Source organism: Ascidiella aspersa, chromosome 1, assembly GCF_963924565.1.
Source record: "Ascidiella aspersa chromosome 1, kaAscAspe10.2, whole genome shotgun sequence".
In the NCBI taxonomy this organism is placed as follows: Eukaryota; Metazoa; Chordata; class Ascidiacea; order Phlebobranchia; family Ascidiidae; genus Ascidiella; species Ascidiella aspersa.
The window spans coordinates 23,163,540-23,290,077 of NC_139447.1; the positions used below are offsets into that span (position 1 = coordinate 23,163,540).

At 35.7% G+C, this 126,538-nt stretch overlaps 8 protein-coding genes and 1 pseudogene across 11 annotated transcripts; 6 read left to right on the plus strand and 3 right to left on the minus strand.

Annotated features, from left to right (window-relative positions):
* Positions 1-785: 785 nt before the first annotated feature.
* On the minus strand, positions 786-4,904 carry LOC146168340 (beta-1,4-N-acetylgalactosaminyltransferase bre-4-like). Its single transcript, XM_083386255.1, has 6 exons — positions 4,823-4,904; positions 4,111-4,270; positions 3,536-3,759; positions 1,848-1,987; positions 1,540-1,628; positions 786-990 (listed from the first exon to the last, which is right to left on the minus strand). The coding sequence occupies exons 1-6, from the start codon at positions 4,902-4,904 to the stop codon at positions 786-788; spliced, it is 900 nt and encodes a 299-aa protein (XP_083242381.1).
* Positions 4,905-11,832: 6,928 nt separating this feature from the next.
* Positions 11,833-20,345, plus strand: LOC146168341 (WD repeat and SOCS box-containing protein 1-like). The gene is made up of 9 exons (XM_083382302.1): positions 11,833-12,009; positions 12,669-12,861; positions 13,027-13,175; positions 13,790-13,899; positions 14,010-14,135; positions 16,367-16,548; positions 16,860-16,976; positions 17,535-17,645; positions 19,483-20,345. The coding sequence occupies exons 1-9, from the start codon at positions 11,955-11,957 to the stop codon at positions 19,652-19,654; spliced, it is 1,215 nt and encodes a 404-aa protein (XP_083238428.1). The 5' UTR covers positions 11,833-11,954; the 3' UTR covers positions 19,655-20,345.
* Positions 20,346-20,712: 367 nt separating this feature from the next.
* LOC146168342 (cell cycle control protein 50A pseudogene) lies at positions 20,713-22,751 on the minus strand (annotated as a pseudogene).
* Positions 22,752-33,513: 10,762 nt separating this feature from the next.
* Positions 33,514-35,110, plus strand: LOC146168343 (U6 snRNA-associated Sm-like protein LSm5). The gene has a single exon (XM_083392556.1). It carries the CDS (start codon positions 34,567-34,569, stop codon positions 34,837-34,839), a length of 273 nt encoding a protein of 90 aa, XP_083248682.1. The 5' UTR covers positions 33,514-34,566; the 3' UTR covers positions 34,840-35,110.
* A 16-nt stretch (positions 35,111-35,126) lies between these two features.
* Positions 35,127-40,323, plus strand: LOC146168344 (mitochondrial outer membrane protein SLC25A46-like). Of its 2 annotated transcripts, none has more exons than XM_083392537.1 (9): positions 35,127-35,317; positions 35,396-35,566; positions 35,659-35,801; positions 35,873-35,950; positions 36,317-36,538; positions 37,258-37,400; positions 37,692-37,884; positions 38,122-38,220; positions 39,227-40,323. In XM_083392537.1, the coding sequence occupies exons 1-9, from the start codon at positions 35,149-35,151 to the stop codon at positions 39,446-39,448; spliced, it is 1,440 nt and encodes a 479-aa protein (XP_083248663.1). In that variant the 5' UTR covers positions 35,127-35,148; the 3' UTR covers positions 39,449-40,323. The 2 variants fall into 2 exon arrangements, with proteins under 2 accessions (XP_083248663.1, XP_083248671.1); XM_083392545.1 differs by having other exon boundaries at positions 35,701-35,801.
* An 8,422-nt stretch (positions 40,324-48,745) lies between these two features.
* LOC146168345 (tripartite motif-containing protein 3-like) lies at positions 48,746-62,202 on the minus strand. Its single transcript, XM_083381301.1, has 12 exons — positions 62,112-62,202; positions 55,369-55,520; positions 55,058-55,226; positions 54,234-54,419; positions 52,861-53,072; positions 52,047-52,785; positions 51,679-51,893; positions 51,154-51,368; positions 50,529-50,687; positions 49,889-50,091; positions 49,357-49,497; positions 48,746-48,951 (listed from the first exon to the last, which is right to left on the minus strand). The coding sequence occupies exons 1-12, from the start codon at positions 62,163-62,165 to the stop codon at positions 48,799-48,801; spliced, it is 2,598 nt and encodes an 865-aa protein (XP_083237427.1). The 5' UTR covers positions 62,166-62,202; the 3' UTR covers positions 48,746-48,798.
* Positions 62,203-68,870: 6,668 nt separating this feature from the next.
* On the plus strand, positions 68,871-87,002 carry LOC146168346 (magnesium transporter NIPA2-like). 2 transcript variants are annotated; one of them, XM_083391021.1, is made up of 10 exons: positions 68,871-70,545; positions 71,456-71,485; positions 77,365-77,521; positions 78,672-78,814; positions 79,701-79,757; positions 80,515-80,605; positions 80,788-80,948; positions 81,187-81,434; positions 81,627-81,783; positions 83,961-87,002. In XM_083391021.1, the coding sequence occupies exons 3-10, from the start codon at positions 77,490-77,492 to the stop codon at positions 84,260-84,262; spliced, it is 1,191 nt and encodes a 396-aa protein (XP_083247147.1). In that variant the 5' UTR covers positions 68,871-70,545; positions 71,456-71,485; positions 77,365-77,489; the 3' UTR covers positions 84,263-87,002. The 2 variants fall into 2 exon arrangements, with proteins under 2 accessions (XP_083247147.1, XP_083247146.1); XM_083391020.1 differs by lacking the exon at positions 71,456-71,485.
* A 3,790-nt stretch (positions 87,003-90,792) lies between these two features.
* LOC146168347 (uncharacterized) lies at positions 90,793-105,430 on the plus strand. 2 transcript variants are annotated; one of them, XM_083380384.1, is made up of 19 exons: positions 90,793-90,913; positions 90,988-91,034; positions 93,389-93,493; positions 94,823-94,942; positions 96,164-96,405; positions 96,700-96,782; positions 96,858-96,954; positions 97,456-97,618; positions 98,182-98,337; positions 98,494-98,694; positions 98,871-99,026; positions 99,144-99,277; positions 99,423-99,591; positions 99,738-99,872; positions 100,256-100,387; positions 100,573-100,969; positions 101,075-101,148; positions 101,637-101,664; positions 105,251-105,390. In XM_083380384.1, exons 1-18 carry the CDS (start codon positions 90,894-90,896, stop codon positions 101,660-101,662), a joined length of 2,457 nt encoding a protein of 818 aa, XP_083236510.1. In that variant the 5' UTR covers positions 90,793-90,893; the 3' UTR covers positions 101,663-101,664; positions 105,251-105,390. The 2 variants fall into 2 exon arrangements, with proteins under 2 accessions (XP_083236510.1, XP_083236509.1); XM_083380383.1 differs by lacking the exon at positions 101,637-101,664 and having other exon boundaries at positions 105,251-105,430.
* Positions 105,431-109,871: 4,441 nt separating this feature from the next.
* LOC146168348 (uncharacterized) lies at positions 109,872-125,746 on the plus strand. The gene is made up of 13 exons (XM_083380385.1): positions 109,872-110,094; positions 110,258-110,359; positions 111,727-111,839; positions 112,588-112,676; positions 113,530-113,663; positions 113,855-114,023; positions 114,447-114,748; positions 114,936-115,070; positions 115,393-115,544; positions 115,770-115,941; positions 116,502-117,090; positions 123,779-123,869; positions 124,952-125,746. Exons 2-12 carry the CDS (start codon positions 110,290-110,292, stop codon positions 123,858-123,860), a joined length of 2,007 nt encoding a protein of 668 aa, XP_083236511.1. The 5' UTR covers positions 109,872-110,094; positions 110,258-110,289; the 3' UTR covers positions 123,861-123,869; positions 124,952-125,746.
* The last annotated feature ends 792 nt before the right edge of the window (positions 125,747-126,538 follow it).

Consider the following 126,538-nt stretch of genomic DNA (forward strand, 5'->3'; position numbering starts at 1 on the left):
TCCCAATATTTTCAGACCAGCCGATCGAAGTTTGGGGAGCCATCGGGTAAAAAGGAATACAAAAAACTTGATAATATATTTTTGATAAATCCAACCAGTATAGGTAAAATAATATCTGAAGCATCCTAAAATACAGCACAAGAATAGCCTGTGATACATAGAACAACTCGTTTTTTTTGGCTGCAATTCTACTGACGTAAATTAAGAGATTTCAATGGTTTAAATCTTTTTGACTGACGTTATTAAAAATTAACCATATGACTTGTATACAATAACATTCGCTGTTATTGTGACTTGTATACAATAAAATTCGCTTAATCGATTGTTAGATTTTTATCTGCGTACAAACGAATTCTAAATGTTTTGCATTTTACGAAAATAATGTGTTAAATGTAAAACAAAATCGGTAGCGTCAGAGATCTCGTAAAAAAACCTATTGGATCGTCAATTAACTATTTGTTTTTCAATACCCTTTTTGGCGCTTCTTCTTCGTTCCAACTATTATTGCCATGTTTAGATTACATAAAAATAAATTCAAAACATATAATCGCTAAGCTTTCTGATTTTTAAAAAGTGAGTAAATTTACCACGGAAAACAATAATGCCCTGGTCAAAACGGATATTAGAACAACTACAATGTAGAGTTGTAGACTATTTAAATAATAAGGAAATAAATTCAATTATAAAACCGGCAGGCGCCGGCGTAAAAGTGCCATAACATCGCACTACAATGTTTGCCAGCTTGAGAAAGAGAAGATTTTGTCTGGAGACACTGGACATTTTGGCTATGCTTTCTTGTTTTGAGCAGAAACCGGTGAAACGCGGACAATAATTCGCGTGTGGGTGAAATATTTGGTGACGCTCTTGATTTCTGCTTTCACAGAGTTTAAACCGTCTTTGGGCTGCCTTTTCCACCACGAATCTAGCAGCTTGTAACGCTCGGGATTCTTTGGATTATTTACGTCAGACCTGTGCGGGATCATCTTGAACCTAAATAAAGGTACAGGACAAACTTTTACGAAAGATTGCTATACATAAACAATCTAAATTTAAATAGCGCCGGAATGGCACGACTATAGCCGCACACGGTGAGGTAAGGCGGTAGGTAATCTTGCAAAACCAAGGTTTTGTAACCCCTGATTCCATTTTAACAACACTATGGCGTATTAAGTGGGTTACGACAACAGGTTAGGTTAATTTATTTGCCCGAAACAAGTACTTCATCGGTACATCTAAAAATGGTGGAAAAATAGCATAAGTCTGCGTTAAGAAACAATCTACATGAAAGGACATCAAAAACTGCTAAACTTATAACATCTAAACGTGAAGGCAAAACAATTAAGTGTTTCTACAGCCATGTAAATCTCTATAACCTTAAAATTGCTACTTTTAGTGAATAGCCCATATATATTCGTGGTGCGGTACACGTATTTCCCTATTGAATATTTTGACTATATCGTATTATAAACGCTTGTCCAGTTTTCAGTCTTATGCCAATTATCACCATATATCTATATAATGCTTTACAGATATAACAACCTGGAGTATTGCTTCTTATTTCTGTGGACTTTAAACTTTCCAACTTTCTCAATCCGAGCGTACATGTCATCATCCTCGCCACCCCAACCCTGGTTGTTTAAAAAGTTTTTTACAAATTAACGAATCAACTTAGATTAGACATTTGTCTAGTCTTGTCGCAGAAAGCATTATTATTAACAAAGCAAATGATTTGGCAAATGTGTTAGTACAACTGATTATTCTATTTCTAGCACATCTATTTTATTCATAAATACAGGTCATTGTTTCGAACCTCTGAGATTAGATTTTGTCAAAAATATATTACTTACATAATATTGGTTGGAAAAGCCGTTGACTTTAGTAAATTGCTTTACAGTAAAACCCACAGCGCCACCAACGGTGATTCCACAGCAAAGCCTGTAATTGAACTTGTCGATTTTGCTTGCAATGTGAGCCACTTGTGTCTCATCTTAATAATAATGCAGAGATTATTAAACCCTATCAAATTGCTCAACTTGTCCCACTTTAATATAGCAAAAGTCTTAGAGGAGCTAACGGTATCAACACGATCCATAGACAATCGAAAAATGTGCCATGGGCAATGAGATTCCCGTATAATACAAGATAAACGTTGGAAACTTTTGCGTGATTGTCACCAGAGAGGTCATAAAAAAAACATGTCGAAGACTTTACGAAATCACCATACTTATGCTTTACATACCCTTTGCTAATCAGTATTTAAAGATAGCTTATATTATTGAAAAAATAAACCTTTAGGGGTAAATATACCCATTTGTTAAGAACAGTTAACGTATGTATAGTACTCATCAAAAGTTAAAACAAATCATTATTTGCGTTTAATAGCCATAGTATTTAGTGGGTAAGGATATAAAGTTGGAGTCAAAAGGCATGTAAACGTATATGCTTAATATTTGTTATGTTGCTTATCAACCCGGGGGCTAATCCTGAACAGCCAAGAAAATTTCAGTTAAGTAACCTTAAGCTGGTGTTTTCAGAGCACTCTTGTGTCAATGTATAACTGAAATCGACTCGTTTGAAACTTACGTTTTTAACGTTTTATGTATAAAGGTAAGATTAACGCAAAAAAAGTTCCTGGAACTAGATTAGTTATGCTTAATGCGCCACGTCTCCTTCTAAATTAGAGTTTTGTCAACTTATATCACATAAACGCAGTCATTTTCCTATGCTTTGCACAATCGCATAGATTTAAACATTTCAGTTCGACATTTACGGTCGACTGGGAAATATAAAGTTTCTTAAGGTTACTTTTTTCAAGTCACGTTATGACGTAGATATATGACGCAATTTCTGAAAATGTTCATGCTTTCCCTTTATACAGAAACAAAAATTCAACCTAATGTTAGGACTATACCCAAGTATTCGAAATTGTATCAATTAAAACGAGCAAAGCAATGCTTGTCAGCTGTTAGCTAAACGTAGGCCTAAGTGTTTACTTTAATATTTAATTACTTGTTTTGGAAACATGAACCATTAAATCAATATGCACAAATCTAAAATGCAAACCTTACCTTGTTATGTGTTTAGCAATGTGATCCTATACCCAGAACCTAATGAGTACCAGTATAAGCTTCGATTCGATATTATTACAAATTTCTATGATGGTAGAGATATGTAGATTATTCCATTTATGGTCCTAAAAGTGTGAAAGGATATTATAATTTAGGCTTTGGTCTAATTTACAAGGCCCAGATTTTTTCACATATTTGTCAGATTATTCAACGGAAAAAGCATCACAGGGAAAATAGTGTCATTTTAATTCAGTGTTGCAGGTTACATTAACATTCTGAAATAGAGCCTATAGGTTTCCATCGTTGTTACCGGCGAACGCGTGCCAAGAACCGCAGGGCGACAAGTTGTATCACTACAACGCTCCATACTTCGCGACCGACGCTGATCTGATTTTATTTTCAGCTGGTAAGCGTTCCATTAACAACGTCCCATAAAGCCTAGACTTGTCGATAAATGCCGTTATCACCTTTACAACTGTACAATGTTCGGTCATCCTCGCTGATAGTGTCGACATCGTGAAAAATAATACAATCAATTCGATCCATCTTGGTCAAGTTCCTGGCGTACAAAAAGCCGATGTTCATGAGCTGTCCTTTGTTGAATGGTGCAAACATATCTTGCTCGACAACGATAATCGTGTAACTCAATTGCTGTCTTTGCAGTATGGTATGCATGTAGTGAAGAAAGAACCTAGATTGTTGAACTTTTAGAAAATCGCCATAAACGTTTAGGGTAAGGATAGCTGGATTTCCAAAAATATAATTAAGGTAATCATACGATACTATAAGGTGGTATTGGTAGCGATTCAATTCCAAACTAAAATGGGAATTTTAGCTATGAGTACCTGTAAGTAGTTAAAATTTGAAATATGGGGTAGGCTAAGCAAATAAAACTTTCCGACTCCAAACATGGTTGTTACGAAACGACACACACGCATCACACACCTAAAATATATTTTCGTTATAATGATATTCGTCTTTAGTATGCCGTATTACATAATCTGAAGCAACATACGGTATATTCGAAATAGTTTTAACTTACCTAAGATGAACCTGTCTGTCTCGAAAGGGTACTACAACAACAACCGATTGCTTGGCAATGCAATTCATAGGTCCCGGGAAAACACCTCCGATGCCAACCGAGGGGTTATTGATTGCAATTTCCTCTAAAGTTGGAGGCCAGTTGTTTTTATTGGATTTATCTGAAAATTATGTAACATGCAAGCTGTCCATCTAAACTTGTATACATTTTGTAGACAAAGTTACATAATTAGTTAAAAATCTTCAGTATAAATTTGTTACGGCAAATCAATGTAAGTACTCAAACGAAAGTTGAAAACATGTCCGGCCTGTTCGTTGAGATATATTCTGATATGCATGAAAAACCATTATTTGTCGAAAACTAATCAAAAAACAATAATATTTTTTGATTTATATCAGAAATAATCAAAACGATATTAATAACTAAACCTAGAAATTAAATGTTAGACAACAGAACGTATTTCGTTTCCAACAGAATAGGACTGAAAAATTGTAAATAAATAAAAACGATCGGTTGTTGCCAAATTTTGTCGTTCGTGGCCCCTTACACGGACCCTAGAGGTGTCTTTGCTGCTGTCTTACTCAAGCCTGAGTCCGACTTCAGCGAGATACATAGACTCTGTCAAGTCCCGTGTCCCGACCACTTTAAAATAATAGTTTGAAACAGTTTTCTTTTTCCCAAAAAGAGTCCTCATTGGCAAAAATAGACTCACCTTCAAATGACACATTTAGATTTCCCTTGAGGAGCGGTGAAACAGAAGGACATTTCTGTATAGCTTCAGTGTTGGTTTGCATCGTTGTTACCGGCGAACGCGTGCCAAGAACCGCAGGGCGACACGTTGTATCACAGCAACGCTCCATACTTCGCGCCCGACGCTGATCTGACTTTATTTTCAGCTGGTAAGCATTCCACAAGCAAAGGTAGAACAATAACACCGACGCGGAGACCAATGCAACTTTTCTTTTCATTTTACAAATAAATTACTTAAAGTACTGACAAACAACAAATTTTATAATTGCGCAACCATTTAAAATACAATGTAGCACTGGCAGCACTTCGCATGTTTGAACGGTTGTAAAATATCAACTAGAAAAACGTTTACAAAAGTAGCAAAATAATGATCATACTTTATTTCGCGAGTGGTTGTCAAAATTGTAATATAGGTGTTATTGTAGTTGAGCGTTTCTCCTATAGTGGTATCACATTATGTTCATCCATATCTAACTTTGCTCTAACGCGATTATCAAATCGTTCAGAATGGCCTAAACCAAAAGTTTTTTTAAACTATTTTTTGCCACACTTTGTTTCGCTGATATTTACTAATCTTTTCGCACTTTTACTTATTTGTTTGTTTCCAAAAATCACAATTAATAGCTGCAGTTTTCTCGAAACAATAAGTTCGAATAGGGCAGTGGTTCTTCACCGCCGGTCCGCGTCAACCGACAAACATATTACAATTTTATTGAGAACCACTGGAATAGGGATGTTGGATAATATGGTGAGCCTACACCCGACACGAATTTAAAATATCGGTACTCGACAGATATTAGGAATAGTATCGGTGCCGGTCCGATAATAAATTAATTGCGTATTTGAGCATATAGAGTAATGTTTATTTGAGCAAGTGATACAGGGGTCGTACTTGGCCCTGTGCTATGTTTTTTTTCCTTCTTTTTTTATGTGTTTTTTTTGAGGTGTAAATGTTGACAATTGAGGTAAATAAACGTCATTTTTCAGCGCTTTTTGGGATTACCTTAACTCTTGTTGATTATTTTCACAAACGTTTGTTTGAGTGCAGGTAGCTTCTTAAAATTACTTTAATTATGACCTCACGTTTTAACATAACTTGTGACGTCATATATAAAAAAATTGAAGTTATACCTGAAATTTTGGTCCTTTACTCACCTATAGTCACGGTGATAATTGTTTAAAATTATGTTGCTGAGCCTACATTGCGCTACGCGTGAAAACTTAATTTAAAAAGGTGTTGCATTTACATAGCCTACCATATATGGTGGTTCTCATAATTTTTTACCCGGGGTTTTATAACAAGACATAGGTTTTATAACAAGAAAAAAATATAAAAAGACATGCTGTGCATTAATTATTCTAAGATTCAAACCATCGGCCCGAGAGGAGGTCGTCGTGTACTATTTGATAAAGGAAAACTGTTGACTAACAACTATACCAATAAATAATATATGAAATAATTGGCAGTGTGGCAGAGCAGAAGCTTGCGCCAGTGGAACGAATACTGTTTATAATGTCGTCATTGCGTTTGATTTCAATTAACAGCCGAAGGTCAGCTTTAGTCAAATAGATAGTCTTTTAAGAGAAATAAAAACCATAGGTGTAGCCAGGGGGCCAAAAAAAAGTTATTAATATTGTTCTCCTACTAATTTGTTTTTTAGCATTTATTGCCGTCTAGTAGTGCTGTACCACACCAGTCGATTACAGGCATGCTACACCTTGAATTGTTACGTCTAAAACGATTTAGTTATTGTTTGCTATACTTATTAATTTAGTTCCACTACTTTTTAGTCAATTTGTTTTTGCTCTTTAAATGGTTTTTGAGTATTGCGTTAAAACACACTGTTCAAGACGGTTTGCTAGCATATTTATTTGTGTTCAATACGGCAGTTTATACATAAACAAAACACGTTTCAAACTTTTTGCCTACCCCCAAAATTTTCGGTAGGCCGCCACGCCACTGATAAAAAGATGGCAATTTTGCGACCGTTGCAAATCCTTTTTGCAACACTCGCCTACATTTTTTTAACACAATTAAATTATGTGCAACGACATATTTCCCACTAAATTAATTTGAAAAAAACATTACTGACTTATAAGATATCCTTCAGCTTTATTTTGGTCAGTTTAATTTCTTACTGATGGTGTAACGTTTACATATTTACGACTAGTGCTTGCGTATCACATTGTTACGTCATAAGCGCAAAATAGTTTTTTCTTCTTGTTAGGAACAAAAGACGTAAACACGCCAATGGAGGCCTGCGCATAATATTTTTGGCCATATCTGGACATCCCTGCCAAATTTAAAAAAAATCCGCTAATTTAAATAAGATTCCAATTTACTTTAATTGGTTATGTGTAGGCCTATAGACTAAAATTGAAGGGTCGCACACGTTTCTCGTAAAAAGGTAAAAAAATTCAAGAAACCCGCAGCGGTCCGCGGACCCCAGTTTATGAACCACTGATCTAAAATGTGGTACAAGGCCTGACCATCGTGGACCGGATAACTGTAAGAATTTACGATCGCGGGCCGGATAAAAAAATGTCGAATTTTATTACATGAAATATTGCTATACGAAAGAAACAGGGACGCCGGAGAGGGGGGGGGGGCGCGGGGGTTAAGCGCCCCTCCTACCCTTTGTTAAGGGGGGGGGGGAAAAAGTGCCCTTTTTATGAAAAATGATATTTTGCTTTCTACGGAACGCTACGGAAAAATGCAAACAAATTCGTAAAATGACATGGTTGACATTTGTTAAAACATTTTTGGTACCATTTTAAGCCAATCTAGAGGGCGTGGCCGCAAAACTTTTTCAGGGGGAGTACCCGCGGACCTCCCAATGTTTCATGATTCGGCTCGCTTCGCTCGCCTGCGGTCTATGTTGCCCTTACCAAAAAGTCACCTCCTTGCCCTGAAATCGCTCCGGCGTCCCTGGAAAGAAATATCAATACATGCAATAACAATAAAGCAACCCTTAATAAATCGTCATACAGTTTAAAATTCCAATAAAATTTTGTTGTTAATTGCATTCGACAACATAAAAAATAAAAAAAAATATGCCACGGGCTGGATCTGGCCGCGGGCAGTGCGTTTGGTGACCCCTGCCCTATAACAAGTGATATAGTAGCAGTATTCGCCTGATACTAAAGTGCTTTCGTTGCCAAATCGTCACTAGTTTCAACATTTCAGCAATGGTTTGCAATTAAACTATAACCATTTTCCTGGGTCCCCAAATAATAATGCTAATGCTTGCATTGTTTATATTCGCATCTATAGGTCTTTTCCAACACTGTCATTTGTTGATCTTTTATCCTTGTCATTACATTCAAAATAACCACTAAAAAGATTAAAAAAGTAGTGTTTGCAGTTTTTAAGCGATGATAAAGCCGGTATGGGCGTAACAGTATTTTGTATTTTTAAAGTTGTTTTATGTCTTTTTACCCTTTGTGGATTTAAACGTTTTCCATTTTTAAAGAAAAAGAAAATTAGTGTAACTAATTTTTCAGTGCTAAACCAATATTTTACTTAACAAACCGGAAAACACGTACGTTTGCACGTTTTATCTGGTATATTTACCAATGATAGACAATATTAACACGGTAATGTAGTGATTTTCCCTAAATATCGGGTATCGGCATATCGGAATAAATATACCTATAGTATGCCGGCATTAGATACATTCTGTTCTGCATTTCAGTGTAGCATTACGCAGTGTTGTTTATGATATTCTCTTTGTTTATGACCGCGAAATGCTCAAAACTGTAGTGGTAAAAAATGCAAACAATGGTTAGTGGCAGGTATTAAATTAATACCGACGTATACATCGTATGTTCAAACGAACTCTCAACTTTTAGACGATAATCGCATCCAAATTTTGTAACAAGTCTGGGGTTTTGGCGCAGATGTGTGTTTTGTAGTTTTACATTTTTTTATTTTACTTTTGTCGATTGCTTCCCTGCAGGTTTGACTTTTCTGTCAGCAGGATTCTTATAATGAGTGATAAATAAAAAAGCCAAAATACATCGTGTTTTTTTGCTGGGAAGGAATTGACAGTACTTTGGCTTGTATACGGAAGGAATATAAAAAAGACAATCACTGCTCTCAAACATACCGATTCACATTTGTCAACACAATTTGAATAATGCCACGTTTGTGTTTCTCCCGAATTATACCGTTTTTCCATTGGATCGCAAGAAACACATGTGCAACTTAGAGCTTCAATAAGCAAAAAACGGCATTGTAAGTCGTTCTGTGCAAAATTTTAAGGCATTTTAACATTGAGCTGTTTAAAACCCACCACTTAATGCCAACATATCAATGAATGTACATATGTACGAATCTACATAATCTGTGCTCAATGCGTTAAGTAATCCTCTAAATCTAAATTAAAGTTTGCATTTTAAATCAAATAGTCGCGATTTTTAGGCGTTTCGCGCGATACCTTGTCACCATCAAATTGACTTCACCAGTACATTGCGCACAACTCCAACGTAGTAACAGGTTCTTGAATTTGCGATCCTATTTTTTAACTGGCGCGCCACAACATTTTATGTTTCTCGTGCGACCCGCGGTAAAAAAAAATTTACCCACCCCTGACTTAAGAGATAAATACTAAAAAATAAATACTGTTTTTCGAGTTTAACAAAATAGTTTTTGATCATCAGTAGGGTAGCAACCGAAGGGTCTTATGATAAGTTACTCCTATGCCAAACAAAAAACACTTAAAAAAGCACACATTCTGAGTAATTACCCTTTTTGCCGTTTTAACCGGGCAAAATGGACCCCACTAATGAAAGATAGTTTAACTGCCTTGCTGTGTGAAAATGGAGGGTCAAGGAGTTTTATTTAGGGTCGTATAAAAAATTTCAGAAACATTTTCACAAGTTGCGTTACAATGTGACGTCATAATTCAAGTAATGGTATACATGGAGCCTTATTACTTAAAAATATGACTATGCGTATTATCATTGTTGCATCAATATTAAGTATAAATGGTTATAAATAGGTATAGTACATAAATTGCCTTACATTTGTGTTGTGCCATACGAACTCATATGTATTAAAACAATTATCAATCGACCTTTTTACAACGATGTCTTTAAAATCTCTAAACTTTAAAAAGTTTAATTGTCTTGGATTAATAAACAGACCCTTATCTAAAAACTACTTACCAAAAAAGTAACTTTCCTTAACTTTATTAGCAAACACATAATTGTACTATACTATCCTTATAACAACATCCCTAAACACATTTCCCCCTCCGCGGTTTGTTCAAAATTGAATCAGCTTGATTTTTGTCCACAAACGTCATTTCGACGATGGTCACTGTTCGGTAAACAATATTTGACGCTGGCAATTTTTGTTCACGAGAAAAGTGTGGGATCGATCCGTTTCCCCCCTTGAAAAATGTTCTGTGGGCGCCCCTGTCCGCAACCCATGTGCAGCGGCACACTGGTGTGCCGCGAGACCATGCCAGATGTGCAGCGGTGTAAAAAAAGCTTTTACTTGCGCTGTTTCCCAAACGCACTGTCTAAAATTTTTAAATGAAATCCAAAATTCGTAGTTTATGCGTTTTTTTTATTGTATACAATAATTCTAGTAAACTTACTTTAGTCTACTTAATATTTAAACTTTTTAAAACCTGTTATCTTCAATTTTAAAGTAAACTTAATTACCAATTTATTTGCGTGTCCAAACAATGCAACAAAGGTTTTCAACTTTTGTACAAAAAACCGGATATATTATTATCCATAGGCTCGAAACCCATTCAACTTAATTTCAACTTAATTCCATTCAACTTAATTCCAAAAATATTTGTTTAAGCATTTTATGAATTAGTCGCCTACACTTTTAGTTTTACCAAGTTTTAGTATTTACCTGTAAAATAAGAGGCATTTATTCTTTTACCCACCTTGGTTCTCACTGTTCACTTCGGTTCAAACAATTGCTTTGTCAACGTGGAAAAATATAGTTTTAGGGAGGCCATGGCCTGGAGTTCACCCTGTGGACACCTTGAATCAAGTGTTTCCGATTGTGCTGATTAGGAATAGTGACTAAACCAAATCGTTCATAAAATGTAGCTGTAGCATATGTAATTAATTGGGCCCGACTACTGAGAAGCTGTTAAATCATAAGCATGAGACTTAACTTAGCTACATAGTACAGTACCATAGTGTAATTTTAAGATCAAGAAAGGTCGCCGGTTTGGAGCTAAAACCCCTTTGTTAAATAAATCAGTGTTTTAGCGCCAACACAAATGCAAACAAGATTACTACGTTAGGGGGCGTGAAACCAACCTCCTCTTTGACCAATCAAGAATCGCGCATTTATTTGGCGAGTGACGCAAGGGACGTGTTGTTGGTTTCTTGCCTTCTCTCGAAGAGTGGTGCTCTCAAAGCAGCAGACGTTCGCAGACAGTGAGACAACATCACATATTTCGGCGCTGGTCTAGAATCCTACCACAACGTTGAAATGATTATTAAGCAATGCATAATATGTGGGTTAGGGTGTCGGTTAGTGTTTGGGTGTGGGTAGGTCAAGTAATATTGTTTAACACTATTACTGGACTCACCCAAACCCAAACGCTAACCGGCACCCTAACCAAAATAATGTTCGTTGTGGTAGGATTCTAGACGAGCGCCCATATTTCTACTGTTGCTGTAGTAAGTGCTTTGGAAAGTGTGTGATGCATGCGCTATTTACTGAACTGATGCATTCTTTTTAGATAACACTTTGGCGCTGGTCTAGAATCCTACCACAGTTCTAAAATCAACGCACAAAATTTGAGTTAGGTTGCGGGTTAGCGTTTGGGTGTGGGTGGGTCAAGTATTATTATATTCTTTATTTAATAATAATACTTGACCCACCTTTACCCAAACGCTAACCCGCACCCTAACCCAAAAGGTGTTTCGTTGTGGTAGGATTCTAGACCAGCGCCAACACTTTTTCTGAGCCATTCTAACGTTTACTCTCGATCCTTTACAGAGATTTATGTTGTGTAGCATCAAAATTATTATCATATTTTCAAACACCAAGCTAAAAATTACCGAAGTGGGCCATACATTTAAGACTTGTTGTCAAGAGAGTTCTCAGTAGTATGGTCAATTCCTCTTCTACATCTGAAGTAACATACGCGGAAACAACATATACAGGTATTAGGCCTTTTCCTTTTTGGGAAATAGAAATGTTTATGCAGCGAAAAATTGACTGTTGAACACAGTCAATATGATAATTAATTTATCTTATTTGCGAGTTCCATATCATTTTATTGTAACATTTTTTTATGGTAGCCAACTGTAAAACGAGATTGCATCACCTGTCCTAGTTTTTTTCAACATTCCATGGTGTTGCTAAAAAAGGGCAATGACAATTTTATAAAAAAATAATTTGATCTTATTGTTTGACAAACAAAATTTTATTTTACAACTTGTACCTAAATTTACTTTTAAAATCAAACCATTTTTGACTCTGGTCATTGTATATGTATTCTTAAAATTGCAATTGATGTTGTATTCTTTTGGTTTAAAACATCACTGGTACAACTAAGGATGAAGTATGCCATCAGTACTAAATGTTTAAAAAAATATATATATATATATACATATTATTTTATATAGCTTTATATTTATATATAAATAAATTTATTAAAGCTGAACAAGTAATATCAAAAGATTGCATCTTATCCCTAACAGACATTGGTATGTTTTATTTCATTATAAATTTTACAATAATAGGAAAGAAATCATCTTATTTAAACTTGTACTATTTATACATATAGTAAGTTTTGTTTTTAAATTGTTTTTATGTTCAGAAACATTTATTGAAGTTGGGCAGATACCAAGTGTATATAGTGGTACCAGATGGAAGCCTGGAAGAGAATGCAGATGTTGCGCATTTTCCAAGGATGGTGTTAGGTTTGCTTGGTCTATTGGATATGGACAAATCAAAGTTGAAATATGCTACAACAATACAAACAGAGTCAAAGATATAATTGACTATGCCAGGTACATACATATTCAGTTTAGATTGTTATTAGTTTCCTTATTGGACAACGTGATTTTAGTTCCAGTGTAACTGATTGTTTTTGCTTAATTTATGTTTATATTTTTAAGTATAGGCTATTTTGTTTCAACTGCAAGATTTATTAAGTGAGCGAAATCTCTTTTTAGGACTGGTCGCATAATTGATTGCAGCTCGAATGTTATCTCAATGGAATTTGCTCCAAACATTTCTTCAATACAATCTAATGCTAAATCTTTTTGTTTGCTAGCAACAGGATTGGAAAGTGGTCAAATTAAAATTTGGAATTCTGACACTGGTTAGTGATTTGTGCATTGAAAGTTGATGTTTTAGTGTATTAAAATTGTAATTTTCCATAGACTAAACTTTATTATATAGCTGTATATCAATGTTATATATATAGTTATGCAAAATACCCTGTTACACATCAACCTGTTGTAAATATGAGTATTTTAATAAATATATGTGCAGAAATACAACCTGCATCAATTGTTTACTTCTAATTTCTAATCCTTTTTTAACCGTGCACTGAACTATATTTGTCAAGCTGTATTAGCTAACTGTAAGAAATGTAACTAAGCAACGACAGGCACATTGACCTTTACAGGGACCTGTTTTCTAAGAAGGCATTTTACTAGATAAAATTATGTGATTAATTTTAAATTAATCTGGGGTTGAAAATAACGTATAAAACCATGTGAGAAGCCAGCTCATTTATACCACCTTGAAAAAAATTGGTACTTAAACTGATTTATACTAAATTTAGTGATTCCGGTGTACATATAGTTGATTTGTAAGTCTCCTTGTTTGTTTCTGCTGTGTACAGTTGTAGGTTGGGTAAAGAGTTCCTCAATACAAAGTGTGTGCTAGAACTAATAATGCATGCCCTAAAGCTAGCCTGTTTTGTTTTAGGTGAAATGGTTTACAACTTATCTGATCATCATGGAGGAGTAAATGGACTGACTTTTGCGCCTTGTAATACCCCTTTGTTGGTGTCATGTTCTTCAGACAAAACACTTAAGGTATATACATTAATTTTTATTTTTTTAAATCCCTAGTTATGTTGTAATGCATAGTTTAAAAAAAAGAGCATTGTTCATATATACATGGTAAAAGGCGCTTCCTATTTAAGGTTTGGGATTTAGAGGATGATGGAAATATGTCACTGACAATCAAAGGTCACAACCTTCCCGCTAGTGATTGCGCTTTTTCACCAGTCAATCCACATATTATTGCTTCTGTAGGATTGGGAAAATCTGTAAGTACATACTATATCGGAACATTTTCACACTTCGAATTATTTTGTTTGTTAAATTGCCAATAAATAATAGGTTAAGAACCCAGCCAACCGATCTTAGAACCTAGGCAACTGATGTATTATTTAACAAATTAGGCAATATTTATTTAGCTTTGGGCAAAACATATTATATATAAATTGCCAAAACTTACTATCAAATCTAATAAAATTCGCGCAAAACACAAAAAAATAGTGACTCTAGGTAGTTTAAATTATGGATGTAAAGGTAAAAAGAATATATTTACCACTTACCAGCCATAAGCACAGCACAGTGCAGTGCAGGTCAAATGAGTGTGTGCTGTACAAACTAATAACAAGGCTCAAGGTTGAAAACCGAGGTAATGTCAAATTGGTTCACATGAATATAACAAAATGTTATGTTGTTGGACTAGTAGACTATTTGCTGTGTTCAAACAACCTACTTGTTGTACACTTTTACATTTGTTTACATGTAGGAATACGATTAAACATTTCGGTTAATTTCTGTTTAGTTCCCCTGCCATGCTACGGGGTTATTCAGTTAACACCGCTGTAGATGGGATATCGGATTTTTTACACAAAAAATAGTCATATGACTAGATTTAGGCTTTTCTCATAAAGGGCCTACAAACGAGAAATGACGTTGACAGTTACGCATGTACAACTGTACGTAGTTTGTGCACGATCGTGAGCCATCTGTTGCGCGAGTCTTTCGTCATCAATACGCACACTCGCACAGTATCTGCTGCTTTTTAAGTGACTAACGTAGTGCGACACAATGTTTCGTTGTTTGTAGTAACAACGAATTTGAAAAAAGCATTTCTTTGGTATATATTTAAAACGTTGGTTTCGGGTAAAATTTGACCCGTGGAAAGACTAACTCCGAAGCAAAGACTTTTTTTAATTATTCACTTATGGGTGCTCTTAATTAATGGTTCTTAACTTGTAGGCGGTGGTTCTCCAAGTAGGGCGGCGCCTAACCGCTGGGCCGTGGATGTATTTGTTAGACAGGGAAAACAGCAGAAAGGCTCATTTTTCGTGCGAAAATCGCAGTTATGTTTCTGTATATTTTAAAGATATATTTTTACCCTAGGAGTGCACAACAGTTTAGCTATGGATGGCCGCAAGAACAGTTTTTAATATCACTCGGTCCAGTAGCATTTTTTGGGGGCTGACATCAGAAAGTTACGTTGCGTCAAATAACAGTTAAAAGCGATTAGTGTTCAATCTTACGACAGTAAAAAATAATTTTGACTAGATAAAATACCGAGCGTTGCAATAGTTAAAAAGAGTATTGACCAGTGTAATTTTGATTGGTAAAGGACAAAAGTAGTTGTACCTGCGATATTTGTAAAATATTGATGTGGCAATTAACTTGTGACCAAAACCTAATGTTACGGATAGCGTCAGAGGGGTAAATAATGCCAAAACCTTTTTTAAAATGTAATAACGTTTTATAAATGTCAAACTTGATCTGTTTATTTGCATTTCGCGGTGATCGGAACTCGGATAGCCACATTGTAAAAAAGCAAAGGCGTCATTTACGGTCCCTATTGTGTTTGAAATCGGTAAACTAAATGCTTTGCCACAATTTTATAGACACCCTTATAGCCTGAATGAAAGCGGCATTTAATCAAAGGCATGTTATAAATTATAACAAAAACGTGTAACTTTAAGTCGTAGCAGCAATTGGTCGAATTGCGTTAAATTGAAGCAAATACGCATTCCTGGTACTTACTGCGTCAAACGTAAGAAAAAAATTTAAATAAAAATTCCTTATTGTTGACGCGACATTTTGCGTTCTCCGCCTACATTTTTCGTGCTGAAACATACTGCAAGAAGTTATAAAGCATTATTTTGATTTTCACGATCACGCAGTTGAATGTTTAAAAAACTTGTTTTACGCGGTCACGTCAAGAGGTTTTGCGAGCAATCCCGCACGCGCCGCCCCCTTGGAGATGCGAGCGCACAGTGCGACTTTTTCTACTGCGAAGTTAAAACTGGAAGACAAAATATTTGCTAATTCGAATTAGATATTATCCCAAAGGTTTTAATGTTTGTTTATGTTGTGTTACTAAGAAACCATTAACAGCGTAATCTATTAACGAACTCACGGTAAATCGCTAATGACAATAGGCCAAGCTGTTAAAAAGCCAAACTAAGTACAAGATTTTAACTGAGATTTAAAAAAATCCCGAGTTGTCAATTTGCAGGTAATTATATGGAGGTTGCACCACAAGCGATCCTATGAGCTTTTCATGCGGCTTCGTGGTCACAATAATGACGTCGTTGCTTGTGATTGGTCGCCAGACGGCGCCCTACTCGCTTCGGCCTCTCACGACTCAACCGCTATTGTGTGGGACGCCACTAGTGGAGAAACAATAGCCGTACTCGCGTAAGTTGCCTTATTTATACTATAGGTAAAATCATATTTTGGCGACTCTTTTGATTGGAAAAACTACGTTCAGTTTTTTTTTTTATTTGTTTACGTCTGTTAGAGTATTAGGCTTGCTTTTATTCGGTTTTCCTCAGCGACGTTATAAATCGTCGAGAAAAAACTTGGAATGATAAGAATTTAAAATATGAATTTTTTTTTAAGTTAAATCTGGAGAATGATGTAAAAATCATCGAAATAATCTGTCTTAGTTTGTATTGTGGTCGCTGCTTTCTACAGTTTTGGTTCTAAACGTTCTTTAATGTTCACAGGCACCAATATCCTTTACCATGCCCTATATACGCGGGCGGAGCCAACGGTTCGTGGGTCAGCTCTCTTTGTTTCTCCCGCGACGGATCCAAGTTGGCCACCGTTTGCGAGGACGACTAGTGAGTTTACGTTTATTCTTATGTTGTACTTTTAAGAACCTGACATAAACTTGTTTACAAAAGGTAACACCAATTTTATTGGGGAAGCAGTGCAATAAATAATGTCGGCTACTCAATCTTTATCTTTGCTTGGTGATTTTCACGACTTTTTTGTATAACTGCTCATATTGTGATCTTTTTCTGTGTATTGTGTGTGCCCAACGCCTAACCCATACTCCACACAGAACGAGCACTAGCATGTGAGGATTTCAGTTGAAATGCATGCGGGAATGAAGCAAACCTACCGAGTGTCGCAATGAAGAACAACACGTGATCCTTTCTATGTGTGTGCTTTCAGTGTCAGTTATTTTAAAAGTGCAGCTGGATTTTGTGCCTTTTGTGTAATCGTGTCGGTTTTTATCGTTATTCATAAATATACTATTTTATGCTATTTTTTCTTGTTTTATTCTTGGTTTTAAAGGCTAGACGTCGTCTACGTTAAAATTTCAAATTTAACATTAACATTACTTTTTAGAAGATTGTGCCATAACGTGTGTTGCCTTTATTTGTTTTATACAGTTTGCGTGTTTGGAAGTTATGGGGAGATGAAAGGAACATCGTGCAAACCAAACTATCCAAGAGCGGCTGCAAATGTACACTTTCATTGGACGGAAAAACTATTGCTGTGGGGTAATAATTTAAAATATTTTATTACAGAGTTTACATGAACAGTGTATAACGCAGGGAGTGTTTTTGGGTTACAATTTGCAAACCAATGGGATGATCCTGGATTTCTGCTTTAACGGGTTATGAAAAAATGTAAAAACGTGACGTCATAACATGGCGTCATTAAAAGAGCAACCTTACAAAACCTCTGTCTTGTAAAAGTCTTGTACAACCCCCTTTTATCAAGATTCAAGCAAAACCACAAAGGTTGTAAAAGAGATCCAAAAACAACTTTGTTCAACAAAAGCAGAATACTATAGTTACGCAAAAAGCATCGTCAGTTCTGCTAATATACTACAAACACAACGAAACACCAAAATTATATATAAATAAAATAAAATAAAAATATTCAAAAGTTTAAAAAGCCAATAACAGAATTACAATACAGTTCAGTAGAGCTGTTAACCAATACTGACGTTAAAATGGCAAAATAAAGAGCTACTATAATAAACGGAATCACAATGCCTGAAGCAAAACAACGCCAAGAAAACGCAAAGAAATTCTGAGGTCGCGCAAAAGTAGGTCAAGAAAAGAGAAAAAAACGTAAGGTGCAAGGATTATTTAATAGTGGGTGTTATAATATTCTGAATATTGATGGTAGCTCCTATTTTATTTAACCAAATGTCCTCATGAAAGTCCAGCTGGACCATTTCGGGTTGTGCAACAAATGTTACATTGTAACACTCGTGTATTGGGGGTTTTCTTTCTAGTTCATTAATGTGATGTGTGGCGTAGTGTCGTAAGAGGGCAGATTGGTCATTATTGCCTGAAATGTCAAACTTTTTCCAATGGTTTCTATGTGCGGTCCATCTTGTAGAGAATTTATTTTTTGTTTGGCCGACATACTGATTTTTACATAATTTACATGTCGCGACATAAATCCCGTAGTTAGAACACGTTAGATTGCGTTTGAGTTTGATATAACCTTGTGGAGTGTAGAGCTGTTTAGAACAGTTAACCATAGAAGTTTTATATTTTCCATAATTGCCACACAAAGCACACTTTCCACATGGGCCCGACTTGCCTTCATCAATATTTTGACTGTTGAAAGCTAAACGGCGAAATCAAGGTTTATTTGAGAGGTTGAAAATTAGCACAAAAAATGATAAAAAACAACTAACTGTAATACTGGTCAAAGAGTTGTATGACTACAGTTGCGTCATGAACATTTGTGCAAAACGCAATTAAGCATTGGATTTGTCTTGTTGCATTAACAACGGGGTGTTATTACCACCATAAATTGAACATATTTCAAAGACGCTATAGATTCGCGTGTGCTTTTCACTAGATCAAGTTTCAGCAGCTGCGGTCGTAATAGTATTTTGATATTTCAAATACATAAGAAAACATTTCCACAATAAATTTATATAGATTAAGTTATGGCATAACTAAAAACTATGTCATAAAAGCCGCAGCGCTTTTTGACTGAGTGTCACATCAATGTGGCTAACATTGGACAGTCATTAAATTCGCGCAAATCACAAATTTTTTCGCCTATACGTACACAAAGTCTGTCGAATTCCTTACCAAAATACTGTGGCGATTCAACGCTTTTAATTTAAACGAACTCATATACCTAAAAGACAAAGATAGGTTGTCATTGGCAAACATAGATTAAAGTTTGACCGATCAATTTATCGGTCAATCGATCGGTCAATCACCAGCGCATAAACCTCACTCGTAAAAATATCGCGTTGTACGGTCCAGTGTTCCCTGAATTGTGCGTCAGTGTTATCTGTCTATATTGGATAAGCATATTCGCAACCATAAAATTCAAGTAAAACAACTTTTTTGCTTACAGTAAACACGATGGTTCTGTCACAGTGGCTTATGACAAAGGCCCTGACATTCTATCGCTTCGCCATCTTAGTCGCCTTGCTGCAAGACAACAATACTCGACTCAACAAATCAGAGAATTGCCTCTGCCAAAAGCTATTAAGGACTACCTTACATACAGAACCACTGTTTTGTGATGCAAGATAGAGTTTTGAAAATGTTGCATGTTGGCAACAAACGCCAAACAACCACTTGCAGCTTTTGCTGGCTCCCAAGGGTTCTCGCAAATTCGCAAGTTTTCTCATCCAGTGTTCTTGTAAAGTTTCCTCGTTTTATCGCTTTTTACATAAAAAAATATGTCAAGCATCATTAATATGAAAAAAAGCTTGGTTTATAAATATTAATTTGGAAAAACAATTGTCTTGTGAAAGTTAGCCTTAACACTTTTAGCGTACACAAGTCTGTCGAATTCCTTACGAGTTTTTTTACCACCTGCTGTATTTACTTTGTTATGTTTTATTGAATGCTGTACTTTGTTTTAGCAGCAAATGAGAATCCGATAGTACCTCCTTGCGTTTTGATGTAAATTGAAGTGTTTTTGCATACTATCACAATCATTTAAACCCGTCGGCGCGTACTTACCTATGTCAATCAATGTTTTCCGGTTTAAAGGATTATCCTAATCTGATTTATTGTTTTGTCTTTTCCGGATAAGTAAATTTAGAAAAATGCTGTAAGTTACGTGCCAACCATGGTTAACCGTACGAATTTTCTACTTCTTGCAATGTCATATGTGTAATCATTGATGGTTTAATACACTGGTGGCTTCTAACACTTCACTAATGCACGTATTTCTTTGATGTTTTGTCACGCCTTAGAATAAATTAATTATTCCATTACCACTTGATTAGCCTAAAGCAGGGGTGGGCAATTATTTTTAGCCGCGGGCCGCATGACAAACTTAAAATGTTGTGGCGGGCCAGATCACAAATAGGATCTAAAATACACGCAAAATGATGTCAGAAACTCTGACGGAATAAAACGAATAAGCTAACGAGTTTATTATTACGTTTAGAGTTATGCGAATATGTGCAATTTAACTCGAATTTAAAGAAGGCCACAAGAATAAGATTGCTGCATAATGCAACCTACTGACGAAACTTTGTGACGTCAGCTCTGAAACAAATGTCATAACCCTTCCCAAAGAAAAACACTAGATCTGTGCTTAGACATGTTTTTTTTTTTCTCAGTAGGTTTTGTACACAATAAAGACGAAAACGATCTGTATGATGACTAAAATCAACACAAAATAACGGTTTATTACACAGTAAATAGTAATACTAAGATGCAATAAAGGAATACTTTGGTTTTATAACTTACATAATGAATTTTGCATTACTAATGACACATCATATAAATGATTTAGCCCGCATAAATAACACAGTGAATAGGTATACTAAGATGCAATAAAGGAATACTTTGGTTGTATAACTTACACAATAAATTTTGCATTCCTAATGAAAAATCATATAAATAGCATAGCTCGCATAAAAAAACATGTACATATATGAATAAGAAAATAGAAATGTAAGTGCATGTTGATACCTTGAGTACAAACAGGTGACACTAATTTACTAAATTCTTCTTTTTCTATAAAGATTTTTTCTTGGCAACAGTTGACTAAAACTTAGCGTGTAAAGCAATCTAGTGTGACGTAATAACATTACTGCCATTTTTAAACATGTATGGCAGGATTAACAGTACAAAAATAGTATGGAATACATTTAGGTCCCATAACAGTTTCACAATTTAGAATTTTGTTGTAAAAATATTAAACTAAATTAATGCTATTTTTATATCCATCGGTTATATACATTCTTTGTTATTTTTAAGATATTGGTTGAACATTAATAATATGTAATTTTTTACCGACAAAGTGCACACTCAACAACACTAATAAAAGTACAGCACACAATGCACCACAACAGATATATGCAATTCCCAAAAAATCATTTCTTCCTCCCATCCAAGAAGTATTTGAAACAATAAATCTTTTTTTCCCACCAAATAAGGCAACCGGGTAGTTATAATTAACTTGTACAGTATAGTTACCAGCAGGAAGACCAGCTTCAAAGGTACTTTGTTGTCTGTCTAGCCGGCCAAACAGCTTACGGAACTTTGGGAAAGCAGCTGTTCGCATCCAAACTATAAAAGCTTCATTCTCATAGCCATTGTTTGACATTGTATCATTGTCCAAGTAGTAAATTGGTATTTGCCAATAGAATGGTTTTTCAGAATTTTGAAATGCTTCAATAAGATTATTAGTTGGGCTTGGGTTATTAAATTTAGCAGACTTGTCGCTGTGCCAGGCAATTCCTGTCCTTAATATCGGCACCTGCATTGTTTCGGCAGCAGAATAATAAACTGTAAATGTGTCATTAAACATGCTGTTGGCTATTGCACCACAAGGAGCGATACTGTAAGAGTTGCCATTGATTTTGTACTCATTATAAGGTGCACAATCACTGTTGCCTGTAGTATCAACAGAATTGCCAACAAGTTGGTTGTCATCTCTTGATTTTAAATATCTGCGGTGATTTTGAAAAAAATTTTCAAGACCATAATAGAAGTAAACATTTCCACCAAGTAATTCATCAACAGATATTGTTAAAGAACAAATGCACTGCTGTTGAGAAAGTGATGTATTTTCACGGAAAGTACTGCACAGCTGAGAAGCATTATCCACCATGTGGCATTCAGTGTAGTCATATGAATGCTCGGTCACTTGGCGAGATGTCATTAATAATACAACACCAATAGAAGTAAATAATATTGATATTACCAAAAATACAGGCAGTATAGATTTTGCAGTATAAACTGGTTGCCATGCTGGTAAACTTTGTTGCTTAAATGCAGTGTTGTCGGGTCTATTTTTCACTTGCTTATCGCAGTTTTGGGGTACCGTAGAATCTTGTATCATTTCACAAATATATACCAATCATCTGTAAGATTAAAATGTTGTAACTGGTTCACATCAAATAATTAACCTTTATTAAGGTTGGTAGATTATACAATAAGACTTAGTTTGGAAAAATATGGGCACTTTACTAGAATCCTACCACAGCGTTAAAACATCAAAGATAATTTGGGTTTGGATAATACAAGCAATACTATTAAATAATGATACTTTACCCACACAAACCCTCATTCGCACTCCTAACCCAAATAATGCTATCTATATAACCCCCTGACGAAAATGTAGTGGGATTGATTTCCAATAAACCTGAATTCTTCACTTTATTATGTTTGATGTTAAAAAAATGGGCGCTCTTTCACTATTGTACGTGAAAAGTTATGCAAAAAAAAAAAATAATAACACCGCATACCACAACTCATGTTGTTTGGGTTAGGGTTAGCGTTTGGGTGAGGGTGGGTCAAGTAATATTATGTTTATTATTAATAATAACTTGACCCACCCTCAACCAAACGCTAACCCGCAACCTAACCCAAACAATATGTGTTGTGGTATACGGCATTTGAAGAAAATTTTTTTTTTATCAATTTTTACGTACAATAGTGAAAGAGCGCCAAAAAATGCTGCCATAAAGTTTTGGAAGAGATTTTGCCAAACCTTATATGTGAAAAGTAACCAGAAGTTCAAAATACGACCCTTGTTGATATGTAGTGTTGTAATAACTTACTTGAACTAATAAAATACTTGAATTGACTTAAGTCAATGTTTTCAATAAATGCCTTGACTTGGACAGCGAAGCTGTAAAGCAATCACTATGGCAACATGCGAAACAAGTCGATCGCTAAGTATTGAATTTTTATATACTTGCAAAGGGGACTAAAGAGAAAAATGGCATTTATACCAAAAATATTTAAATAAGTCCCTTTGTTTAAACGCAAAGGGTTCTCTAAAACCTTAGCTTTTTAACCTGGGGGTCGCGACCCCCGGGTGGGTGGTTTTCCCTTTCTCTGGGGGTCGCGAAGGCGACAATTAAATACCAATCACTATTACGAGAATCCTAATTAATTACAATAAAAAATTAAATGTAATTATATTAGTGAATGTTGTTGACAGTGAATGTTCAAACAGTGAGCAGCCAGGAAGCAAGTTGCGAGATATACTATTATTTTAACAGTGGTAGGCTTACTATTGAGTTCCCGGTATCAATCATAGGTAGCCTGCCTACGGCAGTCCTTTTCAACCTTTTTTTGGAACAGTTCACAATTTTACGTTTACTGAAAAATTTATACACACCAGTCGCAATTTGTCAAACAACTAAGTGAAAACTCCAACCTGTAATTCAAGTTGCTTATTTATATTGCACTATGTTAATCCTCAGACTCAATAAATACGAAATCACAAGCTAAAAAATTGTTTACTATACTGCAAAAAAATTAACCGTTGTGACAAAGAACTAATTATTACACCACAATAACGATTGATATCACAAGAAATATTTGAGTATGATGTCACAAATAAAATATAGTGTCTTACAAGCAATTAATGCACACATATAGATGTTTGTACACTCCAGACAGTCTGGTGACCTGGCCATAAACCTGGTTATTTATTGCTCTGATACTGGATCATAGGCTTATTGTATTGCGTTATCTTGTAAACCCCAGTACACCCCTTCGCGCCCTTTAAAAATCCTACACCCTTCAAAATCCTGGTACACCCTGGGGTGTACAATACACCCTGTTCAAAAGCACTGGCCTACGGTAGTTAGCCTAGCGTGAGGAAATTTTAAAAACGACTGTTCGTAGCAAAGTAACATAATGAAATAAAAATGATTTTTTTATTGCTATTTCACTTATTGCTATTATATATTTTAGATAGATGAGGTGCGAAAAACTTCATTCAACTCTCATTAAGCAACGATCATATCGGATCGGGCCCGATATTTGATGCCCAGTGGTAGTATCGGTACTCGTCCGTTACTGGATTGGCATCGGTTGCGATCCGATACGAAATTAGTATAGGTATTTTAGCCATGATTTGTCACCCAATGCAGCAATTGCTACATTAAAAGGTGTCAAAAAATAGATGGTTAAAACAACTGAGCGTAATTCTATTTTTTAAAAATACCAAAAAAATTGACGAAATATTCTGAGAAATATATTCCTTAAACGTTTTAATTTTAATTTAAATTATTTTGTTTGTATGAGCCAAAGAGATTATAAGTTATAATTTCTGTGTGAGCATAGTAAGGAAGTCATTGGTATCGGATCATCATACTTAAAATCACGAAGTCAACATGATTGTACGTCAGGCTGAAACACAATTATAAATACGAAGCACAATTTTATTATAATTGTACAGAAGTTTTGTTACGTGATTTTCTATGGTGAAGAATTACTATTTTTATAAACGTTTAGTCAATAATTTATAAAACTATCTGTGGACTATATATTTCTCACCTGATCCGTTTTTTTTTTCAGTTCTAAGAAAAAAGGTTTATGACTTTTATAGACTTTGAGGTCTTAAACAATGCACTAATTTGACTTAACAAATCTGCATAAGAAGATTAAATTTAATATCGCTTGACCCACCCGAACCAAAACGCTAACCAGACCCTAACCCAAACATTGTGCGTTGATTTTAATAATAGTTATATATAAACGATTTAGGCCCAAAAAAAATAATGTGTGACGTAACAATTTTAAATAACCTGGACGAGAAATTATCTTATGCCCACCCGATTTCTCATATTAAAGCCGATCAAATACAATCTTCATAACGGTTGTATATAGCACAAAGTCTCTGTGAGTACCATTGTATGTTTTTCGAAGAAAAAGGGTCCTATATGTAAATTATAGTTTGTCTAACTTATAGATAAACGATAAAAGTTATCCCTTTTCCAACTATTTTATATATGATAACAGGCTAGAAACACGGAGAAACGAACCTGTTTTTAGCTAATTCAACCAAATAAACTGAACATTTTTCGCGCTACGTGCGACCAACGATACACTTTACTATTTTTTATGTTGTCTAACTAATATGTATTCAAAAATACCCGATTGGTTGTTGTAGGTGGGCGCAAAGCGCAGGACAATTACCAAAGGGGGCTCGGTTTAATAAAGGTTAAGAACACTAAGCTAGACGAAACCAGCTGCACGCAGAATCAGTATCTTGGCTGCTGTGATGGCTGGTAACAGCATCAGTCTGGGTGTGGGTTGCGTATCAGATGACGTCTGCCACGCAGCCGCTGGTGCGATCTTGCTTGTGATCCTTTTTTGCCCTTGTTGTGAAAAATTTGTGAGCCTCATTTTGGCGCCCCTCTACCTTGGCGCCCGGGGACATATGTACCCCCCCTGCACCCCCCTAGCTACGCCTCTGGTTCGGGTGGGTCAAGTATTATTAATTGCCAGATTGGAAACTTTGGATATTGCGCGGGGGAGATGTTTTGCAGCTGAAAAAATGCGCGGCCGAAAATAAACCGAAATGATATTAAACTTGCGTTCATAGAATACTTAAAGCACTGCGCCATTTTTGGTGGGTGTGCGGGCGCAGTGCGCAGGTAAACATTTAAAAAGTTTGATAGTGTAGCATTTAATATCAGGGAGTCGAACTGGAACCGAACCGGAACTTTATGAACCAGTTTTGGGCCATTTTTTCGTGAACCGTAACCGAACCTGAACCGTTTAATGTAAGATTCTAAGGAGCCGAGCCGGAACTGAACCCAATATTTTGAATAACCCTGAACCTTAACCGAACCCGAACCTGTCAACAAAAGCGGTTCACTCCAGAATGACGTCACAACCTCTATTTTACAACGTTAATCTATGCCATGTTTAAAATTTTATGAAAAATAATGAATAGTAATTACATAAAACGTTAGTTTTTTTATTTTTCAAATATTTCAATAACGAGCAGCTTTGTTTACACCGCGTAACTCTACATTTATTGACACACGTTTTGATCTCATATTGCATCCGAACCAGAACTTTATAAACCGGTTTTGAAAAAAAATTAGTCGAACCGGAGCTGAACCGGAACTTTTCAATTTCTCAAATCCGAAACCGGAACTGAACCGGATTTCAAAAAATCCTTGAAACCGAACCGAACCTGAACCGGAAAAGTCAAACGGTTCGACTCCCTGTTTAATATGCAATATTACTCGATATTGCCTAATTTGACGTCACTATACACGACCGTTGTCCACTGATGCGTGACCAAAACGCCAAACTGTGCGTTTTCAGCGTTTCGCAGGGGATTTTATTTTATATGCATTCTATTATAAACGTCTTATAGACTAGCGTATTGAATCCCCGCTTTACCTTACCAAGTATTTTTGAGATTTGTGAATATACTCAACGAGAAATATCTGAGTGAAGTGACTTTGTCTCAGTACAAGAAGTGGTTAAGAACAGGTATTTTGACGGCCTGCTCCTTTGGAGTCAGATACACGGACGTGTAAGTGACTTAGGCAGCCGTCGGCTCTCGTGAACAAAATCAATCAGAACAAAATCAAGGTCGAAAACACAAGACAGTTCGAAATAAGAACTAAATAACGTCTAAATCGGATAAAAGACCTACACTATACACCCCCTTGAAAAAGACCTAAATGGCCAGAAGAAGGCCTACACCCTAACTTCACCACTGACTTCCCTAATAATTTTAACCCTAACCCAAATTGAGCCCACTCATAACTAAGCCCACTCATAACCCGCCCCTAAGCCCAAACAGGGGCAAACCATCCGGTGCCAAAACAGCGACGCCCCAACTGCACTGTCACCATTGTCATTTCGGCGAAATAATTTTTTTTTGTTTTTTTATTTTTTTAAAAACACGTTTACCATAATTTTCTTTCGCATATCGCACATTAGCGTTAAAGAAAGGCAAAATAAACAACTTTCTGAACCGAGGAATATTTTTAAATTATAACACAATATAATAGGGACATACCTTAACATTAATCCGCTTTCATTTTTATTCAGCGCTTCAGGTATTTTCGACGAAATTGTTTTATGTAGAACTAGGCGAAGCGTATATTGGCGAGAAAGTAACGCAAAATAAACCACTTTTCCGAACCGAGGAATTTTCTTAAATTTTAACGCAACACAGCAGACACATGTCTTAACCTAAATCCACTTTCATTTTTATTCAGCGCTTCAGGTATTTTTAACGAAATGGGTTTTCGTAGAACACTCGTCTAACTGCCATATACGGCTTATTGTGATTTGGCGAAGCGTATATTGGCGAGAAAGTAACGCAAAATAAAACAAGTTTCCGAACCGAGGAATTTTCTTAAATTTTAACACAACAGAGCAGACACATGTCTTAACCGAAATCCTCTTTCATTTTTATTTAGCGCTTCAGGTATTTTCAACGAAATGGGTTTTCGTAGAACACTCGTATACGGCTTATTGTAATTTGGCGAAGCGTATATTGGCGAGAAACTAACGCAAAATAAAACAACTTTCCGAACCGAGGAATTTTCTTAAATTTTAAAGCAACAAAGCTAAAAATGGCATTTTTGGTGAAACACTTATTCCCATAAAATTTACGGGTCAATGTGAGTTGAATCTTAGATACTTTGTTTTAATTTTGACGTAATAATCGGCGTGGTTTAAAATGCTTTTGTGTTTTTTAATTTTTTTCCTTTTTTCAACATAATGACTTGTGTGTTTTAATTGGCGACCCAAGATTTGCAGATTTAGCATCATTTATCGAGTTATTTCTGTGCACACTTTTATTTACTGTTTTTTTAGTTTATCATGCAGTGCCATTTTTCTAAAAGTGTTGTAGTTAGGATTTAAGGCGTGCCTTAAGCTATGCAGTACCGCCCCGCATTTGCTTGATTATAAGTTGGGTCAGGGGCGCATTAAGGCGGGGGCTGAGAGGGCTGCAGCCCCAGGCCCACCAAAAAAATAGGCCCATCACTAACAATTTAATAGGACCAACCGATGTTATCTTTGCATAAAAAGTTATAAATTCCAAAGAGCAGCGGTTTCCAAATTTCAGAGGGTCCGCAAGGAGAATTAGTGTTTAAGTTTTTAAACATTAGTCTATGCTTTAAATATTATATCTGTCATCAGTATTGTCTTTAGTTATGCTTTATTATTCGATCATATACCGTGTTTTATGATGTCTCTCGTGACATCACAAAGCATCTATTATGCTCTAGCTGTTAGCGAATCGTTCGCATTAGTTAAAAAGTTGTTACGTTAGAAAGAATCGTTACTGCACTAGTGTACTACAATTGTTTTATCACCACGGACTCCAGTAATAAGACCAAGTTAAGAACAACATCAACGGTCGGAATGGAACACATTTCGGAATAAGATCAGGCCTATGAACAACACTTACCCAACCCCTAAGTACATCACTAACTTCTATAATAATCCTAAACCATTTTATAATCCCAACCATTACTCACCAATAACCCGAAACAAGACCAAAGAAAAAAAACAGTGAAGCCCTAATGACACACCGGTCAACCAAGGGCGTCCAAACCGATCGCCCCCGATCGTACCTACAGTTCCGGGAACTATTTTAGACATTTAGGCCTAGTTCGGATAAATTTAAGACGTATTTTGGCAGATTTATGCTTATTCAGACGATTTTGATCTTATTCTTTACTGCTTATTTAACTTTATAAAAAACAAAATTCGTAATGAAACGGTCTCGTACAACTATAGTCCGGCACTGTGGTAGCAAAATCACTATGAATAAGGCGACAAATTTGCTTCAGGGTCTAATAATTTTGTTCAGACATTAAAGTCCCGATATCACGAATTTGATAAAAGAGGGACAATTTTAAATGGCGGTAACCTTGCTTTAGTATTAATCAGATAATCTGGAAATCACTGCCTGAAAAGTTGATTCATTTTTCCGCACTGCTAAAAGAACACCAGTTTAACACGAAAGTAGCAAAGGAGCTCTGTTTAAAATGATTAAAGAAAATAAGTTTATGTTTGCGTTTTCTAACCTATCTGTAGAATTAAGGATGCATCTTTGTCTGATGATTACTAATTGTCCAGGCGAACGCTCATTTTAAGTCTTTAATAAAGTACTGAACCAAATGCGTTTCGTCTGTGGACCAAAATAGGTTGCATTCCCAGTGTTGTAAACAAGTCATTTTAAATTGACTTAAGTCCCAGTCAAGTTATTTGTAAAACAACTTAAGTCCAAGTCAAGTGTTTTTGAACAAATAACAAGTCAAGTCCCAGTCCAAGTCATCAGTTGCGCAAGTCAAGTCCCAGTCAATTCATAATTAGAGCAAGTCAACTTCAAGTCGTGTCCTTTTTAAAAAAATTTGAAACTATTAACTTTTTTAAATTTGTATGATTATGAGCAATAACTGAACTAAAAAATAAGAAAAAAACGCAACATATAGCAAGCAATTTGTTTTATGTGCTAAAATTTGAATAATTAGCTCAATTTTATAAAAAAATACTTGAAAAAACGCTTCATTTTAACCCAAGTCATTTGTTCAAATGACTTAAGTCAAGTATAAAGTTTTTAACAGCTTTGCTTTATCTAAACCAGTGGTTCTCAACCTGGGGGTCGCGACCCCCAAGGGGGTCGCAAGGGGTTGTCTGAGGGGTCGCCATGTAGAATTGAATTAAGAAAATAATCATAAGAATTAGGCAATTTGAACTAAAAGTTTAGCAGTATAGAAGGAGCAAAATCAACCGCCAGGCTAATATTTGTGTGGCTTTTGCTGCAGTGAACATGTTATGATGTCACCATTACACTTATGACGTCACCATTACACTTTTAAATTAATTAATCAAGCGTATCTTGAGTCAAACAATGTCTAATAAAAATGAATGGACACACAAAGTCAGGGTTGCCAGATGGCCTAAAATTTGGACCAAAAACAATAAATTGTCCTAATTTAACTGCTGTGTCCGGCGGTTTGTAAATCATTAAGGACAGTGAGCTTTCTGTCCTAATTTGGCCGAATTTATTGGAAACACTGTGGGATGAAGTAAAACCACGTGCTCACGAGGCCTCCAAACTTTGTTTATACCAACTTTACCAACGCAAATTCAAAAAATTGTTCGCGCTTCGCGCGAATATGATGCGTGTTTTCACAATAATTTTGTGCAGTACAAAATCGTCAGGTATAGTATAGGGCGCTTTATTGGTTGCAAATTGAAAATTAGGTCAAATAACAATAAAAGTTGTGCTAGGTTTAAAATAGGTTGCAGGCAAAGTATTTCTACTTTTCAGCGGTATCATAACTTTTTACATAGCCTTTTCCAAAACACCCGCAGAATGCCGGTAATAAAATTTTGGTGTTGCCGTTTTGGCAAACGGAAATAAAATTTACAGAAAGCTTTATAACTGCACTGCTGTTACCGACTAACTGTTTTGTAAATTGTAAGGAATTTTGGCTGCTTACTTCCATTGATTCCCTTTGGTCTCGCACTAGGTTTATGCTAAATATTATATGACCTAAAATGCAAATTTCGGGCAACCCTGGCTCAAGCCGTAACTTTAGCTTGTTGTGCATAGCGCATTTTAGCCAAATTTCGATACAATTCTAGACTGGATTTTTTCCTTATATGAATTTTGGCAATTTTAAAGTGTGTTTATTATTTACTCAGGTTTATGTATCACACGCTATAATTGGGGGGTCGCGCAAGTTATCGAAAACTTAAAACGGGTCGCGAGAACAAAAAGGTTGAGAACCACTGATCTAAACTAAAGCTAGGACACATGTTAAATGAATCTTTTTGATAAGTGAATCAAAAATCGTAGTTCACATTATTTCTTGTTGTAACAATAAACATAATAAAAACGACAAAAGGCCTCTGAATGCCCTACAGCTCCTGGTCCATGAAAACCTTAATCCGGTCCTGAATTGGGTACTTAGTATTCTTAGAGATTCTTGTGTTTTTTGTCTGTGTGACAGTCCATGAGAGTTAAGATTGTGATATCGACGAATAAAATTATGTTTTTTATTCAAATTTAAGTTATTTTGAATTTTATTCAGCGTTGAATTTGAGCACAAACTTAAATAAAACACGACCATTAGGACAGACTACTTTGCACAATTTTAGACCAATTATATATTTCATAGGCAGGCTATACCTTTAAGAATAAAGTGCACCTGTAAGTGTGGAATTACCCGGTAAATATTTTTCTAGCAGATGCAATCAATCACTCGCAACGATAATCAATGACCATGTGTTGTGTTTCTTTGGTTGTTTTATAAACCGTTCTTCTTCAATTATAGCATAGCATTGTTGAACGAGTGTTCTACGAAAACCCATTTCGTTGTAAATACCTGAATTTTCGTTGAAAAATACCCGCTGAATAAAAATGAAAGTGGATTTAGGTTAAGACACGTGTCTTCTCTGTTGTGTTAAAATTTAAGAAAATTCCTCTGTTCGGAAAGTTGTTTTATTTTGCGTTACTTTCTCGCCAATATACGCTTCGCCAAATCACAATAAGCCGTATATGGCAGTTAGACGAGTGTTCTACAAAAACCCATTTCGTTAAAAATACCTGAAGCGCTGATTAAAAATGAAAGAGGATTTAGGTTAAGACATGTGTTTGCTCTGTTGTGTTAAAATTTAGGAAAATTCCTCGGTTCGGAAACTTGTTTTATTTTGCGTTACTTTCTCGCCAATATACGCTTCGCCTAGTTCTACAAAAAAACATTTCGTCGAAAATATCTGAAGCGCTAAATAAAAATGAAAGCGGATTAATGTTAAGGTATGTCCATGTTATATTGCGTTAGAATTTAAAAATATTCCTCGGTTCAGAAAGTTGTTTATTTTGCCTTTATTTGGCGCTAATGTGCGATATGCGAAAGAAAATTGTGGTAAACGCGTTTTTAAAAAATAAAAAAAAATAAAAAAAATTATTTCGCCGAAATGACAATGGTGCGCTGTGTTGCAATTCTAGATTATTTTAATCTAGATTTAGATGTTTTGGTTTGAATCTAGATGTAGGCAATCTAGATGTTAGATGTTTTTTTAGATTATTATAAAAAAATATTGTATAAGCTAAATTAGTCACAGATTCGCTATTGACGATAAATATTTCAGTAATTTCAAAAGTTTTTTTTTTGCAAATTGAAAAAAAAAAATGATGAGATATAAATTCGAAACTTCAGTAACTCATCATGTTCAGTAAAATGTTTTATAAAGCAGAAATCTTAAATCTAAAGCATTAAGCAAGTCCCTTTATGGAACTTTATACGCCATTAAGCTTTTAATGTTGATTTTTTGTCCAAAAGTATTGAATATGTTCAAAAATCATTTTTAGATTATTTTTTAGATTTCTCCATAAAAATCTAGATGTTTTTAGATTATTTTTTTGGTAAATCTTGATGATTACTGTCAGAAAAATATGGCAACTATGGTCCAAACTATAAGGCATCCAAACGTCGACATCAATACGGCCTGACTGGTGTCCCCCAATCGTCACATACCCTCTCCTTACAGTTTTAGGCGTTTTTTGTCCATTTAGGCATTATTCCGGTAAATTTAAGACTTATTTCGATTTTATATATTCTTCTGTCGTGGTTATTACTGCATATTTGGCTTTGTTATAAAGTTGGTGTTATTAACACCATGGTAGTTTTTTTTTGAACTGGCAAGAAATAGTCACATATGGAGAAAACAGTGTTTTATGGCAGCCGAAGCCTGGTTTAGGCATGGCTCTGAATGATGATGATGACTTTTGATTATTCTAATTTAGATATTGTTGTTTTGTAGGTCTTTTGTATGCATTAAAGCAATGCGCAAAACTAGACAAACGTTTTAAATCAAATATTTTTTTATGGAAGCCACAGAGAGGCAAGATATAGGACATTTCAGGTCATTGTCATACTTCAAATCAGAATCTTATTATATTTATTGAAACCATAGGCACTAAAATACATATAAGTCCCGATTGGACAGAATGTAAATAAAAAACTTTTATTTAGAGTTAGCACGTTTACAAATTGCCCAGCCGATTTAATTAGAAAATGAAGTTTAATCTCTGAATGTGTAAGCCTATTGATAACTTTTGGTGCAATTTCTTGATGCTAGTTCTTTTACGTTTTGTTAGAACAGACCGGAATGTAATGCAGTTTCAGTCCAAAACTTGATTTCCATTTATACACAGCTCGGAAATGGGGCCTTTTCACATTGGATAACATAGGGGAAACTCCAATCCACCATAGACTGATCGATAATACTTTTAAACTTGTTTCCCGTTCATGGTTTACTTGACTACCACTCTACCGAATGACTCAGCTACTGGCATGCTTCTGCGCCTATGTTCGGATATACAACATTAAGCAAGACGCAGAACTACATGCAATCTTCAGCGTAAAATGTTGGATCTGTGTATAAACTCTGTATAACGACATTCGTTCCTCGATGTAATAACATTTTCGGTTAATTGCTTCAATTTTAAATCGCACGATTAGACTGGCTAATGTCAGCTGCAAAGTTTGCGCACGAGTGTGCTTGAGAAAAGCAGGTGTTTGTAAGATTAATTTTGCTATTACACACGTTCGTAACGTCATCGTTAAAAATGTTACATCAACTTCAGTATGCTCTCCGCGAAAATTTTTTTGTGCTTGTGCAGGCCTGATTTAAGGTTACACCTTTCGGTCATACATGAGTGAATAAATGTGACATCAGTTTTATATTTTAATTTTTTGTCAAAATTGTTGACAAAATGCACTTTGGTGGTATTGTAAAGGATGCATCATTATGGCGTATGTATCTCCGCTTTTTGCCAACTAGTTCACAGTTTTAATCCATAAAAGGACCCTGATATCAACCAGTATGGAAAGTATGGCAAACTGTACACCTGCAGTTTATTTTAAACAAACTAGACCTGCACCCCAAAAAGTGAATATACACCAGATTTTTTTACCCATATACGTTATAGTACTGACTCTGACCTTGAGCCATAGTTTTGCTGAATGTTGGTTAATTTTGGGTGTTGCTCACTTGATCATGGCAACAAATTAGTTACTGTTTACAGTGTGTGAAAATGCTATGTTGCCCATACAAAAGCCCTGTTTCGCTTTGGGCATCACTGATAGTCTGTTCTATTCTACAAACAACTTAATTAACTTTTATTGATCGGTTTAATAAACATTTACAGAAGTAAACTTTTTTGATAAAAATGGCATCTGGTGGAGTAAACCCCTCACAATTGCTGCCACTTGAACTTGTTGATAAATGCATTGGTTCCAAGATACACATTATCATGAAGAGTGAAAAGGAAATTGTTGGTACCCTACTTGGTTTTGATGACTTTGTGAACATGGTTTTAGAAGATGTTACAGAATATGAAAGCACATCCGAAGGAAGGCGAATATCAAAACTTGATCAAATTTTGTTAAATGGAAACAATATAACCATGCTTGTGCCTGGAGGAGAAGGCCCTGAACTGTAAAGATTAAACATCACTTTTCCACGGCATATTTTTGTTGTGTTTTAACATAAAACGCGGACTGCAATGGATTTGCTTATGAAATATGTTATTGCGAGTAGTAATGGCATTTTCTCCTATTGATATTTCTTATTAATGTAGAATTGTTTGTCAAATTGTTTATTATTGGTAAACCTTATTTTAAACAATCATATTTTTAACAAAAAAAAATTCATGATAAATAACTCTTATTACTACCAACAAACCATTGTAAAAGATTTGTCATTTGTTTTAGTGTTGTGTTAAAACCAAATCGTCTGTTAAAATATTTAAATGGAAAGAAGAAGAAAAAAGGATAGGTTGTCCCATGGACCAAGCTACAACAGACTCCATGGTGCCCCTCCATCGCAAAACTTAAGGTCCAGTGCTTCTACACCTGAGTTTAGTAACAGGCCAAGAGTTCGCTTTCATGAGAGTGTGCAGGGTTCGGAGGGATCTGCAGGTTGGTTATCGGCTCAACAACTGTATAATAGTTTTGTGTTTAATCCTAAAACAAATGTATCAGATGTGATTATTTAAGGTGTCCGTGTTGAGAGCATTGCCTCAACATCTCGACCGGGTGGCAGTAGAAAAGATGCAGAGTTGGAACACATTATGCAACACTATGGAATTGCTAATGGACCTGATGATAGCTTACCTTCAACTTCTGCTCGCAATCCTGTTAGTCACTTGCACCCTGCTGCAGCATCAGGTTTGTCTGTTACCAAAACTGTACAATTTTAGTGTATTTTTTTTTCATGCTGTGCATTCCATTTTTGGTTAAATTTTACTTTGACATCTCAGTTAATATACTGCAGTCTGCATATAACTTTCTACTTTATGAAGAACACAATCAGCGCCTTACATCTTTTGGATTAAGTGTCATGGGTGTTGTGACTAATGGACTGATTGCTTATCCTTGTCTTGTCTTGCGCAGGCAGTGTCAGGTGGGTTTCGGTGAAACTTGCCAACATCTAAAATAAAAGTTTTTCTAATAAAAATTTCCTAACTTTTTTAGGTCAATCATTTGGGTTCCAAGTATCACCTAACTCCCTTCTCTTTGATTGGACCAGCTATTAATATGCAAAGAGCTCAGGTGCCTATTTACTAATTTGTACTAACTTAAAGTGTAGATGGTTTTATTTAGGTTGTGAATTATATCAGTGCTCTGCAACCTTTTATCATTTGTTGCATACCAACAAGGCTTGAAATTCTTGGCGGCACACCTACAATTATATACCTAAAATGACAATTTAAACACATGGACCACAAACACAACTCCTCGAATTTCTTGATTACCTAACAAAAAGTTGATTACTAACAAAAGTTTCCACCAATGATATTAAAACTCAAATAATAATAATTTATAAAAATAAAAAATAAAAAAAGTTTGAACCATTGTGGTGATGGCAGTTGTTGTTTAAATATCTACAGTTTAATTTATAGAAAAAATATGTTACAGGGCTTGACATGCCTGTGGAAAGGCATTGGCAGTAATATGTGGGTGAATGCTATTCAAATTGGAGCAGAAACTGCCATAGGAGAACTTTCCTCTGGAAGACTTCCACGTGAAGTTTCCAATAATACAACTTTTCAAAATTGCATGTCACATATTGGATTAAAAACAATTGTTGGCATTATTGTATCTCCTTTTTTTTCTGCTCATCTTGTAGAGAGTGTACAGGTAAAGCTTTTATTTGCTTTTGTATTGTGTTATCTTTGTACATGTGTTCACTTGGCAGCTGGAACTAGTATTTTGTTTTTGTTGTTTTTACTTGAACTTCAAGTTATTCGTGTTTGCCAATGATATGTGGCCAAATGTTATCTTCTACACCAGCGTTTCTCAACCTATTTTACTTGGGGGCGCACCTAGAGATGTATGAAAACGTGGCAGCGCGCATCTTGCGGGCGAATCGAAATTTTTTAGGTGTAACGGTATTTATCGTAAATTGCCTGCAATTTTTTTTACAGGTTTTATAGTTGCATATCTTTAAAGGGACTCCAGCCTTTAAGACTAAAAACGTTATTTTGTTCATTTAAGTCTTATTCAGATTAATTTTGAACTTATATTAACATGTTTAGGTCTTATCTAGAATATTTTAGATCTTATTCTGTCATGGTTATTGCTGCAAATATGGCGTTATTATGTCGGTGGTCTTAATAGGCCTAATAAGATAGCCTATTATACATTAATTATCTGATTTAGATATTGTTGCTTTGTAGGTCTTATTGCGTTTTATACTTAAAAGGCTTGTGGAATCAATGAGCAAAGTAAAAAATATTTTTTTATGTAATACAACCTACATTATTTTTTTCCTTTTGCTCGCAGCGCACCTGACAGCCTTCCAAGGCGCACCAGTTGAGAAACGCTGTTCTACACTAATGACTGTTTTTGTAATACAGAGCGAAATGACAAGTGAATCACCTGGTCTGTTATCTTGCTTGAGTGGAGGATTCTGTAGATTTTTTGGACTTGGCATACAAAGTCCAAAAATTTTACCATTTTACCAACTTATTATTCCTACAGTGTTTTATTCTGTTTCTCGGTATGACCATATAAAATATATTGTTGTTGCATTCGCTTAACATTTTTTTTAAGTTTTACTATTTGTGCTGAATTTTGGCAAAAATGAGCATATCAAGTTATTACTGTTTTTTTATTTTCCTGGCCATAATTATAAGCAAACCTAATTGAATTGTTTGATGGATTGTCATTTTTTTCATAATTAAAATCTTATACTGGTTCTATATCTTTTGCAAAACCAACCTAATTTTGGACATATCACACAGAAACTTAGCCAACGAATGTGCCCTCAAAAGTATTGTTTACTGTTAAGATACATGCTTTCCTCCTTGCTGGAGCAATTGATCCTTTACATAATGAAGACGTACGCCCGACAGCAACAGGAAAGGCGACTTGCCCGATTGCAACCAAAGTCGCCTGTGTTTCAGCAGAACAACATGTTCCCCTCTTCCGATTTGCAACAGCCGATTACCCCTGATGGCGAACCTTTGCAATCCGTTCTTGACGTACGTTAAAAAGTGTTTAAAATTGTTGGTTGGTGCAGCTGTTTTTATGTTTAAACATACACATAATGCCTAAGCATGAACAATATTTGTCATTCCCTGTCCATATGATATGACAAATAGACAATGTCTGCTGATTTCAATGGTGTTATTTAGAAAAAGTTAAATAATGGCAAACTTGATTACATTGCTTTTAACCGGTAGTTTCTTTCGAACATTAAATTAGATACCGATTTACAGACCTACTACCCGGAGCTGGTTGCTGGCTTTGTCGCGGAGCTAATTTCTGATATTGCACTTTATCCCTTTGAAACGGTACTTCATCGTCTTCATGTTCAGGTAAGATGCGGTGAATCGATTTAAAGAAAGTGGGATCATTAACTGCTTTCCAGAGAACCTTGGTTCAGTTAGTGACGAACAGACAAGACATTTTAAAATATGAAATCTCGTCACCATGATTTTAGAAGACGCGAACAATTGAAAATACCTGATAGAAGTTCTATGGCTATGGCCTGAGTCATGTGCAGTAGTTTTTTAAGATGTTTTGGGGACCGAAACGGTCCCCCAAATTTCTCCAGCGGTTTCCCAAAATTTGGACTTGCAACTAATATGGCTATTTTTTGGTATTTATATGAAACACTTGCGGTCTCTTAAAACTACTTAGCGGTCACCCAAACCAAACCTTAAAAAAACCTGGTCATGTGTATAAAAAAGTTAAATGTCAGACGTTTTTAAGGGCCATGTATCATAGCTGTGTGTTGTTTTCAATGCCTTTATTCGGGAAAATTTAAATTTGACGATATCTTAAAAATGTAATGTGCTACAAAAAAAACTAAAATTAGGGTGAAAAATACATCTAAGATAAAACTTACATTCTTGTTTAAAAAAAAAAATTTTGTTGACCAGTTATCTCATTGAATAACGAATGCTACAGCACCTTTATATAGCAAAATAGAACGCAGCGCGCTGGCTTATACTCTTATTAGTTTTTCAGATGCTAGCTTTCGATGCGTGTAAACGCATTCTTACACTAACAGTGTATGCGCTATTACGTTTTTCGCGTGGTTAGCTACGTTCGCGTTCTTGTTTTACAAAATGCATACAATGTTAAGCATTTCGCTTGTTAAGAATAAATTGCGACGAAATAAATGACCTTAAGTAGAAATTGTAAACATAGTTTCGCGTCAATTTGAACAGTAGAAAACTAATTTTGATGTAAAAGTTTTAGCAATACATCAATTGTACTTACTTTCTTTCAATATTTATCTGTATCTGTTTGCCCTTGTGAACGACCGGATTTTGCTAGTTTTGTTAATCTTATAACGAAACGTCATTCACACTCCAGGGAACGCGAACGATCATTGACAACACAGACACAGGAAAAGGTTTTCTGGCGGTCAGTTCCAAGTACGAAGGTTTATTTGACTGCTTCTCCTCAACTGTTGGTCACGAAGGTTACCTGGGCCTTTACAGGGGATTCGGCGCCCTGTCAATGCAGTACGCGTGTAAATATGCGATGCTGAGCGTTACCAGACTCGTTCTGTCAATAGCTTCCAGCGAAACTTAAACGTTGCCGTTTTCTTATCATTGTCTACTTTTGATCGTTGTTTTAGTTCACGTTTTGCGTGAGGTTCTAGATATAGGCTCTTACTTTAATAAACACTTATTTATTTTGACAAGATTCTGAATTGTTTTGAGTCCATATCCTCGTGGAATTAAATATTTAAGTTTACAACGTCTATGCCAGTGGTTCTTAAAATATATTTTTACCATGCGGACCCCTTTTGCTTCCTTGGAATTTGGTGTAACTTATCATCAATTTTATAATAAGTAAATCTAAAAAAAAGTACCCAGCGATAAAGACTTTACCAGTCCGATCAGTACTTGACAAACAGGTTATCAAATTATGTTGCGCTGACCCATATAAAATCTTTCTTACTGACCCCAGTTTAAGAAACACTGGCTTAGAGGTGTTTAAATTGTTATGTTAGATCTGTCCACTTTTCTAGAGAAGTCATACTTTTTGGTTTATTTTTGGGACAGTATGTTGTAATCTTGTTAATTAAAAAAGCCTTATAAACATAATTAGTTTCGTGCTGTTAATAACTATGTAATTAGTTTCCTTGTGTTAACCATACATGTCCTTTGTGCAATTTATCTTACTGGTGAACCCTTTTGCTTCATTGCCATTATTTTAATGAATATATAAGTTTTGTTCATGCTGTTTGTTTTGGCCTGACAGTGAGGGTGTGAAATCCGTGCATAAGTAAACTAAATTTATAATTCGGTTGATAAATGATTTCTCTAATGAACAAAATAAAATATCACGCCTTACAAAACTTCGGATTTTTAAAATATCTCGATATTATCTGCAAAGGGGAATTTTTAATGTTTAAAACTTTCGCACTGCATTTCACATATAACAGAAGTATCTCAGCGTGTGCCAAAAAAATTCGCATGATTTATGAAATAAAGCTAGTTTAAACTATCGAAATAATTTATTTTTCCATGTTCCTATGAGGTTTTAGTCTATTCAACCCCGCCATAACCCGGCACTAAGGTTACTGTAATAATTACTGAAAAGGTGCTTCACGAAACCATTTTGGGAAAATCAAACTCAATAGTAGGCTATAAGACCAAGGGCCGGATTAAGGGTTCTGTTTAAGAAGGGGGGCAAGCGCCCCTTCTGCCCTTTGCTAAAGGGGGCAAAAGTGCCCTTTTCATGAAAAATTATATATTGCTTTCACAACGTTAAATATTCTAGTAGCCAAACAAAAGATATATAGAAGACCCTAGTTTAAACTTTTTATTTGATTGCTTAATTTTGTCCTATATACTTTTATAAACTCATAAAACAAACAAATGGACCAGGGAGTGCTGGTGAAAAAGTGTACAATTCTTAATAAACGTTTTTTGTATACATCAGAAACCGCTATTCCAGTAGAATTTAGGGTAAATTACAATGGATTCGCTTGCTCTCTTGTTTAACTTAAAAATAGAAAAATTAGAAAATTCAAGTAACTTTTACTAGTCCACAGGGCCGACAGGAGTAGGGCTTGAGCTACGGAAAAACGCAAAAAAAATCGTAAAATGGCATGGTTGACATTTGAAATTGCTCCGGCGTCCCTGTTTGTGTTGGTAAGGGGTCTATTTACCCGACAGCTATGTGTAAAAATGCAAGTAATATTCGCGTAAAGCGAATTAAATGTACAACGTGCCCACGACACATTCTCTAACGAGAAAACGATTACACAGAAGAAAAAAATATTTTAATGAATAAGGAAGCAAAATAGTTTAATTGTTATTTTGGCAGATATAGTTGGCCAAAAAATACGATTTTCTTATGTATTAAATTTTTGTACTCATATAAACCAGAAAACTTATTTCGCTATTTATACATACCCAGCTAACACACAACGTATTTTCGACGTTCGGATTTTTTTTTTTAAACTAAGTAAACGTTGTGGGAATGTGTCCAAACGAACGTTAAGAAAATACGTCGAGGCCGTGTTATCAAAACGTAATGTAAAACGTAGCATTAACGTCAAAATTAACGTTAAGAAAAACCGCAATGCGACCAAATATCAACGTCATTTGTAACGTACAAACAACGTTGATTCCAGACGTCGATCTTAACATGTTTTACATCATTTTGGACGTCACTTCGAACGTTTGTTAAACGTTATTTTTTAACGTTGAGACGAACCACAATGAAACAAATTTACAACGTCATAGGTGACATGCAAATAACGTTTATTACTGACGTAAAATCTAACATTTTTAGACCGGTTCAGACGTCTTTTACACGTTTAATTAACGCTGTATATTTAACGTTCCGTAAAACTATAACGCAACCAGCTTAGAACGTCATACGTGACGTAGAATTCACGTTCATTTCTGACGTCACAATTAACTTGTTATAGACAAATTTTAACGTAACTTCAAACGTTTGTTTAACGTTCTTTCGTAACGTTGAAACAAACCAAATGCAACTTATTTTAAAACGTCATAAATCACGTACAAAAAACGTTGTTTACTGACGTCAAAACTAACGTCTTTTCAGCCACTTTTGACGTCGTTTAAACGTTTTTTCAATTTAATGGTATTCTTTAAAAAAATTGTGGCGCACCACAAAGTAACCTGATTATAACGTCAAATGTGACGTACGAACAAGGTTAATTAATTACTTCGAGGCTAATAACTTGTTTTAGGCTATTTTGTACGTCAGAGCGAACATTTTGCTAACATTATTTTTAAACTTTGTGACCACCATTGATGTTACTAATTTACAACGTGATACGTGACGTACAATCAACATTAAATTTTGACATCAAAGCTAATTTCTTGGAGACCAGGACGCCATTTTAAGCGTTATAATAACGTCATTTTACCGTTTTGACTAACTACAGTGTTATATAATTAAAACGTGAAACGTGACGTAACAACAACATTACCTTTTGTAACAAGGATAATTTTTTTATGACTATTTTATACATCATTTCTAACGTTTTAATAACGTCATTTCTTAACCTTATTACAAACCTTAATGTAACCAATTTAGAACGTCATAGGTGACGTACATGCAACGTTAATTACTCACGTCAAAGTAAACTTGATTTCATTTCATACGTTGTCGTGAGAAACCACAATGGACCCAATTTAGGAAATCATACGTGACGTACAATCAACGGTGATTTCTGACGTCAAAGCTAACTTATTTAAGACCGTTTTGGATGTAATTTTAAACGTTTTAATAACGTTATTTCTTAACGTTGCGACAAACTAAGATCCAACTAACTGACAACGTCACGCGTGAGGTATAAATGATGTTGAATTCTAAGGTCAAAGCTAACTTCCTTGACAGCATTTTGGACGTGATTTTAAGCTTTTTAACAACGTTATTTTTTGGTTTGTAACTAACAACAAAGCAATCTAATTAGAACTTCACGTGACGTAAAAACTACGGTAAATACTGACATCGAAGCTTAGTTGTGTTTAGAATTAGACTATTTTATACGTCATTTTTAACGTTAATATAACGTTATTTTTCAACTTTATTACAATCTTCAATATAACCAATTCAAAACATCATACGTGGCGTATATGCAAAAAGCAATGATAACTGTCGCTGAAGATAACTTATTTGAAACCATTTTAAATGCTATTTTCAAAAGTTCCAATAACTTTATTTCTTGACATTACGAAAAACTAAAACGCGACCAAATTTGCATCATCTTAAATGATCGTAGTCATTTCGAAGGTTACGGCAAACCACAATGCAACCGGATTAAAACGTTAAACGTGACGTATACAACAAGGTATATACCTGACATCGAGGTCAACTTGTTTTAGACTATTTTATACATAAATTAAAACATTTCATTAATATTGTTTAGCGTTGATACAAACGCCAAAGGAACCCTATTAAAACGTTAAACGTGAGGTAGAAACAACATCAATTAGCCTACTTACGTTGAAGGTAACTGATTTTAGACGAATTTGCGTGTCATACACAGTTTTTTCGACTGAGCTGAAGTACAATCGAATCAAAATGTCATACGTGTCGTATAAAAAACGTTGTTTACCGACGTCAAAACTAACTTTCCAAGTTTTAATTTTCGTTAAATAGAAATGCTCTCTTTTAAGGAATGCGTCGGGATTATGTAGCCTATTTACAAAATATTTGTTTTTTTCTGTAATGTGTTTTGATTAACTATTTCAGAAAATGTAAAGAAGTATACTTAGTTATGCTTACATAAAATAGAGATGTGACTTAATTTAAGATAGCATTTTAGTAAGGGTAACATTGTCTTTACATGAAACAAATCGCATAAAAAAGTACTTAGCGCAGCGACCGCTATAGACGCAGTTTCCTGGATAGACAAGAATGTCGCTCCCTGCTGCTTTTTTTCGCGGTTTTCGAACGGCGCGTAAACTCGTGATTGGCCAATATGCGGATGACATCACAGTCCAGTTTGAACATTTGCTATCAGGACATTGGAATTCAAAATAAAGTTTGGCAGCTCAGCGCTAGAGTGCTTGTTAGATATTTAGGTTGTTTTCCTGAAATCATGAAGATTAGGCTTATATAAAAAGATTAGGCTTTGCTATCAAATATATTTTCAGGTTAAATAGTCTAAGCTGTATTTGTAGTTTTATTTATAACTTTTATTTTAAGTAGGAAAAAAAATGATTTACTGAATAAATGACTTTAAAGCCTCTACTAATTTTCATCTAACATAGAAAAACAAGCTCTATTACCTCTGTGGGCAATTGCAGGCACTGGTCTAGAATCCTACCACAGTGCACAATATTTGGGTTAGGGTGCGGGTTAGCATTTTGGATTAGGGTGGGTCAAGTATTAAATAATAGATATAATAATACTTGGCCCACCCTCACCCAAACGCTAACTCGCACCCTAACCCAAATATTGTGCGTTGATTTAATCATTGTGGTAGGATTCTAAACCAGCGCCCAATTGCATTCTACGGCGAGTGAACACCCAAACTTTTTAGACAATTTTAATGCAAATCTTGATCTTTGTATCTTGCCAGCGTAAATACCTTGGGTGTGCATAAAACCCCAAATGAACACTTGAAAATTCATTACTGAAGATCTCGACTAAAGGCTTGATTAAAAGTTCAAGGTGGGATTTGAAGAAGGGTACACGTTAAAGATATTCCTCATGAACTTGGCTGCTCATCAATATTTACAGGTAAATTAGTGATTAATATTTTCAAGATTTTTGTTAATTATTATATTTATTTGACTCATACTGTTTTGTTTTATGCTTGCAATTGCCCTAGATGCTAACAACAAAGACTTTAAAATGTATCCTGGCTGCGTTTAAATTTCTTTATTTGGGCAGCAATTTTTTTCAAAACCTACCAGTGATAGTTATACAATGTCACCAGAATTTTAATTTTATATATTTCTGACCAGTCTGCATTCTGTGGACCAGAAGCTACACAGCACAAAACGCTATCACACAATAAGTAAAGGCAAAATAAACGTAATATGACAGAATTATTGGGAAAAAATTATACCATAGACTAGTACTAAGAATGGTCTATATTTTTTTAATATAAAAACAAAGTTTAAAAAATGTAAAAAATACTAATATTCATTATTAAATGTTATTATTGGCAAAAAAATGAGATACAAATTCTTGATACTAAATTTTACCAAACAAATTCAGGTTGCACAAGAAAATACATTAACAGTGATATAAAATTTCTGTGCTTGGCTAAATTGGTAAATGGCACATCTAAATTTTGAAACTATGGTTGAATTGTGTTGGGATTCCAAACGTCTGGATCATAATATTACCAATAGTGAGAACAATTAATCACATTCATAAAACACTTTGCTGACATACTAAAAAAATCAAAAACATGAAATAACTGCCAGGTTGTTTTAAATTTTTTGTTTAAGGCAACCAATTGGGCATTTATTGAACCATGTAGAAGCACGTGCATCATTGCAATTAGTTTTTTGGCTTTGCTCATTTCGAATTGGTTACATAAGGTATATGAAGTTAAAAGTTATGTTTGTAGTTATTAATCACATTTCCCAGTTAATGCAGCTTAAACAGATGAAAGTTGGATGGGGTTTTCCTTAGCTTGACAAACACATGAGCCATTTTTATAAGGTATATATTCCCCTGTTCGACCCTATAGCCCTAGCAGTCACTTCCCTATTCCCTAATTTTTATATTATTTGCCAACAGCTCTCTCGATGTATCACACATGCATTCAGATTCGGATTAAACTGCTGGATTTTCGTTTTACACCGCTGGATTTGTATTGTTCTTATTTTTTCAATACGTTGTTGTTGTTAACGTTACTTTCCTGTTTTAATGTGCAATGTGCATTGTTTTACACATAGTCTGTGAAATGCAAAACTTTTTCAATTTTGTCTTTTAGACTGTGTTAGTGTAATAGAGCAATTTAAGTAACACTATAAAATTGGTGTGTTTTGCAGGTCCACAGACCAATTTTCTCAGTTTTCTTGTCTTTTTTACAGTTCTTTATTGTCAACATTTTTATACTGCCGTGTTTGTTTTACTTCAATACTATATTATTTCTATATTTTCCTGGATGGTAATTGTTTAGAAGATTTAGTAAGAATTTGCAAGTGTAAATAATTACAGTCAGATATGTCACAACAAGTATAAGTGTTTTAAAAATTCAAAAACATCGTTAGTATGTTTCTTTTTTGCGCATTATACCGTAGTTGCGAACGTAATTTGTAACTTCATTGCAAACGTATTTTGTAGGGCATGGAGTCCAAACTATTACGCAAACATAACAATGTGAACGCTTTCAATAACCTTGTTTTACAACGTAGTTTCCAACGTCGCATGAACTTTGTCCGGATCACACATTTTTACGTAAAAATAACGTCTGTGATAAACTTATAAATAACGTCGCTGAACATCGTAATTTGCAACGTCTAATCTACGTCGTCTGGAGTAGACACTTCTACGTAAAAACAACGTTCATGATAAACGTATAAATAACGTAGTTGCACAACGTCACATCTAGGTCGTAAAGTGTCGACGCTTTTACGTGAAAATAACGTTAATGATAAACGTCTAAATAACGTAGTTGCACAACGTCGCATCTACATCGTTTGGTGTCGACGCTTTTACGTGAAAATATCGTTCAGGATAAACGTCTAAATAACGTAGTTGCACAACGTCACATCTAGGTCGTAAAGTGTCGACGCTTTTACGTGAAAATAACGTTAATGATAAACGTCTAAATAACGTAGTTGCACAACGTCGCATCTACATCGTTTGGTGTCGACGCTTTTACGTGAAAATATCGTTCAGGATAAACGTATAAATAACGTCGCTGAACATCGTAATTTGCAACGTCTAATCTACGTCATCTGGAGTAGACACTTCTACGTAAAAATAACGTTTATGATAAACGCATAAAAAACGTAGTTGCACAACGTCGCATCTAGGTCGTAAAGTGTCGACGCTTTTACGTAGAAATAACGTTGGTTGCAACGTCTTATCGACCAAACTTAAACCAAAAATCTACGTCGCTGCGACGTCAAATTGTTAGCTGGGTATAAAGGTTTTCGTGGTGGCTTTATCTTTTTTTCAGAGGTGTTAATTACGACACAACAGCCAGATCCAAAACTCAAGAGTGCCATATGGTACGGAGTGTCTTTGGGCTGACACGGTTTCCTTAATTCGTGTTTGATATAAATAGTCTTATAAGATTCGCGATTGTTTAGCATTTAACGCTGTTGAAAACGGTCAATTGCTATTATTGTGGAGGACCTGGTCTGTGCTCTTCTGTATACGTCAGTGCACAAGTATAAAAGTGAATAAGTTGTATGGTATGAGAAGGCCGTAAGTTCAAACCACCAGGTTGCACACCTAGCCTGGCCATGCTAGCATGAAAATCCCTAATTGCAACTGATTTTAAAGGCGTCCGGTGTACTTAACAAAATAATTACATTGTTTTTATATGTGGCCACAAAGCGATTTTACAAAGATACCGTTCTTGCCTAAAGCCTAAAAATACATTATATGTTAGGATAAATACAAACATATATTCCGCCACAGTTGTAACATGCACTAATACTGTCTATAGGCCCTAATCTGTACCCTCCGTATACCTTTTGTCAGTTGTATACCCAGGGGCGCCCGCAGAAAAATTCCAGGGGGGGCAATCAGGGGCGTAGTCAGAAAACCAAAAAGGGGGGTCCTGAATTTTCAACTTAGGGAATTCCCCTATTTTTTGTCTGACGTTGATGAATAATGACGTCATAAAACAGTGACAGTATGACGTCATAGAATGGTAATTGCAAGACGTGATAAAAAAACTAATCAGAAACAGCCAAATACGTCCAGCAAAAGCGACCACGTGCGTCGTCGACAATCCTGTCAGGCGCCAGCCGCGAAATCACGGTGTGCAATCGTTAACTTCAGGCAAAATGAACGGAATGAGCGCTAAATTACAAGCACGTCTTCACCACCTGCAATACTAAACGAAGATCGTTTTTTCTGGGTGTTATTATGCCACGATTAGCGTAACATCTGCGCCGAGCTGTGTGCCAAGTCTGCTAAATTACAAGCTGCGGTTGAGGGAAATTAAGTTGTGTCCATTGCACACTAAACACGTGGTCTTAGACTTAGAGTATGCTTATAGAGAATAATTTTGCGTTAACTAACGTAACATAAAAAAGGGCGACTTTGAAATGCGCACGACAGTCACCATTATACCACCTTTTAAGAATCTGCTTCAGTTAAACAAATGTCGATGTTACACCAACATCGGATATTAGCGCAGAGACCGAACAGCGAGGAACATACTGCGCCTAACTCGACGTTTTTTTTGTTGGACTTAGCGTTGTCAATTGTCGAATATACACTTGCTAATCAGTCAACCTGAACAAATAACGAAAGAGAAAAACTTCCAGCGTTTACGATCGACCAAACAAAAGACGAAAAACGGCGTTTTTTCGCTTGATTTGGGGTTTCGCATTAGATTAAGACGCGCGACCCAATTACTTCCAGAGCACGCCGCTTCAAACAGTTTGTTAAACCATGACAAAAACGAACAAAAAACGATAATATCACTTACAAAAAGGGTGGTAAGAACTTCCGCCCCCTAGATACGCCACTGGGGTCAATGGGTAATGTATAATAGTTTAACCTTTATAAGTAATACATATTACACTTATAAATAATACTAATAATCGCATTTTGAAATTCCAGCCCCCCCCCCCCTTTCCCCCCCGTGCGGGCGCCCATGTGTATACCCTAGTTCTGACCAGAACGTAAATCCGACATGCATTGAAATCACCAAGCAGAAAAAATATATATTGCGCATGAGTAATAAAGCACAGTTCAACAAAAAAGTAACCTGTGTTCTTCGTAAAAATAAAACAACACTAGTGTAGTATTTTATAAACTTTGACACACTGATGCCCAGAGTCTGCAATGGCGACATATCCCTTGGTAGACGCTGCGACGCCTTGCGGACCATAAAGAGGTTCCGATTCGACGTTGATGTAGGACAAAAATGAACCCTCGTCATCGAAAATCTGTAAAATCAAAGATATTGCATTTTTCTAAAGTCGTACCTACGACTTAACTGCAATTAAATGTCACGACGAAAAATAATTAAAGTCAATCCTAGTATTTTCCGAAAGTACATTTTATTTGCTATTTGTTGTTGTATGTTGTTGACGGTTTGAAACTACATTGATACGGCAAAACAAACATATTGTATCCTAATATATATAGAACGGTTTGTGGGCCCGTTTTACAAAAAAAAACACTTTGTCAATTCACTTCACAAAAATATGTAATTCAATAAAGTTGTTTCACTCAACAATTTAAAATTCAACCCAAGTCTGTAAAAATAATCAATAACGTACAATTATGAAATTCAAAGCGTTCTAAATTTTATTTATAGACAGCAATGTGAAAGGTAATGAACGATTTACTTGAATTCTACTGTTTCCCCAATCAGCGACCACAACGTTCCCTTTACAATCGATTGCAATTCCAGTGGGCGCGTTGAACTGTCCACATCCTTCTCCTTTGTTGCCAAAACTGCGGAGATAAGCACCGGACTCGGAAAACACCTTTCAGCAAAACATAAAGTAAGATATAGGACTGTATAGGTATTAGCTTCACTCAACATTTAAGCTCAACAGTGTCGTAAAAACTAATTTGGATAAAAGTAAACTATATTATGAAATGCATTATGTAATTTATTTTATTAAAACCTGTAAATTCTATTAATTCTTAGAATATTTAGCGGTAATTGAGTTACCCTAAAATTTTTTTAAGTTATAATAGTTTCAATGTATATCTGACAATCACGCTTAAATTGCCTAAATTGGTTAATTCAGGCCTGAAAGTAAAATTAGCACTGACTGTTTTTTCTATAAACGATTTTACTTTGTACGCAATGTTAATTCAATTTGTTTTTCCCTTTCAATGTACGGCTTTCGTTCATTAAAAATACTATACCTTTACAGAGTGATTATAAAAGTCCGTGACGAATATTTCGTTGCGTTTGTTCACTGCCACGTAATGCGGCCCCGCCAGCTGATTGGCTCCTGTTCCTCGGGTACCGAACCTCGTCACAAGCTTTCCGTTAATTTGGTAGATAAAGATCTGGCAAAGCTTGTTATCGACGATTACAAGTTGTCCCTCGTTGTTAAGGCACACGCCTATTCAAAGGTAACAAGTTAAATTCAACAGCAATCTTTTTAAAAGAGAAACATTTAAAAAAGGCCAATGAACTGCCCAAACCTCGTCTTTATCCAAGAAAGTATCAAAATCACATTTTTTATTAGTTATCAAATTCTCAAACAAGTTTACCTATATTTTAAGTTATGCTGAAACCTGGGTAATCTAAACATAAGCCTCGGGTGACATGTTGCGCACGAATTTATAAAAAAGTGTTGCCCCCTTTTTAGAACGTTTAATAGTGTATTTTTGCTGTGAACACGAATATTATAATGTAGCGCGAGATGCTGCCAATCTTGGATCATAAAATACTGCCGCACTCTATTATTGAGGGTTTATGCTGTGCTGTAGGCGCAAGCAGGCAGCGGTACAAGTTGTTATTGTTATATTACATTAATATTGATTACTTGCTTAATACCTCTTGGCCCCATTAATTTGCCACTGCCGATCCTATGTTTGTACACGCCTGAAGGTGAGAAGACGTTGACGATTTTATTCTCGTAATCGGACACAATCAAGTCTCCGTTCTTAAAGACCACGATCCCCGTTGGTCGCTGCAGCTGCCCTATCCCCCTACCTGGGTAAATGGAATAAAGGACATAGGGCAATCAAAAGGTATTTTTTCTTGTCGCGTCATGCTCTTCTTTTAAATAAATTTTATAACCCTAAAGACTCTCAAATTTATTTTTTACAACTATTAAATAAATTACCAACAATACTTACAAAAAAAAAATGTTTAAGATTATTAAGTTTAAGTTGATTTCATTGAGTTGTATTTTTATACAATGTAGTTAACACTGTTTTTCATGCGAAATATCTGTTTTAGTAGATTGTTTTGCTGGATATATGTGTGTCTACATTGAGTTCATCCATTAACTCATGGAAACTGAACATGCAACGCGTTTTATTTTTGTGTGTAAATATGCAACGTTTCTATTTGGACATCATAGGAATCACTGCAGCAGGGACATATGTAAGTTGTGTGCGCAATTTTACATTTGAAAACTTTAAAATAGGCATCGCGGACATTGTTTATGCTGTACCTCTTTTGCCGATCCTATCTAAGCACTTGGTTGTAAGGCCTTCGTTTCGCAACTCGAACACTTGAATGCACTGATTGTTGCTGTCTGTGACGTAATAACGACCCTTGTTATTCGTAGCCACATCCTGGGGGTTGGCGAACTCGCCCTTTCCTCGTCCCCTGACACCGAACCGAACAATCAAGTCGTCACCGATAGAGCTTTTAATCGGACCAGCGCTTCAGCAGATTAAAATTGGTTTCAAGTAAAGTATTTTGTTAAATAATTATGACGGCGTTAAAAGCAGAAAGTATTGGCAAACAACGGCTTTAACACTGTTAAAAGTAAACCGACTGGTTTTAAGCGTATAGTTTGGCCATTTGCAGCAGAATTGCTAAACGAATGGTCAAAACTGATTGAAAGCGCCCTCGGCCATCTTTACTTACATTCATTTGAACTCTTTTTAATATTATATTCATTCTTTAAACAAGAAACCAAAACAAAAGTTTACATAAAAACATAGCCTGCCGTACAACACGCACTTTCTACCTTTGTGGTCTTTTCAGAGCCTTTTGTCGCACATTCTTGACGCGCCGTATTTTTTCATCTTTTACCGACTGCAAAACTTTTGGAAGTTCTTCAGCCCTGAGCATTAAAGGACTCTTAGCGACGTGCTGACCATGTACTTTCACAGTGAGTAAGAAGTTCCCCTTGGCGTTAGGTGTGAATACTATTTCGTACGATCCCGGATTGTTTGAAATTATCTACCAAAATATAAGCAATTCGTAATTAAACTATATAAGTAAAAACGTTATATAAGTAAAAAAAGGTTTGTTTAAATTCTAATGTGATTCGCGCCACGTACATGAGTTAAATCACTTCAAATTAATTTACATAGCGTATTTCAATATAGGCACCTTGCATTTTTCTATTGCAGTGGCTTCCTTGACAGGTGTGCTCGATTTTTCAGGTGAATGAATGTGATTGGGTGAAGTTGTTTGGTTAGTTTCCTTGCATGACGTTATCGTGGCTTCCACTGCGCCACAAACCCCGCGTTCGACGTTCCCCAAGTGGTCTTTTGTGGTGAGAAATATCCTTTCCTCCTGCCCGACATTGCACGTTGCTGAGTTGCTTAAGCTCGAACCTGTCAGGGTGCCCGAGTGCGCCACGATGTGGTCACTTACTACGCTTCCACATTGCACTGAGCTCGCAACATCAACAAGGTTCGAAAATTCTTTAGACGTTTCCCAAGCCAGACACGGGTTGTCGACTGGTGACGCAAAGGCTTTGGTAAAATAACTACCAAGTTCTTTGAGGTTGGTTTCGTTATTGTTAGTATCGCATTGGGCAGCCTGCTTAGGATTGTTCATAATTGGGGTGATCGCTTCAGGTAATCTAGATCGTCCGTAGTCCCTGAGGTTTGATAGTCTTGTCGACATGTGCTTGTGTAGAAGGTAAGTTTTAATATTGCTAGAATTATCCGTTTTAAAAATGTTTTGGTCGTCAGAAACCGATTCACTTTCCTCTGGAGAATCTTGAACTATGCCACTGTCGTTGCAATCGCCCATTTCTTTACATTCTTGTTTAACACTCATCTCCACTAAGTTAACAGCTGACGTCATGTTTTTTAGAGCTGTACTTAGATCGCCGCGTTGCCTTCAATAACGCAAAATCGTGGAAAACCGCAAAAATAGTAATAATTGCAAATTTAAGGCGATAATGTAGGCTTACCTATCAAGAATTTGACGTTTTATTTGAAATTCCAATTCAATCATTTGAAAAGCCTCTTCTTTTCGACGACGAATTTCATTCTCAAGTTTCTCAAATGCTTCGTTCACTGACATCTCTGCACAATCCCGATTAACTGATAGTTCTTGCGCTGTTTCGTTAAGAAAGGTTTGACAGCGTTGAAGGTAAAGCACCCGTTGTCGAATTTCGTTCACCTTACAAAACAGAAGAAAACCTATAGGTTGGGACAGTTTAGTTATGGCTCGGTGTACGAGTACCATTTATATTGCCTGATAGAGTTGTTATACTATTTATTCAGGCATTGCGGTATAATTATTTGACTTACAATTTTAAGGTGGTGATTGTTTTTTTATTGTTTTTCTGCAAAAACAAACAGCCATAACTTGTTTTGCAAACATTTCTACGAATATGACCTTCTTTCACCAAAAAGCCTATCCAAAACCCCGCCAACCCTACAATGGTTTTCAAACCTATTGTGCGTTGTGCGTTAACTAAAAACTACTCCAGTCACCACTATTTCTACCTAAAATCTGAGGTTTGTGTGAGTATTTTGTGTGAAACGGTAAATCGTTTTACTAAAAAAAGGTATAAACATAACGATAAACCTTTTATATCATTTTATAACGTAGATTTATAAAACTCAAGTTCATGCCAAAATTTAAAATATTTTTCCAACCATAAAACATTTTGTTATATGCAGCGTATAAATTCAACGATTGTGTTACCGCTTAAAGTTATTTCTGACGATCTAAAGACTGTATTACAGCAATCTGTTATACGGAAAAGATTGATTGATCTGACTTTGCATTGTGTAATCGTAGTGTAACACATAGTTCCGACAAAAACGACTATGCTAACATACACATATTTATTCAGGTTTAAAAAAACTATATACAATCTAAAATTATGATAAGCAAGTTGGCTTTTAGGTTTTAGTAGTAAATTAAATACCCAGCGTTATCGAGGTTAAATTAGGTATTTACCAGTTTATTCTAACCCGGCGCTACCTAGGTTAACTGGAGTATTTATCAGATTAATTCTAACTGAAGGAATAATTAATGTAGTTGTACCTACGATGTGAACAAACAATAAGCATAATAAATTGCATAATGTACCTAACTTTGCGAGCTTAATCAAAATGAACAATTCATCATGCTATACTATTGCAAAAACAGCTCATGATAAAGAAGCATTTAATTTGATCGAATGACGTGTTATAAATTAATTATCACATTTATTTGCTTGATTGTAAAAAGTGATTTTGTTCGTATTCGTAAACTAAAATTTCCATGGATTTTTAAAACTACTAAATAGGATTTTAAAAATTTTAAAGAAACCTACCAAACACGCCTCACCTGCATTACCAATTCTGTTTCACAATCATTTGCTGCTTCATTGAGACTCTTTAGTTTAGATTTGTGGTCAATATGAGCATCTTGTGAACACTTTTCACACACGACCCGGTCACATAATGTGCATAAGAATTCTAATGTTCCACCGTTTGGGCAATGGCAGTTGTCCAAGGGTGGAGATGGAGTGATCTAAATCAAGACAATACAGAAGAAAATCGACGAGTTTAAACCACGTATGAAACCAAGTTGTAAAAGTATTGGCTAAAATTTACGTACATGCCCCTATATATTTGTATTCAATAAACATCTATTAATTCATGTTCTGTACTATAGGACGTCGAAACGTCGATTGATTATATAATACTGCTGGATAAGCAACACTGGGTTATCCATTAATTCAAGGGAAGTCCGAAACAATCAGATCGGGCGATACTGAGGTTGCATCGGTGTCAACCTGATGCCAAATTAACATAGGAATTTCAAACATAATTTGCGATAGAAAACAGCGAATCTACCCTGAAAGGTGATTTTACTAAAACAAAATAGCAAATTAACACATGTAGACAACTCTATAGCAAATTTTCGCCTAATGACCCGAAACAAACGCTTCAATTTGATGGTAAAGATGTCATTTGGAATCGAATCTACTTTTTGTTTAAAATATATGCCGTATCGGTATCGGAAAGAATACAATAAGTATTTTTAAATAATGTAACTTTTATTTAAGGACCGATAGGACAATACGGATGGATGTTCTTCGCTTAAATGACATTTAGTTTTGTATAAAAATTAAATTACGGTTTAGGACAGATGTTACCGTTTTCTACCTGAAAGTTATGATGAAATATTTCAGAACTTTGCGTTTCAATTTTGTCAACGACGTCGTGCAATGCTTGGCTATCCTGTGGTGCGTCTCCATTCGAAAAACGACTTGTGTCCATCGTAGCCTCGTCATCAGTAACACTGAATTTAGTTGGTGGTTGTGCTTCCATTAGCCTTTGTCACAAAAAGTTGAACATAAGTGTAAAGAAAACCAGACAGTTATAAAAACAATCACAGTATAAGTTAAGCTATGGTAATGCTTTTTATGGTAATGGCGAACGTTTGTGGCTTCAAAATGAAAAAAAACACCACTCACCGAATGAAAAATGAGTTATCAGTTAATTGGTCAACTCCCTTTTCTGGTAGTATTGAGTTTGCCGTGCACTGCGGGCATGTTAACGTAATACTGTGCGACGGAGCTGTTTGGAGCAGGCAGTGCTTACAAAATGTGTGGAAGCATGGCAAAATCTGTTTAAAGCAAAAAAGTAAAACAATCTTTTTTACAATGTCACCTAAGGGCTAAACTTCAATCACTTTAATCCATTTTTACAGATTTTTTGTTCCTTTAGGGCGGGGTTCACAACCTGTGGTACGCGAAGGTCTTTCAGGTGGTACGCGAGTAGCTTCCGTTTTTTCACAAAAACCTGGATTCACAACTTTTATATTTTGTTTATCTGTTTTTTTACAAAAAAAATTCCTGAAGCCTATTCTAGTTACGTAACTATCCCTGTTCTTTCTTCCATTGCGATTTTTTAAAATACAGGTCATGTCGATTGTCAATAGAGGGGAGCCAAGCAATTCTTAGGTGGGCGCAAGCTCTATCTTTATATATTTAACTTTTTATAATGATTTTATCAGTTCCATGTTGTGTTAGTTATTAAATCTGCGTATATGCCACCCTATGCATAACATCAAAATTACACATGTTTAGAAAAGAAACTAAAGAAAAATGATTCATAATTTTGCGATTTGCGAACCTTGAGGCTACTTATGTTTTAATATAGTTTCTCGAATTTTGGCACAATATTTGCTACATATTGCGACCTATTGGGGCTGTGTTTAGTCACAACAGTATAATATGTTGAAGAACATCTAAGTTGTGCACCATGCCACCCTCTTCACAATCTGTGTTTTGTCAATTTAACAGCAAAACTACGAAAACATTTTGCGCCTCTTTTTTTGCGACAATTGTCAGGGACACCGGAGCGATTTCAGGGCAAGGGGGCGAATTTTTTGGTAAGGGCAACATGTACCGCAGGCGAGCGTAGCGAGCCGAAATATTGGAGGGTCCGGGGGTCTCCCCCGGAAAATTTTTTGCGGCCACGCCCTTTAGATTGGCTTAAAATGGTACCAAAAATGTTTTAACAAATGTCAACCATGTCATTTTACGATTTTTTTTGCATTTTTCCGTACCTCAAGCCCTACTCCTGTGGACTAGTAAAAGTTACTTGAATTTTCTAATTTTTCTATTTTTAAGTTAAACAAGAGAGCAAGCGAATCCATTGTAAATTACCCTAAATTCTACTGGTATAGCGGTTTCTTATGCATACAAAAAACGTTTATTAAGAATTGTACACTTTTTCACCAGCACTCCCTGGTCCATTTTTTTTTTCTGAGTTTATAAGAGTATATAGGACAAAATTCAGCAATCAAATAAAAAGTTTAAACTAGGGTCTTCTATATATCTTTTGTTTGGCTACTAGAATCTAAAGAGCGTAAGTATAATACGTTTTTGGAAACAACTTAATTGACTTCAAAATGTTAAGTTAAGCCATAGGCGTTGTCAGGATGTCTGTCTGAAGAGCCTGGCAAAAAACGAAAATACCCATAAACAGTAACATTTTAATTTTTGATTAGGGTCTAGGCCCCCACTTGGCTACACGCATTTTTTTTATAAGAAACCCTCTATAAGAAACTGAGTACTCGGATTTCTCCAAAAGAACAATAGATTCTTTTGTTCTATTGTTCTCTTAAACAATAGAAAAGTTAAGAAATTTTTAGTACTCGGCTTGAGCCAAGTTTCTTGCGTGTACAACACTGCTTTATGATTTCCGTCGCATAATATTTAACGTTTTGAAAGCAATATATCATTTTTCATGAAAAGGGCAGGAGGGGCGCTTGATCGCTAAAAGACGCTACCATGTCTATTGTCTACACATCTTGCTTTTTCCCGAAAAGGCGAGAGCAACCGCTCATGCCACCGAAAAAGCGCCGAGGCCACGTCGCAATTAAATCATAGCGTTGTCTGCTGCGGTCAGCTGTGGTTCTTTCATGACACTTCTCTCAATTTTTAAGTTACTGTAGTTGGTTTTTGCCAAAAAAGGTTGCTGAAATGAGAAAAACTCTATGCAGAGTTAATCCTAACATTGGATAGGTTATTCAAATCCTTACACAAGGGTCGGCAACCTTTGTGTAGTAGTCGCGGGCCAAAACCAAACTCAGAAAGGTCTCTGCGGACCGCACAACATATGTTAAAAGAGATTTTGTGTTATTACAACTTTATATTAATTGTGAATCAGGTGGGCCTCGGATTTTTTTGCACTTTAAAAACGTGTTTATAATTACTGTTAAGGAGGCAGTAAAGTCTTGTAGCAAATTCGCTAAAAAAGCGTATACCTGGTTTAAAATTCGAGTCCACACGTCGTCACCCCCCTACTACTATTGAAAAAGTGTAATAAAACTACTTTGAGAAAACGCGATACATTTTATAGTTAATCTATTTTAGTGTTTGTTAACTATTTGGGGCACACCTGGCGAGCGAAGCGAGCGCGATTTTTTTGGTATACCGATATTTCTTTTAAATTTCTTGTTTTTGTTACATTTAAAAAAAAAATTGTTAAAAAATATTTTTCGATTATGTTTGAATACGTTTTTCGTTTGTCCTCGACGCACTTGGCAGCTTTCCACGGCGCAACAGTAAAGAAGCGCTGATCTAGTTCAAAAAGAGCATCAAAACGTAAACACACTGGATGTACAATGATCATTAGCGCGAAGCGCGAAAATTTTTCGCATTTACACACTTAAAATAGTCAAAAAGTATTTAAAATATGGACTCGTGTCTAATTTTTTAAAGAGGCGGCGGGCCGGATGAAGTATATTGGCAGGCTGGTTCTGATACAGATTTGCCTTAACAACAAAAAAGCTTTTAATTGTACTTGGATTTAAGTTAGTTGAGTCAGCGTGCGGTCACTAAAGCCGTCTCTGCAAATCTGAAAAACGCCGCTTTGCGCGAGTGCGCAAAACGAATTTTACCATTTTCTTGAAATATTCATTATATGGCGCCATAAGCTCGTACACCACTACAAAGCTTAAAAATATGTGTTATTTTGGCGAAAATAGGCCATACTACCTAGGGAACCGCGAAAATAAGCTGCCTATCAAGTAAAAAAATGTACATATTTTTTAGTTTGGGGGGGGTGGGGGGCATGGCCATATCGCCCCCCTAGATCCGCCCCTGGTCCAAATTAAGGCGCTATATCTATATACTGTGGGAGTATGGCATATTGAGCCGTGTGACTGTTAAACTCCACAAAATGCAATTTTTGGTAAATCAAACACTGAATACCGTTATTTCGAGCAACATGCGAATCCTTTTTATATGACTAATGCGTCACGAACTCATATTTAAATTAACAGTTGGCCAATTTAGCTACGCGCGATTAGACTGCAACGGCATATTTGTGCACCAATAGACATGTTGACAAACCAACGATGGGCGCTGCTATACTGTAGTTTATTTCAAACCTTAGTAATCAAAAACGTAAGCTTTAGATGTTTAAAGGTTAAGGAAAACTAAAATTACCAACAATTCACTATGAAAATACACATAAAAAATTATATTACTGTTCAAGTCTTGCTGGGATAACAAGCAGTACGTACCCCACTTTTCCAAAAAAATTGCCAGACAAAACCTAAACGAATGTTAGTTAATGTTTAAATGTAAACTAAATGCTTTTTCTGTGCTGTTAGAGCAGTTAAACTATTGACACATTGCGAAAACGGTGATTTAATCATTAACGTTTGATATAAGTAACTGGCATGCAAGCGAGTGTGACTGGATGGCCTATGTACCCAATAAAAACGTGACTGGATGGCCTATGTACCCAATAAAAACGATATAATTTGGAACACGCAATAAGACCTACCAACCAAAAATATATAAGCGGAGTTATTAGTATAAAACCAACGACATAATTAAACCAAATATGTAGTATTATCAACAAAGGAATAATACCAAACTCGTCAAAAATAATACCTAACTCGTCTAAGATCGTAATAGCCTAATTAAGATCTACTACCGGGAGAGGGAGTGCGGGGATTAGTCCTGGCATTGTCGTTTGTGGGAGCCAAATTTTATTACGGAATAATCGCCCTTGTTTAGTGCTAAAGATATTGAGTCGGGCTAGAATGTAGGTTAGGATTGGAGTTATCGGTGGAGTTGGTGATAAATTTCGGTATGGGGTTGCCTTTTTCTGATTATTTCAGGCTTATTTAATTTGCTTAGTTCTTATTCCAGTTGAGATTAGTGCAGAGGTGAGGTTCCTAAAACTGTATGTCTCGACGCCTTGGTTGGTCGTTTAGATTTTCCAAGGTCGTCAAACAATGATTTCGTTTCGTATCTTACCTAAAACGGTAATGGAATATTCTCTATCATTTCAGCTTGTCTTTCCATTAAATTTACCTCATTTAGGATTTTTTCATTCTTTTTTAAGATCAAAGCGCTATTCACTGTCTAATAAGAAAATTGTGCTTCAAAAACTGAAATGTTACACCTTGCACTGCGTTAAGCCTCCAAATAAAAATGCTAAACCTTTCATCACAATAAAAAAAGTAAAAATTTGACATATTTTCTTAATTTTGCAACGTGAAGCATTTATTTATACTCCACTTCACCTCTGATTCGATAACAATATTACGACTGTGCAAACACTTACGATCACAGGTATTACGTTTCAACACAAGCTTGGTCAAACAAAAAGCTGTCCGTCGGACGCTGCGTCTACACACCAATGTCCGTATTATCATTGCATGCTTCCGTTGTTATAAGGTAGGAAGTGTTTTATTGAGTGTACAAATCAGCAAATAGCCGACACTACGGTTGTCTGTATCAGCTTTACTCTAATTTTAAAATGTATATTTATTATAAATATAAACTGTACTACACTCGTTTTACAGTTGCAGAACAAAAATGTAATTTTGTGTAAACAGAATCGCCAGCTGCGGAATCAGATTGAATGTTTCCCTGTGTATTGTGAACTCAGAATACAACGTGCAACATGCCGCCATCAGTGTGAAACATAACTTGTTACGTTTTTAGTGACCGCGTCCCGGCATTCAACTGCGCACTGGTATCTAGCAGTGACATTGGTCCAGTAACGAACCAATTGAGGCACCAGGCCATGCCCTTTCCCGACAACTAAAGGTTTTGATAACTCAACCTGTACAAAATTTTCACAAAAAATGCGGCAATTAATTTTAGCTTAGTTTATACTATTTCGTTAAAGCCTGATTCTGAAAAAAAAACATACCCCCAATGGCAGTTATAATTTTTGTTTTATGTTTGTTTATGGTCTGCTTTATGTAAATCGATATCAGGTATATTCTGCATACAACCCAGTCCACTGTTTGACTTACTAAATTTTGGTTTCCACTGTTGGTGATAATTGTAGTGTCATACACAAAACACTGCGCTTATACCATAGTCTTGCCTCTTTTAAAATGGTTGTACAGCTTTTGATAATTATTGATTCTAACAACATTTATTTAGCTTGTTGTCATCAACTAAGTATTGCCTTTAACTGTTAAATTAACCTCAAGCGCGACGGACTTAACAGACTAGTACAGTCAATTCTATTTGACAGCGCACGTCTCGTTTATCGTTCTTCGCTCACCGCCAAACCCGTCTGAACCTTCGATATGTGGTCTGAGAAATATGTTGTTGACAATTGCAAGGCAGGCCATAGGCCATGACGAGCAAAGCAGAACCACTTTAGGTGGGTCTGAGCTTATCAGCACAGGGGCTGTTAAAACTAACTATGACATTTTTGGTCAGATATAATGCATCTAAAATTTTGCCTAGTTAACGTAGATAAACACAAATTTTAGCGCTTCGCGCGATTTGAACGGATTTCAACCAAATTTGCCGCAAGAGTTCCCTCGAGAACAATCTACGTAGCAGTAACTAAACTAAGGTGCATAGTTAACAATCCACTTTTAGGGGTGTCATAATGACCCACAATTCGTGGTTGGCAAACCACATGTAATTCCATCTTGACTATTTGCATGTTTTGCCTTACCAGTTTCGAAATTTGGTACTGCGTATGTGCACGTCAGACTTTTGCCAAAAATATAGTTGGAGGGGGACCTTGGCTGGCGACCCGTCCCTACTCACAAGGTCTTATTTCACAATTAATGTTGCAATGGCTTATCAGAGGTGTTTCCCCAAAATATTTTTATCCTACTTTTTCATTCTGATCACCGATGACGCAATGTACTCATATTTTAAACCAAACAAGCGAATTTTTTGTCGCCTTTTCAAATGTAAGCTGAAACGCTTCAGAAAAGTAAGGATCTCCCGCGGACAATAAAATGTAAAAGAAAGATTCTTGTCTTCGTATCCAAAGATCTAAGACTGTTTATTTATTAAAACAAATAAAACATGTTTTATTTGTTTTAATAAATAAAAAGTCATACGATCTTCTTAAATGCAATTAGACCCATTTGCCAAAAATAGCCCGAGTTCTTTGTTATGATAAAATGCCTAAAACCTGCATGTTTTAACAACAAAATTGTCAGCTGTAATAAATTCTTGCCCGCCGATACGTTTCTGAATTTAGCTTTGGACCACGACTAGGAAAAGGTTTCCAACCCCTGATTTATCATGTTATCACTGATCAATGGTCAACAGAATTTTATACTGTTGGATGCAATTTAACGTGTTTTGTTGGAATTTTTTTTGGGTAAATCGATTTTTTTAAATGTCTTGGGGTTTAATTTGTTTATTAAACTTGAACCATCGCGTTCAAACGTTGAATTTAAAATATGCATAGCACCACATACCTTTGGTTGTAAATAGGAGTTTCCACAAATACCGCATTCCATAAATATTTCCATTGTTCTCTTGATATTCACTAGTGATTTGCTGGGAAACTCTAAACCTTTATATAAAGAGATTATACCACAGTTGGTAGATTTAAGAGATTTTTGGATTAATTGTATCCTAACTAAATAATGATACTATGTGACTTTACGGTTTGACTCTATGATGGGCCAACTTTTTAGTAGGTAGGCCAGCCGCCACTCACTCTTTTAGGTGTGAACGCGAAAGCGCAAGTTAGCCTATATATGTTTGTATGGTAATACAATTTTGCATCTATTCTTTTTCGCTGTACAGCGTTTCGGCGCTGGTCTATCCTACTACAATTTTTTTAAATAATCGCACAATATTTGAGTTAGGGTGCGAGTTAGCGTTTGGGTGTGGGTGGGTTAAGTACTATTATATTCATTATTTAATATTAATACTTGACCACACCTTAACCCAAATAATGTACGTTGTGGTAGGATTCTAGACCAGCGCCAGCGTTTCTTTTTTTTAGTTGGTTGCGTAATATAAAGAGCAAGAGAATGTTGCTGTTAACTTAGGGAATTATTTAGTCGACTACACTATTTCTGACAAACTCGGCATAACTGTTAACTGTTCAGTACTTCGCTTTCAATGTTTAGAAAAAAAGTACGGTACTAAGTTTACTGCAAAATGTATACTATCTCGCTGAGTTAAGCTTCTTACCAAGTTATATGGTTGACAATTAAACTCCTCATTTGCATCTGCGCTTGTTTTTAAAACAGACGCGAAATATCTTAAACTTAAAAAGATAATCCTTATATTAACGATTCGTATTAAAGATTCAAATGTAAAATGGGCCGCATAGTACGGCCATATGTCTGCCACAATTATGAGATATGCTGTGGGCATACTTTTTATTTAATTACTAGAAACGGTGATTAGCATCCAATGCCTAAATATATCCAACTGAGAAAAAGATGGCCACTATTTAAATCTCGCATACATACTTATGAAACTCAACAAACGTTTGGTAAAAACCTGAAAACTTAACTGACGGTATATACCGGTATGCCCCTCATTTTCTCTTTTCTTGTCTTGGCAAACACCTAATAAAATTGTTAATTTGTTGTAATTTAATTCATAAGGTTTGCTTTATTTGTACACTCTTGCAACTAATATAGTTAGAAAACACCTCTCACACGTACACGCGTATATGCGTATTCCCTACAAGTTTTAGTGTGGGACTAAATTTCCTGGACCTTCTAACGTACGTACAAGTCGTCTCTAATTAGTCGTTTGCCAACCCCTATTAAGTACTTGTTTTATACTCAGACACTGCATGCGATAGTTTTGGTCGTATGCAGACAGGTTTGCCTATTGCTCACCCAGGAATGACAAAGGGCGAACTACTGACGCAAAGGCACAGCAGTTGAATCCACGGAATTATTTATGAGCAATATCGACCTTGTTTGATTCCTTTCGTATACATCCAGTGCAAATCAAACTGGCGACGTATATTTAGTGGATTATTGTAGTACAACCACTTTCATAATACAAACTATTCTTTTATTCAAAGGTTTATTTTGTTTATCTTAATTTTTGTTTTTTCAATAAATACATAAATACTTGCCATCAAAACTAACTAGGCTGCGCATAAATACCTGCTGGATTAGTGCTACAAAATGTGTGTTACGAATCAGGGCCGGATTAAGGTTTTCATGGGCCTGGGGTTGTATGGTAGTCAGAGGCCTATTGGTCATTTTCATTATGTTTATTGTTCCAACCAGAATTAACATGAAATAGGACTGTTTTATTCACTAATTAGACAGATAAAATTAACATGTTTTATACCTTTAGATCAGGGATGTGGCACGCGATAGTAAAAAATGGCACGCAAGCCCAGTGGCGTAGCCAGCCAAAAATTTTGGGGGGGGGGCAAACAAAAAGAAACAAAAAGAAACTAAAGCTTTTGTTTAGCTTTTGTCGTTGTATTAACTGCCGTAACGAACACAAATAACAATGCTAGCAAACCGTTTCAAGCAGCAAAAGTGTTAACGCAATACTCAAAAACCATTGAAGAAGCAAAAACTGTCTAAAAGTATTTATAATTTTTTTATAATTTAAAATATTTATAAATTTTCGGGGGTGCATGTCCCCTCAGGTCCCCCATGGCTACGCCTATGCGCAAGCCCCAAAAAATACTTAATCGTTATTCAGCCAACTGTCCAAATAATGCTAAATTTGTTATACTACCAATTGTCACTGTTTATTCGTTATAGAAAACAATCGCAGCGATTACGGCAATTAACAACTACTTCTGATTATATTATTACACCGTGTTTTTTTTTTTTTTTTTTTTTGTAAATAAGCGGTTTTATTATTAGAAAAAAATAGTTGCTAAATTTTGCCACGGGAAGAAGTTATAAGATCAAATTTGGCACGTCGGCATGTTTAAGTTGGACACCACTGGTTTAGATAAAGCAAATCTGTTGATAACTTCATCGCTGTCTATTTTTTCTTAAAATCTCGTTTTTAATACAGAGTAGAGCTAACGAATGTAACCTAGTTGGGCCCATAGACGAGCGCATTTAATTCTTTACCAATAGGACTGAAAATGAACTTTAGCTTGAACAATTATCGTTAATAAAGCTAAACATTTGAGTTTCTTTGCTACTTTTGACGTTAAAATAGTGTTTTTTAACAGCACAGAAAAATAAATCACCTTTCAGGCAGTGATTTTTCCAGATTATCATCGTACCGGGTAATACTAAAGCAAGGTTTCAGCATTCTCTTTAATATCACGAAACAAAAAATTTTGTTAAACACGATTGTATGCTGCAATTTGGGTTCGGAAAAATAAGAATTTTCTTTAAATCTGCTAGGTGAATTAGGCGATGTGTTTTCAGATTTCCTTTCGCTCACCAATTGCACTTTTATTTTCTTCTTTCTTAAAATTTCTGATATGTGAATAGACAACGTAGGTTTCAGAAGGTTCGTGCCTTGCCAAGTCGTAATTGGTGCATGCTTCCATGCAATTGCCGTTAACAGCTGATAAAAATCTGCCTTTGTCAGAATCAAATGCAAAAAGTTTTGACATGAATCAGTAAATAATTTTTGATGATGGTGAATATCACAACCAATTCGCGTTTAATTTTTTAACCGTTTAGTTGTTCACGCCAAACAAGCATTACGATGCCCTTTGAATTTATCACCGGTAATGGCAAAAAATTGGCAGTTTTTAAAACTATAACGTCCAACTTGGCAGCAGTTATCTCTTAACTAACTGATCAGCAATTTCCCTTCAGCATCAAATATCCCTTTGAGCCTAACCAGTTTCCCTCTTTCAGATTTTTGCTTTCTCAACCACTTTTGTATTTCTTTATCTCGTGTCTTACGTTTTCAAAAATCAGTCGAACTTTATTACGTACATCACATTCTGACATTTTCTTGATACCACTCTGCATTAAAACTTCTTTGAACGTAGCCCGATAAGGCGTGAATTACCTATTTACGACATGCTATAATAATATTCAAAGCATACACGATTTCAAGGTATTGTGACAATTTGACTGATCTAATGTGCTATATTATGTAAACATAAGTTAGGGTAGCTCGTTGTAATTTGTTTTAATATTCTATTCGCATATTAGCTTCATATTGTGAAGTAACAAACACGCATTGACGCTTATGGTCTCAAAATAAACATATTGGATATATTACAAATAAAACGATCTGACACCAGCGATGATATCTATAGTTTTAACTTTACAGGTTTTTTTTACAAAGATAACGTCTGGTGATCATTAAGTTGTTAGCCATGGGCCGATTTTTTTAGTTGGCCTGGGGCTGCAGCCCCCTCAGCCCCCGCCTTAATCCGCCCCTTTCATACTTTTTTTTTTATTGGGAGCTACTGCATTCAATTAGCAGGTTTTGTCTTTAACGTTATTGCGATAAGTTGAAACACAACACAAAAAATTGTTTTCATTAACAGAAACAAAAATACTAAAAATGTAACAAATTTTGTCAAAAAAGTGTATAAATAAATTTTAGCGAAATAACATAAACGTCAGAATAAAACACATTTCGCAATAGGGCGGCAAAAATAGACTAATATAGCTAGTACCGGAAGTCAAAATTACATCCCAACAGAAAGACCTATAGTAGGCTACATCTGTCTGAGTAAGAACTAAACAACTATATTAAGACCTTGTAGCGACTGGGGTCATTTAAGATGTTTTATTGAGTATTTCAGACGTTTATTTGAGTTGTGTTCTTTTCAAAATGTATAATCAAAAATGTTGCTACTTTTTCACGCGTTTACCAAACTCGCTGTCACTGTAAGAACAAAGCATTTGGCTGTTTCACACATGAATAATGTTATATCTTGACACATATTTCCGTTACAGATAAAAGTATTTCACCTGTGTGAACGCGTTGCTGTAACAGTTCCCGGCTGCCAGGCTTCGGGTTCTGAATCATTTCCGCTTTTCCGTATTGCCCTTTTGTTATTTATGCAAATTCTCACTTATATAAGCAGAAGCGTTATGTGAATATACACCAGTCTTGTCTAGTTAATAAACAGAACGGTTGTGTGGCTTTTATGCCAACTAATCAGTCTGGAAGCATATCAGAAGTATGAAGCAGAAGATGAACAATTCTATTTGAATAAGTTTCTACCTTGAACTAATAGTTAGGTTGATTCATCGGGCAAAAGACTTTAATGAGGCTCATAATTAACCACATGCTTCAACCTAAACAATCTCTCACATACCACCTTAGCCCATCTTTCACTTTATCACTAACTCAACCTCTAATCCAACGTCAATTAACCCAAATTCTAGCTCCGCCCATTGCCCACTCTCAACTCCAAAAAGGACGGGCAGTTTAATGCCAAAATGAGGCGACCAAATGTCAGGTGGTCGATGCCAGAGCGGCAGTGTCCAATCGCCCCATACCCTCTGCCTATGGTTTTAGATCTTATTTAGGCTTTATTTTACCTATTCCGGTGGTTTTAGAATGTATTCCAATAGGCGTTATTTGGACCAGTAATTTTGTTTTATTAAAGATGGCAAAATTTTAGTTGGATCGAACTTGTGCACAACGACAATCTTTATCAAATAAACAAAACTAGCCCAAACACCAAATATATGTCAAACACCAGTAGCCAGCTAGCCGCAAAACTCACATACCGCAAACTAATGAATCATAATTACAGTTAACTCTCATGCATATCTTTCATGTTAAGTTGGCGAAAGAATAAAAGCAGGCTTAACAGCAATTAGCGTATAGCATAGAAATACTTTTTACAAAAGTTAAATTCCTTATTAAAGCTCGAGCCCTATTGAAAATAGTATCCACCCCATTTTTGATGCATTTTTAAGTACCGGTACTGAATAATGGCTCGCTTGATGCGCTTGTGACTGGAAAAGTAGCAAATATGGTTTACAGTTTTGAAGTTATCTCCAGTTCACTTAATTGATGCCTTTTTTCAACATATCAAATTAAACATCTGTTGGTTTGACTTCTTGGCGCTTCCAGTGTTTTTTCCACAAAAAAATGTATTGCATCTTTTCGGGTCAGCAGTAAAATTGCAGAGTCAATAAATGGGTAAAAATATTTGTCTTGAAGTGATAAATATATCGGTTTTCAGTGTTAAGCTGGTGATGACCAATAAAAATTTAAGAACTATATTCCTTACCTGTCATTTATTTTGTGAACCGGCACTCTAACGCCCTCGTCGCCAAATTCCTGGGTTGGGTTCTTGATAAAACGTCAGAATTTTGATCACAGCACTTCTATAGAAATCTTAAAATTCGCGGAATGGTGGTATGGTTTGACATTATAAGCCTAGTTATTTATATATATATATATATATATATATATATACACATATTGTTTTAATACTTTATCTGCTACTATCTTATTAGAATACAAGACATAGCTTAAATTCGCATGTTATTTCAAAAAGCTTTTTTTAATCTAAAAAAGCTTTCTATACTTGGTTTAATTTTTCAAAGGTTAACGTTGCAGTTTTCGTGTAAACGGATGACTTCATTCGTTTCTTAAGGTACGAGTTTACGACGCAAAGTTATCCTTCCGTCGTATTGCTTTTCTGTTATCGGGTATTTCTTCTGAATGATTGGCAAATAGGAATTCAAGTTGTTCTTCGTAGACTATACAGAACTTACGGGGCTCTTTCTATGTGCTACGTAGAAAGTAACGCAAAAAACGGTCTATACATCGATACTGCAACGCACAGTATTTGGGTTCATGTGTCAGTTAGCGTTTGGCGTAAATACGTTTATTTTTACTTTGCTTTTTTTATGCTAGCTCTTTGGTGCTGTGTGGATTGGTCAAGTATTATTATATAGGCACTGGCTTGACCCACCTAAACGATAACCATAACCCAAATAATGTTCTTTGCGATATGTGGTATTAATGTATAGACCGTTTTTTGGGCGCTCTTTCACTATTGTACGTAAAAATTAATAAAAAAAAATTTTTCTTTAAATGCCGCATACCACAACACATATTGTTTGGGTTAGGATGCGGGTTAGGATGCGGGTTAGCGTTTGGTTGAGGGTGGGTCAAGCTATTATTAATAATAAACATAATATTGCTTGACCCACCCTCATCCAAACGCTAACCCGCACCCTAACCCAAACAATATGCGTTGTGGTATGCGGTATTATTATTATTTTTTTTTGCATAACTTTTCACGTACAATAGTGAAAGAGCGCCGTTTTTTGCGTTACTTTCTACGTACTAAATCAAAGGAGCGCCGCACTTACCATTTCTTTCGTTTAAAAGTATTTTATTTAGTGTACGCTACTTCATTTTGTACCGAATATGTCCGCACAGTTACAGATTGTTGGCAAATGGCATAACTTGTGATTTGGGCGCTCTTTCACTATTGTACGTGAAAATTAATAAAAAAAAAATGTTCTTGAAATGCCGCATACCACAATGCATATTGTTTGGTTAGGGTGCAGGTTAGCGTTTGGTTGAGGGTGGGTCAAGTTATTATTAATAATAAACATATTACTTTACACTGTTTAGAAGTTTTGTTGTTTATTAATTTGGAATGAATATAATACCCTACTCTTAAGGCTGGTTCACACTAGACGCGTCTAGCGTTAACGTAAAACGTTTTTTAAAAACTCTTTCGGTTGCGGAAAAGTTGAAATATTTCAACTTTGACGCTTTCGGTTAGAAGCGAGAAAATTTGCCGTTAACGCTGGCAACGCGTTATGTGTGAACTGGACGAAGTTAGCCGTTAGATGCCAGACGCTAACGCTAGACGTTAACGCGTCTAGTGTGAACCAGCCTTTAGACTCGTAAGTTTCACCCTATGTGAGTCATTTTCTGCAAGCTCCAATTCCAAGGTCAATTATGAATGAATATAAATTTTCATGAAGTTTTGGAAACTATGGTTGATTTACTGCCTACTATAATAATACTAATCTGGTTCACCAATATATAAATTATTATTTTTTTGTTGAAGTCTACTATCTGGAAAAGGCAGATTGCTTTGAGTAATGTGTATAATTTAGGTCCTGGTCTAGGACCTTACCACAATTATTAAATCAGCACACAATATCTTCTTTGCTTGAACTTTTTTGAGCTGCTTGCTTACCTTTGATTGTGTGTATCTGCAGGATGGTAGAATTTATCTCTTGAAAGTTTGCCTATTTTTTTACTAGATACCAGGAAAAAATTCACTATAAAGTAGAACACTGGTGTAAAATCCTACCACATTTTTACAGTAATTAAACGAGTTGTCAAAAATTGATATCGCAAGAAAGAAATAAATAAATATGGGAGAATGAATCTAATAATAATACTTGACCCCACCCTCAACCCAACTGCTAACTCCCACCCTAACCCAAATAATGGTACCACTATAAACCCCCAGACGATAATGAGAAGTAGATTTTTTTGCGCTGGTCTAGAATCCTACCACAGTGTTCAAACAATTATAGCAACGCACAATATTTTGAATAGGGTGTTGGTTAGTGTTTGGGTAAATGTGAGTCAATGTATTTCTATATTTCTTATTTAATAATATTTTTTAACCTACCCAAACCTAAACGCTAACCCGCACCATAACCCAGATAATGCATTCTGGTAGGATTCTAGACCAGTGCCTATTTCTTTAGTAGGTATTTGACCATTTTTGTTTGCTAAAGTAGAACATCTTAGAGCCAATGGATTTTTTAGTTAGATATTGAGTATCCACCCCAGTCCCTGCTCAATGTCAGTAACTGTTAACCCCAAACTAATTTGAAGACAGAGTGGTCAACCACGAAGCACAGTAAAAACAATAACCTTTTAAAATTACCTTTTAATAGCTATATTTAGTGATTTCTATATGTACAAATGTTTGTTAAACTAGATAATTGTTATAAATTCACAAAGAAATGGCAATAGGTAAGTTTTGTAAAGTATAAATTTATTATTATTTACTGCCTATTTAGTTTAAAATACTACTTTAATCCTGTGGTAATTTGTCAAGATGTCATGGCACACTTCTACCATATTGTGTATAGGTTTTGTTGCACTCCGGATTAAAAATTCATATAAATTATAACAATTAGTATTTTTTCAAACTTTCAGTAATTCTGGCTTGTTGCACGTTTGTATCCAAATGGTGGGGAGTCATTTTGTGTTACTGACCCATATTGGAAAGCTTGCCCTATGTTTGCATAAATCCCCTGCGCAGTTAAACAGTTAGCAGCTGCACATTTCATGGAAATCATTGTCAAATTCGGTCAACTTTGCAAACTTGAGTCAGCAAATGCAAAAAGCTTTAGTTGCGGTTAGGTTTTTGTGGTAGTAATTTATTTAGAGCTTCACAATTTTAAGATGCAAAGACATCTTTCCTGTGCAATATTCGAAATATAATAATCTGCTGCTTGGTACTTTTACACTTATTAGTGATAATGCACTGATTAGTTTTTCGGTGCAACTAGACTTCTAGGTTGGCATATAGGTGCAAACAATTTTAAATTTTTGTAGCTCACACCTTTAGATGCTGTAATTTCGCAAGGTTGTTCACACTCTTGGCATATATAATGCTTGAACTATATTGTGGCTCACACACTAATTGTTTATTTATCTTTCCTCTGACCCCTTTGGCTTTATATCCCGATTGTTATAGTAAACGTTTTTGTATTTTGTCAAACACTGTTTTTTTCAGATCAGTCAAAGCGAAATGTTTTATCTGTAACAGGCTCTACACTTTTACCGCAAGAAATCATTTTCTGTCATTACAAATAATTTTACACCTTTTAATTGCGATTTGACATTATTTCAAATTTGTGCATTCTTTTTTTGACAGGATGGTTTTGATATGATCAAAATTTTGCAGGTGTGTTTGCAATCCTTTTATTCAATATATTTATTATTTATGGCATGATTTATTATTTTGTTTTTGGCATGGTTTACAATTTAGTATAATTTGTTTGAAGCTTCTTTTAATTCCAGATATTTAATGATGTTTTATTTTTGGTTTGCATGAATTTTTGCCATGTTTGGTAAACAAATGATATTTCTTTTAATAATAAAACAGCTAGCTATACTTTAAATTGTTACTTTTTAACATGATTAGGCTATTTTGCTCATAAGTGCAGTACAATAAGGTAAGATAGACACAGCTAGTAATTAATGTCAAACAATTTGTATCCATTACTTAACTGTTGCGAGTAGGGATGTTCAAAGTAGAATCCCAAGGTATTCTAGAATAATAGGTTTCGAATCTAGAATAACGAATCCAGAATAGCGAATCCTAGTATATTTTTATTAAATTATTTAACCTCGATTTTGTTTGGGGAAGGGATTAATCTTAATCTACCCTACAGGGCCCACAATCACAGCAATAAATCACCCAAACAATTTTCTAACATGTGTATATTATAATAAAAAAACTCTCTCATATGTTCAACATTCTTAACAATTGTCATCTGAAGCCGTTCTGTAAACTGGAATATGTCAACTGTCCAGGTTGTGTCCAAAACTTATATTTTTGCCAATAGTGAGAAAATGCAACACTGCACACAGAAGTCTTAAGCAATTCGGTCCTGATTTTGAAAGCATTGTTAAGTCTTAATGCTTCTTTTTTGACTAACATGATCTGTTATGCAGTAAAATGATGTACTGCAAAGAATACAAAGTTATTATTGACATAATGAATTCTTGACAATTACGTTGTGCATAATTTACCTGAATATTGGCCTAAAGTTGACCTTAAGTAATCCCATAGCGCATTTTGTGGACGGCCAGCACGTTTTGCAACGCTATGTTTTAGGGAAATTGCGAACTCCACACCAGACATTACACGTTAGCCATTCGCCCAATAACGCTTGATTGACACTTAATTATTAGACGAACGTTATCGCGAGACGCGGTAATTGGTCGCCCGAAAAAACGCTGACATTGCACTACCAGGTTACATTTAAAGCAAGCACTATAAATTGGTCGCCGCGGCGACAGGCCAACTTACCACACGCGTTTGTGCAATTAGGCGAACAATCCGCGGTAAAACATTAAATTATATCGGTTCCAATTACCCGAAATAAAGGGCAGAATTGGATTCAAATCCCATCTGGATTCGAATCCAAGAATTCGATATTCTACTTTGAGCATCCCTAGTTGCGAGTCTAAAATATTTTTTATTTGACAACACCGAGGGTAGCATACATATACAAAATCATGCTTAAAATAAATAATACATATGCATAGTTGTTTTTATTTAAATTTGGGAATATATTCGAAACACTGTTAGATCGACTGGATTCAATGTCTAAATATATTATTAAATATTATGTAACGGGAAGCAATATAAACGGTCAAAATGCATTTTAACCCGGGAAATTTACTTATTATGGTAATCAGTTACCTGCACGATTTCAACACCTTTCACCACTTTATCATTTTCGCTTGAGTTTGGCCTTGCTGAGTTCATATTAATCGGTAGACAGTATGCACTGCGCAACACATGCACAATCATAATTTTTCAAACATTTTATGGTGGATTAAGTTTGTAACTTGCACTACTTTTTTAAGAAAGGATATCATTGTAAATAAAAACATTAAACTCTATAACATTGGTAAAGGCCTTGTCATGAATTTATTTAATAGACCATTTTAGGCAAAAATATATTCGAAACCCTAAACAGTACACATGGTAAACGAAAATATACCAAAATTACTATAGCCAACAGAAGGCATACAATACATGCTTTTACATATAAAATGTGCTGAGCTCAGATTCAAACTGGTGTTACCAGAATTTATGCTGCACAATATTCAGCTTGAATAATTTATTCCAGAGAAACTAAAGAAGGCAAAATAGTGTTAATATTTCTGTTTGCTATATAACCCAGTGTTATCAACCTTTTTTGCATCATTGAACACTTAAGGCAATAAAATATTTTTATGAAACCCCAAATGAAAGTTTATAATAAAGCATTAAAATCAACCACATGTCAGCAATTTACTCACTTTCAGTTTTTCTTTCTGTGATATCTTTTTAGGCTTTATGGTACTTGAACTATAGGCCAACACAATTAAAAATACTATTGCACAACAAGACTTGTTATAAACTAAGCAATCGTCAATGAAACATATAAATTGGTGATACTATGTTAAAATGTTCATAGTGTTAAACAAGTTATGTTCTTTCGGAAAATCTGAAAATCTTTTTCACTTGTGTTTCGCAAAACACCAATTAAAAATCACTGTTATAAACAAGTATTTCGTTGATTTATTTCAGACACAGTACACAAAATTGCTTTTTGGTTACATTTGAAATTCCTATTTTTTAATGTTTGGTTATAATACAAGGAAATGATTGGTTATAATACAAGGCTTTAAGCAAACTTACACAGGGATGGCACAACATAATATACAATGGTTGATAAGAGGTCACAGTTTGGTGACTTAATATTTGAAATGAGCATGTTTTTTGTCTTGTCACTTTCAAACCATATTACTAGGGCCATTTTTATTTTGACCTAAAAAAAAATTTTTAGGCCTGTATTTTTATCAAATTTTGACTTTGTTTTGACCAAAATGGCTTATTTGTAGAGGCCACAGTTCTTCCTTGAATTAATACCAGTTACCCAAACATAATATTTTGTCGATATTAGACCCAAACGTAATATTTTGTCGAAAAGTCAAGGTGTTTTATGGATTTAAAAAAGTGCGTCATGTTTTTTGGCGATAGATTTAGGTAGCTTGTGTTATTTTGTCCTTGAGGAAAGGACACTTTGCCTCGTTGTTAAATTCTAATAAACAGCAAATTAAACAGGGAAGAGATGTAATGTAACCCCTTCACGCAGCTTTAAAGAAATCACTACAGAAAAGCTTGCTTCTAGGGCTTTTGTATTATAGAATGTCAGTAGGCTATTCCTAAAATCCAAACTGTTGATCTTCGAAAAGACCAGGTTTATAAAGTGGAAGTCTTTTATAATAATTATTTAAATACATAACAATGAATAAACAATGGACAATTTGCGATAAAACCTACTGCTGAATGCTGATCTAAGTGGGCATTCTGACATATTTCCTGCTTTTATGGGTTAATATGGTTTAATTGATGCAGCTCCTGATTTACAATGATTCCATGCTATTTTACAAAAATTACTCTCAAGAAACACAAAAACTTTGACAAATTTTGACTTTATTTTGACCTATAAACTTCTTAAAAACAGTCCCCTAGGTGTTCATAAAACGGCCAATAAGATTCAGCGAAAGGTAACCTTTAGACAAGTGGTCGTGACTGTGGGCCCTGTACAATATTTTAAGATTATTCCCTCCCCAAACCAAATCAAGGTTAAATAATTTAATAAAAATATACTAGGATTCGATATTCTGGATTTGTTATTCTAGATTCGAAACCTAAAGTTATTGGATCCTCTGGGTTTCTACGTTGAACATCCCTAGTGGTCTGTAAAGTTTTTTGTTGCAGCCCAAAACACTCTAAAGTTAAAAGCCGAATACCTAAAACTGAGCAAATATGCAGCTGAAATTGCTTGCAGCTCGTAAAAAAGGGTCTTATTTGTTTTTAATTTAGCAAAACTTTCTTTTAAAGGATAGATGTCACACAACACAGATAAAAGAGATCCGAATATTGCTCAAAAATATAGAATTTATAATCTAATTTAAAAAGAATCTGTATTTTTATCAGTCACACAGCATAACATTACATAGTATGCATTCCCATCACTGCTAAATGCAAACAAAAAACATTACAAGAAAAAAAACAAATTATAAACGGCCAATAAGATTCAGCGAAAGGTAACCTTTAGACAAGTGGTCGTGACTGTGGGCCCTGTACAATATTTTAAGATTATTCCCTCCCCAAACCAAATCGAGGTTAAATAATTTAATAAAAATATACTAGGATTCAATATTCTGGATTTGTTATTCTACATTCGAAACCTAAAGTTAGTGGATCCTCTGGGTTTCTACGTTGAACATCCCTTGTGGTCTGTAAAGTTTTTTGTTGCAGCCCAAAACACTCTAAAGTTAAAAGCCGAATACCTAAAACTGAGCAAATATGCAGCTGAAATCGCTCGCAGCTCGTAAAAAAGGGTCTTATTTGTTTTTAATTTAGCAAAACTTTCTTTTAAAGGATAGATGTCACATAACACAGATAAAAGAGATCCGAATATTGCTCAAAAATATAGAATTTATAATCTAATTTAAAAAGAATCTGTATTTTTATCAGTCACACAGCATAACATTACATAGTATGCATACAACCTTTTTTGGGCTGAATAGATCTGCTTAAAAAATCACTTGACCCCATTACATTAACATTGTTACTTTGGAAGCGAGTTGAACCCTGACAAAAGTGAACAAAAAACTATAATAATACTAAGGGTGGATATGCACTCATTATGAAATATGAAATTTATATTTACCCAATATGTTGTACTTAGTTAAGGTCAACAAAGTATTAAACCTGAAAATACCTTATTAAACCTTTGCCAAACAGGGTATTTCATCTATTAGCTACTATGTGTACCAACCAAAATGAATAGCTCAGTAAAAAGTGCATGGCTCACCTAAAATAGATTCATGGTCTACAGTCGAAGGACTTGTTGGCTAAAACATCGCGATGGCCCTGTTACATCAAACTATTACAATTCGGTAGAAAGTCCTGAGAGCGCTTGTTGTTGTGTCACCATATAGGTCACAGTTTATATTAACAAAAATTTGGTTGCTTTTTGCAAACCGTATGCTAATAAACAGTACCTTATATTGCCAGAATAACGCCAGAATATCAACCTAAATATTATCATACTAGTTTTATATGATATATTTATGTAATAACCTGTATAACTTATTTGCCAAGTCAAGTATATCCAGTACAATGGTTTTATCAATCTTAGTAGCAAACTGTTTCCCAAGTTTATCCGATTGGATACGCACTGCCACCTCTCTAGTATTCCTACTATGTACTAATAATTGCCTGTTTTGCAAAAAACATCAAAAAGGGATTTTTAAGATTGCAAATTTTGGTATTGGCATTATTTTGTTGTGTTTTATATATATTTTATGAAGATGTGCATTGTAATTTACACAACGTTCAGAACTTGTTTGATATACCCCTTGAATCAGTGATTATAATTTATTTATATAAGATGTTAATCTTGTTTTACATTTACTATTAATTTTATTGCCATGCAAATTTATGTATTAGCAGAATATACTTGTAATAAATATTCTTGCTTTTTTATTTCAGTTACAAAACCTACTAATTCAAAATACTGTACCAAAAGTTCTAAACTGTCCAATATGTATATACATATATATAGTAATATAATAAAGGGCAGCCCCTACAATGGTGATGATTTGATTAGTATTACCTTAAAAAACTTTTATGTTATTAATTCGAAATGGGCTAATTAAATAAGATTGGTGATTCTGCATGTAATAATTTGATTTACAACAACTTACAAGTAACTGTGAACCTCATTGTTATATGTTGAAAATAGTACAAACCTGATAGCAAATTCAGTTTATTTTGTGAAAATATGTAATTTTTAAGTGGTCCAATGCCAACCTTATACAGCTACTTTTAGGCCATTTAATTTCCATTTAGAAATCATGCAACCTCCATATAACGGGCAGTGGCTTACTCTAATATATTGCAATTTATCATTTCATAAGTTTGAACAAAAATGTTCTCATTTAACTTGTTTATGTCAGATTTTAGTAGCTAAGTATATAATTTTGCAGATCCTGCAAACACATCAACTTTACTTGTTACAACTTTGTCACCAAGTTTGACTACATCTGAATCATCTTCTGTTTCTACCAGCTCTGTTGTTATTTCTACATTACCTACAACTCTCAACTCTACAATGGCAACTTCTGAACTAAACATTTCCACACGGTATTTTCACATTTTTATATGGGTATTTAGACTCAACTTCACTTACATATGCAGAAAAAAACCTAAATCTGCACCCCAAGAACCAGAATCCCCTTTATCTGCCACAAAACTGTCAGGATCAGTTTTTTGTGATTTTTTACCCTGTCAATTCTAAAAGCCTGTTCTCTTGACATAGAGCAGGGGCGGGCAACCTTTTTAACACAAGGGCCAGTTAGGAAATTTAATGCTTACAGGAGGGCCACACATCAAATAAACACTAATTGATATTTTCAGCTTTTACTACAAAAACACAAGTACAAGCGAATATGAAATATTATAGCAGACACACATGTGGATGTTCAAATAGAAGTTAGTGAGAAGGCTGATGTTGGATATTTTAAACCAACTTGTCAATGTTTGGTTCCAGGCCAGATGTGCATAGACGCAAATTATTTAACAGCAATAATTCAAAATCAGCTGCGGCAAAAGTTGTAGCAGACAAGTGTAATTGTTGCAAAACAATTCTTTATCATACCAAGGTGACGCAAGTAAAACTTTATGAATAAAGATTGTTTTGTGATAGATGCTACCCATTCGAGTTCCAACAACTGCATTAGTGTAGCGGTGTAGCCTATGGGTTACATTGCACTTTTAAACAGGAAACTGAAAGAGCAAAAGTTCCAACTTTGGTGCACACAAAATACCCTTATTTAGGGAAAAATATCTGGAAGAAGGCGAAGGACCAATCAAAAAATGGCAAAGGGCCGCATGAGGCCTGCGGGCCGCCTGACATAGAGTCTTGAAAACAAGCAAAATTAATATTAAAAAAAATTTACCAACAGTAGTGTTGATATTGAGTTTAAGTTTGCACTCACCAGTCTGCAGGTGTCAACTAATTTGCACTCGTCCAAACAAAATAACACAGTTCTTGCCTATACAAGTAAACAAGTTGTATAATATAATGCTACTTCAAACTATTTACATGGGTGAATGAAAAAAACGTTGGAATGTTGCCTGCCAACTTCTTTCTTACCTTTGAAGTAATGTGCTTATTACCAATGACAGACTTAGTATTCAAATAAAATTTGCTTTAAAATTAAATGCTAAATTAAATTTGCCAATCAGCATTTGCCCAGACGAAATAACAATTACCAAAAATGTCTTTTTTTAGGGTTAATAGTGCAACAGAAGCTTATGATGGCTTCTACGTTGGTTTGGGTCTTGCGATAAGTTCCAGCATTTTTATTGGTGGCAGTTTTATTCTGAAGAAAAAAGGTTTACTTCGACTTGCTGCTAAAGGGACTACTAGGGCAGGTCAGTGTTTTATTAACTGATTCCTCATCTTGGCTATATAATGCTTTTTTTAATACAAATTAAATATCAAATAAATTAAAATCAAATCAAATTAGACTTAAATGTGTTTGCCGTTCTTTTACTACTTTGTTTTTTCCAACATTCAAAATGTGGCAACATTAAAATGAATAAAGAATTTAATCCTAACTCTGTGATATAGAAACAATATCACATTGTACCTAATATCACATTGTAAGTACTGCAGGGTTTGTGCAGCTCTAGTGCAAACAATTTTTTTTGCACTGACACTTTGTTTTTCTCAATTTATTGTAGTGGCCTCTTTAAACTGTAAAAATGATTGAAAACAATATTGTTATGTCAAATATATATATAAGCAGACAAACTGCAACTTACTCAAAAAGATTGGAAAGCTTTTGCTATTTGCTTTATGCAGTGTTTTTAGCTTTAAGGTCTGTGCATTTATTTTAAAACATCTTTTTATATCTAGTTTATGTTTGAAGGAATGATTTATATCAATATGTTCCTGTTTAGTTGTGTATAGTTTAAGTGCTTCATTTTTTTAGGATTAAATATTCCTTATTGAAATGATTAATAGCTAGAAAAGTATTTGAGAACCCCTGGTTCAGACACATTACATGTATCAATTCATAAAATTCTAAATAGGGATACAAGCCTATTTAAATTTAAAAACTTTTTTATAATATCCCCTACAAGTCCTTATGGGTGCTAAGTGGTTAATCAACCCCTTGTTGCAGTCACTTTTAGAAAGGCTATTTATCAAACTGGTGTTACATTTAAAAGACCTCAAATGATTTTACCCTATTAGATTTTTAAGCTGACACCTCTGTTTTTTGTTGCATTATGGACATAGATTGTGTTTTTAAAGGTGAGGGTGGTCATGCATACCTTAAAGAATGGATGTGGTGGGCTGGACTCATTTCAAGTAGGTCTATATATATAACTGTAAAATATCTAAACAAACACTTTTGTGAATTGTTTACATGTTCTATATTTGATAACATTTTATTTCTGGAGCATGCAAAGTAATGCTATTGTAAGATTCTGCTTATCAGCAGGATTTTAATTAAAGTACCTAAATTTCTTAGTAACTCATAAATAAATAATTATTGGAATTTTAAACAATACAAATATTATACTTAAATTACTAAGTATACTAAGGCAGTGGTTCTTAACCTTTATTAACTTGTGGTAAAAATAGTTTGGTAGTGCACTTGACACGTTAACCAAATAAACAATAGTTAATATATCTTAAAATAGGCTGTAATGTAATGTTTCACAGAATGTTTGTGCTGAATCCCTGAAACAGCTTTGTCGAACCCTGTTTAAGAACCACTACACTAACGTGAGGCAGTAAAACAATATATATTGGCACCTGTGCTATTCCCCACTAAAACATTTCAAAACTCTCTGTAACAACATTTACATGCGATTGCATTCTCTGTACATCATTTTTTCCCACTGAAACATTTCAAAGAAAAAAAAATATATTAAATACAGGCATAAAAGAAAGAAATTATGCGTTCAGAAGGGTGAACATTTTGCCAAATCGAATTTAATTGAAATTGAGTCTGGATTATGCTAATCACAACATAACTAAGGGGTTGTGTAAGTTTTGAAAACTCCTTTAAATTTTTGACACAAAATCCTAATTTATTTTGTACAATGTTGTTTGCTTACAGTGGGTGTTGGCGAAGGTGCAAACTTCCTTGCATATGCATTTGCTCCTGCTTCTCTTGTCACTCCACTGGGAGCACTAAGTGTGCTTGTCAGGTACATAAAAACTATGTAGTAGTTATCATTATCAATCAGTGAGATGATTGGTTTAAGTTAACAAACCATTGGTTTTATATTGCTGTTTTTTAACTTTTAAGCATAACTGCTATGTTGGTACATCCCACACATACACTTTAAGATGGCTACTTTTTGTTCTTTAAAAATATTTTATTTACTAGCGCTGTCCTGGCATCATACTTTCTTGAAGAGACTTTAAATCTTCATGGTAAGATTGGATGTATCTTATCCATACTTGGATCGACAGTGATCATCATTCATGCTCCACAAAAGGAGGAAGTCGAAGATCTGGCTGAAATGGGAACCAAACTGAAAGATCCAAGTATGTAGAAGTAACTTGTGTACATAAAAATGTATATCAACAAAAAATAAATCGTCTAAATTGAATATTATCAGTCTTGAAAAGTATTGTTTTTTCAAATGCCAAGTGTTATTTGCCATATTTTTCTGATTATGGTTGATATTTCTGAAGTGGGTTGTACAAAACTGTTATGCCTTTGCATTCAGTATGATGCACTCTGTTTCTACAAACCATTTTATTGCCTGCATATGTTTCACAGTTTTCGTGACCTACGCGATTATTGTATTGCTCGTCTCACTTTATCTCATCTTCTACGTGGCACCTCGACATGGAACAAACAATGTTATGGTTTATATCAGTATTTGCTCACTTCTTGGCTCGTTCTCTGTTTCTTGTGTCAAGGGTGTGGGACTTGCATTCAAGGACTGGGCAGCTGGCGTGAATGTGTGGGTAAATCCACTCACCTACATTCTGCTTGCTGGTCTTGTTGCCTCTGTCTCAACCCAGGTAAGTTAACTAGCAATTAGATTTTGTAAAATATACACACTACTCGCTTTTCTTGAAAATCATTAAATGATATCTAATTGTGGTTAATGGGTGCGGTAGACTGTAGAGCTATTTAAAAAAATAGCAATGTGCAGTTACTTTTTTGTATTTTAACTTATATTTTCATGCAGTTAACATATATGTATTGTATAGGTAAACTATCTGAACAAAGCACTTGATATTTTCAACACATCAATGGTGACGCCAGTCTACTATGTACTCTTTACTACCACTGTACTCACCTGTTCCGCCATTCTCTTCAAAGAGTGGAACGCAATGGATGCCAAGTCGGTCATCGGCATGCTTGCAGGTTGGTTAAGTTAGTTTTTCACTTATGTTTCCGTCATTATATACTGTGTGTGTTTTATCCAAGATATTCATTTAATAAATTGTAATTGAGAGAAAAATGGGACACACAAAAATACCTAAAAAGCAACAATATCTACATCGGCCCAATCTACAATGCTATAGTATTAGGGAAAACAACATAATCAAACCACATAATGAATTATATTTACAACACAATGTTACCTAAACCCCTCTGAATAAAGCCTAAACATCAGTCGTACATCCCTCTGAATAAGTCTTAAATCCATACAAATATTCATTAGACTTTTCTGTCTTGGTAAAAGTCGGTTATTAATACGTTCTAGTCATTAAGAGAATGATGCCCATGCCTTATTTTGTGGCCAAATATATTTCTCATATATTTGCTCCTATTTAAAGCCATTGTCGTATCTTCATATTTTACACATTTAGTTTGTCCATAGAAATGTCCTAAATTACCTTTTTTTACTTTATTTTGATCAAATTTTAACTTTATTTTGACCTAACGAAATTGCTTATTTGTAGAAGCCACAGTTTTTCCTTGAATTGATACCAGTTACCCAAACATAATAGTGATTTCAGAACCAAGCGTAACATTTTGTCGAAAAGTCAAGGTGTTTTATGGATTATAAAAAGTGTGTCGTGTTTTTTGGCGATAGATTTAGGTAGCTTGTGTTATTTTGTACTTGTAGAAAGGGCACTTTGCCTCGATTTTCTCCGCATGGAAAATCCTAATAAACAGCATATTAAACTGGGAAGAAGTAATGTAACCCCCTTTACGCGGCTTTAAAGAAATCACTACAGAAAAGCTTGCTTAGTTATTTTTTGTATTACAGAATGTCAATAGGCTATTCCTAAAATCCAAACTGTTAATCTTCGAAAAGACCCGGTTCATGACGAGGAAATCTTTTAGAAGAAAATTATTTAAATACAATGAATAAACAATAGACAATTTGCGGTAAAAGTTACTGCTGATTCAAGTGGGCATTGTGACATATTTCCTGCTTTTATGGGCTAATATGGTTTAATTGTATCGCAGTTCCTGATTTACAATGCTTCCACGACGATTTTTACAAAAATTACTCTCAAGAAACACAAAAACTTTGTCAAAAGCCATAATTTGACAAAACTTAACTTTATTGAAAATTCTGACTTTATTTTGACCTATGGACTTCTTAGAAACAAGGTGCTGAAAACAACTGGATTCTTTGATTCGTGGACAGACGAGGTCCTTAAAAAATTTTGACTTTATTGACTTTTGCGGGCCCTAGTTATAACACCATTGAACCTTTTTGGCACGGCCTTGTTGACATCGTTGTGGCACAGGCTGTTTGCCCTTGGTTAGGCTTAGGAGTGAGCTTGGAAATTTATTAACGGATGGAGTTATCGGTGCCTTCGGTGTGTTCCAAAACACATTGGTGAACCGTATTTGTTAATTTTTTTTTTATCAACGCATTATTCAAACGACTTATCGCCGGCGCGTGCAGCAGTTTGTAACGGCGGGCCAAGATTGAATTAAAAAATTTGAGGTTTAGTGGTAATTCCTTAGAACTTTTTAATTTATGGAAAGCACAAAATCAATTGCAAGTTACACTGTATGCGGGCACCTTCTCATAATTGTACAAAACAACCTTTCTAGTATAAATAAACTGTGAAATATTCCAGTATCACAAGCTGAAGACGCAACATATAAGGGTTACTACAGTCAACTTAAATGGAAGTGTAATCAAGGGCATATATAAAATAGAATTAGTGTGACGTAATGCGACGAAAATGCTAATGATTTCGTTTAAAACAATAAACCTTCGCACAGTATCGTCCTATTTGCTGTGTTAACCATCGAAGCTGTTTTTAACAGCTACTTGAATTACTTTCGTCTTCCAGGTATTGCCATCGTTTTTTCATAACCTCTATGTCTATGATTGATAACTTAAGCTATGTAAACGCGCGTGACAGAAAAATGTTTGTTTGTTAACACGTGCTTGACACGTTGTTTTACTGCCACGCGCTAGGTGGTGCTATAGTTGCAGCAATTTTTATTCAGTAATATTCAAATTCCTAATTTGATGTACGAAACGTAATAACTTTGCAGTGTTTAATCGAGCGATGTGTTAACACTCCACTTTTACTTCTAAATTTATTATCTATTTTGGTTTTAAGGATTCGGAACAATTATCGTCGGCATCTTTCTGTTACACGCCTTCAAAAACATCAATTTTTCGCTGGCCGACCTTCCCAAGTTCTCCAAGAATGGCATCGCGATGGCGCCTGGCGACGGCAACGATACTGTCCACTACTCGCCAGCTCGTCGTCAGCGCAAAGAAGAGAGACTAGAACTGCTAGAGAACGCTGAACAAGGCGTAAGCATTTACTCAGACGAAGAAGACGAAAATACCACGATCCTTTTTAACAAGAAGCAGTCGCCTACCGACCAGATCCCAAATGGCCGTATCCACAGATGAGCGCCTTTCCTGTGTTTTTTTTTTATATAAGTTGCGCTCAGTATTATGTAGCACGTAGACGTTTTTTGTCTTTCTGTCCGCCTGGAACTGTGGACAGATTCGTTGCTTCCAAACGGCTCGTGTGGAACAACTTGGGTTCAAAAGACCGGGAAGAAATGCTTAAGTCAGATTATTTCAAGTTCAAAGCGATTGAAGGCGCGCATTGGCACTTATGCCCAACCAAATCCTTTGGTCAGGCCTATACAATAGGATTAAAGTTTAAAACAGTCGCACATTGTCCAATCGTCAGGCGTTCTCTTGTTTGTTTGTTCTTTATGTTTAGTTGGTAATATGTGAGTACCAGAAGCCGATATTGGAGATAACTAAAATTTTAAAGTGCGATTAATGATTCATTCCAACATAGCTTTCACTTTCGAAAAACCTAACACTATTTGGTTCGTCTATGCGCAAGTTGAATTACTCATGAAACTTTGCGCAAATCGTGCTAAGACGTAATTAGGCTGGTTCACAATTTTTGCAGTTATTTATCCATATGCTGCAACTGCTGCTCACTACATTATGTTTGAACATACAAGTTTCAAACCGGTGGAATCGGTATGGCAGCGGAATGTCAAGATACGACCCCACTGCAAAACGTTGCATATAGACATAATGGGTTATGGGTTTAAATATTAGGGTATTCGGGATAGTGGTCGAGGTTGGTTGGCAAATTTGGGTTCAATTCACTTTTCGCGTTTTTATGTTAGTGCCATTTTCAGTGCTGGTTTTTCACGGTAATCAAATTTCGATGTGGTGTGACCCATAAAGATCGTATGCTCTGTTATAAGCTGCTAATCCAGCCTAGTTTATGGATCGAATTACGATACATAGCCTTTCTTGTGTGAATTTTTGTGGTTTAAGGTTTGAAAATTTATCTTCCCTAATTATTTCCATTGTGCCTGTTACCACTTTATGCGTTTACACATTTTATAACATAGTTTCCTGACCGTTTTCCCGCGGAAAAGTCTATGCGAAAAAAATTGTTTTTAAGTTATATTCCTTTTATGTTCCTTTTCTTTCTTAGCTTCATATTTTCGTACACAGCAGCGGCTAAGTCGCAATAGCCTATGCCCTAAAGTAAACGCCAGTTTATATTTATCTCAGTTTGGCATTTTGTAAAGAAAAATTGTTAGCGAAATAATATTTATTTAACTTTACTATATCCATTTACTAGTAACTAGATTGTCATATCTGCGTTCTTTACATAATAATTAATTACTACAACATGGGGTATTTTTAACCACTGTATTCTTTGTACTCCGGTAGCAAACGCTATTGTTTTCCACCTGCCTTACTGGTTCAAGTGTGTGCAGTAATAGGATGTCAGCTCCATCTATTTAATGTGCTATTTTTGTATATCATGGCAAGTTTACATAGGAACAAATTGAACTTGTTAGTGTTTTGATTATTTATCATTAATGATATTGAATAGGCGCGCCTCTTTTACTTTCTACATTGCATGTTGGCGATTAGTGACGATTAAAGTAAAATTAAAAAGTAACCGATCGTATTTTCGGCGGTCTAAGGTTTCTTTTGCAATGCTCAATTCTAACATCGTTATTTAATTCTTGGAGACCGGATTGTTAAAGTTGGTGATATATGGTCTATATAACGTCGCTACGTTATCATAAAGGATTTAGCTTTTCTAGACAGTACAATTTTCAAGCGAGAGCCTTACGGTTTTAGATTATTTTTTCAACTTCATCGAACCAGATTTGTTAACCGTTAAATGGTTAAATTTTAAAACAAATAAATGTCAATCCCAAAATAGTGTAGATCATCATACGACAAATCCGATATTGCCTTTCAAAAATTTTCTTGTTCTGTTGGGTTTGCGAATCGTGGCCGGCTTACCATTTGGAATCACATAGAACTAGTAGTTTGTTGTCTTTAACGTGAAGTAAAATGATTTTGTGTCTCGTCACTGTGACGCAGTTTTTTAATTGCTAAGGGTGCGAAGGTCCAACCTTTGTTTTACTGACACAGTGATAGTTGCTTTGCGCCTAACCTTCCTGAAATATTAACAAACAATGCGATTTGGATGTCCTGATCGTTTTATTGAAGAACAATTGAGTGACACTGATGGCCAGCCTTTCGCTCAGTCTATGCAAGGGTTAAAAGTTTTTGCATTGTGTCTCTTTTGATTCGTGGCACTTTTTGCGTTGATCAAATAATGGCAACCCGATCTCGGACATTTTACACTAAATGTTTTGCTACATATTAAATGAAACTATTTTTCGCGGCCCCATAATTTATATTGTATAAGGAATATTGGCTAAACTTGTAATTTTTTACTAATTATGTATGTAAGGCAAATTAATGTACATTCTAATTAAAAATTGTTACAAGCATTATGTGAATAAAGATGTTTGCAAACGTTTTTCGTTGAATTAAACTTTTTTCGATTGTCCAGTAAAGTCTAGAGATGATGTGCTTGACTGCAGTAAAAAGTAACATCAAGCCTTTTCAAATCCGGTTAACTGCGCTTCGCACGTCTAAAACGTAAATTTCTATGTAAAAATTGTCATTTTAAGTTTATAATGTGCCTTTTTAACTTTCCGTCCAGTTTCTATATCGTTGTTTATTTGTTTTACTATCTCGCTTATGTTCATAATATTGCTGTCCTGTCCGTGTGTGTATTAGTGCTTGTTGGACGGTATAGTGTGTAAAGAAAAAAAATATTCTCGTAACACACCTCCTATTTGCTCTGCATTTTCTCTTATTTTTTATGTATAGAGCAAAAAAACAAAAGAATATCCACGCTATCAAGCATTTATTGAGGCAATCTTGCAATACTACACTCCACAGAAAAAGAACCGACATATAACGTGATACATCAAGTTAGTAAACCGTCGATAATTGTTACAACGTTGCAAATGGGAATAAGTAAATAAGCACAGAGTTTGCTAATCTTTGTGAAATAAATATATTTTTTTAATGGAAACCTTGTGAAACCGAGTCAACTTGAAAACAAACCTAGAAAGTACGAACTAGACTAGACTGTCCACAGGGCTGTGGAGTCTGTTAAAAATAACCCGAGTCCGACTTCAGCCAAAAAAATACAAAAATAAACCCGACTTTCGGTCAAATGCGAGTCCCGAGTCCGGCCCTTACTCTACAGTCTGCTATCCGCTGATTTACGGAACTAAAATTATGTGGATATTTAGCAATCCACTTATAGGGGTGTCATATAATTCATTTACTTACAATACATGGTTGGAAAATGTTCCACAATATGCTATTCCATCTTTACCATTTCCAATTGGCGGCCATATCAGTTTTAAAATTGCTACTGTGCATGTCGAACTCGGGACACGGGTAGTTTTACGTGGTCTTACTCGAGTCCTACTCCAGCAAAACAAACCGACTCCGCAGCCCTGCTGTTTCAACACCGGTCAATCTGGCATATTTTGGGCACCTTGTTTAACTACAGCACTCCCCAGAGTTTTGGTTATGATATAAGCGAGTAGGTTGACGGTTGGTTATAACTAACAGTCAGCCAGTTTGTTTTGGAGGTAACTTAATGTTGGCCAGTCTCCGTAATCTGTTATACTTGCTGCACTAATGCCGCCCTAGTTTGGGACGAGTTCCGATACTGCTACTTGGCATCGGCTCCGATCCGATATTGTCGGACATCCTTAAACTACAACGCAGGTAATATTGCACATTTTGTTACTGAGTTAATGTTATTACGAAACTTGAAATATTTTGACGTCGATGTTGCTCATATTTCGGGTGTACTGCTGAAGTCTGTAACGACATAACCAGATCTTGAAACAACGCGTGCACTCTAGTTTATAATTTTGTTGGCAGTGTGCAGGAAAATAAAATATTTAAAGGAAACACGCCTTATAACCTTTAGAATAGAGCAGTGGTTCTTAATCTAGTGCTCTGTTAGTGGCGCAGTGTACCACCTGATTTAAAAAGCATCTATTTTACCAACAGTTACCATTTTAGTCAGTGTTGTAATGACTTGACTTAAGTCACTGTTTTTAAATGACTTGACTTGACTTAAGTCATTTGGGCAAAATGACTTCACTTGACTTAAGTCTTTCGGACAAATGACTTGACTTGACTTAAGTCGTTTGAACAAATGACTTGGGTTGAAATAAAGCATTTCTTTAAGTATTTTATTTATAAAAGTGAGCTATTTGTCTAAATTTTGGCACAAAAAACAAATTACTTGCTATATGTTCCGTTTTCCTTATTTTTTAGTTCAGTTATTGTTCATATTCATGCGAGTTTAAAAATTCTAACAGTTTAAAGTTTGATTTATATGACAAGGACATGACTTGAAGTTGACTTGCTCTAATTATGACATGACTGGGACTTGACTTGCGCATCTGATCACTTGGACTGGGACTTGACTTGTTATTTATTCAAAAAGACTTGACTTGGACTTAAGTTATTTTACAAATAACTTGACTGGGATTTCAGTCATTTTAAAATGACTTGTTTACAACACTGATTTTAGTTATTCAGGGCAAAAAGTGAAATCTAGCCAGACGCAGGTTTTTGATTAAAGGTTGATTTTAACGCGACAAACAGGCAATATGATATAGGTAAAATTGCACTTCTTAAAACTCCACCTAAGACAGGAAAACTACTCGCCGACCACCAGACAGAAAAACTGCTATCAGAGATTGAGAACCACTGGACAAGAGCAACAAAATCTACAGTTGGATAACTGTGGGCGAAAAGCATAGGAATACTAACAACAACAATAAAAACTATCTATAACAAAAAACATCTAAACCGCATGAAATAAGTAAACTCAGTGGTGCTAATATCATTGAGTTGGGGGTGACGTTTAGGGTTAAAAAGATCCTTTGGGTCTTAATCGGGCGTATAGGTTTTATTAGGACGGGTTTAGGCAATATTCCGACGTTCGTGTTATTATAAACGGGGTCTAATTCCTTGAGTCCGATTAAACTTTTAATCACCGTTGTAATGTCGTACTGACGTTTCCTACTTCTGCACCTGCGTTTAATCAAACAAGCAATTGTTGCAAAAACGATTAGAATCCATTAACACAGTTGCGAGTGCGTGAGAGAGACGTTTCAGCCACGGATTAAGCTCAATTTCAAACTGCGTTTCGGTGCTGGGATAAACAATCCACTAAACGTGAGTTGTTCAGAATCCCGCAGCCAGGTTGGTGCGTGGTGGGGACCTATGAGCGTTTTAGCCCCTGTTCCAAACGTACAGTAAATGATAAGCTTGAAAACGATTGCTTTTCCCCACCACAAAAATATCCCTGGCAGTGAACCTGGCTGGCCATCATCAATTAATTCGGCCTTAACGAGACAAGAATAATTGTCACGTTTGTTTGCCAAAGTGTTTACGGGCGGTGCGTCATTTAAAGGTTGGCGTCAGCCCAAACTCGTCCAGCTTGAGCAAAATATGACGCCGTTATCGGAAATTATTATCTTGTTTACGCAACAATGTACGTAAACTGACTGATTTTCGCCCTCCTTATAGCTTGCTCTGACTTGTTTTTAACAGTAAGTCCCCTGGCTTAATGACTGGCACCTTTTTTGAGTACGTAAAATCATCAGACTGCTTGGCAGCAACTGCTAGAATCAGTATCATTGATGGTCGTAGCTGTTGCAGACGGTTTTCAGAAACGAGCACAACGAGGGTGTTAGTGTAGCAGACAGTCATGTATTCAGTTGAACGTAAAATGCTTTAAAAGATTGGGTTGATCGTTTAGAAATTTGTTTGCTGTCTCTATAAGTGTCCTGTTATGTAAATCTACAGTATTTTGATCGATTGAAAAAATTGTTCAGCACATCGCAAATCATTAGGAGGTAGAATCTCGGAATTTAAAAACCAATTTTAAAAACAAAACTTTCGGCGATAAATTTTTACTTGGTTGGTTGATGTACAACATAGCAGTAGAATCATTTGGAATAGGCTGTTTCACAGTCATTGCACTATTTCGGTCGAGCTGCCTTCCCGGCGGCCAAAGTGCTCCAGGCGATAGTGCAAGTAATGAATATGTTGTGTCACAATGTAGTATAGTAGCGTTTATTTGTCTGTTGTTATGTCACAAAAATAGGCCGACCACGCTGGAATTTTCCAATGTGCTTAAAAACAAAGTTCATAAATACTAGAGCGAAACTTTTAATGTCTTCCAAATTTAATGGTTCTCACTCGACGTTTCAACAAATCGTGACCAGGCTGTTTGTTTTGCCATTAATTTTCCGATTTGTATTGTCAGTTTTAGCTATTAGCTTAACAAGCGATGTTCGAGGTCCATAATATTACAGATTAGAAGCACGTTTTGTCGTATTGGTAGTAGATATTTCCATTTGCGGTCGAAGGAAGTACTTATTACATCTATTAGCCTTAGCCGATAGAAATAGCACAGAGGCAGAATAAAACGTCACAAGATGTAATTATCGCGTGTCACCAGTGTACTCTAAAATTATGTTACTACCAAATTTGCAGACACCAATCGGTTTCTCAAGTATTTTTTTTTCTACTTTCAGATTTTATTACGAACCATTTGCGCTGAGGCTAAACTAATTGTTTTGGAAGACTTGACGTTACTGCACAGGTTTTATTTATACGCTTATCAAGACACTTGGAAATGATGAAGGCTTTGATTTGGTAAGAGAAAATTTACTTTAAATGTTTGTTTATAGCTTCAGGGTGAGTATGATTAACGTTTGTTATATTTTTAGGTTTGGATTAATTGTTCTCGTTGCATTTAAATTGAAATTCGCTAAAGGTAAGTCCTTATTTTGTAGTTTTTAGAGTCTAATGTCTTCTAATATTTAAACTATTCAAGTAACTTTATGAATTATAGGTTAACCATTAAATTATTCGCGTTTCCTCAAAGTATTTTTATTACATTATTTTATTGTTATTATGGATAACGCCGCGTTAGATATCTTCAACCAAACAAATCCATTTTTCGATTCGCGATGGTTTTACCACTTTCTTAAGAGTTCACGCAGACCTATTTCAATTGCAAAAAAGTAATGTGCGCTTTTCATTAACAGTTTTTATTATCATGCTTTTTTTTTTAATTTACAAATTATCTTCTCGGTAAGACTAATACAAATGTTTATCGCTATTATTCGACCTTACCCTATTTATTACGTCTAAATCAGCCTTTCTTAACCTGGGGTAAATTTACTCCAGGGGGTGAATTTCCTCGTTTTAGGGGGTAAATCCAAGGATAAGTATTTAAGCTCTGAATATTCTGGTACCGTTTTTTTAATAACCTATATGCAAAGCGGCTTCTGCATTGCTTACTATCAAATCTGAAGCACTAAACCGACTTGAATCTGATATTCGTTGTGCATTATCTACTACAGTGTTTCTTAACCTTTTTAACGCTCGTACCCTTTGAATTTTCATAAGATTTCCTCGTACCACCTGTCTACAATGGACGACGGAAGTAAATAAAATTGTAATAATAGGAATTAAACTCAATGGATTTATAACTTACGTCTTGAAAGTATGCATTAAAAATAGTCTTGAAAGTTCAACGATATTTACAACACACAAACAATCAGTCAATTTATTAATGCCTTTTGTGTTGTTGATTTTAGTAAATTACGCATTCTTCCCAAATATGCTCAAAGAGCGCATAATTTCACAATGCATGTTGTACCCCCTGCTTTGGTGCTTCGTACCCCCAAGGGGTACACGTACCACTGGTTAAGAACCCCTGATCTACTAGTTTACCAAACGTTGAATAACTCGCTGCCAAAAAGCAAGGGCAGCCGTCGCATTGAATATAACTGATGTAATTTGTTACTTTCGTTTTTTTAATAATGAGCACTATTTTATATATTGAGCTGAGGGTAATTCTGATATTCCTCTTTGTTAAAAGGGTAAAACATACTAAAAAGGTTAAGAACCGTTGGTCTATATGAGTGGTTCTGAAAGGGAGCCACTTTTTTTTTTTCAAAGGGAGCCACGGCTCACTTTGGGCGAAATTTAAAATTTTGGGGAGGAAATTTGTTCAAGGGAGGAATTGGGGAGGAAAGTGGATGAAAATGGATCACTTTTTATTATTTGGTATTTAACTAAGTGCACAAAGTTTAAATGGGAACGTCTACTTATTATATGACTTAAAGTAGCCCAATGTGAAGACAATATGCTGCTTTAACTGTGTTAACCTACGTCATAATAGACTCTGTTTGATTAATAATATCGATTGTTTCGTCACATTGAGTAAAGTTTACTAGCACCAGGTGTCTGTTTTTAAGTGTTTTATATTTTACGTACTTATGTACGTAAAAGTAATAAAGTAAGGGAAAAACATAAGATTTTAAATTCTGCAAAATGCCAAAGCGGAAGTCAATGCTCGAGAGCAACTCTAACCAAATCATTCATTTAAAAAACATATGGTTGGATCCACAAGTTTGTGCTGAAATTAATTGTTGCAGAGCAAACTCTTCTTCCATTTCCGACTACATATTTAGTTGAATGTGGTTTTAGTGACATTACAGATATTTTGACCAAAAAGAAAAACACTTAAGATTTGCAAGCGCGGAGATCTTCGGGCAAAACTAACATGCTTTTTTTAACAATGAAAACACTTTGTAAATACGTTATGTAAATTTTGTTCGGTAAAATTGCTCTTTGCATTTTTCTATTGCTTTATAATCGTACCCTACTTTTGTAATGTTCACTGTTATCTCTGAGATAAATCATAAAAACGCATCTTGCACATCATATCCATATACTGTGAAATTCTGGCAATATTCCTTTTTGGGATTTTTTCGGGAGGAATTAACAGTCCTTGAATCTTTAAGGGAGGAATATGAAAAAAACTTTGAGAACCACTGGTCTAAATGGTTTATTCACCAGTAAAACCTGTGGCGGGATAACGGCGTGATGCCAGTATCATCACTAGATTAGTGTTCCGCGGCTTATGTCCATATGTGTCAACATTTTTAGTGCCAACGCTAAATTGCAAGTTTAACGTCACGTGTGGCAAAATAGACACGTTATTTATCTGAGGGCTTATATAGTTCTAAATCAGAAAAAATACGACATCTGTTTTATTTAGTCTGACGCCTATTTTGAACCAGGTTTATGCCTAAACTGTATTTTGTCTTGTTTTAGGCGTTTGTCAGGATAAATTGAGTTATTGTGCACGTCATGCACGACTATGCGGCCAAGTTCCTGATCTGTCAAAGTTATGTAGAAAAACATGCAATTTGTGTACAGGTAATCTATTTTTTGACTCGCTTAGTAATAATAAAATATTCGTCCTCAGCCTATATATATATATTTATACACTAATTATATTATCAATCCAACAATCTTTGTATACATTATTGCAATCCTTTGTGGTAAGGTTTTTTTAAACTGTCGGCCTCGAGCGATTCCTAAGTGTGCAGAAGAACTTTTGTAATTTTAGAAAAAAAAAACAATATTTTAATAAAAACGTTTTCATACACACTTGTGTTATGTAGTTAATTAATGCTCCTATGACAGTGGTGCCCAACTTTTTTGTTGTCTCGAACCGCTTCCCAGTTTTCAAAAACCTATGCGACCCCCCTATAGTTTGGTGTTTTACGCATAAACGATTTTACAACATACGCAACTTTGCGATTTTTTTATATTTCTAGACCAGGGGTGTCCAACTCAAACATGCCGGCGTGCCAATTTTTATCTTATAACTTCATGCCGTGCCAAAGTTTCGTAACCAAACCAATTCTTTTTAATCATAAAATCGCTTTTTTACCAAAATCAAAAACGTTTGTTTAAACTTGAAACACTGTGCAGTAGAAATGTGCATTACTGCATCTAAGCGTCCGTCGGTGAGCTAACTATTGTAACTTCCCACCAAGCTATATAATTATGTTAATGTTAATTCTAGCCCCCAGACCTTCACTACAGTACAATGTTATATTATCATATGTAATTGGTAGATGTCGTAATTGCCACCATTTTTTATATTGTAAACAAATAATGGCAATTGGCTGTATAACAAATTTAGTATATTTTAACAATTGACTGAATAACAAATTGTATTTTGTTTTTACAATTGGCTAAATAACAATTTTAGTGTTTTTTGGAGGGCTTGCGTGCCATTTTTTATTAGGTCGCGTGCCACATTTGACACGCGCGCCGCTTGTTGGACACCCCTGTTCTAGACGGATGGTTTTAAATTTTGCAAGAAAGTCGGAATAGTTGATTTGGTTTAAGTTTATTTGCTTCATAACGAATTTTTTGTCCCAAATGAAAAACACTAATTCTGTTTGAAATATGACGTCGCTGGCTAAAAATTGCTTTAATATATGGCCAGGCAACTCCCTCGCCTGCGAAATTAGCATTTGTTTAACGTACGTAGGCGAGCATTTTTTCGATACTATGGTTCATTAATTACCCTCATCGTTGCTACTGACAAATGAACACCTGGAGAAGGTTGACATTGTCAGCACTTCACAGTGATCAGGTGATCCAGATACACATATTTGGCCCGTCAGTTTAAAATGTTGCTCATTCCTGCTATAAATTATTGAAGTAATACAAGTATCAATATTTTTACAGAACTGTGTGACCCAGAGCAACTTAGATGTGAATATTTCTGCGAATTAGATCGATTTGGTAAAGCTCGATGCTCTTGCCCGACCGGTCTTACAATAAATAGTGATGGGCGAACCTGTTCAGGTAAGATAGTTAGGTTTGTATTGTTCTGTTTTTCTAATGTAATAAGCATGTAGACGGCTATAAGTAGCACACGGAATTTACAGCTGTTTTTCACGGTTTATCATAGTTACAGGCAGTTGTGGGATTCAGCCGGTTCGCACCGGTTCTATGGAACCGTTTTACAAGATTTTGTGAGATCAGCGAACCGGTTAGCATTCCTTTGGTTACTGTCAATGGATTTTTGCATCTTACCTGATACACAGATTTTTAAGATCCATGTAGTTCACGTGTTATTTTTTTTCAAAATGTGCAACGGTCAAGGTCGCACGTAACAGTCATATATTGTGTTAATTTATATAATTGTAGTTATTTTCCTTTGTGACAGTATGTCTGAATATTCCATTGTTGCGTCATAAGTACAAGTCATGAGGCGAATGCTGCTTTTTAGTGTGACTGTTAGCAGTGATGGGATTCAGCCGGTTCCAACCTTTCCTGGGTTTGCATCCTGTTGTTGCAACTACTTATTTGCCGAAAATATGACTTTTTGTAACAGAACCGGCTGAAAAATATGACTTTTGTAATAGAACCGGCTGACAAATATTTTGAATCCCACCACTGGTTACAGGTGTGGCGAGCAGGGCTGCGAAGTCGGAGTCGGCCTCGGGACTTGGGACTCGCGCCTCGAGTAAGACTACGTAAAACTACCCGAGTCCCAAGTCCGACGTGCAAATGCGCAGTGTGAAATTTTATACCGACAAGGCTTAAATACAAATTATAAAGGTAGCATATGGTGGAATATTTTTCAGACTAAATCTGAACTCTACGGAATCTGCCAGTTTGGCTGGATTCGGATTTGAGTTGCTTTTAACCGACTTGGCAGCCCTGGTGGCGAGCGCACTACCCTAGACCCTGAGCTTCAAGCATGTTGAGCACCACAAATAACCTCTCATATTACTTAATCATATTAGGCAAGGTCACATAACTACCTAAATCTTAAACGGACAAAGCGGATAACACGCAAGAATCGTGAAGCGTTCCTTATCGCTGTTAACGATTGTTTTCATTGTGCTTGACGACTTATTTTATCATGACCCAGTTTAACAGGGTCAAAAAAAATGTTCTATACACCGTTCTCCAGTTTAACTTGTTCCTTGGCAGTTGTAATTTTTTACCTTGTTTGTGTTCTGCATAACCAGTGCTGAGAAAGCAGGGTTATAAATAACCAGGTGTATGTTACAACAGATATAAACGAGTGTCTGACCGATGGTGTTTGTTTGGATCCCGAGAAGCCTTCTTGCACGAACACAAAGGGATCGTACGTTTGTACAAAATCGCCATTATGCCATCTGCAAGCCAACAGCGTTTCGTACTACAACAGAACCGAATGCTGTAAAAAAGAACAGGGACAGTGCGGTCAGAATTTAGTATCTACTTCGTTGAGTATTACTGGACAAGATGCAATCGTTGCTATGTGGCCGTGGACGGTAATTGATTTATAAGATATATTTTCCGTTAAAGACCTCCTTAAAATAATGGCCTACAAATTAAAAAAATCGAAATACAAAAACAAATATTTAATAAACAACATACCATACTTTCGAATTATCACAAACCAAAAAACATGTCGATTACTTTACGACAAAAATTATCCTGTTTAAACACTTTGAGTGCCCTACATTGTTGAATCAATAAAAGAAACCGTACATTTTGTTTCACATTTACAATATTAAAAAGACGTCTTGGATAGCATATAAGTGCAATAATTATACATTTCACAGGTATTTGCGTCTGCCAACGGAAGGTCTTGCACGGGAGCACTTATTTCCAACCAGTGGGTGTTAATTGCGGCACACTGCTTCAGGTTTGTAATTTTCGCAATAAAAAATATATATATCGTGAATGAGTACATAATTTTAATGGAGAACAATTATTACAGCTGTAATCGAGGGGCTTACCAGGACATCACATTGTCTCTGGGAATGCATTCTACCGCTGGACACAACAACAGGACTTTGAGAATAGGAGTTGACAGGGTAAAACTTAGTTTGAGTGCCTTCATTGTAGGTGTACTTTAGCCCAGTGCTCTTTAACCGGTGTGCATGGCCACCAAAATATGCATGGGGTGCACCAGTACGAAAAGGTATACAAGGGTGTATCACTAACTTTTAATGAACCAATAATATTTTGCTTCTCAAGTTTGTTTAAATGCTGTTTTTTTATTCTCAAGTTTGTTTAAATGCTGTTTTATGACATGCAATAGAACTCGCTAGCAGCCTGCAGCAAAATCGAACTCTCACCGACAGTATGTAAAATCCGGCAGGTCCGCTCTGTTTAATTGACATGATGATATTGATATGCATAAAGATTTTTCAGTTTACCTTTTAAGTAAATAGGGTGCATGAATTCGTCACAACAACCTTTAGGCTTCACCAAACCTGTAGCCTACATTTACCTAGAACCATTTATGTAAACTCTTTGAAACAACATTTATTTCGCCTGAAGTTCGTTGCCCATGTGCTGGTTTAATTGTTTAGGTGATTACTCATCCCAACTACAATTATCCTAAAAACGACATCTCCCTTTTGCGCCTTCGCTACCCAATCACCTTCAACGAATTTATCCATCCTATCTGTATGCCGTCAGGGGAAGTTCCAATCGAAGGAGCGAGCTGCTTTCAATCAAGTTTCGAAACCGAATGTAAGTGCACACTAGTATTTTATTTTCCAGTAGTTTTGCCACGGTTGTGCACAAAACCACGAAATTATAAGACGTCTTTATAAAGTTCCACAACAAAACGGGAATAAAAGACGTTCGTTAAAAGTAACAATGCTCTGGTGTATTGAACAATGATGCATAATTATTTTCCCTACAACAAACTTTTAACTGACGCTTCTTGTTGGTATAATTTTACCTGGCGTTCATTTCAAAAAGCTTACGCAGTGTAAAGGATTTACTTGTCAAATCGTTTTGTTTTCTGAATCAAGTTGACGAGTTTATTAAATTTTAGCGTCTTTAGAGTTTTTTTTTCAAAACTCTAACAGATGAATTGCGGCGTCATTGCCTTGCCATATTTTAGCTAAACTCGAGCCAACTTTTGTTATGTGATTCATCCACATGGCTGTATGAGTCACCTTCGTAATTTCCGCATTCAGTTCGAGGACTGAAAACGCTAAAAAACTGCGGTCCAAATAAAGCCAGTTTTATTTATTTGTATTAACATATGGTCATGGGTACCACTTATGGAATTTTTTTCTTTATAGTTTACGCCCAAGGTGTTCGCAAGACAATGCGCGAAATCGGGATGTACATTGCTAGCGGCGCAGATTGTCAAAATAATCTCGGTAAAGCTGCTCAAGGCATCCATTCACATCAGCTCTGTGCTCAACACGACCAATCATCCATCACAGTTTGCCCTGGTAGGAATTAACTTGCACAGTGGTTTCCAAACTTTTTAATGGAATTGACCCTTTTGATGATTTGTCTGAAAGCTTTGAAACCACTAATTTAAAGATTCAAAAGCGAGATGCAGAAGTAAAACAAACGCTCACATTTTACTTTTTTCATTTAATTAGGCGAATCCGGAGGCCCGCTTGTTTGTCAGCGATGTAACTCCTGTTCCTGGTATTTGGCCGGTTTGGCGTCTTACGGCGGAGCCTGCCCTGAAACCGAAAACTTCGGTTTGTATACTGCGGTAGAGAGCTTTGAAGATTGGATTAACTCTAATACTAACATGAGCCTGTCAAACAATGCTGCGTGTAGAAGAATCATACCAGGTGGGATTTGTGTTAGGGAGTGTTGCGAAATACTAACCAAAGTAAAAAACACTTATAACGATAATATCATGTTCTAATAAGAAGAAAAACTTCAAATGCATTGACAAACAATGGGATGTTGTCTTTACCAGCAAACGCAATAAAATTGCTTGAGAAACTTTTGGCATTTATTTCAGCATGGAGACCGTGGGGAGTTTGGGGATCTTGCAGTAAGAGTTGTAATAGTGGACTGAGAAGTCGTTCAAGAACTTGCAATGGAAGAAGGCCCGGTAGTATAGGATGTGAAGGTTCAAGCTCTGAGGTGGAAAATTGCAACACAAATGACTGCCCAAGTAAGACATTTGGAACAATCCATCACTCGATATTTGTTTACGCTTTAATACGATTTAACATAAATAAAACTCTTGTTCCCTTTTCAAAAAGTTAAGTTTTACTAACCCAACTTCTAGGCTGGAGCCGGTACGGAAGCTGGAGCACTTGTTCAGAGACTTGTGGAATAGGCGTAAGGAGGCGAACCCGCCTTTGCAGAAACGGAAAAGTCGGTCAAACAGGGTGCCACATCGGAGGTACCATAGAAACCTCGGTAAGTTATTGTTTTTAATATTATTTCTTTAAACTATATTTGAAATTTGTGTCGTCTTAAAATTGTTAAAGTAGGTCTAATTTTCTCAAATTATTTACATTTCTTGTCCAACAAAATTAACTAAACTTGCTAATTTCTTGTTCAGCGCTGTTTGGAAAGAAGTTGTTGGAGTGACTGGAGCAACTGGGGATCGTGCACACCTTCTTGTGGAAGTTCCGCCGTGAGAACAAGGACCCGGCTTTGTAGAAACGATCTCGGGTGCTCGGGTATCAGCTCAGATGAGGAATCCTGCCCATACAAGTCTTGCAATACAGGTCATTACCAATGCACTCTCCGATTACGTTAAATAATATTTTTGTATAAATGTCATGGTGTGTTTGTAATTTATTTGCCTTTAGTATTTAGCTTTTCTCCACAGGAACTTATAAAATTAATCTAACATTGCTTCGTTAACCCGCAGTTCCTTGTGCCAGTAACACCAATGACACAATCAGTGGGGATTTTTGTGGGAAATACGTGGACTGGTGCACGCGATATGTCAGCCTGATGAGTGGAAGTTGTAACAAAACCTGTTGTTTACATGGACCAATAAAAGGTAAGCCGATTGTGTTGAGCTTATGTAAACTGTCTATATGGTGTTATAGCAACACAATCAACTGTTGGGTTAATAATTTTCAACTGGCTTCGCGCGAACGCTTTTTTCATCGATTAACATCTGGTTCGGACCCATGCAATAGAAAAGGTTTACCATTCCTGCAATAGGAAATTATACAACAACGAGGTGAACACTGTGGGCTCTGTCATATTAATGTGTCACAAACTGACCCCAAACCGCAAGGCTGCTTAGTTGTACCAATGATAGTGTATTACCGTAATATAGTACTTTTTGGTTGTGCCTGATAAAAAAACTTATTACAAGAAACTTTCGGCTTGATAATAAAAATATAGTTAATTATTTGAAAATACTTTTCTTCATAGGTTATAGCGACTGGTCGGCGTGGTCTACGTGCACAACAAGATGTGGTGAGGGCGAACACATTCGGAAACGAATTTGCACTCAAGCTGGAGGTTGTGACGATACGACTGGAGTTGTAATACCGACACGATACAGTAAGAACTATAGGAATGAAGGTGTTTTCAAGGTTAAGATAATTATATGGTGATTTTAGTAGACAGGGCTATTCTTGTCAACAAGTCATCGCTTGCGAGTAATTTTTTTTAAATCTAGTTCATAATGTTATGGGAAATCCAATCTAAAAAGAAATAGAAGATAATATGCCATTCTTTTACAACAGCAAAAGCATGCGCACCACTTTCCTGTAACCGGCTGGTTCGTACGTATTCGCCTTGGAGCGATTGCTCAGTATCTTGTGGAGGAGGATTGCGTCGACGCACGGAGAATCTTTGTCGAACCGTTGACGATTGTACCCAGGTCAATCTCAACGAAACCTGCTCCAATCACACGTGTCCGACCTGGTCTTCGTGGCAACAGTGGAGTGCCTGTAACGTCACTTGCGGTGAAGGTTTACGAAACAGAAAACGCGTTTGTGATGGCGGGTCGGAGAGTTCCTGCATTGGAGAATCTCGTCAAACACAGGACTGCAATGACGGCCCCTGTTATGGAACTTGGACCACTTGGAGCCCGTGGGAATGCAACGTGACCTGTGGGATTGGGATTTCGTCAAGATTTCGGTTAGTTTTTTATCTTGATATTACCTACCATTTAATAAAAGCCAGGCAAGTGGTTTAGTTTGGTAAATACTTAAAAAAACAAATATTCCTTTATGCGTTGTGCAGGACATGCCAGTATGAAGATAATTGCCTTGGAAACGACAGGCAAGAAAAAAATTGCACACAAGCCCCTTGCTTAGGTAGGTTGGTTAAATGTATTGTGTTCATGTGTTCTTTAAATAAATAAAAAAACAACCTTATAAACAGTTTTGTTCTTTTAATTAACTTATTTATTCCCTATCATTTCTAAAACAGACATATACTGGACTTAATTTTGGTATTACAGTTACTTATGATTTACAGACAAATTTTAACATTTTTGACTGAATTAAAGGAATTTAAAACTTGTTTTCTTCTATTCAAATGAATTGTTTACGGCATTAGTATAGTTTAATATTTTTTTTTGTTTAATTGCATCATATTATTGATTACCACCCAGATTTACAACTTAGTTTGTTAAATATACCATTGTAACTTACACATGATGCATTAAACGCGATAAGAAAGACATCATACAACATTGGGCAAAATTACTATACGGGTTTTTTTTATTAACAATACAGTAATGGGTAATTAGAATGAAATATTTACCTTACTAAATGAGAGTGTAAACATCATCTTATTTCAGAAACTTCTTCTACGCCTGTTATGTAGAGGTATTTAAATCGTCTAAAATATACACGTTGTGTGAAAATTTCAGATATATTTTTCAGAATGCCATAGTTTGCACGAAAAATATTTTTGTGTTTGATTGACTGCACCGCATGGCTTTCTGCATCTTTGTTTATTGGAGATTTACATGTTTCGCAAAAAAATTTTCTGTCGTATATTTATTTAATTATAGTACTAAAAATATACATAATAGTAACGTTATGTTAAATTACTATGCAGTAGAGATGTCCGAAACTAGACATTTTATTATATTACTAGGCATAGGGTATTGGCTCCGATCTTGTATTATAGACATCAACCGCAGTCTATAGTAATATAAAAAACCTTTGTGCTAACTTTGTCGTATTTTGATTTTTAATAATGTAGCAATAAAACATAATTTCGACCTAGAGGCAAAAATATTGTCAAAGCCTTTTTAAACCCTTATTTCAAATGAAGTTAAAAACAAATCCCATAGATTTGTGGTAGAAGTAACAAACTGGCTGCCAATTGTGTGAAAGGGCAATTAACACTATTGGAACTGGCAAATTTCGCTTAAAATCTGCTTACGCACTGCTGCGACGTTAAATATTGTCAGATGCGCCGAATATATTATATATATATATATATATATATATATATATACATATATATTTTATGATTACTTTAAACTTTCTCTTTTAGCTTAGCTTATTGGGCATACAGCAAACACACGGAAATACGGACTTGTGGGCCCACGAGACCTTTCAAAACAGGGGTGGGCAATTATTTTTAACCGCGGGTCGCATGAGAAACTTAAAGTGTTGTGGCGGGCCGGGTCAAATATGATCTCAAATATACGCAATATGACGTCATGCTCCGTCGCTATAAAACAAATGAGCTGACGAACTTTTTATTATGTTAGCATTGTGCGCAAATGTGAAATTTAAGTTGAATTTAAAGAAGGCCACAAGACGTCCCACGCAGCGCGAAAAAAATGCGACTTTTTGTTATAAAACGCAAAATTTAATTTACTACGGTACAATGGCCATATTGCAAAGACGGTATAAATAAAAAGAAACACATAACATGGCATTAACTAAATTAGGTTGACAAAATGTAAACCGGTATATTTTTAGAGTTTAGAAAACAGTCGGTATTTCGTTTATATTGTAAAAACGGAATACTTTCGACCAGAGCGCAAAAAAATATAAATATTGAGCTAAGTCTGTTAAACTTTCGTGGAAGAGAGTGCAACAGTGCAGAGGACGATTAAGTCTGTAAATATGCCAAAAAATCTAGTGGAGCATACGAGTAAGACAGAAGAAAACAATTTCCATTTTAGTCTATAAAACACGCTATAATAAGAATTTGGCAGGGTCATGACCTAGATCCCTGGAAAAAGTGTTTACTTTACAACCAAACATGTAGAAACTCTTCCTTGTTTTCGCTTAGCCTATGTATTTTAAGGAAAATAAGCCGCGGGTCGGATTAATTTGCTTGGCGGGCCGGATCCGGCCCGCGGGCCGTATGTTGCCCAGGTCTGCTTTAAAACAATAGCTTCGTTGTTGCTAATTAACTGCCAGCAAAGTAAACCCACATTTTTTATTCTACTTGTCCATACAAACAATAAGTGCTTCTGGTAATTATTAGTTTGTCCGACGTTTCGGCAATCCCATGCAGGAATCCTTTACAGGTAGTGTAAAACACCACGCCAAACAGCACGCAAAGTAAAACGACACAAAAATGGTGACAAAAATGCGCTAAACAACGTTCAAAATAAAAAGCGTTAAGAGTGATAACAAGCAAATCAGTTGCTATTTTTTACCACCTGTCGGCACAGAGCTGGAAATAAACAGTTCGTTTTTATATGAATGGTATCCGGCCGCTGGTGGATATACCAGGATTCACGAAAACAGAAGTTTACGATAGTCACCTTTGTTGCAAAACAAGGAGTTTTTTGTGTCGTTTTACTTTGCCTGCCGTTAAGCTTTGTGTGTTACATTCCTTGTTGAATGCTTCCTGGATAGGTAGCCAAAACGTCGGACAAACAAATAAATAGCAGAAGAACTTATTTTCAGTGTATACTGTATAGAAATAGCATATTTATAAACTTGTTCAGTTCGCCTGTTTAAAATTGAGAATATCGGTCTGGCAATAGGCAATGTCACACATGCGGCTAACTGGACGCATGGCACGCCGCAGTTTCACACGCACCCACGCATGAAGCCCGTCTGATATTTCTATCATTTTTGGACAGTTCAAACTACTGTCTTAATGAGTGGATTTTTTGATGTATTTTAACACTATTTTTTGGTTTGGAATGCGAAAAGTATCCTAGCTCTTTGGCGCTTTCAGCATTAATAAAATATGTTGTATTTGCAACGTTTTCTGCGCTTGAACTCTAATACCTAACACGACTTTACCTAAAACGCCGAGGCATGTAACAAAACTTGGAGGCAATGAAAGACAGTGGTGTTATATATCAGGGGTCGGCAACCTTTTTTTTCGGTATAAAACTGAAATTTTGTCGCGGACCGGCCTTAAAAAAACAAATATTCAGTAAAGGAAATTTATTAGAATTTTTTTCAATGCGAACTTTAAGCTTGCTTTGCCGCAAAAAGATGCTCCCATCTAGGAATTATTGAACCTCATGAAACCCGCCGTTGGCATTTGGCCCGCCAAGCAATTGAACCTAGACCGCGGCGTTAATAAACTTTTTGGCATTTACGTTTTATCTTAAATTACACTTGTATAGCCTACCATTATTACCTATTCCTTCACCAGCTTGTTAAAATAAAGGTATATAAAGCATTATTTTAAAGTCCCAGTTTGTATTATATATAATAATGTATTTCAGATCCCCTTAACATGCAGACCCTACACGACACTTTCTAAAGTTACTTAAAACAAAAACTCTCATACGTACATTCCAGATTGGCTTTTTGTTTTGGATTTTGCGAACGTGCCATGTAACTCATATGGTCACAGCACACTAATTGTTTTGATCCTCAACGAGAACTTGATACTAATTGTGATTTTTTGTCATATCGTTCAACCGTGATGTATATTTAAACAAAGAGTAATGTGTTTTGAATATAAAAACACAATTAATTGTTTTGGACTTTTTTAGGTTTGTACGTACGGTTAAATCAAAAAACATTGTTTTGTTTAATTTTGAACATTTGTTTTTTATTTTGACAACCATGCTTCGGACCGGTAACAAACATCTCGCGGACCGGCGATTGCCGACCACTGTTATATATAACCTCCTAAAAATCGCTTGCTTCGCTCGCAAGATGTGCCGCCACATTTTCAAAGGTTTTCATATAGGTGGTCCACGAGGTAGAAAAAGGTTGGAAAACACTGGCATATGGCATGTTAAACAGCAAAGCAACTTTTATCTTACGTTTTGCTTAACGTTAAAATTCCAACTCGTGTATAATTGATGTTGCCTATACTATACGTTTTGAGTTTGTGCTATCCATATATCTAATTAGATTATGAATATCAACAGTTTTGTTTAATTCTTGTAATAAACTGCTAAGCCATATTGCTATGTTTAACCAAACGACATTGTAATTTAAACAAAATTTGTTTTTCATTTTTCAGAACCGTGCGAAGACGACCTGGTGTGGCGTTCTGTATGTGATTACTTGAAGTTTCTATGCAGCCGAGATGACGAAGTGGCACACAGATGTCAGCGTTCCTGCAATAAATGCTAAATAGATATATATTCTACTTGTTTTACGTTTTGATATTTCTAATCAATACCTTTCCGTGTAGATTTGCGCCGACTCGTCCCATGGTTTACCAGGGACTAAAATAAATCTATTCGAAATATGCTCGACAAAAAGTTCTGACTGCAGTAAAATCGTGCAAGTTAGGAAGCATGCTCAAGGTTTGACATTGAAAATACTATTGACAACATCCTAAAACAATAGCAAACCCATAGCAAAGATCCATATTATTCCTTTATAAAACTTTTTGGTATTCATTTAACAAATATCCGACGACAGTCTTACGACTGAAGAATAACGTTTGCAGCAACACCATTTTTACGCAACAATTAAGGTAACAAGAAGCGCAAACTGTTGTCAGGAATATGAATATCACTTAACAATAATACTAAAGTGTACAGAACAAAGAATTTAAATTTAACGAAGAATTTAAATTTAAAACCTATCATTAACTCCACAATATCATACAGCATTACAAAAATATTACTTCGTTAAGAACAATGGCCTAATAAAACTAAATACGTAGTAATACCTATGACAGAATATAACCTAAAATCGCCTGAATAAGTCCTAAAAGTCCTATACCTATCGGAATAAGTCCTAAATTTGGATCAGAAGAACACCCCAGGTTGTAGCCTAGACCGCGATGTTTTGGGCCCTGTTTTGGCACCGGATTGTTTTGCCTTTGTTTCGGGTGAGGGTGGATGAAGCATGGAATAATAATAATGGTTAGGGTTAAAATTATTAGTGGAGCTAGTGATAAAGTTAAGGTTGGGGTTTAGGTTAATCTAAAATGTTCTTTTGGCTTATTCTGTCCATATAATTATTATTCCTATTTTAAAATTATTCCGAACTGTAACTTTATTGAATAGATAAAAGGTTATTTTAATTTCGGCCTTATTCCTCTAGTCCTGCGAAAATAACTAAGATGTTAACATAATACAATTAAAAAATTTAACACTCAAAAAACAAGTATCGAAGTATCAAGAAACAGCTAAGTTAATATTAGGTGAAATGAGAGCCATATATCATAGTAAAATCATGTTTGATATTTACGTTGAACCTATATTACAGGAAACAAGTCATAAGTGCTTTTGCCGAAGTCATCTAGGCCCTAGGTCTAGGGAAATTCATTTATATGATCTGTATGTAATGCATCACGTCTCCTTTTAATTAAAAACAACTAAAACGCATTTGTCTTCGTGCATTTCCATTTTTATTTAACCTTTTGCGAACAAAAGGTTTCTTAAAGTTGCCTGTTTTGGCGTTATTTTTGACATATTTTTCATGACATCTCTGAAACTCTACATCCCCAGTAGGTTAAACTTCGCTTTAACTGATGTGGAATCAACATATTATACAGAATTGCTTTTAGCAGTGTTGTATTCACTTGAGGCAATGCTTGACTTAACTGCCAGTAAGTCACTGTTTTTAAATGACTTGACTTAACTGAAGTCTTTTGTACAAATATCTTGGCCATTGAGTCAAATGACAGGGTTGACATTAAGTGTTTTGATTTAACACAATTAGCTTAGCTTGCTATTGGGTTTTTGCTATATTTTAGTTTGGTTGTTGTTCAAATTCGGCCAATTTGCAAAATTTTATAAGTTCAACGCTTTTTTATATGAAAGACTTGACCTTGAATTGACTTGGTCAACTAATCACTTGGACTTGGACTTGACTTGTTTTTTTTAAAGACTTGACTTGGAGTATTTGCATTTCGCTGAAAAATTGAATTTAATTAACGTAGTGTTACCTACGGAATTTTTTACCCATTACCAATGCTCGTTATTCGCTCTAAAACCCAACTGATGCATAAATCGTTTCTTTGTTAGACGGTACGACTCATATTCTTTTCCGGGAGATTACGGCTATATCATCATTATTTATATTTTCAAACATTTAATAAACGCCATTTTTAATAAGTTTTCAATAAATCAGTTAATACGTATACCACCTATTCGGAATGAACCCCAATATAACTGCTGTCACAGATTTATTTTCGCGGAGCCCCAGTAAAACCAAATCAATTCCTATGATATAAACGGCAATTTAAGGTGGAATTACTTAAATCTAACGGTCGCAAAAAAATGGTAATGCAGTTTTACGTTTACTGTTGTAGACATACATAAGTTAAAAAATGCCCTCGTTAAGGTATATAAATATATAACTCGAATAGAGGTATAATATTATAGTGTTTGTCGACATAAGTCGCTATTTTGGATTTATATACATACATAAAATATTTTGTTTTTATATGTGGATGTTTGTAGCACTGGATATCAAATTCGCCGTTTAAAAAAAAAGAGTTGCATAGGGGCTGAAAGGTCCCATTTCGCTCTCTTTGTGCAAACTGCATAAAAATAAAAAAACGTATAACTGAATATTAACGAATTAAAAATCCAGCTTAAATGAGGTGTTAAAATGTTATACTTGTCAATTGAATTCAATTACAAACCATGCAAAAATGGTTTAAGTAAGAACAAGAAATAATAATTTAAAGTTAGGTGGTTCAAAATGTCTTATATCAAACCAAGCATTGTAAATGACCAGCTTTTGATGGCTGAACAAAAGTGTTTTGTATACCAGTGCTCTTCAACCTTTTTTGGTTTAGTGAACCCTTAAAGTTGTTGTGACGAACTCATGCACCCTGTTTACTTAAAAAGTTAACTGAGGTAAAAATTAATGTGAAAAATCATTATTCATATCAATATCATCATTTCTATTAAACCGAGCGGACTTGCCGAAGTTTTACACTCTGTCGGTGAGAGTTCCATTATGGCTGTAAGGCTGCTCGTGAGTAGGCTACTATTGCATGTTTTTAAACAAACTTAGGCGTAATAAAAATGCAAACAGACTGTTGAATGACTGTTCTGTTGTTGCACATAAAATATCAATGGTCCATTAAAAGTTTGTGGTGCGGCGGTGCGCCCTTGTACACCTTTTCATACTGGTGGACACCATGGATATTTTGGTACAGGATGCACCGTGCACTCCGGTTGAAGAACAATGTTATATACAACGCACAAACGCGCAAGTAATCCTTATGGTTAGAAAACATAGCTTATAATTAGATGATGTATGTGATTTTAGGTCAGTAACAACTTTTAGTTTGTTTATTCAAAGTATAGATAAAGGCGTACAAAACCAAAGCAAACATGTAAAACACAAATCTATCTCGCCTGGGGCAAAATGATTTTTTCGTCTTACCTGATGCAACACACTCGGCGTAACGTAGTCTTTCTGTAGACATGAACAATTATCTAACAAGAGTGTATTCAAATTTAGTTTTAACAAGAGTAAGCTGCCTATGTTTCAGTGTTCATTTTATTGCTATTTTTCTCAGGTATAAACTGTAATGTACCGAAATGTTGACCATTTGACTTGAGTATAACAAAAACAGTACAACAAAATCGGCACGACTCCTAGAGTAGGTTGAACGAAGTTTGATGTGCAATTTATGATAGGCTGCTTTGTAATAAACTTTGTAGGCTGCTTTGTAGTAAACTTTATAGGCTGCTTTGTAATAATTCTTGTCATTAACGTGCTTTAGGGCGAGAAAATATCTTCTTTTTTACATATTCAGGCTGCTTTGTTTCGTGAATTAACAAATTAATGAATTAAAGTGACGCATTTAATGCAACTGTCATGATAGCGCACAGCGTTAGTATCAGAAGTTAGAATATTGAGGCATAAATTAAGAGGTATTGCCAAAATGTTTTGTAAACAGCAAATGTTGCGTTTATGAGATATGATCAATTTATCACTTATTATCACTGGTCTTTTATCAGTTAGTAATTTAATTAAAATACAAAAATCAAAAAAATCAAAAAAAATCGTGTATTGTGTTTTGTACTTTATCCCTGTTATTGGGAAAACATTCAGGATGAGAGGGTCATTGATCGCATATTTGCAACTTAAATCCAAAACGACACGAAATGCTCATACAAAGCGCGATAGATTACACGTTTATCTTGTAAAATGTAAGGAAAAACTCATGCTAGGCGCGAAACAAATTATCCTGGTATAATTTTACTACCGCGACCGCCTACAGCGAATGCTCTCACATAAAATGCATGTTACAAAAAAATTCTCGGAAAACACTTGAATATTGTGGTTTTTCTATGTAAAGGCAATAATTTTCTTAGGCCATTGATCTTTTGAAGGAAATTTCTCAAATAAAACTAAAAAGTGTGAAAACATTGATTTCGATTTGCATAACTTTAATTTTAAAGTGTACCATCTTTCCCACACAGCATTAAACATAAAGGAAGAGCTAAAACTATTACCCTGTAACGGGACAAAGTAAACATAGTCCAACAGACACATTTTTTAATCAAGATTGTTATAGAAAGGCCAAAAATAATTTAAGGTTGGGTCGACACGTTAACAATGACAAGTTTGTTGATTCCTATCGAAAAAGGAAAACAGACAAGCAGAAGGGATGGACGCTAAATTTTAATAATGATATAACATCTATTCTTTTCAGACAATACCCCGCCAAACAGTTTATAAAAAGTTGCGGTACTGCCCAAACAGGTTGTTTTCAGCTGTTTTGACGCGCCCGGATTTAATATTTATATGCGCAACGTCACACCAACGCCTTCTAATTTCGCACAACACCTTCAGCCAGGGGCCAATGTCAGCTCACAAGAAAGCAGTTTAGATCTTGCAGAACACAGTGTTGGGAAGTTGCTTCATCCACCAATTTTAAAGGTAAGATTTAACGAAAGTAATTTATTAGGATTTAAATATTAATATTTATCATAGATAAAAAGCAACAATCGATCTTAAAGTTGAAGACTAATTCTAATTTTACTAAGCAAGAGCAGCAAAGACTTCAAAATTATAATAGATTTAATTAAATTGTTTTGTTCAGGTATTCGAAGAAAGCTTGCGAGAATTCCGGGAATGATGTTTCTGCAAAAATGGACAGCGATTTTGTTTAGTGTCGCTGTATTTTGTTCGTTCGGAGCTTCAGGTAAACGTTTTACTCTTTAGCAATAGCAGCCATTTAAATCAGCATACGCTAATTTACAAGAAGATTTTGCGAGCCAATTGTTAACAAATGTTCGGAAAACATTTCACCCTTTTGCGAATGATTTAAATACGTTATTTTAAAACATTATATATCCGGATCGTTGTCTAGTTGTAAGAAATTAGAATAAATACTACTTGGATTAAACTTATTACCGTTAAAACATTAGCGAATTGAATGGTAGTAGGGCAAGGGAGAAACTGTTGAGTTTGGCTTGCCTCGCAGGCATTTGTGATATCGTTGACGGTTACGCTCGGCCCTAAGCGCGTCAATTTGCCGTGAATGGCGGTGCAATCGTGTGGTGGGTATTTTTTGTGGTCCAACCCGGAAAAGTTATTTTCCAGGTGGTTGGAGATTTTAACCCAAAAAAAACATAAAAGTAAAAATATAAGATAATTATATAACGGTAATTTCTCTAGTAGCCTGACAAAATATACCTTGGTGTTGGCTGCTACATTTTTGGTAGCAACGTCACGTTCTACCGTCTACGTGACCTAGAATCTTGGACAATCCGACTTTGATAAATGCCATCATATTTTATTTATATCAAATTTTCCTTAACAAGGTTCTTAAAATTAAAAAAGTTAATCCTAAATGTTATATAACGAGATTTGCTGCAGGGGTCAGGTGTAAAACTTAATTCACAAACTATACAAAATTAGCTGTTTTACGTTTTGGTACATGTCGTGTAGCCTATTCTTATGGTCAACGGTAAGTTAATGAACGTAACTGCTGGGCCTCGAGTTGCATGTATAATGCGATTCACTTGGTTTTAAGCTCTTTGTGATTCGCAGCATTATCAAGAAATACAAGCGCACAACGACAAAACTTGAACCGCCACAAAACGATCAAATTACATCGCTTTTCAAGATTACATCTAATTGACTAAAACATGCCAGTCTCAAACCAATGGGTCATTAAAGTCCTTAGATTTTAGATAAAAAAATTTAGAATGTTGTATCGGATATGTGGGCTATCGTATTATACCTAAATTGCATTTTCGGACTAAGGCTTTCGCCCGAAATCCATTTAAGCTTGCTACTGAATCCTTGCCGCGGCAGTTTAAACTATATTGGAATTTTACACATATTTGCTACAACGACAAAGTTTGTAAGATAATTTAGAAACGGTAGAAATGTGTATTGTAAGCGTTATTTGAATTAATTCCACCAACTATCGTTTCTTTGACCGTTGTGCAATGTTATCACAGGCTTTTATACAGACCTAAATAACACTGTTACAATATATGCGTCGTTTGTGTCACTGTCATCATTGTAGCTTTTTCCGACCATAGCGTCTGTAAATTGTAGGTTGTCACGACCCGAGAAAGGTAACACGAAGCAAGAGACAAGCCACAAATAATGACGAGGTTGGCCTCACGGAAACTCTTAGGAGGTTCTTCGTGGAATGCATGACTGACAAGGTTAATTAGATTATTTATCATGTTTTTCGGAAATCAAATAACATTCTCCATATAGCCGTTAAAGTGTCTTTAATTTTTAAATATGGGATATTTTCAAAAAAACACTTTCAATAATTCTGATCGGAGCGTAAACTTAAAAATGAAAAACATTTACTATAACAAATGCAAAGATTAAAAATGCCTATTTATCGAACGGAAGCTCAATAATGTCCTTTTATCGCCTTATCGTTGTAGGTTGCGCCATATTTTATTATTTTTTCCATGGTAAACTTTATCCATACCGGGTTCGGTTACTGTTTTGGCTAAGAGAGCCATAAAGCTATTTTTAAATGGGGCCGTTTTACACTCAATATGCACTTTACAAAAATGCAGCCTTCGAAAAATCAAAATAATAATACTGTTATGTTGTTCGAAAAGACAAAAAAAACGAAGTCTGATGGGGGCCATGGACAACGGCTGATATTTCTTAGCACAATTGTTACGTTATATGAAATAACAGAAAACGATTTTTTCGTTACGATCATGCTAATAAATGCCAGATTAGATTGATCTGCGAGGCAGTCGCCTTCAACAAAAGAGTTTGCGAGCAATAGGTTTCCGACCCCTGGTCTATACGTATAGGCCTTGGGATTCCACAGCTTGAAAGATCGATGGTATATGTATGTTGTTGCATTTTCAGTGGTCATTATTACATTACTTAGACTGATAAAGTCATACATACACTATACAACTTGAGTATTCTATTTAGAGGCCGACTAACACCAGCTGGGATACCGTGATCAACTATTCGGTCTTGGGAACGTTTTGGTACAGTAACAGCGCTAATCACGATTGCCCGTGAGTATGTTACAACTTTACGTTGCCTCAAGCCGGGACGGATTCAGGATTTTTGTTTGGGGAGCACGTAATGTTTTTAGGGATGACGTCACAAACGTCATTATGTGACGTCATAAAACAATAATCTTTAAAAGATATATTTTTCTCGAGGGAACTGGTGCGCAAATTGTAGCTGAATCTTTATATAGTCTAATCTCGTTAAATGCGAAAAAATACTGTTATTTTGCTCAAATTGAGAAAACTTTTAATTTGAAAGAGTACGAGACGCAGTGACGGATTAGGCACATAGACATTCTAATATTTGTTCACAATAATAGCATTTAAATAACAAAATATGCACTTTATAGAGTTCACATGCTAATATACAATAGTCTGTCGGCACAAGAACACAGGAAAAGTCGGCAAAGACTTTATATTTTTATTTTTTTTGGAGCGGGGGGTGGGGGGGGGGGGCATGGCGTTGCCCCTGGGCCTGAATAAACGAGAGTCTGGATAATCCCTAAATTTAAAACTTTATAAAAAGCAATAATTCTGAAATAAACGCTTCCTTGGTTTAGTCCTTTGTTTAAATTCCTTCAGCTGCTCTTCAAAAAAATACAAGTGTGTTTTTACCACTTTCGTTAGATATTGAGTATGGCTTTACGGGACTACAGCTTTAGCGGTGGAAGTGTACGTTTGTGTACTAGTATTTTATAAAACTTTTTGTTGTTTGTAGCCTTCTAAATACCGCTTAGATATATTTAAAACTGTTTCCTTGAAAGACGTGTATGAAAATATAATTTTACTTATCCCAGTTTAACTCAAGTTTACTTTAAATGTTGCCTTAACAAGCAATGTATTTTATACACAATAGGGATCTCTTGAATGACACAACTGAATGTTGGACAAACAGGCTCAAGTTTTACCTTAAAAGTGGACCCGTGATAACAGCCACCGCCGCATGCATTCAGAGTTATTCGGATGCAGTTAAGACTGATGGGCCGAACGGTATATATAAACTAGGAATTTTATAAATTTTATTACCACTACAGTAAATGAAAGTCATGGATTTGTATGTTCGACTGACCAGTAAAGATTTGTTATTATTTTGCATGCGTTATTATCTATTTATAATATAATGCAAAATTATAATAGATTTAATTAAACCAAAGCAAACTAGTCAAAAACTAATTCAACAGCCACGTATCGGAGGAGGACCAAAAGACAAGCGCTGGAAGTGAACCCAGTGTCCGATCTAAAAGTTGAATACGCCAAATGCCTGGAAATGAAGGTGGTGCAACCTCGCAACATACGACCTTTTGACTTTGAGGCTCTGATAACTTTCATTGAAGAGCAAGTCATCTGTGGGTAAGTTGTTAGCGATATCCTAAAGCAACAAATATACGAAAAGAACAAGTAAATTTGAATACATAGGTACATGCACGCATATAGTAAAGGGTTTACAAGGCATAATTTATAATGATCATTACATTACATTAGGTCCTGCATTTTAGTTAAAACACTGAATTATATATTTCATATCCTAAACTTCTTACACACGTTGACGTATAGTATATAGTTATGATGACTTATCCACTTTCCAAATGTTAAATATTGTAATATGTGTAAAATTCGCATATATATATAGGCTATATATATAAGCTAACTAGGATATAATGCTACAAAATTATTTGTGTATATTTAAATGTAATAATTGAAAGGAACCCAGTAAGTATTTGTAAAGTTTTAAAGCAAACGATGGCTGTAAAAAACAGTTTGCATTTTACATAGAGACTGTACGTTGCGTCAAAGCTCAAGTTCGATTCCGCCGCTACAAGTTGTTCAAGTCCCAAATCCTAGAGAATTCGCCACATCAGCGGCCAGTCCAAACGGCGCTTCAATGCCCACAAACTTTCAAAGCATACTTAATACCTTATCAAATACGTTGGACAAAATGCAAGCCATTCCAGAACTACAACTTGGATGTTCACCATCCGTTACATTTCCTTACAAGTTCGAGGCACTTACAAGGCCCATTTTTTTGACTGGCATTGAAGATTGCAATCGAATATTTCAGGACGTTCTTTTACCAGGTTAAGATTTACACAAAATGTATACTAAACATATGTTATGCATCACATAAATTATTATGATTTCCCTTTTTAAATTTCGCAATACCACCCTTTTAGGGAATCGCTGAAACATGCTTATATTTTGCTTAATATAACCTAATTATCCTTAAACTGTTCAAATGTTTAGAAAGTATTTTTATATTTAAAGATCCGTGTTCTAGTTTGAACAATCGGTTGGAGGACGGATTTTGTAAAGCTCAGCAATCTTGGTGCTTTGTTTTTCCTGCCTACATGAACGAGAATTGTCAAAAGACTTGCTGTTCCGTCAATAGTTCTGTCATTGGTAAGTTTTACTATAGTTTCATGACTCGATACCTGATGTATCGTAAGGCGATTTTGAAAAACACAAATAAGCTATTAAGTGCTTATTCAACATTATATCAATCTAAGTATGTCAAGTATCCATTGGCCTAAAATCCAACAATCATATCTATATGTCGTAATGCGCTACATACAGCGTCGAAACTTATATACCACAGCAATTGTCCTCTAACGATGCACTATTTGCGGCCACTGCTCTAATGCACTATATACTGGTGGACTGCTTGTCATGATGCATATCTTAATTATATTGCATTCAATCTTACGTATTTGTTTTCTTTTAGAGGAGCCCCCTGAAGTAGGATGGAGCGCTTGGTCACCATGGGGAGAATGTCCAGCTCCTTGCGGCCAAACATTTACGCAATTGCGTACTAGAAACTGTCCACTTGGTCAAATTGGCAACTTTCCTTGTGAGGGAACGTCCAAAGAAACCAGGGTTTGTCGTAGCTCGCAAGTTTAATATTAAAATGTTAAAATGCATCATCAGTTATGTACATTTTAAGGCCATAATATATTAAGTTGATATGAAAACACATGCAAACCAATGTATCGTCTTTAAAAAATATTATTATTAAGTATATGTGGTGGTATAGCGCCAAGGGGCCAGACAACTAGAAACTTTACTTTTATATACTTTTAGTTGTCTACTGTTTTTATTCAGGTCTGCGAGTCGGTGTTGGTGTGTGGTTGGGGAGAGTGGGGACATTGGTCGCAATGTCCGTTTAATTGCGATTCCGCGACAGTGTTTTCGATAAGAATTTGTCGTGACAAATTTGGGTGTGGTCCGGGTTTGCCAAGGAGGTCCAGAGTATGCCAGAGAAGCGAATGTCAAGGTCAGCATAAGAGTTGGATCAATTACATGAATTCAGTTCAATTACAATCACAATTACAATTACTCCCTTAAATGTTTCAATTATATTACAATTGCAATTACATTAAAAACTGTAATAAATTTTTGGCATTAAAACTTAAATTTTCTCAATATCAATGTATTGACCTAAACTTTTAGCAAATTACAATTACAATTAGAATTACACAGAATGGAAAAGCCTCAATCACATTACAATTACATTAAAACCTGTAATTAATTACATCAATTACAATTACAAATTACAATTGATCCAACTCTGGTCAGTATACAACAATGTTGTGAAGTCCAAGTCAAGCCGTTTTGAATATATAACAAGTTAAATTCCAAGTCATATTTAGAGTACCTAGGTTAACTTTAATCTTAAAATTTAATGTGCATTTAAATGTTTTGAATTCCCCCCTTAAGCAATCTTCATTAAAGTTTTATTTTAAATTATCTACTTAAAGGTTCCGTTTGAAGAAGTTCTCCCAAATGATTAGTAAAACATTCTATGCTAAATTTTATCGTTGTTTCTCGATGTAGGTATTTTTTCCTCGTGGACTCCCTGGGGCCCGTGCACTAGGTCGTGTGGGGTAGGAGTGCAAACAAGAATTCGCTCGTGTGACGGTTACTCTAGCTGCGTGTCCGACCGCTACAGGCAACAGAAATCGCAAACGCAGAGCTGCTCAAGAAGTAAGTGTCCCGGATATTGGAGTCCATGGGCAAGTTGGAGCGAGTGTCCGGTCACTTGCGGAAGCTGGTATTTGGCAACTAGAATCCGAAACCGACGCTGTATTGACGGAGTAGTCGGTCAGTTGGGCTGCGAGGACTTAGCCACGGAAAGTATGTCCTGTGGTCGCGACCCGTGTCCCCTTCCACAGTGGGGAAGTTGGTCCTCCTGGACTGAATGCACGTGGAAGAAACGCTCACGGCAATGTGTTGGCGGACCGACTGGATCTGGGCTATGTATCGGAGTTGATCAAGAAGATTTGGAGTGTGACAACCGATGCGCCCAGCCGTATCCAACTGCACAGGATGCCCCTGTTCCCAACAGTTCATGGCTCGCGTGGGGAGGCTGGAGCCGATGTAAAGTGACTAGGGCTACATTTCCTTGCCAAAGAACTAGAAGGAGGTACAATATTTTTACTTTGGTGTAAATCGTATTAACTTGAATTTTATTAAATAAGCTTGAATTTTATTAAAAAAGTCTTCCACTATAGAGGTTTAAAAAGGAAACCATCTTAGGTACACTATGCACGGATCTGTAATGTAGCTGGATAATAAATTGCAAATCGTATCAAAACGTCTTAATCAAGATGATGTCGGTCTTATACGTTTAAAATCACTTGTTTAACGGTCATCACTATGGCGATTATTTCTGACCATTCAATCACTACAAAATTATTGAGTAAACAGTTTAGTTGATATATAAAGGTAAAAATAATTGCAAATAAGACCTAGCGTATTATCGAAATAGCAAGTGGGATAATTGCAAATCACCACCGAAAGAAACAACAGCAATTACTGATCAAGTTCTATCTGAAACTAACGCCCGTTCGCGTATACCGTAGATTGCTCCAATGAAGTGATAATACAGTTAAAATGTTGCTGGATGTAATTCAAAACCAAATCTGATACCATGTTATTTTGGAAACGACAATTTCAAAAAGCACCTTACGCAGTTTTTGTTAAATTTGTAATGATTTTTGTGCAATTTTTAAACGAATTTACCTGAAATAATTTTGACAAATTTTGACCTAACTTGTAAATTTTGACAAAATTTTGACTTTCTAGACAACCAAAAAAGAATCGCCCTAGTCATTACCATAGTAAGCCTGGCCTGTCGAAGGTATAAACAAACCCGTTGTTGTTATTTCACAGTAAAACAAATCAAATAATAAATGTTTATTTTCGTTTTGTAGACATACACAGCCCTATAAAATTCAAGCAAAACCACAAAGGTTGTAAAAGAGATCCAAAAACAACTTTATTCAACAAAAGCAGAATACTATAGTTACGCAAAAAGCATCGTCAGTTCTGCTAATATACTACAAACACAACGAAACACCAAAATTATATATCAACAGCCCTATAAAGTAATGCATTAAAATTGCTCTAATAAAAACAGAATTTTTTAAAACAACACAACTCCTGTGTTTTACCAAATAAAAATATTAAGATATTTGCGTTTTAAGAAATAGATGTAGGCTAGTTCATATTTTTATTTAATAGTGTAACAAGCGTTGTCCTGATATAAAACCAAGCATTGTTAAGTCACGAGTGTCTCTAAATAGCAAGTTAATCGTAAAATTTTTTATTAATAGTTACGTTTTGCTGGAACTGTTTCCTAACCTTTTGTACCAGCGAACCAGCGCCCCCTTGGGATAAACTCATTTTTGTAATGCCCCAAATGTTTTAACACACTCGCGGACGGATTCACAATGCTTAATTGGGGTTGGCGGGGAAGAAAGCAAGTACCTTCACGTGGTCGTCCCCGTAAGTATCAGAGCCTATCAGCTAATCTGAGAAACAACCCTGAGAAACGAAACTTGCTACTTATGCGAAGATATGAAAACGTCAAGTGCTTCAACGTCGAACCACATCCACGAATCCCACACTGTGCCCTTTTCAGGGCGGACAATCGTCAAAGATGAGAGGATGTCGGTTCTCCAGTTAAATGTAGAGGGCCTCACCAACGCTAAGCTGGAAGTAATCACAAGACTGGCGGAAGAACATGATACAGTCTTGATTCTACTCCAAGAAACCCACTGCGACACAGATGCTAGGCTAAAGATTCAGCAATATCGCCTTGCGGATTATACTACTAGCCGGAAACATGGAATTGCCACATTTGTTAAAAATTGCTTTAACTACACCATCAAAGCAAGATGCCCTAAAGAAAGCGACATTGAATGGCATGCTGTTGAAGTACAAGGAACCACTCACGTTAACGTCTACAAGCCGCCACCTGTAGCACTCGAGATAAATTCGCTGCCCATACTCCCTGCCCCTTGCCTGTATGTAGGTGACTTCAATTGTCACCACACGGACTGGGGGTACCAGACCAGCAATCGCGATGGAGAAACCCTTTCCGACTGGGCATCAACTAACAACCTGTCGCTCTTGTATGACCCAAAAGACCCCGACAGTTTTACCTCGGGACGCTGGAGCACTGGAAGCAATCCAGACCTTGTTTTTGTGAGAGTGCCTGCTGGACAAGCCCTTCCTGAACGACACGTCATCAGTCGGTTCCCTCGGTCACAGCACAGAGTTTCAATAACATCAATGGCCGGTCATTTAAAACCAACCCCAAGCAAACCTGTGAGACGGTGGAATTTCCGAAAGGCACGTTGGTTGCTCTACAACAAGGCAACACACCACATGGCAAAAACCTTGCCAAGCCCAGACTCGCAATACCAAAATAAGGCCTATTACGCTTTCGCAGGAATGCTGATGAGCGCGGCAAAACAGGCAATCCCGCGGGGATTCCGCAATAACTACGTCCCTTGCTGGGACCAGGACTGCCAGGACCTGTATAGCCAGTTTAAACGCTCCAGCAATTTGAAAGAAACCAAATCAGCAGCCGATGAACTGGTAAACCACCTAGACCGAAAGCGCCAAGCTCGCTGGATCGAGACAGTAGAGTCCATCGACTTCACACACTCTAGCCGAAAGGCGTGGCTCACCATTAATCGACTCACGGGCCGTGGCAAGGCTGCTCCGGGCAAGTGTCCTGTCACAACAAACGCTATAGCTTCGCGTCTAGTGAAAAATGGTCGCAATGCCAAAATCCATCGGCAATCCAAGACAACTCTGGTAAAGAAACTATCAGAGCTTTGGAGATCACCGACTGCAGACGCAAACCTCTCTAGCGAGTTTACACCCGAAGAAGTCCGCAACGCCCTTCGGAAGCTAAAGTCCGGCAAAGCACCTGGCCCCGATCGCCTCCATCCAGAATTCCTCATACACATGGGGGACTCTGCAATCCATTGGCTTGCAAAGTTCCTCTCGTCGTGCATGAACCGGCTAAAAATTCCAAGGATATGGAGAAGAACCCTTGTGATAGCCATACCCAAGCCAAACAAGCCAACCGACGATGCGAAGAGCTACCGCCCAATATCCCTGCTAAGCATCCCTTTCAAGATCCTTGAGCGAATCATACACTCACGATAAGAACCTGTCGTTGATCCCCAATTACCATCAGAGCAAGCAGGCTTCAGACGTGGTAGGTGCACATCAGACCAAGTCACCCTCCTGACGCAGGATATTGAAGACGGTTACCAAGCCAACAACAAAACAGGCGCTGTATTCTTAGACCTGACAGCTGCCTATGACACCATACGGCACCAGGGCCTAACCTACAAGCTCCTGAAAACCGTCCCTGACAAACGCATGGTACAGTTTACCATGGAACTGGTATCTAACAGGAGTTTCATTCTCCGTACAAGCGACGGCCAAAGTCGTTTAAGGCGGCTAAGAAATGGGGTCCCACAGGGTTCTGTGCTTGCACCGATGCTCTTCAACATATACATGTATGACCTTCCCCAAACCACTGCCCGCAAATACTCATACGCAGATGACATCGCAATACTTACGTCAAGCCGGAGTTGGGAAACTGTCGAAAGTACTCTCATCAAGGATGTCGGCACACTCTCAACATACCTTGAAAATTGGAGACTGGTGCTGAGCACAACAAAAAGAAAGTCTGTCGCCTCCGCCTTCCACTTAAACAACAGGGAAGCCTCCAGGGAGATACGCATCGTATGTAACGGCTCCAACCTTCCCTTTGACCCGTGCCCAACCTACCTTGGTGTCAAACTGGACCGTTCCCTCACGTATCGAAAACACCTGGAGGGTTTGAGGAACAAGGTCTCATCCCGAGCAGCTCTAATTAAAAGACTCGCTGGCACAACATGGGGTTCCAGCAGCAATGTTTTGCGATCTACTGCATGCACTCGCGCTTGTATACGCGCCAGCAGAATACTGTGCGGCCGCATGGTCCAGGAGTGCACACACCAAACTACTGGACGTGCCAATAAATAACTGCTTGCGGACCATCACTGGCTGTCTAACAGCGACCCCAGTAAACAACCTCCCAGTGCTAGCAGGGATTGTGCCAACTGACATAAGGCGAAAGGGAGCAACCTTTGCTCAATCGCGCAAGGCACTCTTGTGGCCTGACCATCTACTGCACAGCAAAATCTCAGGCTGTGCGCAGGCAACGCGACTGAAGTCACGACACTCCTTTGTAACCGCAGCACAGTCATTCAAGAAAGCAATCCTTGATGGCAAAACTGCGTCAAAATGGAAGGAGGAAACCTGGGAAGAAGAATGGTCAACAAACAAGACAAAGCTACACGCATCCATCTCCGCGGCTCGCTACCACGCCCCAGAGCTGTCGAGAACAGCGAATGTGAGACGCAACCGCTTATTAACAGGAGTCGGCCGTTTTGCCTCCTCTATGTTATAATGGGGCCTTGCCCCTTCCCCACTATGTGAGTGCGGAGCCACACAAACGGCAAACCACATCGTGGAAGAATGTCCAAACTTTTCCTGTCCCGGTGGTTGGGCAGCGATATTGGCCGCAAAACCCTCTACCACGCAGTGGCTCACAAGCCACTGCCCAGATATCTAACCAACACGAAAGAAGAAGATTGGGGTTGGCACAACAACTTGAAATTATAACGTTAGAAAATTGCATCATTAAACAAGTAACCTTAATCAAACTTAAATATTAATTCCCCGAATTTGTGTCAAGGGCGCTAAAGAATCGCGCGTTAAAATAACAAAATAATTTATCTAGTTTAAATAGTCAAAAATTTCAATCTTTAGGCTAAAACACAATGAAATGCATTTAACAAATTTAAGCGAACAAAATTACTTTAAAAAGCCAAACAAAATTCAAACGAAGACGAAAGATTTTCGGATTTCGTCTAAGTTGAAAAAATATATTGTTAGAGCGACTGGCCTATAATTTACTGTTAATAATGATTGGGTTATTAAATACAATTAACAAATCGAATGTCATAGCTATTGAAGTACACAAAACACACAAGTCCTACAATTTTCGACATACTGCTATATTTTTTTGTTATTTTTAATGGAAAAGCTACAGTAAGAAAAAGTTATTCAAAATATTATAAGCCACCTTTGTAATTATGGTTTTTTTTAAATATACTATATAACATTATTTGCAACCAATTGTGTAAATGCAAACAATTATCTTATAATTTCAAAGATCAATAATTTACCCTTGCTCAAAGCAATTCCATCATAAAATTGCTGTAACACCATTGAAGTATCGTCACCGACCAGTAAGATCATGCAAGCCGATTTCGCTTTCGTTTTTGGCACAATAGTACTAAATTTAACTTATAACGTAGCGTCTTGTACATGGTAATATTTTTGATACAATAAAATATTTAAGAACGTCCACTTATGTGGTTTGACTCCTCTTTAATAAAAAAAATATTTACAATGTCCCTTTGTAACTACCGCCCAAATTGAGAAACACTGAACTAGACAAATAAACAAGCATTTCAAGTTCCGTGCAAATAACCCTATTACCTTTGCCACAAGCATGAAACTTTTTTTCAGAAAGAATTTAAACACAATGGCAGTCGCGTTAGCGCAAAAGTTTTGATGGTTTTACCAGTTTTTTTATAATATTGTTTTTTACCGATACCAGTTTTTTGGGGTTATTATTGTTTGGTTTTGGGGGCTCGACAGGACTTAAAAAGTAGTCAGGTAGAAACAACCGCTAACGTAAAAATATAAACCGAAAACCTTGTTTAACCATCAGACTGCTTTGTTTTCTAATCAAATGTAAGTTTAGGAGGTATCTCAATAATCCTAATTCGAAACATTTCACAAGTACCGCCGTGTGTTTACTAAACAGATTTAAATCAATAAAGACTGTCTGAAAGGGTAAACAGTAAAACGGCAAAATAATTTTGAGTAGATAATAATTGGGTTACTGTTTCCATCAACTAACAAGTGTATGAAGAAACATCTTTAACCACTATTTATTCTTAATAACCCGGTTTATAATACATTTCTATAGATTTAGTACATTTATTCCTTTTGCGTAACTATGAATCAGGCGGGTATCGCATTTTTTGCACTTTAAGACGTGTGTAATTACATTTAAGGTGAAGTAAAGTGTTGGCGCAAAGCGCGAAAAAAAGCGTTTGTAATAAACCCACAAGAAACGCGATAACTTTATTGGTTAATCTAATTCAGTATTTTGTTTTTAAGTCTGGGCGTACCTGGCTAGCGAATTGAGCGCGATTTTTTGGGGGGGTTTACCGATATTTATTTCAAGTTTTTTTTACACTGCGAAAAAATAATAAATGTTAAAAAATATAAAAAAAAAATTTAAATACGTTTTCCGTTTGTCCGTGACGCACTTTTCAGCCTTCCACGCCGCAGAGGTAAAAAAGCACTAATCTTTTGAAAAGACATTATTAAAACGTAAACCAACCGGATGAATGAAGATCATTCTAGCGAAGCGCGAAAATTTATCACACTTGGGCCGTATGTTGCCGACCCCTGGTATAGACAAACATCCGTTTTTGGCATTTGTCTGGCCCGATTCAATAATTGCTATTGCGCCACTGCACGCGGAGGTTATTTTAAACGGTCCATGGGTAGCAGAGAAATTATACCTATTTTTAAACCTTTAAGCAAATTTATCAACGGGCCTGTGCAAATCACCTGATTGGAAGGAACTTTTTTATATCGAAGGATTATAAACTCGTGGAAAGAACTTTTTCGTATCGAAGGATTTTAGCATGTTTATCAACTAATTTTCTTCGTAGAGGTTGCAGGATTGGAGGGGTTTGTGACGGTAAACGGAGTGAAGAGCAGAACTGCGCTCACCATAGCTGCGGAAATTTGTGATAACCTGAGGTAAGTTAAATACACTAGAAACATACTGCTTGTTGTGTTTTTAAACAAATTGTGGAGATCAAAGTAACACACACTGCATTATTTTTACATATACGTTAATAACATGTTTATTATTATTATTATTTGTTGCATTTTAAGAAAGCTGTCTGTGTTCAGCTTAGTTAGTCTTGGGGCTAGGACACTTTTTCCACATAAACCAAATCGCGCACAGTTTAAAAGCATAGCAACCAAGGTTGTTAGTAAAACACACATAAAAAAAACAAAAATTAATATTTACTATAGAAGTGTGATAAATTAGTGTGTTTAAACTTGGCGGCGCACCTAGCGAGCAAAGCGAGGTATATTTGTTTGTATTTCTTTTAAAATGGGCCTCATATAGTTGTTTTATTGATAAACAGCTTGGGGTGAATGGGCTAAGTCGAAAGAAAAAAGATAAAATGGTAAAAAACATGCGTTCTAAAGTTTAGAACATTTTTCACTTGCCCGCGGCGCACCTGTTAACGTTCCATGGCTAGCTGGTTAAAAAGGGATGGCTAAGTAAATAGCATAAAAGACTCGAGCCCCCTTTCAAAATAACTGATAAAACAGATTTTTTAATCTGGCTGATAAGGAAAACATTTTATTTTTTTTTATAGTGGCCAGTCATACTAAAATGAAAAGCGTTACATCGCCATTTTAAGCCTGTACCTAATAATAGCAATGATTTTTTAGCATTTACAGTTACACCAAAGAAACAATAGCCACCAAATTTATTTGGGAAAACAATTACACCGACTTGTAGATCTAAATTAACTTTTTTTTATCTTGGCAGGAAATTAGACATTTTTTCTAGCGGTTTTGGTCCTTATAATTCATATAACTCGAAAATATAATTTAAAACCTGAACATATTTCAACCAAAGTATTTCTTCACATAAATATTATATATTTGCCAAATAATTTCCTTAAAATTTACAATTATGTATTTTAACAGCATATGTTTAGCTTAGAAATAAAAATTAGCCTACACGTCAGTTATTACCAAAATAGTTAATTTGTTAATAAATTACATTTGTTTGAAAGGCACACTTAATATTATTTCAGATGATGATGCTACACTTACAATAGACCTCTGTAACTCTTGGCATCGGAAAAGAAAATGGCAGCCAATTATATCTTTAAGTCGTCGAAGCTGATTTGCCCTAAATCCGACATTTTTCATTATTCTAAATGTATGTTTTTCACACAGATTTTATGTTCATGTAACTTTTTGCTTATACTAATGCAGAAATATTGTTGCCTATACTAACGCTTTACTAATCTGTTTTATGTTGAGTTTTTAGTTTAGACAACATAAATTTCAAAATTAAAGTAAAAAGTTGACCTTTTTATGCTTACCCTTTCCTCCGACGTGTTAGGAATGTAATACTGTTCAATAAAGCTCGGCATCGGTATCTCTGCGATACTATGTGGTGGGCATTAATTTTATTTTGTTTGATAATAATTATATTTTATTTAAAATATTGAGTACAATGTTAAACTTATTGTTAATATTGTTTTCCAGTCTTTTATTTGCTTATGGCTCCAAGAAACGCTTAAAATAAATTTTCAAGCAATAAAACATGTTAAATTATTTTATGTAAAGTATAAGTCTGCCTTAGTAAACTTTTACGAAAAGTTTTGTCATGATTGTCTGAAATGTTTTGGACATTCATTGCAATTAGTCAATAATTATTGATAAATGTTTAGATTGGTATGCACATATTTATAGTATTGTGCAACAGTTTATCTATACGTTTTCATTTTGCAATATCATTTGTTCTTTTATCCCGTTTTTCGAATGAGAAGGCAGATGTGACGCAAAACAAGCGCACGCTTGATGCAAAGCACCCGCTTAAACAGAAGTAATGCAATAAACGAATTAATCGTTGTTATGCGCTTTTGAGCAGTCAAAGAAAGATTACACTGCGAAACGCAGACCAATCAGTCGAATCTCGCATCATTATAACTTCCCAAAACAGATATATTTTTTACCGCTTAACACAAAAACTCCGCTTAGTAAAGCAGGACTTTAGCCTTGTTACCTGCAGCCACCATTATTAAGACCAAAGTATAAGCACGCGGCTTTGTGTTGACGCGGTAGTTTAACCATGCACCCGTAGTTGTTTAATGCAAACTTTTATTCGGGGCTGATGAAAAATTCGCTAATTCCGTAAAATTTTGAACTGCCAAAGTTTTAAATAATGCTTATAATGGGCTTATTTATGCTTGTCATCAAGATAATAGTTGTCTTGAAAAATAGCTAATTTACATGAACATTTAAACGTACAATTTATAGGCGCCCGATTTGTTAGATTTATTTTAAATTGTTTAATTTAAACTAAAGTAAACATTCAAATGTTTCGCTTAGAATCTATACATGTATATTTTTGTGCAGAATTTACTTCTAAAACGCGAGTCGTTTTGCATTATCCTAGGATAGTCGGGTGTCAAACACTTTTTACTGATAGAACGATACTAAATCCGGCATATTGTTAGGTTTGGCCATTTTTATTTGTTGAAAAAATAGTTAAAATTTCAAAATGTAATTAATGCATGGACATTTTAACGACTGCAGTATATAGCTGCCAACACTCTTAAAAAGTAAATATATATATTTGATTAGGAGCATACTCTTAACTCGGGTGGTCC

Coding starts and splice junctions, on each gene's coding strand:
- LOC146168340 (XM_083386255.1), bottom strand. CDS start 4,904: ATGCAAACCAACACTGAAGCTATACAGAAATGTCCTTCTGTTTCACCG. Junction 3,760..4,110: donor GACAGACAGGTTCATCTTAG/GTAAGTTAAAAC, acceptor TCAACAATCTAG/GTTCTTTCTTCACTACATGC. Junction 991..1,539: donor AATAAGAAGCAATACTCCAG/GTTGTTATATCT, acceptor ACCTTTATTTAG/GTTCAAGATGATCCCGCACA.
- LOC146168341 (XM_083382302.1), top strand. CDS start 11,955: ATGGTCAATTCCTCTTCTACATCTGAAGTAACATACGCGGAAACAACA. Junction 14,136..16,366: donor CTGTAGGATTGGGAAAATCT/GTAAGTACATAC, acceptor GTCAATTTGCAG/GTAATTATATGGAGGTTGCA. Junction 17,646..19,482: donor GGAAAAACTATTGCTGTGGG/GTAATAATTTAA, acceptor TTTTGCTTACAG/TAAACACGATGGTTCTGTCA.
- LOC146168343 (XM_083392556.1), top strand. CDS start 34,567: ATGGCATCTGGTGGAGTAAACCCCTCACAATTGCTGCCACTTGAACTT.
- LOC146168344 (XM_083392537.1), top strand. CDS start 35,149: ATGGAAAGAAGAAGAAAAAAGGATAGGTTGTCCCATGGACCAAGCTAC. Junction 37,885..38,121: donor CTTTGCAATCCGTTCTTGAC/GTACGTTAAAAA, acceptor ACCGATTTACAG/ACCTACTACCCGGAGCTGGT. Junction 38,221..39,226: donor TTCATCGTCTTCATGTTCAG/GTAAGATGCGGT, acceptor TTCACACTCCAG/GGAACGCGAACGATCATTGA.
- LOC146168345 (XM_083381301.1), bottom strand. CDS start 62,165: ATGGAAATATTTATGGAATGCGGTATTTGTGGAAACTCCTATTTACAA. Junction 50,092..50,528: donor CAAATTAATGGGGCCAAGAG/GTATTAAGCAAG, acceptor ACCTTTGAATAG/GCGTGTGCCTTAACAACGAG. Junction 48,952..49,356: donor GGGGAAACAGTAGAATTCAA/GTAAATCGTTCA, acceptor TTGATTTTACAG/ATTTTCGATGACGAGGGTTC.
- LOC146168346 (XM_083391020.1), top strand. Junction 78,815..79,700: donor TAAAGGGACTACTAGGGCAG/GTCAGTGTTTTA, acceptor GTGTTTTTAAAG/GTGAGGGTGGTCATGCATAC. Junction 81,435..81,626: donor TTGCCTCTGTCTCAACCCAG/GTAAGTTAACTA, acceptor TGTATTGTATAG/GTAAACTATCTGAACAAAGC.
- LOC146168347 (XM_083380383.1), top strand. CDS start 90,894: ATGATGAAGGCTTTGATTTG. Junction 99,027..99,143: donor CAACACAAATGACTGCCCAA/GTAAGACATTTG, acceptor CCCAACTTCTAG/GCTGGAGCCGGTACGGAAGC. Junction 99,592..99,737: donor ATACAAGTCTTGCAATACAG/GTCATTACCAAT, acceptor GTTAACCCGCAG/TTCCTTGTGCCAGTAACACC.
- LOC146168348 (XM_083380385.1), top strand. CDS start 110,290: ATGATGTTTCTGCAAAAATGGACAGCGATTTTGTTTAGTGTCGCTGTA. Junction 110,360..111,726: donor TTGTTCGTTCGGAGCTTCAG/GTAAACGTTTTA, acceptor TGTAAATTGTAG/GTTGTCACGACCCGAGAAAG. Junction 117,091..123,778: donor TGCCAAAGAACTAGAAGGAG/GTACAATATTTT, acceptor TTTTCTTCGTAG/AGGTTGCAGGATTGGAGGGG.